The sequence below is a fragment of the Cephus cinctus genome, unplaced genomic scaffold (genome assembly GCF_000341935.2).
Source record: "Cephus cinctus unplaced genomic scaffold, Ccin1 Ccin1_scaffold0929, whole genome shotgun sequence".
Taxonomy (NCBI): domain Eukaryota; kingdom Metazoa; phylum Arthropoda; class Insecta; order Hymenoptera; family Cephidae; genus Cephus; species Cephus cinctus.
Genome location: NW_014333498.1, coordinates 164,955 through 298,772, shown reverse-complemented (window position 1 = coordinate 298,772; position 133,818 = coordinate 164,955). Strand labels below are relative to the sequence as shown.

At 37.1% G+C, this 133,818-nt stretch overlaps 25 protein-coding genes across 72 annotated transcripts; 14 read left to right on the top strand and 11 right to left on the bottom strand.

The window, feature by feature from the left end:
- The first annotated feature begins 309 nt into the window (after positions 1-309).
- On the top strand, positions 310-2,258 carry LOC107271266 (mitochondrial carrier homolog 2). Its single transcript, XM_015747043.2, has 7 exons — positions 310-510; positions 590-674; positions 784-955; positions 1,018-1,149; positions 1,220-1,406; positions 1,475-1,542; positions 1,618-2,258. Exons 1-7 carry the CDS (start codon positions 409-411, stop codon positions 1,811-1,813), a joined length of 942 nt encoding a protein of 313 aa, XP_015602529.1. The 5' UTR covers positions 310-408; the 3' UTR covers positions 1,814-2,258.
- Positions 2,259-2,363: 105 nt separating this feature from the next.
- LOC107271263 (USP6 N-terminal-like protein) lies at positions 2,364-9,133 on the bottom strand. Of its 4 annotated transcripts, none has more exons than XM_015747036.2 (8): positions 8,965-9,133; positions 8,122-8,380; positions 7,716-8,039; positions 7,452-7,639; positions 7,220-7,380; positions 6,823-7,143; positions 6,596-6,737; positions 4,789-5,216 (listed from the first exon to the last, which is right to left on the bottom strand). In XM_015747036.2, exons 2-8 carry the CDS (start codon positions 8,274-8,276, stop codon positions 4,789-4,791), a joined length of 1,719 nt encoding a protein of 572 aa, XP_015602522.1. In that variant the 5' UTR covers positions 8,277-8,380; positions 8,965-9,133. The 4 variants fall into 4 exon arrangements, with proteins under 4 accessions (XP_024944274.1, XP_015602522.1, XP_015602520.1 ...); XM_015747034.2 differs by having other exon boundaries at positions 8,122-8,362; XM_015747035.2 differs by having other exon boundaries at positions 8,122-8,332.
- Positions 9,134-9,276: 143 nt separating this feature from the next.
- Positions 9,277-10,091, top strand: LOC107271268 (transmembrane protein 258). Its single transcript, XM_015747046.2, has 3 exons — positions 9,277-9,443; positions 9,648-9,887; positions 9,955-10,091. The coding sequence occupies exons 1-2, from the start codon at positions 9,441-9,443 to the stop codon at positions 9,885-9,887; spliced, it is 243 nt and encodes an 80-aa protein (XP_015602532.1). The 5' UTR covers positions 9,277-9,440; the 3' UTR covers positions 9,955-10,091.
- Positions 10,092-10,164: 73 nt separating this feature from the next.
- On the bottom strand, positions 10,165-13,026 carry LOC107271264 (tumor susceptibility gene 101 protein). Of its 4 annotated transcripts, none has more exons than XM_015747037.2 (9): positions 12,862-13,026; positions 12,670-12,741; positions 12,312-12,396; positions 12,188-12,253; positions 11,965-12,128; positions 11,774-11,894; positions 11,488-11,714; positions 11,064-11,422; positions 10,165-10,462 (listed from the first exon to the last, which is right to left on the bottom strand). In XM_015747037.2, the coding sequence occupies exons 2-9, from the start codon at positions 12,727-12,729 to the stop codon at positions 10,276-10,278; spliced, it is 1,269 nt and encodes a 422-aa protein (XP_015602523.1). In that variant the 5' UTR covers positions 12,730-12,741; positions 12,862-13,026; the 3' UTR covers positions 10,165-10,275. The 4 variants fall into 4 exon arrangements, with proteins under 4 accessions (XP_015602523.1, XP_015602525.1, XP_024944275.1 ...); XM_015747039.2 differs by lacking the exon at positions 12,862-13,026 and adding an exon at positions 12,466-12,536 and having other exon boundaries at positions 12,670-12,846; XM_025088507.1 differs by having other exon boundaries at positions 12,670-13,003.
- LOC107271267 (small ubiquitin-related modifier 3) lies at positions 12,802-14,639 on the top strand. Of its 2 annotated transcripts, XM_015747044.2 has the most exons (4): positions 12,802-12,915; positions 13,012-13,410; positions 13,488-13,616; positions 13,691-14,639. In XM_015747044.2, exons 2-4 carry the CDS (start codon positions 13,393-13,395, stop codon positions 13,826-13,828), a joined length of 285 nt encoding a protein of 94 aa, XP_015602530.1. In that variant the 5' UTR covers positions 12,802-12,915; positions 13,012-13,392; the 3' UTR covers positions 13,829-14,639. The 2 variants fall into 2 exon arrangements, with proteins under 2 accessions (XP_015602530.1, XP_015602531.1); XM_015747045.2 differs by lacking the exon at positions 12,802-12,915 and having other exon boundaries at positions 13,131-13,410; positions 13,491-13,616.
- Positions 14,640-14,860: 221 nt separating this feature from the next.
- Positions 14,861-19,256, top strand: LOC107271265. 4 transcript variants are annotated; one of them, XR_003060819.1, is made up of 9 exons: positions 14,861-14,993; positions 15,199-15,316; positions 15,731-15,898; positions 15,962-16,095; positions 16,169-16,369; positions 16,443-16,714; positions 16,795-16,946; positions 17,039-17,335; positions 19,145-19,256. XR_003060819.1 is itself a non-coding variant. In XM_025088508.1 (9 exons), exons 1-8 carry the CDS (start codon positions 14,934-14,936, stop codon positions 17,065-17,067), a joined length of 1,134 nt encoding a protein of 377 aa, XP_024944276.1. In that variant the 5' UTR covers positions 14,861-14,933; the 3' UTR covers positions 17,068-17,069; positions 19,145-19,256. The 4 variants fall into 4 exon arrangements, 3 of the variants coding, with proteins under 3 accessions (XP_024944276.1, XP_024944277.1, XP_015602528.1); XM_025088508.1 differs by having other exon boundaries at positions 17,039-17,069; XM_025088509.1 differs by lacking the exon at positions 19,145-19,256 and having other exon boundaries at positions 15,734-15,898; positions 17,039-18,602.
- Positions 19,257-24,892: 5,636 nt separating this feature from the next.
- On the top strand, positions 24,893-31,889 carry LOC107271269 (transcription initiation factor TFIID subunit 1). 2 transcript variants are annotated; one of them, XM_015747050.2, is made up of 12 exons: positions 24,893-25,058; positions 25,225-25,589; positions 25,673-26,445; positions 26,532-26,704; positions 26,781-28,404; positions 28,479-29,690; positions 29,781-30,023; positions 30,101-30,682; positions 30,750-30,887; positions 30,979-31,114; positions 31,229-31,441; positions 31,519-31,889. In XM_015747050.2, exons 2-12 carry the CDS (start codon positions 25,235-25,237, stop codon positions 31,728-31,730), a joined length of 5,661 nt encoding a protein of 1,886 aa, XP_015602536.1. In that variant the 5' UTR covers positions 24,893-25,058; positions 25,225-25,234; the 3' UTR covers positions 31,731-31,889. The 2 variants fall into 2 exon arrangements, with proteins under 2 accessions (XP_015602536.1, XP_015602533.1); XM_015747047.2 differs by having other exon boundaries at positions 26,523-26,704.
- A 189-nt stretch (positions 31,890-32,078) lies between these two features.
- On the top strand, positions 32,079-33,625 carry LOC107271270 (brachyurin). Its single transcript, XM_015747051.1, has 6 exons — positions 32,079-32,288; positions 32,360-32,435; positions 32,520-32,846; positions 32,961-33,059; positions 33,145-33,284; positions 33,367-33,625. The coding sequence occupies exons 1-6, from the start codon at positions 32,244-32,246 to the stop codon at positions 33,538-33,540; spliced, it is 861 nt and encodes a 286-aa protein (XP_015602537.1). The 5' UTR covers positions 32,079-32,243; the 3' UTR covers positions 33,541-33,625.
- A 2,293-nt stretch (positions 33,626-35,918) lies between these two features.
- On the bottom strand, positions 35,919-37,830 carry LOC107271217. The gene is made up of 2 exons (XM_025088461.1): positions 37,714-37,830; positions 35,919-37,564 (listed from the first exon to the last, which is right to left on the bottom strand). The coding sequence occupies exons 1-2, from the start codon at positions 37,828-37,830 to the stop codon at positions 35,954-35,956; spliced, it is 1,728 nt and encodes a 575-aa protein (XP_024944229.1). The 3' UTR covers positions 35,919-35,953.
- LOC107271285 (protein abrupt) lies at positions 37,804-42,616 on the bottom strand. Of its 13 annotated transcripts, none has more exons than XM_025088517.1 (6): positions 42,598-42,616; positions 39,932-40,142; positions 39,644-39,823; positions 39,140-39,590; positions 38,968-39,060; positions 37,804-38,621 (listed from the first exon to the last, which is right to left on the bottom strand). In XM_025088517.1, the coding sequence occupies exons 2-6, from the start codon at positions 40,124-40,126 to the stop codon at positions 38,353-38,355; spliced, it is 1,188 nt and encodes a 395-aa protein (XP_024944285.1). In that variant the 5' UTR covers positions 40,127-40,142; positions 42,598-42,616; the 3' UTR covers positions 37,804-38,352. The 13 variants fall into 13 exon arrangements, 12 of the variants coding, with proteins under 12 accessions (XP_024944285.1, XP_024944284.1, XP_024944282.1 ...); XM_025088516.1 differs by lacking the exon at positions 42,598-42,616 and adding an exon at positions 41,411-41,534; XM_025088514.1 differs by lacking the exon at positions 42,598-42,616 and adding an exon at positions 40,846-40,972.
- LOC107271283 (zinc finger and BTB domain-containing protein 7C) lies at positions 40,625-43,340 on the top strand. 3 transcript variants are annotated; one of them, XM_015747074.1, is made up of 6 exons: positions 40,625-40,662; positions 41,462-41,660; positions 41,828-42,004; positions 42,072-42,564; positions 42,657-42,716; positions 42,809-43,340. In XM_015747074.1, exons 1-6 carry the CDS (start codon positions 40,640-40,642, stop codon positions 43,201-43,203), a joined length of 1,347 nt encoding a protein of 448 aa, XP_015602560.1. In that variant the 5' UTR covers positions 40,625-40,639; the 3' UTR covers positions 43,204-43,340. The 3 variants fall into 3 exon arrangements, with proteins under 3 accessions (XP_015602560.1, XP_015602561.1, XP_015602562.1); XM_015747075.2 differs by lacking the exon at positions 40,625-40,662 and adding an exon at positions 41,178-41,319 and having other exon boundaries at positions 41,429-41,660; XM_015747076.2 differs by lacking the exon at positions 40,625-40,662 and adding an exon at positions 41,180-41,319.
- A 112-nt stretch (positions 43,341-43,452) lies between these two features.
- Positions 43,453-45,754, top strand: LOC107271280 (dual oxidase maturation factor 1). The gene is made up of 10 exons (XM_015747070.2): positions 43,453-43,847; positions 43,935-43,992; positions 44,070-44,204; positions 44,271-44,372; positions 44,456-44,609; positions 44,694-44,905; positions 44,969-45,085; positions 45,149-45,261; positions 45,353-45,480; positions 45,564-45,754. The coding sequence occupies exons 1-10, from the start codon at positions 43,677-43,679 to the stop codon at positions 45,658-45,660; spliced, it is 1,287 nt and encodes a 428-aa protein (XP_015602556.1). The 5' UTR covers positions 43,453-43,676; the 3' UTR covers positions 45,661-45,754.
- Positions 45,755-45,812: 58 nt separating this feature from the next.
- LOC107271279 (probable splicing factor, arginine/serine-rich 7) lies at positions 45,813-47,801 on the bottom strand. The gene is made up of 2 exons (XM_015747069.2): positions 47,239-47,801; positions 45,813-47,160 (listed from the first exon to the last, which is right to left on the bottom strand). The coding sequence occupies exons 1-2, from the start codon at positions 47,558-47,560 to the stop codon at positions 45,956-45,958; spliced, it is 1,527 nt and encodes a 508-aa protein (XP_015602555.1). The 5' UTR covers positions 47,561-47,801; the 3' UTR covers positions 45,813-45,955.
- A 716-nt stretch (positions 47,802-48,517) lies between these two features.
- Positions 48,518-52,353, top strand: LOC107271261 (transmembrane protein 208). Of its 3 annotated transcripts, XR_003060815.1 has the most exons (7): positions 48,518-48,575; positions 48,837-48,919; positions 51,326-51,484; positions 51,579-51,715; positions 51,796-51,880; positions 51,950-52,157; positions 52,222-52,353. XR_003060815.1 is itself a non-coding variant. In XM_025088488.1 (6 exons), the coding sequence occupies exons 1-6, from the start codon at positions 48,533-48,535 to the stop codon at positions 52,082-52,084; spliced, it is 642 nt and encodes a 213-aa protein (XP_024944256.1). In that variant the 5' UTR covers positions 48,518-48,532; the 3' UTR covers positions 52,085-52,201. The 3 variants fall into 3 exon arrangements, 2 of the variants coding, with proteins under 2 accessions (XP_024944256.1, XP_015602516.1); XM_025088488.1 differs by lacking the exon at positions 52,222-52,353 and having other exon boundaries at positions 51,950-52,201; XM_015747030.2 differs by lacking the exons at positions 48,518-48,575; positions 48,837-48,919; positions 52,222-52,353 and adding an exon at positions 49,512-49,660 and having other exon boundaries at positions 51,950-52,189.
- Positions 52,354-52,556: 203 nt separating this feature from the next.
- Positions 52,557-57,590, top strand: LOC107271259 (nose resistant to fluoxetine protein 6). 4 transcript variants are annotated; one of them, XM_025088483.1, is made up of 11 exons: positions 52,557-52,786; positions 54,226-54,476; positions 54,550-54,767; positions 55,017-55,296; positions 55,383-55,543; positions 55,756-55,924; positions 56,006-56,202; positions 56,292-56,626; positions 56,706-56,848; positions 56,929-57,062; positions 57,183-57,590. In XM_025088483.1, coding segments are annotated over exons 1-11 (1,926 nt in total). In that variant the 5' UTR covers positions 52,557-52,785; the 3' UTR covers positions 57,220-57,590. The 4 variants fall into 4 exon arrangements, with proteins under 4 accessions (XP_024944251.1, XP_015602513.1, XP_024944250.1 ...); XM_015747027.2 differs by lacking the exon at positions 52,557-52,786 and adding an exon at positions 52,808-53,275; XM_025088482.1 differs by lacking the exon at positions 52,557-52,786 and adding an exon at positions 53,853-53,880.
- A 3,155-nt stretch (positions 57,591-60,745) lies between these two features.
- On the top strand, positions 60,746-65,679 carry LOC107271260 (alpha-1,3-mannosyl-glycoprotein 4-beta-N-acetylglucosaminyltransferase B). The gene is made up of 8 exons (XM_015747029.2): positions 60,746-62,002; positions 62,573-62,883; positions 63,036-63,166; positions 63,246-63,353; positions 63,429-63,622; positions 63,696-63,832; positions 64,399-64,514; positions 64,607-65,679. Exons 1-8 carry the CDS (start codon positions 61,431-61,433, stop codon positions 64,634-64,636), a joined length of 1,599 nt encoding a protein of 532 aa, XP_015602515.1. The 5' UTR covers positions 60,746-61,430; the 3' UTR covers positions 64,637-65,679.
- Positions 65,680-65,832: 153 nt separating this feature from the next.
- On the bottom strand, positions 65,833-70,100 carry LOC107271262 (probable cytochrome P450 303a1). Its single transcript, XM_015747033.2, has 9 exons — positions 68,575-70,100; positions 68,249-68,500; positions 67,706-68,168; positions 67,443-67,623; positions 67,258-67,366; positions 67,011-67,191; positions 66,781-66,898; positions 66,511-66,649; positions 65,833-66,391 (listed from the first exon to the last, which is right to left on the bottom strand). Exons 1-9 carry the CDS (start codon positions 68,720-68,722, stop codon positions 66,210-66,212), a joined length of 1,773 nt encoding a protein of 590 aa, XP_015602519.1. The 5' UTR covers positions 68,723-70,100; the 3' UTR covers positions 65,833-66,209.
- Positions 70,101-70,238: 138 nt separating this feature from the next.
- On the bottom strand, positions 70,239-73,142 carry LOC107271251 (methyltransferase-like protein 17, mitochondrial). 2 transcript variants are annotated; one of them, XM_015747009.2, is made up of 10 exons: positions 72,974-73,142; positions 72,307-72,466; positions 72,023-72,173; positions 71,558-71,954; positions 71,331-71,484; positions 71,116-71,259; positions 70,950-71,036; positions 70,730-70,868; positions 70,527-70,665; positions 70,239-70,439 (listed from the first exon to the last, which is right to left on the bottom strand). In XM_015747009.2, the coding sequence occupies exons 2-10, from the start codon at positions 72,370-72,372 to the stop codon at positions 70,283-70,285; spliced, it is 1,434 nt and encodes a 477-aa protein (XP_015602495.1). In that variant the 5' UTR covers positions 72,373-72,466; positions 72,974-73,142; the 3' UTR covers positions 70,239-70,282. The 2 variants fall into 2 exon arrangements, with proteins under 2 accessions (XP_015602495.1, XP_024944255.1); XM_025088487.1 differs by lacking the exon at positions 72,974-73,142 and having other exon boundaries at positions 72,311-72,447.
- Positions 72,473-76,730, top strand: LOC107271247 (xenotropic and polytropic retrovirus receptor 1). Of its 5 annotated transcripts, none has more exons than XM_015746998.2 (12): positions 72,473-72,857; positions 73,273-73,426; positions 73,491-73,753; positions 73,830-74,091; positions 74,156-74,331; positions 74,402-74,503; positions 74,583-74,820; positions 74,888-75,082; positions 75,147-75,316; positions 75,391-75,524; positions 75,903-76,235; positions 76,333-76,730. In XM_015746998.2, exons 1-11 carry the CDS (start codon positions 72,789-72,791, stop codon positions 76,135-76,137), a joined length of 1,998 nt encoding a protein of 665 aa, XP_015602484.1. In that variant the 5' UTR covers positions 72,473-72,788; the 3' UTR covers positions 76,138-76,235; positions 76,333-76,730. The 5 variants fall into 5 exon arrangements, with proteins under 5 accessions (XP_015602484.1, XP_015602483.1, XP_024944252.1 ...); XM_015746997.2 differs by having other exon boundaries at positions 75,900-76,235; XM_025088484.1 differs by having other exon boundaries at positions 75,900-76,239; positions 76,333-76,465.
- A 119-nt stretch (positions 76,731-76,849) lies between these two features.
- Positions 76,850-81,945, top strand: LOC107271249. 6 transcript variants are annotated; one of them, XM_025088486.1, is made up of 8 exons: positions 76,855-77,312; positions 77,671-78,375; positions 78,449-78,673; positions 78,746-78,812; positions 78,963-79,139; positions 79,210-79,315; positions 79,492-79,552; positions 79,623-81,945. In XM_025088486.1, the coding sequence occupies exons 1-7, from the start codon at positions 77,234-77,236 to the stop codon at positions 79,513-79,515; spliced, it is 1,383 nt and encodes a 460-aa protein (XP_024944254.1). In that variant the 5' UTR covers positions 76,855-77,233; the 3' UTR covers positions 79,516-79,552; positions 79,623-81,945. The 6 variants fall into 6 exon arrangements, 5 of the variants coding, with proteins under 5 accessions (XP_015602492.1, XP_024944253.1, XP_024944254.1 ...); XR_003060814.1 differs by lacking the exon at positions 79,492-79,552 and having other exon boundaries at positions 76,860-77,312; positions 79,623-79,834; positions 79,982-81,945; XM_015747006.2 differs by lacking the exon at positions 79,492-79,552 and having other exon boundaries at positions 76,850-77,312; positions 78,452-78,673.
- A 1,369-nt stretch (positions 81,946-83,314) lies between these two features.
- Positions 83,315-100,943, bottom strand: LOC107271246 (KN motif and ankyrin repeat domain-containing protein 1). 5 transcript variants are annotated; one of them, XM_015746991.2, is made up of 11 exons: positions 100,797-100,940; positions 99,756-99,888; positions 95,942-96,015; positions 95,259-95,458; positions 94,830-95,025; positions 90,018-90,133; positions 89,841-89,921; positions 89,244-89,477; positions 87,866-89,157; positions 86,302-86,905; positions 83,315-86,206 (listed from the first exon to the last, which is right to left on the bottom strand). In XM_015746991.2, exons 3-11 carry the CDS (start codon positions 95,985-95,987, stop codon positions 85,757-85,759), a joined length of 3,219 nt encoding a protein of 1,072 aa, XP_015602477.1. In that variant the 5' UTR covers positions 95,988-96,015; positions 99,756-99,888; positions 100,797-100,940; the 3' UTR covers positions 83,315-85,756. The 5 variants fall into 5 exon arrangements, with proteins under 5 accessions (XP_015602477.1, XP_015602475.1, XP_015602478.2 ...); XM_015746989.2 differs by lacking the exon at positions 99,756-99,888 and having other exon boundaries at positions 100,797-100,943; XM_015746992.2 differs by lacking the exons at positions 94,830-95,025; positions 95,259-95,458; positions 95,942-96,015; positions 99,756-99,888; positions 100,797-100,940 and adding an exon at positions 94,174-94,321.
- A 422-nt stretch (positions 100,944-101,365) lies between these two features.
- On the bottom strand, positions 101,366-110,184 carry LOC107271248 (ataxin-7-like protein 1). Of its 4 annotated transcripts, XR_003060813.1 has the most exons (9): positions 109,535-110,184; positions 108,989-109,045; positions 108,802-108,906; positions 108,070-108,737; positions 107,457-107,507; positions 106,674-107,364; positions 101,787-101,927; positions 101,524-101,585; positions 101,436-101,452 (listed from the first exon to the last, which is right to left on the bottom strand). XR_003060813.1 is itself a non-coding variant. In XM_015747002.1 (6 exons), exons 1-6 carry the CDS (start codon positions 109,617-109,619, stop codon positions 106,645-106,647), a joined length of 1,686 nt encoding a protein of 561 aa, XP_015602488.1. In that variant the 5' UTR covers positions 109,620-110,184; the 3' UTR covers positions 103,534-106,644. The 4 variants fall into 4 exon arrangements, 2 of the variants coding, with proteins under 2 accessions (XP_015602488.1, XP_015602489.1); XR_003060812.1 differs by having other exon boundaries at positions 101,366-101,452; positions 101,524-101,927; XM_015747002.1 differs by lacking the exons at positions 101,436-101,452; positions 101,524-101,585; positions 101,787-101,927 and having other exon boundaries at positions 103,534-107,364.
- Positions 110,185-110,496: 312 nt separating this feature from the next.
- Positions 110,497-112,399, bottom strand: LOC107271252. The gene is made up of 2 exons (XM_015747011.2): positions 111,742-112,399; positions 110,497-111,519 (listed from the first exon to the last, which is right to left on the bottom strand). Exons 1-2 carry the CDS (start codon positions 111,742-111,744, stop codon positions 111,118-111,120), a joined length of 405 nt encoding a protein of 134 aa, XP_015602497.1. The 5' UTR covers positions 111,745-112,399; the 3' UTR covers positions 110,497-111,117.
- Positions 112,400-115,084: 2,685 nt separating this feature from the next.
- On the top strand, positions 115,085-121,262 carry LOC107271274 (vitellogenin). Its single transcript, XM_015747056.2, has 5 exons — positions 115,085-115,233; positions 115,335-116,050; positions 116,129-117,678; positions 117,781-119,993; positions 120,081-121,262. Exons 1-5 carry the CDS (start codon positions 115,188-115,190, stop codon positions 121,103-121,105), a joined length of 5,550 nt encoding a protein of 1,849 aa, XP_015602542.1. The 5' UTR covers positions 115,085-115,187; the 3' UTR covers positions 121,106-121,262.
- LOC112494882 (odorant receptor Or2-like) lies at positions 121,132-122,563 on the bottom strand. The gene is made up of 3 exons (XM_025088451.1): positions 121,776-122,563; positions 121,557-121,712; positions 121,132-121,494 (listed from the first exon to the last, which is right to left on the bottom strand). The coding sequence occupies exons 1-3, from the start codon at positions 121,785-121,787 to the stop codon at positions 121,438-121,440; spliced, it is 225 nt and encodes a 74-aa protein (XP_024944219.1). The 5' UTR covers positions 121,788-122,563; the 3' UTR covers positions 121,132-121,437.
- Between the last annotated feature and the right edge of the window lie 11,255 nt (positions 122,564-133,818).

The following is a 133,818-nucleotide window of genomic DNA, read 5'->3' as shown; positions in this document are numbered from 1 at the left end:
ATATACACATTTGTTTGCGCATTACGTCCATACAAACGTTTAGGGTTCGGTTGGACGGAAGACCTTGCTGCCCCGCCTGTTTGTCAAGAACGGTTTGTGAGGGGCGGCAACATTTTCCCCACCACCGAGCAATCCATTCATTTTCTCTGACTGCAATATCGGCTAGAATGATGATCATGACCCGCGCGGCTACGCGAAATCTGTAACATCGACAGAGGCGATGATCACGAAATCCTACTCCCGGACTCGCCGCTACGATTTAGCGCCATGCTTTTGGTATCGCCTAAAACCGGAGCGTTGTGCATCTCCCTACTCATCTCTGAGGTGTGGAATATAGATAACATACTATATGTCTATGGTACAGGGATAAAGAATTTAGAAGGCGCCGGGTTAAATTGAAATTAAAAGATGAATCAAACGAAAGAAGAGCCTCTTTGGTCGCGGATTGCCGTTCGTATATTGGTCAACACTATATCACATCCCATCGACTACGCGAAAGTTTTAATACAGGTAGAAGGAACCATCGAATTATGCCCCAGAAAGCCAAAAAGGTTATCATCCTGACGCGTTTATTTACTGGATTTTGCAGATCGGTCACGAGCCCATACCACCAAGACCGACTACGACCCTATTCGGTACTCCTGCACTGGCTCTGCCTACTGTTTTTGAATATGGTATACCAATTTATTACTTGTTTGCTACTACCAAACAATTCATTGACCTTTGCTACCCATTCTAATCATAGAAACTAGACCTCATTAAGTACCCCCTTTAATGTTTCAGTTAGATACATCAAGAATGTTGATGGTTTTACTGGCTGCTACAGGGGTCTTGTCCCTAAACTCTGTGCCTTTACGTTAAATGAGTATGTTTACGAGAAAACAGCATCTTGCATTGTATTTGAAAATGAAAAGAATACTGATGTTGACATAGAGGATCTACCAGAACCTGAGAAGTATGTTTCATCAAGAAAGTGCAATCAAAATATTGCTTTTTCATTTTCTTTCTATTTAACAGGCGTAAACGATGCATACAGGATATAATAAGGGAACTCATTAGCAAAATTGTAGTCATAGTTGTAAGGCATCCTTTAGATGTCATTGCTACAAGGACAATGGCACAATTTGTGGGAGGAGAAACCAAGTACAAGTGTGTATTTGAATCTTTCGATTACTTATGTCATGAATTCTGTAAATTTAGAAATCTATGTTCTTTTTAGTGGTTTTTTCCATTCCTTCATTGAGGTTTATAGAGCAAATGGTATTATGGGATTTTATGCGGGATTAGTACCGCGTCTGCTTGCAAATACAGCAGCAATTATAATGGTAGGAGTTTCTACATATGTCATCAATAAATATGTTATTCAGGATCGGGAAGCAAAAACCTATACATCCCCCACAATGACAGTAAGCTTTCTCATTTTTAAACAACTTTGTCATCTTTGCTGAGTAACTATATTCTGATTATTTTATAGTTCCTGGCAACTACAATTACATACCCATTGTTGGTAGTGTCTCACTGTATGGCTGTAAATAATTGTGGGTGAGTAATTAAAAGTATTAACAAGTAAATGACTCAATAATGATAAATGACTAATACGATTATCTGGTACATTAGTCTCGTTGCTGGCCTTCCACCTCAAATGCCAATTTATGACAGTTGGCTTCATTGTTGGGCTCACTTAGCTGCCACCAACCAACTAAAACGAGGAAGCAGCATCTTGTGGCGTTATTACACCGGTCCAAAAGTGATTGTAAATGGCAAACCGGTACCAATCAACGAGGAGAAACCTTTTCTTAAAAGGATACTGTAGAAAAAAACTGTTTTATCACGGTGTACTTATCTTAAGTGAGCATTGAGTGAAGACTAGGATAAAGTCACTGTGTCATAAACCTAGTTACGTGTTGTACCACCCCCTTGTAATATTATCATCGCAATATTTATTAGAAAAGTGTCGTTACGAAAAATTATGAAAAGTGAGAGTCTGAGAAGGCTTTAAAAGTCTTTCTCATTTTTTTTAGCTCGCCAGCAAGCCTGTACATATTCTTCTTTACTAGGGTACATGATTAAAGAATTACAGAATATTAGGGAATTAGGCGAGATTTGTTCCTGATTAATATTGTTTACTTCTTAACTGAAGTATGTATATGAAAGGAATGTGAAAATCACGAAAGTGGAAAAAGTTATTTAACAATAAGGAGAAAGTTTGTGTCCCAGTTGCATTACCAAAATAGAAGAGATTAAAATTGAAAACTGTACATTCGTTTTAGGTAGATTTATGTACGCGGTCATCGCCGTACATTTCATCGAGACCTTGATGCCCAGTACTGCCTGTACAATAAATAATAATTTAGTCAAAAAAGCTTATTTGGCTACTTTATTATTCCCACCGCACTAAACACATCCGACGGACAATTGATGTTACTTCTTCTATATCTCTATTACATTGTCCTTTCATTTTAATATACAGTTTTCGTGCTTTGCCTTTATAGCAATCGATTCTTATCGTTAATATCATCTCTACGATTAAATTTTTCTTTTTTTATCTTCATTCTGCTCGCCTTTGTCCTTTCCTACACTGCCAAACATCCACATAGCGTCTTACTATACTAATAACATCGGTTTTCGCTTAATCTATACTCAATGATTCCCTTATATCTGGTTGAGAATATGCTGGATGGTCAAAGCACGCGCTATATTATATTATGTCTCATCGCTCAACTATACTAGGACATTTATAAAAAAGGATTAGGTGCTGATACTTGCTTAAAGTATTACGTCAGATGTTTTCAGAAGCTTCTCAATAATATTGTTTCTTTACCAGAGTAGAGGGAATTTTTCGTTTACAATTTATGTTTTAATACAATTTATATATAATTATTCATCGGCGACTAAATGCAAATAAATTTCTTCCTTTGATTCTCATTATTCTTCATTGTAATCGCAGGAGTCTCTTTGTCATCTTACCCGGAAGATAACTATTTTTTAAAATTTGTTCAATCTTACATTTTTCATTTTAATATTGACGCTTTCATTAATAGTAGATTTAATCAACAATGGAATTTTAATCTAATTATTTTTACACGCATACTATGTGATTTACATTCAAGCGTGTCCCTTCATTCCGTCAGACCAGACAGTCGTATTGCTAATAATATTGGAATACACGTTCGCGATTGCTTCCTGCATTTCCTGATCGTCCCCACGGTCGGTAGGACCTCTTCGAGGACAGGATAGTCGCAGCTAAAAATATGGCTAAATTATCCAGGTCTAATATAGGAGAGCCGTTGAAACATAGAAAAGATTTGTTTTCGTAGAAACGTACAGAACTAAATTAGTTATCTGAGTGCGCCATTCGTGGACTTTGCGAATTACATATCATAAAAGAGAAATAATTTTGTCAACATATATTCTATAATAAATAGATTTAGGCCACAGACTGAACCGTATTTTTCGTTATCACGTTCAAAGTAATGAAAGCTAATTATCGTTTGATTCTTTTTTTTTTACTTCATTTCACTTTATTTCCTCTTTCGATCGACAAATAAAGATTATTGTACCATCTCTCGTACGTGACTATGAAATTTCAATATATAGAAACAGTGTCGTTATTGTCTAAGGAGCTATATCCTTTTTATATCCTTTATTTCCTTCTTCTGAACAATTTGAAATTGATGCGTTCATATTTTTCAATAGGAACCGTATGTATTTCTTGGTTGTTTTTATCCTTCTCCGTTTCGTCGTTGATATAAGTCTCGCTTTAAGTAATTCCTCGTCGTGTGTAATCCTTACGCGTATTTATAATTAACTAGGAATGTCTGAACTTGGATACAACTTATCAAAGTAATTAATATCGTAATATGACTGTTTTTGTTTTCAATCATTACATTCCTTGTTGCCTATAGATTCGTCTTTTGGTGAATTCGTGAATGCGGAATTTGTATCCTCTCGTTGCTAAATTCCCGACTTATGAGAAAAAGTATAAAAATCATATTGTGTAATGTAAAAACTATAATAACTATATATATAAATATATGTAATAAGAGGAGACGAGTGAGTAATTTTTCACGTCCATTACCGCCCATTGAAGATGAATTATTAAATATTTCCTCGAATAGGTCCCATCAAAGAAAACTTGAATTTAAATAGGTGACAAAAAATCTTCTGTCTTCTTCTGATGTGATTGGGGACGATTAATTTTCCATGCCCAATTATTGATTAGAATATTCATATTAATAGATATAAAAAAAACCATTAGGTACAGTACAGTTGCAAGACCAGTCAATAAGAGTCGAGGAACTCTATTTCCTGTCAATTGTCGGAGTCAGTACGCTGACCGAGAAATGTGAAAATAAGTTAGCTATTGCTTGTGCACGAATAATGAAACCATGGATAAAAATAATAATTGACAAATGTGAAAGATGGATCTCGTTTGAAGAGTCAATAATCAATGATAAATATACCTGAAGGCGGAGAGAAACATAATAATGAGTGGCTAATTGAAGATTAGAGTATGATTAGAATAATCAGGCATAAAGACCCTGAGTCCATTGACTGAATGACCCATCTAAATAACCCTATGTATAATATGTATATTCAACAATTCTGATAGTCATCTATATTACAATATATCCATATTTTCTTTTGCTTTTCATTTCTAATTAGTCCTCCCATTATTAATATTGCCTTCCTCTGTCTGAATCTCTCAATTTTCATGTAAACTGGGATACTCTTTTCTAGCACAGTTTTTAACGTGACAAGAAGAAAGAGAGAGATCTGAAGATCATATTACTTGAGGTCAAGCTCGAGTTCTGGACTCTCGAGCGAAAAAGGCTTGAGATTCTCAACGATGGGAGTTTGATCGGGATCAACCCGAATGCGAATTTTGTTCGTTTCCAAGGAGCGAGGCAGAGTGCGAGGAAGGTCGTCCTTATAGGATGCCGGCGACGGTGGCGTGTACGGAACGTAGATTCTCACCACGTCAGGACTTGGTTGATGCGGCGTGGCTCTCGGAGTAGGAAGTCCGCCGCTTCCTGAGCTACCGTCCGAAATGTTACTCTGGGTGTCGAGGCTGTTGTCCAGCGCCTGCGACCTGGTCGCCGAGCTGAACACCGAGAGATCCGCCGTGGAAGTCACCGAAGTGTCTGCCAGGGAACGTCTGGAACCATTCGGTGAGGTCCCGTCTTCCAGACTCGGATCGAAGGAGAATTTACTTCCTGGAAGAGGATCGTGCACACGACATTAGGAGCTTCCTTGTTATCCCAGACAAATAAGGATTCATCTGCATAACTTCAATTAGCAGCCACTTCTCAGAAACACTACTAGGACGTGGTGGGATTCTATTGAAATACTCTTGAAACTCGGGAACAATATTAAACGATCCAGATATTCTTCTCGCTTGTATAATCGTGTCGATTTTCAGGATTTAATTCTCGATTTGAAGGAGATGCGGACCGTCAACTTTGATACTTCCTGGTGCGTCTTTGACTATCTGATAATTAATCGTACATAAAGTGATTCACAGTGAGATAGTCCATTTATAATGACAAAACAATAATGTAACGTGACGAGCAGAAAGGCATTAAAAGATGTGCGTGCAGTTGAAAAGAAAAAACGTGGGAAATACATGCGAAGGAAATCAAAAGTTTTTCCAAGACAAGATTAGTGTTTTTGTTTTATTATGAAACGAGCCTTTTTTTCTCTTTCATTTACATAAGCTAGTAAAAGTATAAAATATAAGCTTCCGATTCTCTTCAATACACCGCAGACATTATCAATCGAAATACAAAGTAAGTGAATAATCTCCAAGGGTAAATGTTGCAGTGAGTGGAAGTTAAACAAGAGATATTAATTGAGAAAAAAACGATAAGAGATTGAGGAAACTATTACGCAATTATGCCAATGGTACTTTCGGACACGTGCCACTAGTACTACAGGAAACACTAGGACTTCTGTTTCGCTTAATCTGTCACGGGGAACAAATTTGACGAATAAAAAGCTATGATTTTTCAGTTCTACAAATTGCACGAGTCGTCCAGTACGCCAGGCCGTATATGGTCGCCTTATTATCCCTGTTGACCTTACTCAACTAATCCTTACTAAACTTAATTGGTACGTAGTTAACGCAGGTGAAAATATTTGTGATTAAATAATCTCTTACTCTACAGATCTTGACAGTGTCTCTAATAATCGCTGTACGTATACAGAACACATAATAATTACAGCAATGGCACTCTAATATAAAATTAAGTACAAGGACATACTGCTAGCCGAATGTAACGCAGAAGTTAATTGACGCTACGTCAAATGGAAAAGTTGCGTACATACAAAAAAAAAGAAAGGTAAAAAAGAGTAGAAGAAAGGAAATGGGAAGAGTACTATAATCCTAAGGTATCCTGGAAATCCGGTACTGAAGTAACACAAAGAGATGGCACGAAGCTCTCTCAGAGTCTAGTATTGTATATGATCATGAACTCATTATCTGAATTTAATTCGTTATCAGTCTCCTCATCTACGCTGGTGCTGTCACGACCAGAATAAATCGAGCTAGGATTTGCACTACTGTAAATCACACTCTCACTGTCAGTTAACTCACCCCCGAGTCCGCCGCAGCTTACGGGATCCACAGGTGTCGAACTATCCCTTGTTTCTTCCATTACGGCCATATCTCTACGCTGTGTAACAGAATCTCTCATGACATGTTGGGCCTCACTGAATTCTTCACTACGTCTTCCTACCTGTTTGGAGACAATTTTTTATGTATACAGTATTCCGTTTAGACATCATATATACACTCGTTGAGTCGTTTGGAGAAAAATTTACCTTGCTTGTAAAAGAGGGTTCCTTAAAGGTACCAAAGGGATATCGTGGCAATTCTTGCGGCAATGGTGGTCCAGGATAATCTAATTTGGCACGTTTAAGTTCCTCTATATTGCGTTCCATTGAACTAATGACGGTGTCATCATCAAAGCCGAAATCCTTTTCGAGTTTCATCTGCAGATAATTGCAGAATTCATCGAGACTCTCCATCGGTAAGAGATAGCGTTTATGCATCTTCATTATGGTGTACGCCATCGCCGGTAGGATCCTATCACCGTCTAGGAGGAATACATCCCAAATACGAAGACCCAGGGTTACTGGAGTCTAGATATAAATGAACTTGGTTAACATGGTTAAGGAAACATTGAATTATATCGTAATAGTATATAACACGCCTTACCCTTTCTTGAAATACTACGAAGAACCATTTAAGGGCATAGAGTATAGAATCGCAACCACATTTATCCAGCTTCCTTTTAAGTTTTGGTAGGAATTTATTCATGATTTTATCATGATGCTCGATGAACCGATTTAGTTTTGGAAAACCGTCCACGTAGAATCCTAATTTATTAAAATAAAAATCAAGATACTATCCTGCTGTAGAAAAAGTTTATTGAACTTTAATGTTCTACCGTGCATGCTGTATTTCTTATCGGCAAGTAATACAGAGAGTCCCCAGAATGCGTCCTCCTCATTCATGTAAAGTAATAGCAATCCAGCTAGGACGGACATACCTTGGCAGTACCCAACTTCCATATTATACATACTGTACGCAGCCAGAACGTAAAACATGGAACGTTGTTTAATACTGTATCTTTCCCTGTAGCAAAATAAATAAAACATTTAAAACTGTTTTACGAATGATGCTGCAAGAACTTTATATGAAAAAGTGTTACCTGTAGTCAATGTGATCCCTGTATTGCCTAGCAACATCTGCATCAATTTGCCTAATTTCAGTTGACCATTGCCTAGCGAGTTTTAACATTTCATCGTACTTTCCAGCTTGCTCTTTCTTTAATGTTTTAACACCCAAAAGAAGACACCAGACTTGCCCACGAAATCTATCGGGAATGCCTTTGTATATCCTGCGCCGTAATTTTTCCTTAGTGCTGGCGCTTTCCCAGTCCTTTGTCATTTTTTCCCATTTCTTTACCCTTTCCATTTCCACATGATGAAGTTTAATTTCATTTGGATCCATTTTCATTGGCAATCTCTTATCACTAAAAAGAAAATTGAAGACGTATAGACTAATTTCAGGAAATAATTTGAAGCAAATAGTTTAAACAATGATGTATAACATACTGGATAAATCCATATCTATCGGTTGTATGGTAAACCTCGTAAGCAGGATCCTCCCAAGGGTCAATTTCAACCCCATTTTCTCTACCCCGGTCATAGCAGCTGAATATTCTATCCCTCTCTGCAGCTGACCGTTTCAATAATTCTTCCTCATTCATCCCACGTTCGAGTGTGGAGCCAGAGTCTCACAAACATGCCGGCCTTGGTGGTAACTCTATCCAAAATTTAATTTACTGAATATTACCTGGTGACATAAAATTGACTATATGTCAATTATAAAAACATTAAATATTTGAGATGTTTTCAAAGATATATCTCCTGAAGGAATAACTGGCGTAAAGATATACAAGCTAAGAACCAAATTAGAAGAATCTGCACAAATTAAATCTAAGCTTGACCCAACCACATAAGATCAGATAACAAAATTGTATATTTTACTGTAAATTAAAACTGATGAAGATCAAATAAAATAATTCTTATCTATTGTTTGTTTTATCACTGAAAAGTGATATTTTACAACATGACCATAAAAAGCTGTTATTTTAAAAACGAATTCAGTATGCTTCCAATAAGGTAATTCACGATAATCCCTTTATATTAATTACACTTCAAAGTTTAAGCATCATCTAAAGGTAATCCATTATGCTATATCCAAAATCAGCTTAAAACTTTTAAGAGGTAACAATCACAAATTCTGTAATACTAGATTCAAAGAATATAGTTCCTTTCTTTGATATGAATTGTTGTGAATCGTAAGATATTAACGTATTTTTTTGACATATTGACAGAACGCAAGGTTATAGTAAACCCAAAGAAAGGTGCATTGTGATCAAAATTAAATCTCACCCCCAAAAAAGTCGGAAGCTTATGAAGGGCTCAATAAATATTTTGGTTCAATAGCATCTTCTTTGTTTCATTATAAATCAGAAAATTCCTTATTCCTCGATCATTCCGCCAGGAAAACTACCATCGACACAGTTTCACGCACTCAAGCAACGTTCTGAAAAGCGCAAGAAAAAAGACGGATATGCCACGTAAAGGCTTACTTTCCTGCAGGCGAAATTATATTGGATATTGGCTTCAATGCATTTCAATTCCCAGTCGTTTCCGGTGGAAACACAGCCATTGATGCGTTCGACAAATTTTGGACAAATTTTGCTTTTATTGCATTGAGAACAAACGAATTTCGTGAGCCTTTCTCGATATTTCGATAATTTTAATACCTTCATACACCTTCATAATTTATACTTTCTGCTCTCGTTGCAAGTGTGTGCAAGTGCCACCGGTATTGTTTCAGTCACAAGCCACGTCAAAATATTAAAATGGTATATAACAAATTGAATAATATTTTCCTATTTAAAAATGTGTTGCTACTAGAATGACAAATATTGCAATTCAACGTGACAAAATTTGTGATCATCCTATTATGTGATTCTCAATTATAATTGATCCAGAATTTTTCTTTGCTGCTAGAGTAACAGGCTACAGAGTTCTTTTATTAATTCGACATGTTTTGATTATTGGCACAGATTGAAATCGAATCTATGACAAGGTATGTGTCACCAGTCAACCCAGCCATCTTTCCATTACTGGCTATGGTGCTCTTAGGCATTGGGATATTCTTCACAGCATGGTTCTTCGTCTACGAAGTAACCAGCACCAAGTTTACTCGTGACATATTCAAGGAATTACTTGTATCATTGGTTGCTGCTATATTTTCTGGATTTGGAGTACTCTTTTTGCTTCTCTGGGTTGGAATTTATGTCTAGGTAAACTTACATGTTTAATGAACACAGCTCACTTGGAGTTTTTTGTAACACATTTTTTTTATTGCAGCTAAATCACTACCAGAATTAACAGGATTTATTCTGTAACAATTTTTCACTGTTGTGCGGAGATACATTTAAACCGATCATTCCAATACACCTCAGTCATTTTCTTGTTTTTACAATAAATGCAATCATGTATATAAATATTGTATTTATCTAGTTTTCTATCTAACAATAAGCTAATACAGCATCATATACTTAAATAATAATTTACAGGTAGGTATATCATTTTTATTTTGTTTAGATACATGGACAGTTTGAATAGTAAAATAGCACATAATTATATTTTCAAAGTGTATTAATAATATCTTAATGATGCTCCAGTCCATCAGCCAGCCAGTCCTGCTTTTTGTCGACAGCGCAACATTAAGGCCCTTAGCATGAATTGTCTTCTTGACAGTTGTCTTACTTGTTTTAAAAAGGCATCCAAATCAATGATACTGCTACGCAAGCCCTCAGCAAGATAATATATGGCATCTTCAGTGGCAGCTTCCTCAGCAAATGCATTAAGCATTCTACAAAAGATAATTATATTTGAATCGAATTACCAAATACATTAGAACCCCGATTGACCGGGCTTGGGTTATTCGAGGAGCAGTCTAACACGTTAAAGGCGCCATCGGTCCTTGGGCACTGAGATTAAACTTTCTCTTCAAACGGCGTAGGTTCCTAGGGACCGGCAGTATCAAATGTAATGCATTTACTATATTTAGGCACAGCCTAAACAGAAAATCAAAAGCAAACTCGGCTTCGCGTTTAACGTGTTAACCCTGTGCTTCCTAGCGCCTCATACGCGTTAAGCTTCACGTAACCGTTCCAAGCGCATGGCATGTCTGAACTTTAAATACACTGTTCGCTACCTCAATATATATATATATAAGAAGCAAGAGAGCTTTATATATTACTATACAATAGAAGTAAGAGTTTGTATGCATTGGAATTGTACTGATCGAAACACTAAATTACGTTCAATTCAAATCAACCGGGGTTTCAATTATCCGTGGAATCTTCGGTCGCGAGTGCCCCGGTTAATCGAGGTTCTACTGTAATCAATATAACATTTCACATGAAATTAGGTCAGATGTTTGATATAAATTTATATAAAATTTTACTAACTGTTTATATAGTGGTGCAATAGTAGTCACAGCTTCGTCCACGTCAATGGACTGATTCTCCGAGAGCTTTGAAATCTCACGTTCAAGTTCGGTCTCCTTGTCTTGCAAAATATTTATATTCTTTTCAAGCTCCGATTTCTCTTTCTGAAGTTTACTAAAGAGATCCTTGAGCCGACTAGAACCATTAACGAGTTCCTGCTGCGTTCTACGCAAAGTTTCTAATTCCGCTTGTAGCTGAGAAAACTGTTCTCTCAAGCGTCGACGAAGTTTGTCTTCCACAGCAGAAAGAAGCGAAGCTCTGATGTGTTCCTCAGTGATTGTACCCGAGCCGCCGCCAGAACTTTCAGGTAAAGTTGGGGACTAGAAGTTCAATGAAAACGTTTAGCACAAAGTCAAAAAGTGCTTAAAGTGATTAATACACTCACTGGTTGTGTAGCAGAAGGATACGGTGTTGGATATGAGCCACCATATTGTCCAGGATAACTTGGCGTAGTTCCTGGATAAGGAGAATAACCAGCCTGAGGAAAAGTAGGTCCTCCACCTGTTGGATATGGAGGATAGGCAGTGTTTCCTGAGCCGTATTGAGATGTAGGAACATACGGTGGGAATCCACTTGAATTAGATCCTGTGCTAGGAACAGGCATGAACGCTGCTAAAAAAATATATAGTTTTACTCATTTGAAGTTTATTTGTTCATACCAAGTTACTTACGTTGAACAGGGTATGGTGTAGATGTTGACTGAGTATCAGATCTGGGTCTTGCATAAACTGGAGGCTGTTCACCAAATGTGACAATCATTACTTGGATCAAACCCAATAGATCAGATGAATGCTGTAAATTATAATGCACTTATTCGAGTGTCATATTGCTAGAAAATCACAGTATATCTGTGTATAATTACAGGAACCCATTCATGTAGATAAGGCAAATAAATCTTGCCATTGTGGTCCACATACATGCTGACTTTTATTGTCATATCTGCTGTTGGTTTTACATAACACATTGGTGCATTATTTGGATGAGTATCCATTAGCCAAATGCATATTGGAATATTATAGGTACTGCCTGAAAATCAAAATATATGTAAGTGCTGAAACATATATGTTTAATCCAACTATTCTTACCTTTGTAGCTAACAGGAATTGTTCCTTGCAAATTAATTAATTCCTTACAAGAGCCATTATTGAATACTAAAAAAATTAAATATTATTAATTAATAACTAACAAAGATATATTCAACTGACATACCAAACCGTTCCTCCTTATGCATTAAACCTCCATAAACACGTAACACACTTGAAATATCTTTACGTGTTATTTCTGGATTTTGATACTGAAAAATAAGTCTCTATCAATACTTGTTAGGATATGTTTCAAAATTCACTGTGAGTATTCCAAGTACCTCTGTTTATCTGTATGCAATAAGGACATGACAATGCTTGTAGTACTGACAGTGAATTTTAGAATACATCCCTAGAAATTAGTAGTATGTGAATATATGATGATCTGTCAAACATGCAATAACGAGATGATACGTTGATGAACTAAATTGTAAATAATTCCTATTATGGCATACTTTAGAAACTTCAAAAAATCATAAATTTACCCTCATATCCGTTAAGGACTGCCTAAGCTTCGCCTCCTCGATATGATTCATCCTGACCATCTAACCTTCAACCTAAAAGACTAACTGATAAAACTGATGCGTATAGTATACAATAATATACTAACGGCTTCTAGTTATGTACGGATTATAATAGCTGTTTCAATATAGTTCTTTTTTTTGGATATGACAAACCCCCAAGTGTAGTCGGATATTTGAAAACAAGCTGCTATGCGAGAAAGGCTTGAGGTACGAATTTGGTAACCCGACGTTTTTTTATGATAATTACTATTCCACTAATCAAACTTAATACTGATTGCTAATCTTCTTATTTGTTCGTTATAGTCTTATTCATTCTTGAGGTCAAGTGTCAGTCGATGATATAGCTGACAGCGCCGAAAGAATCTTAGGAGCATCATGGCCGCATCCACAAGTAAGCGATTTCGACGAAAGGATTGACATTGAAGAGGCACTGGAACTGCCAGTCATTGACGTAGGATCCGAAGCAGCTAACATTCTAAGTACTGACTATTCCTGAAATTCCAAACGAACAAACGCGTCTGCGTTTTGGCTGTGTAAATCGAAGGCGGGATTTCCATTGAGAGAAAACATTTCTCTAGAAATAATTTATCCGACGGGAAAAGTTCAGTGTATAATCTGAATCTTGTGAAAGGGACGATATATTTATATCAAAGTTATAGTAATTTCTGGAAAAAGGAGTGCATCATGTCGGATGAGAAAAAGGTAACTTTCTAACCTTGTTTACAAGAGAACTGTTTTATCATGAACAAAACCTGTACGTATACTTTTATTTTTTTTAGCAGGAGGCCAAAACTGAGCCTGAACATATAAACCTGAAAGTACTTGGTCAGGATAATGCTGTAGTACAATTCAAAATAAAGAAACACACCCCTTTGCGCAAACTTATGAATGCGTACTGTGACCGAGTAGTGGGTATTAACATTTTATATTTATTGTAGTGGTTTTTCCTCAAACTTTCTCATGTTTTTGAATTTTTTCATAGGGATTAGCAATAGCTGCTGTAAGATTCAGATTCGATGGTCAGCCTATCAATGAAAAGGATACACCAACGACTTTAGAAATGGAGGAGGGTGATACCATAGAGGTCTACCAACAGCAAACGGGAGGTCATGTTTGTTGAAAAGTTTGTTAATTCTCGTTTGTGAAAGGACTAAGTGAACTCCATATTTCCAGTGGTTATCCATTAAAATCTTACCAGGTATTAAATTCTTTTTTTTCCTTATGTTTGAAATAATTGAGGGGAAGTAGTCACAGAATTTTCGCTCAAGTCAAATCAATCTGTTATTTATATAGGTAATAAACTTTTGCATGGCGATTAACAGCAACTTTCTTTATGGAGTCAAAAGTTCTACTGCTAGCCGCTATGCAAATTTTTAGATTTTAAGTTTATTAGCTGTTCAAAATCCGATTGATTTGCTAAGCCACAACTTGCGATATTTGGCAATTCCAATTTCGTAAACAATAAACAAAATAATAGAAGTGTCTCCTGAAAATGTTCACACTTTCCGCGAATAACACTCATCTCTAATAATTATTTATTGAGTTCGCGAAAGGGTTTCTTTCGTTCGAATTTCAAACTCAACATTCTAGAGTTCTTATAAGTTCCTTGTTCTGCATCTTATGATGCAGTCCATCACCACAGACAGTTGACTAAAAATTTGCTGATTAAGTTGCCGAAGGAGAGACGGGTGTGCGTGATGATAAATATCAATTATAAGTCATACTAATTCGTCTAAGCAATATTCTTTGTCAGTCATGTCTACAAGAGGTACACACAGTGCCACTTAATAATTCGTAAAAAACACGGTAATTTCTTAAAGCGTAAGGAGATGAAGGAAAAAAGGAAGGAGGAAAAAATATGGAAATTTGTGTATAACAATATGTAAAGTCTACGATTTCTCTTAATAAATTCCAATTTTTTTATATAACAATTTTGAACATGCTACTCCTTTTTAATTCACTGCACCTTTAATCCAATTGATTTATACATGTATCTATTGAGTATATAGGCCTGTTGGACTCTCTTTTACGTCAAAGCTTCATAGATCAAGATTGACAGTCGTCATTGTATTCAATAATCACTCAGCTGAGCCGCCAATGTTTTATCTTATCAGAATGATCATGAGTATATATCTCACTGGTTTAGAATCAATAGGAATTGTATTAATCAGACGCATAGTCCCAGTTACTTCTAACCGAAAATCTTCTGAAAAGTTAGAACTAAAATGGCAACGTGTCACATATCCAGTAAAAGTAGGGCAATATTCGCCGGTATATTTTCTTTGGTAAGTCGCAAGTATAATTATTTATTTCAAACATTTAGTCATTAGTTAAAATTATAATTGTATGTTATAATAATAATATGTAACATCTATTCTATTTTAACAATTTCATTTAATAAAAATACAATATATTCGATATAGATTTGACTACTATATATATTCTATTACATGTTATCAGTTTAAGATATTATATAATTATTTATTACAGATACAAGCTCTGATATGGTGTGCCATAGCAATTCTTGGTATTCTACTTTATACTTGCAAAATATCGGTAACAGAGAGCAGCGGATTAACTTATTTATTCTACTTGGTTTACTTTTATAGTAAGTACTTATAGGAAGTTTCAATTTGTAGGATTCTAATACCAGATAAATAATAATATTGATTCATAATTGTTGTTAATGATGATTAAGTCGTAGTGCTATTCTGTGCGCACAAGAATATTGATTTCTAATTACCCATCGTAAGAATATTGGTCAACAAAAGCGTTGCGGCAAATCGTTATTGGTCGATTATCACAAGAGGAATAATTTTTAGCCGATTATATTTCAATTTATGTCAAAGAAAATATGTTTCTTCTAATACAATAATCCGTCATTATCTTATCATATATCAGCTATTATTTCGATAGGCGATGGTTTTCTCATACTTTTCTTTGCACTGCAATCCTAGGAAGTAGAAGGTTTCCACTGCCAAAAAAAATTATTATCAAGAATTTTATATATTCATTTACTTTGTTGGTGGTGAGTGCGGAGCAGTCGAAATCGAGTTACAAGAAGATGCCACAACTACGAGAATATTATGGCCAACGAATGGGACGGCAGCAGCCCTCAAAACTTATATGTGGATCATCGTATACTTGATGTTATCCCTTGTCTGGGCAATTTCATCACTGTTGTTTCTAAGTGCGTTTTTGTTAAATATATATATTGATTAATCAATTCATATAAATAATTATTTTTTTACAGTCGTTACGGTGGCGGAAACCCGTGGAGCAGAGGGAGTCAAACTGCGAGTACCTTGGCTAGTGACCACTGCTGTCTTTCTAATATTGGATGTTGCTGGCACTATTGTTTACTCTGTTGACATTTCTTTTACAGAGGTATCTAGAAATTCTTTAATCTGTAGAATTTATATTATGTAAAATGCAAACTTTTTAACTGAATATGTTGTAGGATCTACAGCAGCTTCTGGAATTTGTAGGACTTCATCACATAGATGATACATTGGGCGCTTATAATTCTTCTTCTATTTTTGGATCAATTACAATGGGTCCCTCGATAATCGCAACATTAATTTTCTCACGTTTAATCATAATCTGGGTTTTGAATCTCACATTACTTATTCACATCGCTCACGATGTTAGACAAACAGAGGTAGTCACCCTGTTTTCTTCAATTACTTTATGCTTGTTTATGGATCTTGTATAATTTAATTTTTACACTATAGAAAAAGAAAGCTCTTGAGCCACGACAACCTAGGGAACCCTATAAGGAGTACCTCAAAAAGTTGTCAACAGTGGGTCCAATTCCTGATGTCAAATGGGAACCTTATCAAAGAAAACGGTCTGAAGTGCCTATTGTAAAACCCCTTTCAAAGCCCTCACCACCCAATGAGAGGAAGAGAAAACAATCGGATTATGGACAATATTTATATTATGCAAGACATTTGCCCCAAGCTAGACTATATGATATACAGTCAGAAACACCACCAACTGCCAAGTATATAATGCAATTTTTTATGCTGAAGAATAAATTCTTTCTTAATTTTATAGATTCCAATACATTATATGAAATTATAGATCTGAGATAACGGATCCATTCGCTGCGTCAATGGTCGACCCACACATTCCAACTGTTGATTATGTTGTGTCTGAATCTTTGAAAAAAGAAATACCACCCGGTTCAGATGTGATTAAAGAAAACCTTCAAATGTCTAAGAATCCATCTAGAGGTACATAATTTTTACCATTTAAATATATTACATCTTTTGATTAAAGCATATATCTCATGTTTAATATTAATCTGAACTGTACTTCTTTACAGGAGGAGACGATTTGAATTTGCTGTATTAAAAGTAAGCAAATTTCCAATAATTTTATATCATTTGAACTACTGTCTACTAATCACTTGTAGAGACTTGTATAGTCCAAACAAATGATTTCTTTGTCTCTAAGTTGTTAAGTGCTCTAAAGCACTCTTACTAAATATGGCTGTACTCCAAAATCCACTGTACATACTGGAATGTTTTTTTATGAATAAAACAAGCTGAAAGAAAGCTAAGGATAAATAAATAATCAATTAGGCTTCAATATAGAAACTGGGACTGATGACAATATTGAGGTAAGACAGTTGCAATGTCTCCACTCATGTAGTTCAACAGTTGTCTTTAGTGAATGATTCACCCCTATTTTTATTATAGCTAATTTGAGTCATAAAAATCATTGAATATGTCTTCACAATATAGCATTTAATGAAGTTAACCAAAAGCGTGGCTAGCTCTCTTTAACTTGTATACTTCACTGATAACTGTTACCTGCTTGTTTTATTATTAAAAGCTTTAAAGATCACTGACATTACTAATTAACTTTATTGTCATAAAAATAAAGAATTCAAATGGTATACAAACGCTTTGTCCACACTTAGGGGACACTAATATTTTTAAGCTGTATAATCATTGTTGTATTGCAAAGTTAACAAACAGTATAGATTTCACCATCCAAATACTTTATCTTTACAGCTGAATAATTTATAATAGCAATGTCATACTATACTAATTGTAAGTCTTACGTTATGCCAGTACAAATCTCAATATACATATATATTCAATGCATGTTCAATTGTATTGTATTTTCAATACAACATTTCAGGAGAATAAACATTTGAGAAGGTTCATTTGAATGGTGTGGTACATTTGAGTTTCTTACCATTAGTAGAAATCGCGGGTACCTGAAGTAATTAGTGATTTTTTTAATTACTCTCGAGTATATGCACTAAATTTTATAACACTGTTATAACGAGGTATGGAGTAGTGTTGAGAAAAGCTTATCTAACTTTTTTCATATCTTCAGCAGAATCTTTATGCCGTCAATTGGCCAATCCATAATAAACGCTGAACTCAGTAATTAGCTTGACAGTTAGTTTGCCTTTTCTACAAAGTCCCTTCACACTCTTCTTCAATTTCCATAGCCGCGCACCCATTCGTTTTTAGATGTGTCTAGATGTGTCCAACACATTATTTTTTTCGGGATGGTTACATCCATAGAGACTAGAGTAGAGGAGTCCCATCTCTAATAGGAGAATTATAGTAACTATAATAATTTCCCTTCATTGACTATAATAATTAGAGTAACTATAATAATTATAGTCAATGAAGGGATTATAGAGCTGCATATGCCTGCGAAATTCGGGGGCTGTAGCTAAAACCGTTTTCGAGTTATACACGTTTGAATTTTGGGAGGCCATTACACACACACACAACATCCGGACATTTTCTCCAAACGTGTCTTCTTGACGTTTTGGCACAATCTGAACATGGTGACATGAAAATCTCGACAGGACAATTTTCCACCTTCACATAGCTTCCTCTATGAGAAAGCAAAATGTCCCAAAAAATTGCACTTATTAATATCGGGTAAAAAAAATAAAAAGCGTAAAAAACCCACGCAATTATTTTATACATATGTATGGTGAGATGAGACAAATAGTGTATCTGCTTAGAAATTTTGTTTCATATATTTTTGAGTAACCTGATTCAATTTAGTAAATTTTTTTTATTCAAGCCTACGGAAAGATAATTGTATTTTTTATGTCTCGAATTATCAGTATATTCTGATGTAAAAACTAATTCAGAATTAAAATTATACTTCGACATAATTTTCTGATAATTCGATGTATTAAAAATGTTACCTTTACATAGCCTTGAATGGTACAAATTAAATGAAAAAAAAATCCCTAACCAGATACATTATTCTTTTCATCTCACTATAGAAAATAATTGGTTCATTTTTATATACTCATCATTATTTTTATGCCCGAGATTCATAAGTGCATTTTTGTTTTTGGTAATTTTCCGTAATGCCTTCTTTATCCGTTTGAATATTATTTATGCTATTAAAACATGAAACAGCGTAACATAGGTGTTTGTTACAGGTAGGCTCTCGGGAAGAAGAAACGCTTGCTGATTCATGTACCCATTTATTGCATGTGTACGATGTAATATAATACAATATTTGTAGACTAATATAATCATATATTTAATGAATCTTCAGTTAACTAGGTAAACCAATAAGCATAGTTGATAATTAAGAAAAAAGAAAAAAAAGAGGGATCAGACGTGAGTTCCGAATTCGAGACTCTCGTAAGTTAATCCAGCACCAAGCACGTGTGCTACCAAGCCATTGTGCTATCAGAGATGAGTAGGGAGATTGCCAATGGGCCGATATTCTTGAAACCAATTTTATTTTAGAGTAAACGCGCCACCTGAGCGGAGGGCCGTTGAAACATACCCACGTTTTTGATTGGTCGAGTATATATAGATATACTACGCGTGATATTCGTGAGCTCCGTGAGACGTATGGAATATACCGGGTGGCACTGTAAAGCGTGTGTTTTCTATTGTCGACGTGTCACCTGGACGGAGATGCCTCGAACCATACCCACGTTTTTGATTGGTCGAGTATATATAGATATACTACGCGTGATATTCGTGAGCTCCGTGAGACGTATGGAATATACCGGGTGGCACTGTAAAGCGTGTGTTTTCTATTGTCGACGTGTCACCTGGACGGAGATGCCTCGAACCATACCCACGTTTTTGATTGGTCAAGCGTATGTATCAGACTACTCTAAGCAAACTCCAAACGTGTATACGTTTGTGTATACGTTTTACAACAAGCACGCTTGTGGTATTAAGCTAGCTGCGAAGGGGTCCAGGACCCTAGCGGCGGGACAGGTATGACCGGAAGGTTGGGGACTGCCCTCGGAAGCCTGCCGGGCATACAATTCTGTGTATAACAACTGAAATACAGCTTTCCTAATCTATACGTCACGGCAACTAAATATCATACGTGCATGGTAACGAGTCAACGTGAGAGAGTCTCGGGTTCGAGACCCGATTATTATTAATTTTTTTTTATTCATGAACAATGCTTAATGAACCTATTAATTAATTTGGAATGTAGCAAATGCATGATTATATTATACTATATACATTTTATTATATTATACAGTCGTGTCTATTTTTATGCTGTTGATACGTTCCACAGAAAACAGCATATAAAAAATATAAGTAGAAGGAGGAACTCGGAATTTTCATGAATCTTAAAAACCGCATTAAAAAGCCACCTGCAAATGAATTTTACCCAATACACAATATTTTATATATTATACTCCATATAAATATTTTACAGCGGTAGTTATTGCGAACAAGTTTTCAAAATTTTATTACTTTCGTTATAATTTAATAGCAACAATAATAAAATTGATCCGCTTTGTTTTTTGCAAAAAGTCCTGTGACTGTGACTCCCGTGCGTTTTCATCATTTGTTTCTTGCGTCTCGAAAGTGGCAGTTCGCTCTACATTTCGAAGTAAACAGCAAATAAATATAAACGTATCAGGTATGATACGTATGACATGTATGACACACAGATATGTATGACAATACATATTTGCGTGATTATTATTATACTATTAAACAAATTTAGAAATAAAATGCAAAAAATTCATGAAAAAAAAAAGTTTACAAGCAGAGACTCGAACACGAAAACTTAAAAAGTCACAAGCCTGCACGTTCAATTTTTTTTACATCCAATTTGAAGAGCATATTAAAAAAAACAATTATTTTATATCGTGATATAAAACGCAAAATATATCTGCTTAGAAATATTTTGTTTCATATATTTTTGGGTAGCATAATTAGGGTGCTTCTATGGACAATGGCATGAAATACCATAAATTCCAAATTTTTCAGTATATTTGTTAACACACTGTGCAAGCTCTTACGAAGTTTTAAAGTAATCGCTTACCTCGTTACTTAAATATTTGAAGTCAAAAGTGACCGTTCTATTCAGTTTTATGCATAGGCCTTATAACGTTATAGACCCACACATCGATATATCGTCCCATATCTTTTTCCAAACAAATTCGAGTCATATATAAAATTGATAATAAGTAGTGAACAATATAAGGAAGGTTTACAGAAAGTTTTACTGAGATTGCCTACGTTCTAAAAAAGTAATATCGGTCCGCGTAAATGAATTTTGATTGAAAATGTGTCTAACGCCAAAAAATTGTGGTGAATTGACAACACTGTATTTGAGATAGGGGGGTCTAATGGTATACGTAACGCACACACTCGTATTTTTGTTACATATATACACCTATAGTTCACATGCATTTTTATAAATATAACAATTACTCTATCCAGCTTTTTCAATCTGTCAATCATATTATCAAAGCTACTGCGCGAAGCGCGCTGATCGGAGTCGGAACTTATGTATGTAAAGGTGTAACTTACAAGGAAACCCCCCCAACCCGACCCCACCGATTTCAATAATTTTTTGATATGTTGTAGTACTCGACAAAATAAGAGACACGTATTTTTTTTGTGTGCTGACATCCACTTTAAAGGGGTGAAAACGACCCCTGAAATTCACCCCCGAAAATCGTTTTTTTATCATATCTCGACTTCTAGTTAATATTTTTTAATAAAACCAAGTGGAAAATATTTGTCATAAGAATTCGAAGATATGAGGTGTGTTTATGACCCAATTCTTTATTTTTTTGAGCCCATACCCCGGTTTTTATGCAGAAAAAAGCATAAAAAATATAGTTTTTTCAAAATATAAAATAAGGGTTGCAACCCCTTGGGTCATAAACACACCTCATATCTTCGAATTCTTATGACAAATATTTTCCACTTGGTTTTATTAAAAAATATCAATTAGAATCTGACATATGATAAAAAACAATTTTCGGGGGTAAAATTTAGGGGTGGTTTTTATCCCTTTGAAAAATCCTGAAACACCCCAACTGAAATATTTGATGGAGTTAACGGAAACGCTTTTCTTTATTTTTTTGAGCCCATACCCCGGTTTTTATGCAGAAAAAAAGCATAAAAAATATAGTTGTTTCAAAATATAAAATAAGGGTTGCAACCCCTTGGGTCATAAACACACCTCATATCTTCGAATTCTTATGACAAATATTTTCCACTTGGTTTTATTAAAAAATATCAATTAGAATCTGACATATGATAAAAAACAATTTTCGGGGGTAAAATTTAGGGGTGGTTTTTATCCCTTTGAAAAATCCTGAAACACCCCAACTGAAATATTTGATGGAGTTAACGGAAACGCTTTTCTTTATTTTTTTGAGCCCATACCCCGGTTTTTATGCAGAAAAAAAGCATAAAAAATATAGTTGTTTCAAAATATAAAATAAGGGTTGCAACCCCTTGGCTCATAAACACACCTCATATCTTCGACTTCTTATGACAAATATTTTCACTTGGTTTTATTAAAAAATATTAATTAGAAGTCGAGATATGATAAAAAAACGATTTTCGGGGGTGAATTTCAGGGGTCGTTTTCACCCCTTTAAAGTGGATGTCAGCACAAAAAAAAAATACGTGTCTCTTATTTTGTCGAGTACTACAACATATCAAAAAATTATTGAAATCGGTGGGGTCGGGTTGGGGGGGTTTCCTTGTAAGCCATTACACGTAAACATTTAATTCTCCTCCTTGCCTCGCGCTCTGTGTCGGTAAGTGATTCTCGATTTCGTTTCATTAAATATGGCACGTTTTGTAATTGCCCGCGAATGACAAAAACAACGTCCTTTCATTTCGCAAAATATATAGTACGTACCTCATGCCCAACCCCAGTCTCGAGCCGTACGAGTTTTCAACACTCGTCCTTGCTCGAGAAGGACGAAGGATGCAAGTGCGCCTTGGTGATGTGGGAGAGCAGATTCGAGGTGCCGTTACAATTGTCATACTCCCACGTGTCAAGAAAGTCCTGATAGTCAACGATTACCTCTCCGTTGCAATATAACATCCTATGTGTGCGGAGCGTGCTCAAGAGCCGCTTGATGAGGTGCGGGAAATCGAAAGAAGCTGAGAGCTGTTTATTTCCAATCGAGAAGAAAGGCTTTTCCTCGGATACGTTAAGGTACGAGTTAAAAAGACTTTGATTCGATGGACCCTGGTCGCATGTGATGAGCATCACTTCCGCTCCCGCATCGGATAATCTGCGCAAACATTCTTTTAGTAGGGCGTGAATTTCGAGTGCCTTCATTCCTGATCCCGGGAGAAAATACGCTAAAGGCTGACGCCAAGGATTTTTTGCATTTAAACTGTCAACGCAAATTAGAAAGACGTATCGGGCACGTTCGTCTTTGCGCCCGAGAGAACCGAGGTCGACAACACCCTCGATGCAATCAAACTTCTGAGAATATTCCTCGAAGGTTTTGATTGTCATTTCATCAAATTTCACCGCGCACACGCGCTCTTCGGACGGAAGATTCGAGATTTTGACCACCAATTTAAGGAAAGATTCGTGACAGGTTCTTTTTACAATACAATGAACGACACGCTTGTAGTCGTCCAATATAAAATCTATTTTCATAATATTGCCAATACTGCTGATTAATAATATTTACCTGAAGATCTTACAAACAGAGTTTAATTAGATAACTTTGACGATAATGTAAATTCAAAGTACTATTTGAAAGTTAACTGAAATTCAGCAGCTGTAACACATTTTTCGGACTAATCGGATATTTGAAGTTCTCATGTCCGTTTTCTTCGACGCGGTTCAATGCATAAACTTGGCTTAACTGTGCTATTAGCCAATCAGACACTTGTATTTTGAAAATAAACGTAGTTTATACATTGAAGCGCGCAGAAGATAACAGGCCTTAAACTACGTTTACACGGCGGTCTTGAACCGGTTTAGTTAATACTGATCTAAAGGAATCGATCAATCCTGAATTGACCAAGTGTGTTCGAAAATTAACCGAGGCAATGATGTTCGCGCACTCTCGGCTGATCTTAGAACGCACCTGTCATAGGTGTGTTCGCAAACCAATCATAATGTTCACGTTTGCAATCGAGCTAAGTGAAAATCAAATTTTACTTATTATTTAAAGATGCTTTAATTAAATAAAAATCTAATTGTGGAGCAATTGGGAGCATATCGGGAGCAATTAATTCATCAAGAAACTCGTATGTAAATCTGTTTGGTTAATTGGAATTTCAATAAAAATAAAAATTTTCTGTTTTAATGAATATTTATTAATCACTGCATAGTAGCAGTGGAGCAGTTACGGAAACATATGGAGCATTTAAGGAGCAATTTTTTAAGCATTATAAACATACAAATTTTTATTTTCCCGCGCTAACTTCCCGCGTGTCTTCAGGTTGTTTTCATTTACGGCGTGTTCCGATATACCCTGTGAGCACTGCAATATGTGACTTCATTGAAGTATACTGTTGAAGCTTTCCATTTTCATTAGCGCCAGTGTTTATAACTGGTTGGGAATAATATCGGAACGTTTTTCAGTAATTGGTGAATTGCAGAAATGAAACAAAGGGAGGCAATACCAAAAATATGATTATTTGCACCAAAACAAACGAGAAAAAAATAAGATGATCAAAAACTATCACTTACCATTTTGTGCACATACTGATTCATCAGGTGTTACACATATTTCATATAAAATGTTTGTTTCGCCGTCAATTAAATTGATCTTCACAATTTTTGCCGCCTATTATTGTAGGGAGTGGGGGACCACTGGAAGTACCTGACCATGGGAGCTCAGGCGCTTACAGTGAAAAAATGGGAGAAACTTATGACGTCATTAAAGTTATTAGGCATTGCCGCAGTGCACTGTACTCCAATATCGGAATGAAATCTGCAGTACTGGCAGCACTGCCAGTTTATATCGGAACACGCCGTTAGTGTAATTTAGTGATAGACAGTGATGGAGTCATAAATAGCGAAGAGCACCAGATTGATATAGTATTTCAGTTTTGAAATTTCTTTACTAATACAAAAGAATATCGGTAAATACAGTATATGTAGAATTTTTAAAAGAAAGTATGAATTCTTGTATAACATAAATAATTTGTTTTGTGGTTGGAATCAGTAAAGTGACTATTATGCAAACATAACCTATATCGCAATTTTTTGAAGTGTACTAATTCGTATGCTTTATTTAATTTAATCAAGATTAAGCAAAATGGCTGATTCCGAAGATGATAACGATAAGGATATGGACGCTGGGATCAATATGACTGGTTTTCTGTTTGGCAATATCGATGATAATGGTCAGCTGGAGGATGATATCTTGGATCCTGAAGCTAAACAACATTTGGCTTCGCTGAGTCGTCTAGGATTAAGTTCCTTACTCCAGGAAATGATTTCTAGTGAAACCAAAAATTATGAGAAAGAAGGTGAAACTGTAAAAGATGAGAATGATCAAATTAAGAGCGAGCCTCAGGATAAGGATGATGTGGATTATTTAGCAAAATCACCTACTGCTCTTGATTTTTCTGACATAAATGAGTTGGCAGAGGACACCGCTGAGGAGATTAGTATGTAAACACTATAGAAATACTTATATTTTTCTTGATTCCTTTAAACTCAAGGCAATAATAATGATTCCTTACTTTAATAGATGACACATTATCAAAGAAAGCTGATAAGGAAAGTACAGGGTATGATGCCGACGACGAGGAGGTTATAAATAAATCAGATACACAGCTAATGCCTCCACCACCTATTCCTGATGAAAAAGAAATTCTTACTCCAGAAGAAGCTGAAGCTGCCAGGCAACGAAAATTAGAAACACCTTTGGCTTCTATGCTACCATCAAAATACGCGAACATTGACGTGACAGAACTGTTTCCTGATTTTCGTGCGAACAAGGTCCTCAGATTTTCCAGATTATTCGGTCCTGGGAAACCTAGCAGTTTACCACAGATCTGGAGAGGAGTTCGCAAACGACGAAAGAAAAAACGGCATCATGATGTAAAGGATTCTGATTCTGGTTCGGATCATGATGAAAGAAAGTCGAAATTCAAAGGATGGGTTATGCAGTACGCTCCGGATCCGACGCCAGATCAGTGTCGTACCGATGACGAGGAGAAGCTGTTGCTCCCTGTGGAAGATAAAGAGCAGACTGGAAAGACTGGAGAATCCGGTGAGAATGGTGATATGGGTCCAAAAGTTGCCGATTGGCGTTTTGGACCTGCACAGATTTGGTATGACATGTTAGAAGTGCCAGAAACTGGTGATGGTTTCAATTATGGCTTTAAATTAATCGAGAAAACTGAGGAAGATGAAAAGCAGAAAGCTGATGAAGAGTTCTCCGATGATGCTTTCCTCATGGTGTCACAATTGCACTGGGAGGATGATGTTGTCTGGAATGGAGACGACATAAAACACAAGGTACTGATCGTTAAGATTTTAATTACGTAGGTTCCCTGGGTACTGGTATAACGAAATTCCCTCTGAATAATTTGTAGGTTATGCAGAAACTGAACAGTAAGAATAACGCTGCAGGCTGGGTTCCCTCGAGTGGTAATCGTACTGCACAGGCTTTCAGTCAACCTGGAAAAGGAAATCCTCTTCCTGTAGCTCCGAATGTTCGTTTAGCTACTTCACAAATTGCTACTCCATTGCACATGCAATCTCAGAAGAATAAACTGTATGATATCGTTTCAGTATACAGAACATTTCATCTTACCAATCTTTCATTTAAAAAATGTCATGTTTTGAAGCAGGGCTGTACCAAAAGGAAGTCAGCAACAGCAACGTGAGGAAAATTATGACGATACTTGGTACTCGATATTTCCAGTGGAGAACGAGGAACTTGTTTATGGTCTCTGGGAAGAGGAAGTTATTTGGGATGCGGAGAATATGAAGAAAATACCCAAACCAAAGATACTCACCTTGGACCCAAATGATGAAAATATCGTTCTGGGAATTCCTGATGATATTGACCCAGCACTCTTGCACAAGGAAAATGGGCGTCAACCGAAAGTGAAGATACCACATCCTCACGTGAAGAAAAGTAAGCTTCTCTTGGGAAAGGCAGGCGTGATAAACGTTCTGGAGGAGGATACACCGCCACCGCCACCAAAATCACCTGATCGAGATCCTTTTAATATTTCTAATGACTCGTACTACATGCCAAGATCGTCGGAAACCACCTTGAGGCTCAAAGTAGGCGGTGGAAATTTGATTCAACACAGTACTCCGGTTGTGGAGCTGCGAGCGCCATTTGTACAAACCCATATGGGTCCTATGCGACTACGGAACTTCCATAGGCCACCCTTAAGAAGATTTAGTCATGGCCCACTAGCAAATCCTGGACTGCACAGTTTTCTACCACTGTTGAAACACATAAAGAAAAAATCCAAGCAGCGAGAACAAGAGAGAATCGCATCAGGAGGTGGAGACGTCTTTTTTATGAGAACTGCTGAGGATCTAACGGGACGCGATGGCGAGATTGTCCTCGTCGAGTTCTCTGAGGAACATCCACCGTTGATGAATCAAGTGGGTATGTGTTCGAAGGTGAAAAATTATTATAAAAGAAAAGCGGGCAAGGATCAGGGGCCTCAGAAGTATAAGTATGGAGAGACAGCGTATGCTCACACAAGTCCCTTCTTGGGAATACTGACACCTGGACAGAGTATACAGGCCGTCGAGAATAATATGTACCGTGCACCTATATATGAGCATAAGATTCCTGAAACAGATTTTTTGGTGATAAGGACACGACAGCAGTATTACATCAGAGAGGTCGACGCCCTGTTCGTCGCTGGTCAGGAATGTCCACTTTACGAAGTACCTGGACCGAATTCCAAGAGGGCCAATAATTTCGTGAGAGACTTCCTTCAGGTTTTTATATATCGTTTGTTCTGGAAGTCTCGTGACACCCCACGAAGAATAAAGATGGATGATATCAAGAAGGCCTTTCCCTCTCATAGTGAAAGCAGTATAAGAAAACGTTTGAAACTATGTGCGGATTTCAAAAGAACAGGAATGGATTCTAATTGGTGGGTAATAAAACCGGATTTTCGGCTCCCCACTGAAGAAGAGATAAGAGCTATGGTGTCTCCGGAACAGTGTTGTGCCTACTTCAGTATGATAGCAGCTGAACAGAGATTGAAAGATGCTGGCTATGGTGAGAAATTCCTCTTTACACCGCAAGATGACGATGATGAGGAGATGCAATTGAAAATGGACGATGAGGTCAAAGTCGCTCCATGGAATACAACGAGAGCTTACATACAAGCTATGAGAGGAAAGTGTCTATTACAATTGGCTGGTCCCGCTGATCCAACGGGTTGCGGTGAAGGATTTTCTTATGTGAGAGTTCCAAATAAACCAACCATCAGCAAGGTATATGAAATTCGTGTAACATTGTAATTATTTGATCTGAAGGTTATGTAACCTAATATTTTGTTCCTTTTCAGGAAGAACAAGAAGCCCAACCAAAGAGAACAGTAACTGGAACGGATGCTGACTTGAGGCGACTTTCATTGAACAACGCTAAAGCATTGCTCAGAAAGTTTGGTGTTCCTGAGGAGGAAATCAAGAAGCTATCACGTTGGGAAGTAATTGACGTAGTGAGAACCCTATCCACGGAGAAAGCCAAGGCTGGCGAAGAAGGAATGACAAAATTCTCGAGAGGAAATCGATTTTCTATCGCAGAACATCAAGAAAGGTACAAGGAGGAATGCCAAAGAATTTTTGACTTGCAGAACCGTGTTTTGTCCTCTAACGAAGTTCTAAGTACGGACGAGGGTGAGAGTTCTGAGGAAGACAGTTCCGATATTGAGGAAATGGGTAAGAACATAGAAAATATGTTATCGAACAAGAAAACCAGTACTCAGCTATCGATGGAGCGCGAGGAGCAGCAGAGACAGGAGCTGAGAAAGATGTTAATGGGCGAAGTACAGGAACAGGATAAGAAAAGTAAAGAGAAGAAGAAGGATGAGGAGGACGAGAGTCCTGTGAATAGTTTCAATGCACAACAAGGACGTGTCTTGAAGATTTACAGGACCTTTAGGAATCCTGAGGGCAAGGAATACACTAGAGTGGAATTGGTCCGAAAGCCAGCTGTAATAGACACTTATATAAAAATCCGTAATTCCAAGGATGAGACGTTTATAAAGCAATTCGCAACCCTGGATGAAGCCCAGAAGGAGGAGATGAAGAGAGAGAAACGTAGAATTCAGGAACAGCTTCGTAGGATCAAGAGGAATCAGGAACGTGAGAGGATGCTAGGTGGACCATCTAGTAACTTCTCTTCCAACAATATGTTTGATCGCAGCACCAATAATACACCTACAACGCAATCCTCTGCCAGTATCCTTCCTTTCTGTAACTTTCCTTCTTCTTCTTTATCCTCAAAGCATTCGAAACCAGATATCTCTCCTTCTAAACGTAAAAAACCTAAACTCAAACCAGATCTCAAGCTGAAGTGTGGCGCATGTGGTAACGTGGGTCATATGAGAACAAACAAAGCGTGTCCATTGTATCAGAGCAGTATGATAACTGCCCCTGTCAATGTAGCCATGACTGAGGAACAAGAAGAAGAAATTGAAAGGCAATTAAACACTGACGACCAGGACCTAGTGAACGTTGACGGAACGAAAGTCAAGCTGTCCTCGAAGCTTATAAAGGCAATCATCACATATTATCGATTCCTTATATATTCTTCTATTGATATTATATAATTTCATTGTTATTCCCAATTATTTTCAATTTTTCAGCATGCCGAGGAGATGAAGAGAAGAACTTTGTTACTGAAAGTACCAAAAGAGGCTGTTAATTCAAAGAAACGTAGAAGAGCCACTGGCGATGATCATTGTGATTATTTAAAAAGACAACAGAGACCAGCGAATAGAAGAAGGACAGATCCTGTCGTTGTTATGTCTACTATACTGGAAAGTATTCTTAACGAAATGAGAGATCTTCCAGATGTACAACCATTCTTATTTCCAGTCAATGCTAAGGTAAATCTATCTAGATCCATAGAACTTTCAAGCTACTGTAACACTGATAATTAACCACTGTTTATTGTGCAAGCTAGGCTGTACCTGACTATTACAAAATCGTGTCAAGACCTATGGACTTACAAACCATTCGTGAGAATTTGCGGCAGAAGAAATATCAGAGTAGAGAAGAATTCCTGGCTGATGTTAATCAGATCGTCGAGAATTCAAATCTTTACAACGGTCCAAAGAGTTCATTAACAGTCGCTGCGAAAAGGATGCTGGATACCTGTGTAAATAGACTTGGCGAAAAAGAGGATCGTTTAATGAGATTGGAAAAGGCGATCAATCCTCTTCTGGATGACAATGATCAAGTCGCCCTTACCTTCATCCTCGAAAATGTTGTTAACAATAAATTGAAGGCTATGCCAGAAGCCTGGCCATTCTCGAAGCCGGTGAGCAAAAAACTCGTCAAAGATTATTACAACGTGATCAAAAGACCTATGGATCTGGATACAATATCTAAAAAGGTTGCCGCACATAAATATCACAGTCGACATGATTTCATGAGGGACATAGAGCAAATTTTAGAAAATTGTACAGTGTACAATGGAAAGGAATCGCCGTTTACCAAGAAAGCAGAGACTGTTATAAAAGTCTGCAAAGAATTGCTCGATGAGGTACTTTCATATTTACCAGGTTCTAGTTTTAAATTCTTTATGCACAAGATATATCATTTTCTTTCAGTATGACGATCATCTAACGCAACTGGAGAGTAATATTTCTCTTGTTCAACAACGAGCAATGGAACAAGCGGATATTGATTCATCTTGGCTTGGACCTGATGAAGAGAATTATACCATAGCGGAGCCAGAATTTCGTGGGGTGAGAATAAAGTTGATAAAAAATATCAAGAAAACCTGTATATAAAAAAAGAATACCCCCTAACCTCTGTTACTATTGTACCTTTGTCTAGAGCCAAACCAGCTCACCGGACAATCCCTTTGGCAAGTCGAATATGGATGATTTCGATTTTGTCGATGTTGAGGGCGATCCTGATGGAGAAATAGGCAGGAATACACATGGAAAGAAGAAGGATGTCCTTGAAGAAGGTAAGTTTCAAATTCTTCATTGATATAAAAAGAGAAATCTATACCGATAGTGCGTGCGCGCGTGCGTGCATATACATATATAATAAATTCTATTGACTCTTTAATTTTCTGTAGATCTGCAATTCTCCAGCGAGGATGAGTTCGACGAAGTTCCCTTTGGTGGTGATGAACAAGTAGAACAAACAGATATGGAGGCACTGGAGGTGGGTGAGATGCGCGAATCTGGTGAAGTTCCCGCCGATGATGACAGTCAACAAGCTGCTGAGGCGATGGTTCAATTGGGAAATGTAGGTTTCTATACTGGGGAACAGCAGCTACTTCAGCAAGGTAAATAATAGCAATAAATATACCACTAATTATTGACACAGGCGATGAACAACGTATAAATGTATTTTCTATCTCAGATGAAAGTATGGATGTTGATCCAAATTATGATCCTTCGGATTTCCTTTTGGCTGGACTTCCGGCAAGGAATGATAAGGGCGTTGATAAAATTCAAGACGACTTGGCTGTGTCAGAAAGTGAGGATGAAGCCGAGAATAATTCTCAACAAAAGCAAGATATTCAGCAGACACTACCGCAAGAAGAAGACGTCGGTGGTGATTTGTGGTTTTAATTGGACTCTGTGTAACATAAGTCAAACTGTACATACAATATTAAAAATAATATTAGGGCATCAAACAAGAATATTACGTGTATGCGTCAAAGGTAGATTGCATCATCGGGAAGATTACTACATTGTTTCTTCTCTTTTATAATAAATGTATAGAAAATTGTTGAGATACTGTACAATCTGGAGGAATATCTATCACATTCGAGGATGTATATCACTACATCTAATTGCGATTGAAAAAAAGAGCTGATTTTCGTCTAGATTTCTATGCACATGGAAATATTTATCAGTCAATCAAATCTTATTAATATCATTCAAGTGAGCATTACTTTTTCAAAGATGTCTGAAAAATCTCCGCTTTTTAGTTCTTGATATGTCAGGTAATCAATTAATGATTATCTTATCATATATCTTTTCATTTATAGTTGTTCATTATAAATTAATGAAATTATCTCTTTGATCGTTGTCGTATATAAGGAGGCTCTTTGGATTCATTCGCAGCTTCAAGTCTCCAGAATGAAATTCATTGTAGCACTTTGCTTCGTCGTTGTGGCTGTTCAGGTTTGCATATTATTTCGAGATACTAAGCACTCTCTCGTACAATAATTTAATGGTATTAATGATATTTATAGGCCACTGAGGTTGAATGGAACACGCTCATACCTAGGCATATCATTCCACCTGAATTTGGAGACTATCTTCCACGGGGTAAGTTGTTATCCTCATTATTCATACAATTCTGACAGATTCTTTTTTAAAGATCCTACTTTAAACTTAATGAAACTTTAATAGATAAGATTGAATCACGTATCGTCGGTGGGCTGCCAGCCGAACCAGGACAGTTTCCGTACCAAATTGGTCTCCAGCTACAAACTACAGCCGGAAATTACTTTTGCGGCGGTTCTATCTTGAACGAAGAATGGATCCTCACTGCGGCTCATTGTGTTGATCTTCCTGGAACCGTTGTCATCATCCTCGGTGCTCATAACGTTTCCACGGTTGAGAATACCCAGAAGCGCATCGTTGCTGAAGAGATCATCATCCATAAGAACTGGGACTCTAGTCTCATCCGTAACGATATTGCTGTTGTACGTCTTTCTGAAAAAATTGAATTTAACGGTGAGTTTCTCATAACTTGAATATTAAGTCTATGGTTATTCTTTTACTTGTTTATAGCATTTTTAAAAATTCTTTATACTTTTAAGCATTTTTTTCACTTGCATGTTATTATAGACAGGATCCAGCCTGTTCGTTTGCCCAAGAAGAGTAAGGTCTCGTCTACCTTCGCTAGTGCGACCGGTACCGTTTCTGGATGGGGACTTGATAGTGACTGTGAGAACTGATATTATAAATTTAATCTATAGCGATGAAAGATGGGAAAGTTACGAATGTCATTGATATATTAATTGTATTACAGCCTCCAACTCTATAAGCCCTGTTCTTCGTTGGGTACAGAATAATATTATGACCAACTTCCTTTGTAACATCTACTACATTGGAGTCGTCCAAAGCAGCAACATCTGCCTTTCTGGATCTGGTGGACGGTCTACTTGCAGTGTAAGTTTAATTTTATCGATATTTATTAATAATGGGACAGAAAATAATAGATTATAAAAATGTATGGTTTCTCTCGTATTAGGGTGACTCTGGTGGTCCTCTCGTAATCACCGATACTGATGGTGAGGTCACTCAGGTTGGTATTGTCTCCTTCGGTATTGCTCTTGGTTGCGAAATAGGATGGCCTGGTGTTTTCACGCGTGTCACTAGTTACCTGGATTGGATCGAAAACAATACTGGTATCCATCTCCAATAATTCTTCTGTATTGGTTCAAATTGTTGATTGAATTATACATATCACGAGTTTGATTATAAAAATAAAATATTTCTTCTAACTCTTATTTAATTGTTTGAATGATATAATTAATTACCTTTTCTATTATCACGATTATCATTTATTTAATATAGCCCAACATTTTTGTGAATCTCTGCCATTTATCATGATTAATACACATTACATACCAAAATTAAAAGTTATGATACGGACAAGTAAGATTTCTCAATGAAAGTCATAAATGACATTGGCTCTCATAATAAAGCATAATTTATTGAAATCCTGATGCACATACAAATTACATTATTTGTAGACAAAATATTTATTCTCAAATAGTATCCAAGCATTAAGTTCTAACTAGTTGAATGATTTGTACGAAAATTCGGTGATCCCAAACTACTGCGAACGATTCTCGGTGTTGTTTGTGAAGGCAAAAGATTCTTAGTTATGCAGTTTGCCAATCTTATTGGAGTTGCACCTGGACTAGGTACAGGAGGTCTCTGGAGAATAACTGTAAATAAATCTGACAGTTTCTTACTATACTCTGCCGCCTGGGTTATCTCAGCAGCAGTCATGTAAAAAACCGAAGTTCTACTATCGTTAGATGAAATAGATTGAAAAACTTCATTGTGATTTATCTTTTTTCTAGTGCCATTGTAGCCACTTATTGCATCATGCAACTGTGTATTATCAGAAGGACGTATTCTGACTCTATCCTTGGGCCGTTCATTATTCTCAGGGAATATCATATTAATTCCATAATCACTATTGTTATCACTAGCACAGGAGTTATCCGGTTTATTGATCTCCAGTGTGGAGTTGTTTTCTGGTTTTTCAGAGTAATTCACTGAAAATGATCTAGAACATTCCATGACTTCCGTATCGATGGCTTCATCAGTTATAAAAATGTAGGGATGGGATATTTTCATGGACGATCTATCGTGGCAGAATTCTTCATTCTTTATGACAGTTAAATATTGTTCCTTCTCCTCCTTGAAGGCATCTTCGTTCTCTCCCATGACATTTTTGAATGTATTACTTGATAATTTATCAACATCAACCTCGGTATCCGGCGAAGCGAAGTAAGCACTGTTAAGACTATGCTGATGCCAGGTTCCATCGTTTGAGGATGTACCACTGAGTATCGTCCGGGAAGTCTCAGGCGAAGTCCTGGAGGAATTCTCAACAGAATCATTACCAACCTGTGACTGGACAGCTTGAACGAAATTTTTACTGAGTAAGCTACCATTACATAAACGATTGCTTATTGTTCCTTCTTCTTGCTGTTCTGTATCTAACATAAATTTCTCCACCATTGGATTTACAGTGTTCTTGTAGTTGATGGCGCAGTCGAATGACGTGTTCTTAGAGCCGTCTGTCAGACTGTCATTCAATTTCTGTGTTCTAACAAGTTGGCTCCCGAGTACGACTTTACGGTGGTTACTTCCTGAGCTTCCACTTTCGGAATCCGAAGATGCTGATATACGATTTCTCTGCGATTTCTTTCTATCGTCTCCTGCGACTGCATTGTTACTTGAGCATCCTGAGTGCGAGGACTGTCGTTCTGCGTTCTGCTTCTGTCCTTGTATTATTAGATTCTGTTTATGCCCTAGCTTAGTGGGATCATTGTTTAATTCGTGAGAATTAGTTCTGTTGAATTCCAAATACCGTATATGATCGTATTCTGGTATTCTATACTCGCCATTCTGTCCAAAGGCAATGTTATGAGAATTATAGTAATTATCAGACTCATCAGAGCGGTCCGAGAACTCCAAGTTGAGGGTCAGCTTTTCATCCTTAGAAGACTGTACATATTTCGTTGGATTATCAGCAAAGCTGTACAGCTTCTCGAGCGAGGATTCATGCTTGTCGAGATCACGAATTCTTGTAGATGCTACTGTGGGCTTTATTTTGTTCCTAATCAACGTATTTGTCGATATAAAAGTGCGTATTTGTGATCTCGGAGCAGGCGAGCCGACCAGGGTAAAATTTAGAGACTCAGCTGCATTATCCTTGTCGGGTTTCCTGACGGTATTATGATTTCCCAAAACGCTTGAATCTGCACAGCTTCCTTTAACTCTTAAAGGCGATGATATCATTGACCTCATATTCAATTTATCTGACATATTTTTGTAGAAATGAATTCAACACTATTTACCGATTGATTCTAAGTCACATCCACCCCATCAAATTTGGCGTAACATACTGAACTGTGTATCAGAAATGAACACAAGCCCGAAACTGTTCTAATTAAAGGTGTGGTACCTAGCAACCTAACAACTTGGTATCTAACGCATCCTAACAATTTACATCGTCTGACACAATGAGTTTTTTAATAATGAATATTGATTTATCATGAATCATCATCATCATCGTCGTTATCTCCTGGACAGTCTTAGTGGGAACTGATGACGCTACGCCGTTCTTCTTTTAGTCTAAAACACTTCCAAAGGCCGTAACGCGTTTCCCAATCAACGAAGAAAAATTCAGGCTTGTCCCAAAGAATGTGATGGATAGCAAAATCGTATCGCGACTGTAACGGTGGATTTAAGTGCGGTGCCCACTGAGCTCGTTCCATCATAATCTTATTAATATAATTAAAAAATACTTTAGCATGATGAACCCAGCATAGAAGAGACATAATAGCCATAACAGTGGCATGAACGTGGAAGGACACTTCCCGTGATAGATCCTTTCTTTCTAAGGTCAACTCCTGCAGGTTCATAGCCAAACACACTGTAGATGCTGCTGTAAATCCACAAGGTACTTCCACTGCCAGGAGACATATTGTGCAGTAAGTGGCTTCAAGATTCAATCTAGTTGAGCAATGATTGATCACACTCTTGACAAGACAGTCATGAAGTTCTTCGCGGTACGTTTTCAGGAAGATTTTATCCTTCCTATTATACTTACCAATGCATAGATCAAACTGCGTATTCTCGAAGAAGATCTTTGGTGTATCAAATTGATGTTTATTGTTGTTTCTATCCAGAAGATATTGCAGTACTCTGTTACCTAATAGATTTGCTAATCTGTTTGTTGATCCTATCATGTGCATTAGCATCGGAAACACTTCAGAAGTCAAAGTTTTCTCGTATGAACTGCTGTTATGCAAAAAGGCAGCGTATTCAAGAGTGCTTCCAAAATCTAATATAGTTTCATCATTAGTCTCATTCTTCATTGTCCAAAGACACATATGTCTGATGGCCACTAGGAGATGATCATTCGGAAGACGTTGTAGAATATGTCTAACGCACACTTCCAATCCTTTCCTGAGGGATCCATAAGGAGGATCATTTCCATCTGCTGCTACCATGCTCTTATGGAAAAGCTTCAAAAGCCTCTCGACTACCGCTATAGTTTTCATATCTTCAGGCCAATGATACACGTTCAGCAGTTCGTATAACACTCTCACGATAGCTCTTGCGTCTGGGATATCATTATCAAGCATCTCTAGTTTATTTAAGATCCTTTGAACCACCGTGAAACCAGAAACGTTTAATTCTAGGAGAGTCCACAATAGGTCATAGGCAAAATCTTCCACTAACCACAACTTTCCTTTGTGAATTGTTTTTATAACGACTTTCACAAGTTCCTTGGATTTCTCCGGTACAAAAGATCTTAACAGATTGTAATATGATTCTTTGGCCAATTTTAAGTGTCTTCTTTGTTTCCAATCGCAGAGACCTTCTTTATAAGGAAGACCATACTCATAATGGAAGAGGACTTTTATAGAACAAGGTACTAGAAGCGTTGGTCCTTCTTTCAATAGTTGTTCTCTTGAAGTTCTTTTTAAAATGAGAACAATTCTGTGCAAAACATCATCTGCAGCATTATTGGGGTCATTTAAGACATCAATATCTTCGAAATAAGTTTTACGTAATTCTTGAATGTGTTGCGAGAGCCTCGCGTCATTGATCCGATTGAAACGTTGTGGCAAGCAAAAAAATTTTGCAAAATAATTCCTATACGATAGAGCCAGATATTTTTCTGTCTTTGCCAAGGACTTTAGGACTTTGCAGTCTCATATGATTTTCGTGGGAACCATTGGGAACTAGTCTACGTTGACTGATACACGTGAATTATGAAGACATCATCACTGACAGAGGGTCAATCGCCAGATCGTCAATTTTTGTTATCACAAAATGAAAATACCTTTGTTTCTGCTAGCTGTTTTATTTCTAGCCGTGGGAAAGAGCAACTATTCTTAAAAATCTGTCGAGTTAACAAAAGAAATGCATTTAGTAAAATAGTCGATGATACAAGCTTCATTTTTTCCCCGTAACTTCATACAATGAAAAGAATATCTTTATGTGCCTATACAAACAATCAGCAACATGTTAATAAATGATTTAACAATTAAAATAAATATATTTATTCTTGATTTCTTGAACAAGTATCACGTTAAAGCAACTGGGCGATTGTATTTGAGCCTAGCATCAATAAAATTATTTAACAAATCATAAAAAATCTCTGAATAATTGATTGCTCTGGAATGTATCAGTAGTACATATAATCAATGCTGTATAATATCTCGCCTTGACAACACATAATGTCCAAGAGTCGTCTTTAAGGCGTCTAATGGCACAGAAGCTGTCTTTAAGATATCTTGAAGATGACTATTAGACATATGTTGTCTGGATCTATATCACTATGACTTAAATGATATATCATTTAGAAAGAAAAATAAGCTACATTAAGAATGATTAAATAAACTGATAACATGAACGACAGACGTTATTTTGCAGGAAAAAAGAGTATCGATACGATAATATAGAACATTTAGTTATCCATTTACATAGTATCGGTATCCAGTCCCTTCTTTTTCCTATAATCATGTTCTGATTGATAGCCAGGCGGATGATTATGTTCGTTGACTCCAGTCGGCATAAACCTTTCAGCTATTACAGCACATTTGCCACGACATCCACGATGTTGTTCTGCACAACGATAATGGGAACGATTAAGGTGTTCCGAACGGGACGTTAGATTGTAAACGTAACCCTCGTGCACGAGCTGGGGCCGACCTCTGGCAGACAGTCTGTATATGACCGGCTCCACAACTGCAAATTTATGAGGCCAAGAATGTTTCTGACAGTTTTTTTTTGGATATATGATTCTTTGACACAACCTCGGATGAAGAAGATGAGTTATTTATGTGTTCCTTTATTGATCTGAGAATGTTCCCTACTTAGAGGTTTTTACCTTTGCGATTGACTAGCGATGATGTTATCATGCGTGTGAGAGATGTTCAGCTGATGAAGAACGACGTCATTCCAATTAGGAAATAAATTGAGTGCACGAATAATATCGAGTCTCAGATTTCAGTGGAAAGTGAGAATGATCTTTCAGCGATGGTTGTGATTAAGGGCGATTTCGTCTGGTCCAATGGTAATGAACTTTTTGTACCTTGTCGTGTTAGCTGTTCTGATTGCAGTGGTATGAATTTGCTACATGATGGAAGGCCGGAGTTGTTCGTCTGGACTGTCCTCTTTGAATCAGCTGTATAACAAGAAAAATAGTAAAAATTCTATAAAGTAATGGAGTTGTTTACAGATTTCTTTTTCGTTGCTATCTTCACCTTCTTCGTTATAAGTTACATTCTCATTTTTTATAGAGTCTTCTATTGATATTGGGGTAAAATTGCCCTGCTGGTCCTGCAATACTTCTAATACTGAGTTCAAAGATGGTGTCTGTGGATCATCTATGCCTATTAATGGTGGTGGAGATCTTCTCCCTCTTTTCATAGACATTTCAACTTCCAAATTGATTAAACGCTTATAACTAGTATTCGAACTTTTAGAATCATTTGGTTTAATCACATTTTCATCTGAAGGCATGGACGTTTTATCACGATCAAGGCACATTCCTATATCTTCTAACGATGCAGTTATTTGTTGGCCATTTCTTAACTTAGTTTTTGATTCTGTTGCACCAATCTTGGAATGAGCATCGTTAATGACAAGGCACGTTGCATTAGATTCATCTAAGTCCTGATTGGATGAATTTTCATCTGTATTCTGTGAAATTAACTATACAGTACAGCGATTATTTAGAAGTTTAAAATTATAAGACAGATACTAACATTAAAATCACCATGTTCACAGAGTCCTGTGATCTGTAAATTTTGTGCAGCTCTCAATATATCTGGAAGATCATCCACTTTTATATCAACTTCTCCTTGATACATAAAATTTACTAAGACATTCACATGTGCAAATGACATGTCTTTTAGAATAATCACTGGATGTTGACAAGGATTTGTCTGAAAAGTGAAAATAAAATAAGAGGTTCATTTGGAATAATTTACATGTAACAGATCTAGTTGATTGTACAGCTATCTGTTGAAAGTTTCAAATATAACAGAAAATACCTTAAAAACAGTTTTGAAGTATGGACTGCATATAGAGAGTACAAGTTTGTGTGCCTGAAGAATTTTACCATCAACTAGAAGTGTGACATCCACCAAATCATTTCCAGCTAGATGAGAAACAAATCCATCTGTTAGGCTGTTCAAGAAATTATTCCATTTAAGCGTATGTAATTCTCCCACAGTATTTGCTGCCATAGTGCACTATCTAAACCTGTAAAAGTACATTTCTTTAGGATATACTCCTATGTTAAGAAATGTTATGAAAAAGTCTTTAAATAAATTAACCAGGAGTTCAGGACTATTACAGATAGACAAAATACAAGGGCGTTTTCTTGAACATTTTGTCTTTTAGAAAGTGTTTCATTAGATTTTATAATAAAATTCCATTACTGTTCTTCAAAGTATTTTCAAATGTGATCTGACAGCTTGTGCAGATATAGGGAGTAGTGCTGAGATCCTTTTGTATGTACAAAATTACTGTATGTACACTTAGCTACAACTCTGCTGCAATATTTTAAGCAGCATTCATAAGGATTTATGCACTTTTAGTTGCATTTTACAGGCGCTCTATGAAAGAATACTGAGAAGTGCAGGGTTGACTACTGATTACTCTTGCGATATTGTAGAATCAATTTTTTACCTCCAAATACAATTAAAATTCATTTATTGCAAAGGAGACGTCAAAGAATATGAGAAGTATCCACAATTATGAAAATATCTCTAATAATTTGGTTCGTACTTAATAATAGACTCATTTTTATACATAGCTGGATTTGCATTTCTTTTTTACAAACTTTACATTACATAGATGGGTCACTGATTAAGTTTTTTTTAGTACACTAAAGTGTTATTCATAAGGTATTATGCAATTGTGCAGTTGCATCGTACAGGAGTTTCAAACTCACAAAACTTACCAAATGATTTGTTTCATCTGTACAGTATTTGAATTAATCATGCTATATAATCAATAATTTCAAAAAAATTCAACACTTTGGTTTTTATAAATGATCCTGTGATATAGATGATTAGATGCAATATGTGTTAAAAGGAAAAACACTTTGAGGGCCTTCTCGTGACAAATATAGATTTCTTGCACACAGAACGCGCCTTAAGAGAAAACTCTATTATAAACTGAAGAAGTCGTTTCGTCACAAGCGCGCTTATGATTCATGGTTTTGTTATTCAGTAGAAAACACAAATAAAAAAGACGCGAAGTACTGAAAAAAGGGCCAAATCCTGAAATTGAGCTTATGATGGATTGTCAGGAAGTTGGAATTATGTTCTCATTAATATAACGAGATAAACAAACCTTCTTGTTAACTTATTATCATTTTTGACAGTTCTTACTAGTTAAATCTATCTGCCCCCCAGGGTTCTTCCATATCCAGGTATACTGTAACTTTTTTTCTATGAGCTTGGTGATTCAGTTTTTAAGTGTAGAGTATAATTTATTTATTATTAATTTCTTCTAATGCATACTTTTATTCTGTCATGTAGACATCAAGTGACTTGATTGAGTTTTGTGTTAAGGACATCAAGTGCAAGCATGGCTGGAGAACAGTTTTCTCTGGTTTGGAACAGCTTTCCCAGGAATTTATCATCTGGACTTTACACGCTTTTAACAGATGAGCATCTCGTCGATGTGACTCTTGCAGCTGAGGGCCAAATATTAAGGGCACATAAATTAATATTATCAGTTTGCAGTACGTACTTCAGAGAACTTTTTAAGGTATTGCCAAGTATTATTCTCACATAATGGAATGGAATGGAGGCAGTATTAATATAAAGTGGAACTGTATCCTACCATGAGCTTGTCGCTAATTTTATTTTTTTCTTATCTTTAATTTATATCATAGCAGACTTCTATTATGGATCTATATTTTTTGTTTGTTACAGGGTAATTCTTGTAAACATCCCATTGTCATTCTAAAGGATGTAAACTATCGTGATTTATCAGCAATGCTACATTTTATGTATCAAGGTGAAGTTAGTATAAAGCAGGAAGATATAGCAAGCTTTTTAAAAGTTGCCGAAACCCTTCAAATCAAAGGCCTTACAAAGGACATTGATAAAGTATGCAAGCAGAGATTGATAATACCTTCACAGAACTTCCCACTATTTCTAATTGATGATTTTTTAGGATAAACTGGCACATGATACTGATGATTTGGAGAATCTTTTACGCGATGAACCTGTAGGAGATATGTCCACAAGGCGCAGTATATCTCATATGTCCATCGAGAAGCAATTCAGACCACCTGACAAGTCACAACGATCACCAGAGCCAAATAGTTCGCACAACGCAAAGGCAGCTTTTTCAGAAGATGACAGGATCACTTCAAATCAACCAAACCATCCAGGCAGTGATATGGAACCCGAAAATGTTATGAATGAACTTCATATATTTAATGAACGATGTGAAAATGTTGAGGATTTATCTAACATCAGAGAAGAACCTTTAGATTATACGTCAGACATAGGAAGGACATCCAGAACGAAACACGAGCCCCTAGACTATACGTCAGACGTCGACGGGGATCCCAGTTACAGAAATTATCCTATCCATGAACCATTGATCCAACGCCGAGAAGACACTTTACAGAGACCAACTGATGATTCCTATTATCCCCAAGGTACATCAAAACAATTAAACCAAATATAAATACCATTGATCCAAATTTGTATTATACTGGATAAAAGTTTCATGCAGACTATTTCATTGCAGACTTTGTGCCAAACTCTAAGCTAACACCATACAATTCCAACTGCCAAGAAGAATCCCTAGGTAAATATAATTATAGACAGAGTATGAATAAAAGTAGAAAAATATATTATTCCTAGAAAGAATAACGAAACTCCAGTAAATCTTCGGCTCAGGTTACACTAATATCGAGGCAGCCCTTCGAGGAGACTTTCCTTATGACCCGAGCTTATCCAAAGGTCGGCGAACTGTCAAAGGAATTCCTGGAAGTAGTCTGCCTCTGGAGACGACGCTTAGGGTGGTCTCAGAATTGAGTCCTACGCTACGTATGGAACGCGGCAAGGTAATACGAATGTACTCTTGTCCATGGTGTCTACGACATTTTACCAGGAAAGAAAACCTTAAACTACACGTCCGCTATATTCATGGACCACTTGAAAGTCTCACGTGTAAATTGTGCGGGAATAAATATAAAAACAGCAACAGTCTTCGGGTCCATTCGTACCTTTATCATAACGCTAAACGAAATAAAGATAATAAACCGCCGCCATCGCTCAATGGAAATGTCTGATAGACATCAACAAATGCCAGCTGTACTATCAATCACTAGAGTAGTATCAACGAAGAATGACATTGTTATATATATTATATATATACATATATTAGATATGTAGTAAACTGAATAAAATTATTATATTTATACGAGGATATATAGGATGTACTTCATTATTTTTTCAAAAACATTCATCATCCGTATAGATAATTCATATATGTATAAATCATTCATATATGTATAGATAATAACCATTATTTTATTATTGACTTTGTGATATTAACACTTTTACTACATGCTCCACTATAGATTATATTTTGCGGAATATATCACACAAATTATAATAAAGCCTATTGTTAGAGCGGAAAAGGATGTGTGATAAGAGAATATGTGAGCTGCGAGGAGACCGTATCATGATTCACATTTTACAATTCAGATAGTCTTCTTAGTCTATGTATACTTCAGTGTTTAATCTTTAGTACATTAAAATTATGTTGAAAAAGGGATACTTCGATTTTGGTAGATCGGAAGGATTTCCGACTCAATATCCAGAAAACAAAACTGCGGTGACTGTTGATGTGTTAGAAACTGGATTTATGTTGGCGTTTGTTATAATTGCTACAGCGTATTATATCATTACTCCTGGCTACAGTCAGAAACGGGTATGCGACTATTTATTTTATATCATTTTACTGTTCTTCTGCTTCATTCTATTATTATATTTATCTGTTATTCACTTTTACTTTTAGAGCATTTATGTTGTTCTAAAAGCGACTTTTAGTATTCTCATAGGTTGCCTGATAATGTGTAAGTACATCAAGTCATTTGTATCTCTATTGGCATGCTGTAACATGTGTAATAAGAATTTCTCAATTGCCCAACAGTAGGAAATTTTGGTCAAGAATGGGAAGTTGGGTACCTAAATAGTACGACACCTTATCGCGCCGGTGAAAAGAGTGAAATTCGGGCAATAATGGGAATAAAAATCGGACTGCGTTCAGTAAATATAACTCTAAAAGGTTTGTGTGGCCTAGCACGCAAATTTTTATAAATATCATAAAGCTAAAGTTATTTCAATTTGTTAGGAATGGGTGAGCGCAATACTCCTCTTGAGAAAGAACAAATCAATTACAACGAAAGATTCGCTTGGACTTGGGATCAGGGGAGAATAGGTTTTGGGCCTTATGGTAATCATTAATCATATATATCATAATTGGTTAATTGAATAATTATTGATCAGAACTTAACTGAAAAATTCTTAATTTTCAAGCGGGCCTCGTACAGCGGACTTTTAGAGAGTCTCAAAGGAAAGGACTACCTTTACCAATTCTTTGGATAGCAGAATATTTTACACTGGATGGAGAAGGAATTCGATTTGGTAGATTTTATAGAACTGCAGGATGGTACACACATATTCTTTTATGGTGATTAGAGAATTTTTACTGTCTTACCTTTTAAGTAATTGTGAAAGTCAGATGAATCCTTAATGGAGTTTGTATTTACTTCAGGCTTGCCTTACCTACTTGGATAATGGCTAATATATTTTTACAATTAGTCGGACGTTATGCAGCGTATTTTATTGGAATAACTGGTTCCTTACAGCTGTTATCTTGCAGCGTGTGGTTCTTGGTCAGAAACCCATTGCCATTGAGAATTCCTTTTGCAGATGGAGTAATACAATTGCATTATGGTCCCGATTTTTGGTTGACCTGTTCTAGCGGTAAAAACTTATATATGCCTAAGCAATTTACTGATTTCTTTATTATACTTATTTTTGTCATAGGAACACTCTGTCTGATTCTGGCGTTAGTAATGATCTTTATGGACCTTAGATATCCTGACGCGCTTTCAGCATTTCTTGGGATAGATCCGCTTAATCAATATGATGAATGTATAATAAGTAAGTTAAATATTCATTAAGATAATTAATACGAGTAAATCCATTCCTATGTATCGATACCAGAACAATCAGATCTTAACAATGCAACGCAAAAAACACATAAAATGGATAACGTACTGGAAATGGAGGAGGCATCAAAAACGGAAACAATAAAGCAAATAAAGGATGCTAATGTGGTAGGAATCTATTGCATTATATTGAAAAATACATTAGGAATAATGACATCTTGTTATTGTATCCTTTCCGAATTTTCATCTTTTAATTTAGGTTGTAATGAAGAGACGTTCAACGTTGACAAAGGCGCAGAAGAAAACACTTTTGCGTGCTCCGTTGCCAGTACGAATAGAACAATATCCAAATGAAGATCCGATTTACGCGAATCAAGTCCTCCCGGGGTAAGTAGCTTTAGATATACTATATAAAAAATGACCGCTCAATAAATTTTACTTTTCGAATTCGTTCTTTTATATTTGATTAGGCCATCACAAGCGTACAACGAACGCTATCGTAGTACTGAAAAATTGGTTTCGCCACCGCTTCCACAAAAGCCGTTAAAAAAGAAGAATCGAAAGTAAATAAACGATGCAGTAATCCTATAAGCTATACTAAGGATATTTGGAACTAATTGAAACTAATGAGTACTCAATAAATATAATAATATAAAAGCAAGGAAATGACCAAGGCTCCAATCACTTTCGGGAGGCGGTTGAAATACATTCCAGATAACTAAATTCTGAAGGAGACTGTATATTTTTGTTATGCCAATAAGTATGTAATTACATGCTATGGATTTGTATATTGACAGCAGATTGGCAGAGCGAGAATATAGGTGAAGTCAGAGAGTATTGAACGTAATATACGAGGAACCGTTCAGTTCTCTGAATCCTGTTTTTCTTTACTCTCGTGCTCCGAAGCACTTCTGTTGCTCTTCTCCTCGGATTTCGATTCTTTCTCAATCGCTCTTTTCTCCTTGCTTGATTTCTTTTCGCTCTTCTCGGATTTATCACTCTTCTCACTTCTCTCGGACTTCTCACTCTTTTCTTTATCACCTCTTTCGCTCTTATCGTCGCTTTTCCTGCCGTTACTGTCAGACTTGTCCTTGCTACGTCTATCCTTTTCCTTATCTTTGTCCTTGGTTTTCTCAGAATATTTTGATTTAGATGACCTGGACTTTGATTTAGATCGTGATCTCCTGGACTTTGATTTGGAGCGTTTGCTTCGAGAGCGGGAGCGACTTCTTCTTCTAGGCGACCTCTTTTTTCTATCCTTCGATCTGGACCTTGATCTACGTGATCTAGATCGTCTAGAACGTGATCTAGAACGATGTCGACCTCGAGAGCTACTTCGCCTACGTGACGGAGATTTTCTTTTACGTTCCTTAGACCTGGAGCGTTTCGACCTTGAGCGTGATCTACGTCTGTGACGAGATCGTGAGCGTCTGTGTCGCGAGCGTGATCTTTTTCTAGACCTCGAACGCCTGCTTCGTCCTCTCGAACGGGATCTCGATCTTCTACCTCTCGAACCACTTCTGCTGCGCTTATCCTTGGATAAAATACCAATCATAGGGTCTATTGTAGCTGATATTAAATTTTGAGCTTCTTTTACTCTAGACATTGCTTCTTCAATTTCTTTTTGGGCTGCCTCGTTACTCTTTGCTTCAGGTTTTGCAATTGCTTGGGTTGAATGGTATATTTTTATAGGCTTTTCAGCAAGAACTTTTCCATTGACTTGCAAAGCAGGAACCACTGATCCTTGTTCAGATAATTCAACCAGAGCATAATGATCGGTATCCGAATCTCTGGTACAGAGCCTAATATACTTTATCTCCACTCCATTACTGGAGAAGAAGTCTAATAATTGCTCTGCCGAGACAGAAGCTTCCAAATTGGCAATAACTAATGTTCTGCGAATCTCTTCTATCCTTCTGCTATCAAGATGGCCTGGTAAATGTGGGTATGCTGGTAGTCCATTTGCTTCTAGCTTGGGATCCATTGTAGTGATAACATGATTAGGAGGAATTCCCTCAATCGCATTCACCACATTTGGAGGAAGCTTTGGTTCTGATGGATAAAGGCCTGTGTAAACAGAAGAGCAATATAATCAATTGATCGTACAAAAAAATATTTCAATTTCATTCTTTATGAAATACTTACCAGGCACCACAGTGCCATTGTTTGTTAATTCAAGTGCCCTTTGCTCATCAGGAATGTCTCCATTCTGATATGGAATAACAATAAGAGCACGGTCAATGAAAACTGTATTAGTCATATGCTGTGCAACAGAAACACAACCCTGATCATGGAACTTGATGTAACAAATACGCGATTGAACGGGTACAGCCACATCGCGTATAGTGGGATAGAGTCGAATATCTTCAATTTTTCCCAGATAACCAAAAAGCGTTTGCATTTGATCCTTCGTTGCCTGAGGTGCGATATTCGTCACCTGGACAACCTTAGTCGTTCCGACCGCCATATCCACAGCACTTTCCAAGCACAGGTTAGCTCTCTTTTATAACACACTCTGTTCTATCTTTGAAGAGAAACTTGTGCAAATTTGTTGATCTAGTATATCCTTTTTTGAAACGGTAGTCAAATTTGCACATAATGCATGGCCGAAACCATTATTTAGTACAATAAGTACTAACGTGTTGTTTCGATTTTCACTCGTCGATAGACGCACAGCAATACTAACACACCACTGAACTCTAATCATACTAGAATCCATACGCCTGTATTTGGAAGTAACCCGGCGAGCGCGCAGCTGTCTCACTCATCTCGTGGATGAGGTTGTCCTTTTCGAATTGAACTGCGCATGTGGTGTACAAGCTCTGCAAAAATGTTGTCCCACCCATGGTCCCACCGACATATCAGTGCCAGCCAGTGCTAGCCGTGGTGTTATGGAAAGAGCACTGAAATACAAGACATATAAATCCTATCCAGGCTCCATGATATAAATGTAGAGCCTAATAAAAACGACAAAAAATATTAAGCAGTCTTCAAAATAAAATACGTGACTCTGTTCGGAATTCCCTAGTCCGGAAAGGAAGAAGATACCCGACGTTAATATCCCTAGTCGACCATACATCCTAGGGATTTTCTAATATCACTAGTCTGGGGTTAGGGCACGTTTTGAAACAATCGTATCGTAACCGTTTTGGAATAATAGAAGTCGTACAAATTTCGTCATAAACATTTTGGAAATAAAACATCGCAATTCATTGATAAACTAAAGATTTTCGTAATATCATTCCCACGAGACCCAACAGACACTATTTCAGGTTATGTTATGTTGGCTTAAGGTAATATTTCATGATGCGACCGCGACACTGTCGCGCGACGAAATCACGCTGATTGGTTAAAAATTTATGGGATGTGGGTGTACTTTCGTTGCACGAAAGTAGAGCCGAAATGAACTTTGTGTGACAGAATTCTATGTTGCGACCATATGCGACGAAGCCTGCAAACCGCGGAAGACGTATGTGGAGGAAGTTAGTAAATTTGTATTAGATTTCTCATATAAATTTTCAATCCTAGCAAGCTAATGGCAATTACATGTAATTATGATTATCATGCGACTGATGCGACAACTCGCAGAGCGTCGCCATATTTCATAGACGCGACGGAATTCTTCATGTCAGCGTAATTTTGTCGCGCAACAATTGTGGCGGTCGCATGCATGAAATATTACCTTTAGTCCTCCCCGTGCCTAGCTTAGTCTCTTTTCTTTAGCCTAGCTTAAACTTTTTCAGAGACTGTACAGTCTGTGATACAGACAGGTTGCTACATTCGCCTGTGTCCTTGCTACCTTTCTCTGCTAGCTCCCATCACTGCCGTACGTATTCCAGTATGATTAGAATTCAGTGGACGAAGCACAGTCTTAAGACCTTAAATAGGGGGCGGCCGTAGCACATTGGTTAAGGTAGCGAATTCACGACCGAAAGGTTGAGAGTTCGCGCCCAGTTCCTAGCGGCATTTACCAAATGGGTTTTTATATGAAAACTTAAGTGAGTATTTATACGGATTTCGCCCAATATTGTTGGGAGTCGGTGTATAAACTCTTAGGTCCTCACGCTCAGTTGAATAAGGCCGTCTCGCAAGGTACATCGCCATCTAGTGCCGAACTTCTCTAATTCTTGATTATTAGAGCCAGTTACTGGCACATGTCCTCCATTGGGGATATAGCCATAAGGAAAGGAAAAAGGGAAGGCCGTAGATATAGTAATAATAACACGATGTGAGAAGATGTCTTAAGATCGTGCTTAAAACGAAGAACTGACTCTGAATACAAGCCTATTATGACTATGTTTCAGGAAATAAGAAAGGAATAGACAAATCGTAGATATTTCTACTTGTAAGGAATATTTGAGATTGGTCAATTCCCTTAGGCCAGTATTAACTAAACCGGTTTAAGACCGTCGTGTAGTAGTCTATACTTCGTTTTGTATCATGGGTATATTGATACAACTTTATAAGTATGCAAAAATAGCAATATGTTTGAATAAATCGAGTGTTTTTGTCGCTAGTTGACTAAGCAATTTAATTTTTATACGTAAGACTGAAGGATAACATGGCGGTAATTATAACATTGTTTGTCAATATTTTTTCTGCGTATCTGCCCATTTTCCAAAACTAATAGTATATATGCTCGTTTCCTCCGACATTAATTGAAGTTTAAACTCTGGTTACCCTATCTTAAAACTATATTAAAAAAATTGAGCCAGATTTAAACCACGTCCAGGAAACGGGCACTAGTGTTCCATAATCATTTTCGTATGCTTTTACTGAAATCTGTAGCAAAATCCCTATGAATTGATAGAATACTCTTTTGAGGTATACATTGAAAAGTTTGTGGTTAACTTTTCAGATTACTGGGATAATTATACCTGAGATTATACCTGAAACATTATTGCCTGATATCATTTGCAAAATGTGACTCATGTAATTTTCTATTACAACTTTTCATGCTTTCTATCACAACTTTCAGAAAAGTGTTTCAACAAGAGGGCTTTTCAATATTTGGAGAACATTATACTTTCTTATAAATCATAAAATGGTGATACTTGCAGTTTTAGCAAAACATTTTTAAACTTGATGACTATTCATTCTGGACCTCTAGTAGACGTTACTACCTTGCAAAATGTTACTGCTATTTTAAAAGCAATTAAGTAAGATAGAAAAATTATATAGAAGTTATTGAACGATTTAACATCCCTGCAGTAACATTGCATTGAATTATCAATAATTGTTTTTGTACATTGAGGGTGGCTTTAATTATTATGGATGACGAAAGGTGACTATGACTATAATATACCTACAAAATTATAAAGCAAAGTCTGGGTTTTTGAAACTAAGGAGCAACTCACTTAGCTAGAAAATCAAGATAGATCAGCAAGTTAATATTTATTGTATTCTTTGGCAAATGCAAAATCATAAGACAATAATCATTACATGGTGTACATAGATACCTGCTTGTCTTAGGTTTTCAAGGCACTCCAAAATCTATAGTTGCACTTGCATGTGGAATCATTCTTCCTTGTTGAAAATGTACCAGCAAAACAGGCTCTTGAGAATTAAAGATATAAATTTCTTGCCAGATATAAAGTTGATTGCAACATTTAAAGAAGAATGCAGTTCCGTTAAAAATGAAAATAGGATAAGTGTTGATTTTTCATTTTTTACATATGAAAAAGTGCAGGTTAAACTGTAGGATGCGACTCCTTCTTGAAGGACTTTACAAGAAAAAAATAACAATCATCAGGGGATTTAAATAAAGCATTGTATTCTGCAGTTTAGCCAAAGTGTATTATCTGTTATAGAGAGTATTTTGAAAATTAAGCTTGTATGACAATAATTACAAAACACACTATATACTGTAGTGCCCCGCACAGCTTACTTAATGCAGAGACATGTAAGCTAAGCGAAATATCAATTAGTACTTAGAATGCTTGCTGTGGTTCCCCTTCTCGTACACCTGTGACCAGTGACAATGTTCAAGTATTTCCCTTCTGGTCTTTCGTGAGCTAAGAGAATGTAAGCTGTGAGGGACTCCACTTTCTCTGGTATGTTTACACTAGGATCAGCAGGATCCATGTGGATGTGTGTGTGTGTGTGCGTGTGCGTGTGCGTGTGTGTGTGTGTGTGTGTGAGAGATTGCACTGTATGTATGTATACATATATATATTTTATTTTTCAGTGTTAAACATTTTATTAATGCATTTGGGTATGTTTACTGTTCTAGCCTCCTACAAAGAGTAGTAAAGTTGCTACAAAGGGGGCCAAACAAATCGTAGAAGAAAATGTGTCCACCTTGAGTTTTTATAGAAATATGGTTTTTGGGGCCGCAGGAATTTATCTAACAGCCATGATGGTGTTTTTTGAATTCACCACATTAACTATTGTGAGTTTCTGCTATCACATAAATATAAACATAAAATGTTAATTGCAGTGATTGCTGCAAATATTCATAATTCTTGTATCTATTTTAATTCTAGACATTAACGATATTATCAGGTATTGTATATGTAGCAAGCTATCAATTTATGGGATACATGGCAAAAGCAAAATATACTGAATCTGGACAGTTACTAGATTCTGGAGTAGATCTTAATCTAGAAGGAGGTGTTGCGGAGTAAGTATTTATTATAATAATTTCGGATTGAAAGGTTATGATAAATCCTCCAATTGATAATAAATGATTTATAATAACAGGCACGTAAAAGATTTAATTATTCTAACATCAGGAGTTCAAATACTCTCTCTTATTTCAAATTACTTCTGGCTGTTATGGTTATTGGTGAGTATCAATTGCTAAAATTTTTCATTGCTTAATCTCTTATTAATTCTGGTCCTCTTTATATTTTAGGTACCATTAAGGGGTGCCTGGATGCTGTGGAGTAAACTCCTTTCCCCCTGGTTTTTCTCGGCACCACCAGTTCAACCAGAAATCGACGAGAAAAAGCAGCGCAAATTAGAGCGAAAAATGGCATGGCGACATTGATAATCATACAGCCACTACTATTATGTCATCTGGTTATCCTTGATAAGAGACAAGACTTTCTTAGAGCGAGAAAGTGAGAATAATTTATAAAATAAAAATTTGTTATATAACGTCTAATCATATTCATTTCGATTTAGGGAATTATAAGATAAGAGGGAAAGTGGGAATCCCAATCAAGGAACTAGAATATTAGAACGATGACTAGACTAGTAAGTTCCTTTAGTGAATCGTACAGTAAAGCATATTGTGCCATATTTTCCTCTCATCTGCTTAACTGTCTTTCTTACTATCTCTGTCCAGTATTTTGTATCTATTCTGTAATCTTGCCCCGTAATTATTTTTTGTTTCTTTAGTAAAGAAGACTGCAAAGTCTAAATATTTCAGAAAACCAAGGAAGTAATATTATTTGATTGATATGAAAACTGTCAAAGAACTTCAAGTCAGTTATCAGACGCTATTAATTATGCGTGGATTTCGGGTATGCATTATAAAAAGATATGAGATATGAAACATCAGGAGATTCAATAGAGTATTGCTTGTATGTATTACTCTGGTGAAGACTCAGCGCGCACTGAGAGACGACACGCTTGGAAGTAAAGGGCAGCTTCGGACGACAAATAGACGATGCGCTGAGATCAGAGGTTGAGGTCGGAACGTGGTGAAGACCAATAAGGGGAAATCAGTCGGACACCTTTCGAGGAAGTGAGCTCCTACATAAAACAAGTTTTACTAGCGCGAGAACTCAGTATTGCTTCAAGACGGGTGTTAGGAATAGTAAAAAATAATATCAAGCAGTTCCGCAAGAATTTCATGTGATAACAGTGTCTAAAATGTTACATGAAGTCGGGTCATTCCTCGTACTTCTTTCGATTACTGTAAATTGCGTTCTATCCCAGGACACCAATATTTATTTTCCAAACCGTGGAAACTCAACTAATACTGAAAATTCGTCAACTCCTATTGAGAAACGCAATAATTCTTCCTCGGAAACAGAAAGTATCCTGAAGGACCTGCAAACGACTTATAACGCCACTAATCACTCGTCTCGATTCGAATCGTCTTGGTTCGTTGAATTTCCTTCATTACCGGATGTGTTCATCACTTCTACTTCACTTCCGGATGGCGAATGCATGCGTCAGACTTTGCGCTACTTGCAAGAACTTCGTAATGGAACTCTCTGGGCTTTTCAAAGTAAGCCGTACCGTACTTGAATATATAAAATGGCTAAACTTTGTCTATCATAAACTGCTTAATTTAAAACTTAATTATTTCACTATTTGTGTGTTGGAATAGTTGAGACTTTGTCTTGACAATAATACTTATAAATCGTTACTTTGGGAATGTATATTGAAATTTACTATTTAGTGGCGTAAGACAGGTGTCATAGGATCAGATGTCACAAGATCAGATACACACGATACGCGAATGATCTGACATACGTCAGAGAATTATTTCCGCACAAAGTGTCGCATAGTTTATGTGCATTTCAAACATTTTAATCTTCACTGATGTAACTGATTGATTCTCAATCTCAGACGATAATCAATTTTTTACTAAGAACATAGTTATTATATGAAATTTTTTTTCTTTATCAAGTCTTACCACCACATGTACTATAAAGCCGCGATGCTGTAGCCAATCATTGTCCCAGTTAAAATAGATTCCTATAATTTATTCGTCGGTCTGATTCATATTCCATTTAGTTTGAATAATGAGTTTTTTATTTCTTCAACCGTTGCAACTATGTCCATGAGATACGTTGACGTCAGTAAAACTTTTAATAATGTTTTTGTCATGTAAGAAATGTGAGAATGAATAGCTTTTATGATACTCGCGAATATATTAATATTGAACGACAGTGCTACATCATTCATTCTATAATAATAAAAGATTCTGAATGTTTTTATCTTGGAACAGTCGGTTCAGAAAATTTTCTTAAACATTCCTTCCTTTGCTAACAAAGTGGTGTTGGAAAATTTCGAGTTAATATTTTTTAACTGACATCCTAGTAAGTAATAGTGCGGTTTAATTATAATGCGATATTCGTATGACCGCTTGACTATAACTTTGAAAATAAAAGAGTGAGAAAAGAAAAAAATAAACATACATGACTAACATGGCAAATATTTATCTTGTTCCAGTGTACGATTCTTCTAGTAAACGTTTCGAAGGAATAATAAGTGGTAACACAAGACACTATGGAAACTTTGATCAGTGTTTTAACTTAGAAGCGATCCTACCTGTGAATGAGAATCATCCTGATTCGGATAGGATTGCTGGCCGCTATTGCTTGATCGATTTTAAATTCCAGAAAACACACGTTATGCCACATGTGTCTAAACCATATGTTATGGAATTCGATCCGAATGGTCCTGCCTGGGATGCTATTCAAGTAATATATCTCTTATTTACGTTGTGCTCTTATGGATCCTAAGGATGCTCAATCCTTCGTAATAATGTTACAGGAGCGTGGAGATTTCCGTAGAGTCAAACGATACCTGATGCAATTAGCTCTTTGCGTTCCAGCTTCTTGCACGGCTAAGGATGTGGAAGTAGCCCTCACGGAGACCTTCAAAAAATTTGGTATTGCTCGGAACATGCGCATTGAAACCACAGTGAAGCAAGAACATTGCCAAACCAAAGATGAACTTCTGGAGTTTTCCACGGCTTCCTGGATCTATTGGTATCTATTATATCTAAAATTATATAAATAATATAATCTAATATTTGCCTATATAAATTAGTATTAGGTTATACGCATTTCGTTGATGATGGGTTGGTAGGGAAATAACAAAAATATCAAGTCGAAGGATGAGTTAGCGCATTCTCCTTTATAGCTTATTTTGACTCAATTCCCACGAAGTGCTGATCTTTTTATTAAGAAGAGAGGTAAGAAATGAAAGAGACTGTTAAACATAATTTTACGTTGCAGCTACGTTCTTCTGACATTACTTGCATTGGTGGTTGTCGGCAACTGGTATGATTCCAGTATGGAAAATAACGAACTCACTGATAAATCCGCCATCAAGGATCTCATTCTTTGTTTCTCACCACGTCGCAACCTGAAGACCATTTTTACGGCTACTTATAATCATCCTGGCCTTGACTGTATCCATATGATCCGAATCTTTTTCATGAGTTTGGTGATCTTTGGACATAGAACCATGCAATACTATACGAATCCAGTTATCAATGCAAACTATTTGGAATGGGTACACATTTTTTGACATTGACCGTTCGGATGGATAAAGAAAGATGAACTCTAGAGAAAACATAACTCAATGTAATGTTATTTTAGACGTATACGTTCCCCAGTGCGATGATGGTCCACAATGGTACTGTAATAGTAGATGCATACTTTGGAATTGGCGGACTTCTCGTGGCGTATGGTATACTCCAAGAACTCGACAAAAAGAAGAAAATCAGTGTCATAGGTCTAATTCTAGTGCGTTTTTTAAGGTAAACCATCAAAATTCTTTGATGTTCATATACAATAATTACGGAACAGCATGGAATTTCTCAATGAATACTAGAATTTTAAGAATTAGTTTAAAAGGGAAACAGGAGATAGTAAAAAAAGAATACAATAAACAAGATTCAATGATAAACGAAGAATGCAGTTTTATGGTGAACAATTGAACAATTGAAATTATTTTATAATTTTATTTTAGATTGACCCCCTCGTACATGCTTGTGGTTTTCTTCAATGCCTTGATACTCCCCCACTTGGGCACTGGACCTTATTGGGAAGTTAAAATAGGCAAAGAGAGTCAGTCATGCCGATCGAACTGGTGGACGAATTTACTCTATGTGAATAATTATGTCAACCCACAGAATTTCGTAAGAGAATATACATATTTTTATAAAGATCTTGTCTCTTAAATTACTGTCAAATTCAAGGTTTATTCTTCACACTTGCAGTGCATGTTCCAAGCATGGTATCTGGCGGTTGACTTTCATATGTACATCTTAGGGATATTTGTGGTATACGTATTTTGGAAATGGCCACGAAAACTGGGTTACACACTCCTTGTAGTATTGACAATTGTAAGCTGTGTCATACCGTTTGTTCATACTTACTTTTATAATATGCAACCAATCTTCATGGGTCTACCATAGTAAGTCTTCATAATTATTGTCGGTAAAAATTACACAATTTTTCTTGTTCTTTTTTCATCACGTCATTCACGTTCCTTCTCTGAAATAGTATGAGGGAAGTCAGGGACGATTTTTACTTCATAAACTATTACATAAAGAGTCATATGAGAGCCTCGTCCTATTTGATTGGAATAATAGCAGGTGCCATTATTCATGACCATAAAAAGTCCACATGGAAATTAACAAAAGCTTGGTCGAGGATTTTCTTCGCACTCTTTGCAGTGGTACTCAGCATCAACATACAAGCCTTCAGTTTTAAGTTTATTGATATCAATGCAGAGAAAGGTCCACTGATCACCGCTCTCTTTGCGAGTTTACATAGAGCAGCATTTTCCATGAGCATGTGTTCAGTTGTTGTTTTGATAACAGTTGGACAGGGTCTAGGTAAGTAATTCTTGTAATAAGAACAAAAATATTTATTTTTTGCAGAACACTCTTAACTTGAATTCCTTTTTTCCGATAGATTTCCATTACAATTTCTTGACTCCCGCGTGGGCTCAACCGTTGAGTAGACTGACTTATGGAGCTTTCCTGGTGCACAATGTTAATCAAATATACGAAATCAGTGTTGCCAGAGTAGGCAGAGTTTTTACATTTCACAATCTTGTAAGTAAAAGATTGGATTAAATGAATGTTCAATTTCACATGAATAAGTCTTATGCAACGCTCTTTTTTACTCCGTCTAGATTTGGGATTTTGTCCCTGATATTTTATTTACGATGATCATTTCGTTAATCCTTTCTATAACCGTGGAAGGTCCATTTAAAAATATTGAGAAGAGGTTTATAATACATAAGGCTAATCAAAGAGATCGTGAAACGTAAGTTTCTACATAATTGTGGAATAAGCAAATAGTTTAATTAATCATTGTGCCTATTATATATTTAATTTTTATCATTATACGTTAACGATTATGATATGACTTTAACATTTGTTTCAGGTCTAACGTGGCACAAAAGCCTAAGAAAATTGACTAATTAATCTAGGTATTCTATTTATGAATGTTAATTATATTTATAAAATACAGTCTAATATATTGTATATATATTGTAATAATATCTAATATATTGTAATATATAGCTAGCTAATGAACCTAATGGGAAATTAAACGCGCGTAATGCTGCAGTAAATACGAACACTTATCTATCGGTAATAATAGAATTTCTCACTTAAAAGCATAATAATTTTAAAATATCTGATAAATTAACTATTATGCCCTTGCGTAAAAAATTGTAAAATTGCTGATACGCAACTGATATTTTGTGTTTGCTGAGGTATTAATTTTCACGAATGACTGTGTATTTAAATGTACTTGAAATAAAATTGGCAACAGTCTGGTTGATATTAATTCGAGGAGGATGTTTTCTCTTTGTATTTTAACTTCCGATTATCTGAATGTCTGAAAGGTCTAAGGCCAAAAAATTGGAGTAAATATTTATCCAATCATGAAACTTGTGACCTATCTTCCATAAAATTCTTACATAATTGATCACTCCACTTTGATTCTGAACTTTTGTAAACATTAATCGGTTATTAACTGAAAGCGTTTTTACGATTGTGATAATATACACTGATGTCTATTTCTTCGTTAATATTTGACATATTAATAAGGATCCCTTACGGGAAAAAACGATTTAAAACTATTAGGTAAATATTCACCAACGCTAATTTGGCAGACTATACTATTGGGAAAATACCGTAACTGTTATAACTTTTTTTTTACATAAATATTTATAAAAAAAAGTAATTTAACATGCTTTGATACCTCAAAAATACGCCGTAAAATGCTGTAATTAAAAAAAAATCGAATAAAAATGCATTTCTTGTGATTCGTATATTCATTCCTGTAAATTTAAAGCGGTTACACGTACAAGTATTGCATATCATACACCCGTTGCTGCTGAACTTCAATGATTGTCGATTGTCCTTAAGATAAGTCTCTACCAAATACTAAGTCATGAGAAAATCATATAATTTTGTTTATTGTATACTATGGGCAAATTGGTGAACTTTCCTAACAAGGCGAGCGATCTCGTTAAGCCACCGCTAAACCATCCGGAAAACCACTACGTGGTTTTGTGCTACAACTGTACTAAAACAACCTTCCAAATCACTTGATATATCGAGCGTTCATATTTTGAGCTTTAAACTGGTCGTTTTCAATCAAACATCTAAGCAGCCACGAGCTCAAAACTCGAAATATGAATGCTCGATATACCAAGTAGTTTGGAAAGCTGTTTGCGCGAGGGAATTTTGGGACAAAACTGCCGTCGCTGAACTCGCCAGGGTTCTATTCTTCCTTCCATTTTTTTTGGCTGTCTCCTCCAATGAGGAGATGTGCTAGCCAACGTTCTATTCTTCAGAAGTAAGCATCTCCACCAAGGAGATACTAATAACGAACGCCAGCCTTATGGGACTTTATGTTTGATGATTATTGGATACAGTGGGTACGAAAAAGATGTTGGACCAGCATAGAAGTTCTGGAAAAGAAAATAAATTTCGTTTCACACACAAAATATAAGCGGACTGGCCCTCTTTAGCAATACCTTCTCGGTGGCATTTCTACGCTGATGCTGTATACCAATATCGTAACTTGTAAGAGTGGATATAAATAAATTAGCGTATGAGATTTAATGATAACACGTGTCAACAGCGTGATTTCTTCTTATGCAACGAGAATTTATCTTCAGAAAGAATGTCATGCAAAACTCACGATTTTAATAAAATAAGATTAAATATAAGAATGTAAGAGAGTGCATAAATATTACCAATCATTTTTTAATGAGAATATATTACAGAAATCGTGATTTATTTCATCTTATTAAAGACTACGCCGAATTCGTGCAATATATTCGTCTTCCGGCTTTGACATTGGTACATTTCAAAATTCACAGCTAGCACCGTGAATATATGGCGGTGTCCACAGACTTCTATACATATGTATGTATACTACTAACCCGCTAGCTCGCTTGCTGGCTGTGAGGCAAAGTGGAGGGGAGATCGGACGCCATTTTTTGTATGGCATTCCGAAACTCAGTGAAGTGGCAATTTTAACTTTTTAACTTTTTATGATACCGTTGAATTAGACTATATTCCAAACTTTTTTTACTTTCAATCGTTTGATAGTCGTTCGATAGTGTTTGATAGCTTGTAAAACGATTGAAAGTAGAAAAAGTTTGTTATATTGTCTAAGTCAATGGACACACCGATCGAGGAATCAATTGTATTGTATGGATTGGGATCCTTGATTCGCATATGGTTTCTCTCATTTTTCTTGCAAACGATGGACTATCAAACGTTTTTATTAATTAATTCGCAACTATCAAACGATTTTGCATCGATTGAGCTCCAGAAAAACAAAATCCGGTTAGAAACAAAAAAGTGCCGGCCAACTTCACACCAGATTTTGACTTTGATTTTCTGAAAAGACTAATGACTATCAAACGTTTTTACAAGACTATCAAACACTATCGAACGACTATCAAACGATTGAAAGTAGAAAAAGTTTGTTATATTGTCTAAGTCAATGGATACACCGATCGAGGAATCGATTGTATCGTATCGATTGGGATCCTTGATACGCATATAGTTTTTCTCATTTTTCTTGCAAACGATGGACTATCAAACGTTTTTATTAATTAATTCGCAACTATCAAACGATTTTGCATCGATTGAGCCCTGAAAAGGTTATAAGTCCATTCGTAGAAGCTTTTTCATGTGCGCCAGAGCATTATAGGTGTGTTCGAAAATGAGCCGAGAGCGGAGAGCGCATCGTTGTTTCTCTGTTCATTGGATGCATTTGATCGCCACACTGATATCTGAAAGAAACTATTGACTATCAAACGTTTTTACAAGACTATCAAACACTATCGAACGACTATCAAACGATTGAAAGTAGAAAAAGTTTGTTATATTGTCTAAGTCAATGGACACACCGATCGAGGAATCAATTGTATTGTATGGATTGGGATCCTTGATTCGCATATGGTTTCTCTCATTTTTCTTGCAAACGATGGACTATCAAACGTTTTTATTAATTAATTCGCAACTATCAAACGATTTTGCATCGATTGAGCTCCAGAAAAACAAAATCCGGTTAGAAACAAAAAAGTGCCGGCCAACTTCACACCAGATTTTGACTTTGATTTTCTGAAAAGACTAATGACTATCAAACGTTTTTACAAGACTATCAAACACTATCGAACGACTATCAAACGATTGAAAGTAGAAAAAGTTTGTTATATTGTCTAAGTCAATGGACACACCGATCGAGGAATCAATTGTATTGTATGGATTGGGATCCTTGATTCGCATATGGTTTCTCTCATTTTTCTTGCAAACGATGGACTATCAAACGTTTTTATTAATTAATTCGCAACTATCAAACGATTTTGCATCGATTGAACTCCAGAAAAACAAAATCCGGCTAGAAACAAAAAAGTGCCGGCCAACTTCACACCAGATTTTGATTTTGATTTTCTGAAAAAAACTATTGACTATCAAATGTTTTTACAAGACTATCAAACACTATCAAACGACTATCAAACGATTGGAATAAAAAAAGTTTAAAAAATAAAATTTGGCCGGCCAACTTCACGCAGGTAGTAAATTTCGGAACGTATCCTAAGCATAGAGTTAACTCTATGATCCTAAGTGGTGTAATGCTGTGATATGCTGAACCTAATGAAAAACTTTATGCGCATACTGACGAGTTGGAAACCCTTGAGGTTGTAAACTGTTGTAAACGTTAAACAGTATTTCTTGCAGTGTAAAAATATGAGATAATCAACGGCGTCACTCTTAATAGTCCTTTAAACGAAAGAAAGTGCTTTGAGAAAATACTCGGACGCTCAGAAAATAATGTTGATGATTTTTTATTGCAAACTAACGGACTTCGTTCCTTTAATCTGAAAGATACTGTGCAGTACTAAAATTATATCTTTTTGAGAATGTATATAGATATGGAGGAAGTACAAAGATTCTTTGAAGGAAAGTTGTAAGATTGTCATGTTGCAATAGCTATTCTTCATCTTCAACAATTATTTAGGTATTTGCTTGAGCATTGAGTAATTAGAGTTTGACACTTAAGTCTGAAAGTTTGTCTGGAGTTCTGAAAAACTGGGTTTAAGACGTTATAAATTCAATGGGACCCATTTAATACATCCTCATGTAGGATGCACCAGTCATAATGATGCCACATATTATAACATTAACATCAACAAGAAAACGCTGCTTTGTAATACTGCTGGCAATTCTGATACCATGCACCATTTTCAATTTTGTATCATTTCCTGACATGAGAGAAGAAACCAATCTGCAAAATGGCATTGCTGAATTACAAGCTAAATTAGAACATCTACATGCCAAGTACATAAGTAGTCAAGAAGAAATAAACTTGCTATCGCATCAGCTTGCTGAAAACAGTCATATTCTACCAGATTTGCAATTTTTGATTGGCAATGGTACTTCAAATATATCCAGTATAAAGCTGCCTTCGATATATAACTTTCTCCCTCATTTTCTGGATGATCCAAACAGTTTACGACCTGCATTTGTCCAAAGTAAAGGTCGTTCAGGTGTTAGTATGGTCTTGGGAGTACCTACAGTTAAAAGAGAAGTGCAAAGTTATTTGTTGGCAACACTAAAAAATCTTCTGGACCGCATGACTCCTGCAGAGACTACTGATACTCTTATTATAGTTATGGTAGCAGAAACAGATTTGGAATATGTAACATACGTCGCAAAACAGATTGAAGTTCAGTAAGTTTATAAATCCTTTTTTGAGTTTCTATAACATTCATATTGATTAACTTTAACTTTCCTTCAAACTGACACTAATAGACATCATCAAACGATTTCATGTCAAAAGTATAAGAGCCTTTAAGTACTCCTTTGCATTTCATTTAAACTCATTTCACATTCGCGTTAGATAGATTTTACTTCATATATTTAGATATAACCATAGTAGCAATTGGGTAAATTAAGAACCACTTCAGCATATGTATGCTGTATATCTTGCAAAACATTGTGAATCTTCTGCAAGGTTTGGAGTATACTTACATTAAGGTGATATTTGATTGCCATCAGGAAATTTCTAAATTTATATAATTTGATCTAAAGTTTTTTTCATAAGTATTGCAATAACCGGAAGTTTACACTCAATTCAGATAAACATTTATCACCCAAGTAGCTTATCAGTTATTTTATCAGCTTAAAAGACCCTCTCTCTCTAAACATTTTTGAATGGCTATTTCAGTATGGGTATCATCTTTCGATATAATCAAATGTCTGTGTGCTTTAGATCATGACCTTGTGAGTTCTCTTCTCTAGATTTCCTAAGGAGTCCGAAAGTGGAATCATTGAGGTGATATCACCCTCATCCTCTTACTATCCAGACCTCACAAAAATCCGAGATACTCTGGGCGATGATCATCAACGTGTCGTTTGGAGGTCTAAACAAAACCTCGATTTTGCTTTTCTCATGTCTTATGCACAGACTAAAGGAACTTTTTATATACAATTAGAGGATGATATATTGGCCAAAAAGAATTTTATAACTACAATGAAATCCTTTGCATTGCAAAAAATTAGTATGAAGGAGCACTGGTTTGTTTTAGATTTTTGCCAATTAGGATTCATTGGTAAGATATTAGCAATATCTTGTTTAGTATCCTTGCATTTGGGTTGTTGTCTAAATATCGTCTTTAGCTGATTTTTTTATGTTACCTTTGTATAAAACATCTTTAACATGTGTATATCAATTTTGATGAACTTAATAGTTTACAATTTTTAGGAAAAATGTTCAAGTGTTCTGAACTTCCATGGCTTGTACAATTTTTTTTAATGTTTTACAACGATAAACCAGTTGACTGGCTACTTGATCATTTGATTTCTACAAAGATGTGCAACCTAGATAAGGACAGCGTAAGCATAAATACAATATCCGTCATCTTATATACTATTTAATACTTTTGTTAAATTAATTATTTAATATTTATTGCAGAAACATTGCAAGATGGCTAAAGCTAGGTTATGGCTCCATTACAAACCTTCGCTTTTCCAGCATATCGGTACACATTCCTCGCTAAAAGGAAAGGTACAAAAACTCAAGGTATTGGTAAAAACATACTGTTTTACAATACAATGAGGATTATGATTACGATGTGACGTTTTTATTATTTTGTAGGATAAACAATTTGGCAAAATAACGCTTTACTATGGGCATGACAATCCTGATGCTACAGTAGAAACGCATATAAAACCATATAAACAGTACACGCTCCAAAAGGCTTATAAAGGGGAGTCATTCTTTTGGGGTCTTTTACCGCAGCCAGGCGATCATCTACGTTTCAAGTTTACGCAACCGATATTTATTAAGAGGTACATTTTATATTCTCCTGATACTACTTATTAAATAATACAATTAATTCTACACGGTATTTCGTTCTTGTAGGTACTTATTCAGGAGTGGAAACGCTGAACATCCTTCAGATAGATTTTATAATACAACTGTCGAGGTTATGCCAGAAAATCAGCGTTATGTCAACAAAAATAGTGTAAATGTAACGGAGGACGGTTACGTTATCATAGGTAAATAGGAACTTCTTCAAGTAATTATAAATTTGTTTAATATCCTGAGGTTATTTTCTAATTTATGGTAACTATGGTAATCTCGCATTACCATGTGCATGAGATATAAACGATAATCGTAAATATGATTTTGACAGAGATTTTTGCCTAATTGGAGTTAATACACTCTGCAAGTTAACAATAATTTTGACATCATTTTTCCAAGGGTTAATCCAAAAGTGAAGAAAACATTCAATTAGAGACTTCGAACATTGAACTTGATGCAGGTAAATATTTTCGAGTCGGATGTCTCCTTCAGCATGGGAGTAACTCTTGTAAAAGTGGTAATAAAATTAGTGAATCTTACTTAATCTGCCATCAAGTCAACATAAGAAAAGAATTTCTATCTAAACATTCAATTTACGATTTTCGTTTACATTTACGGCGATGCAAGGTCCGCAGTTCTTTTGAGATTAAATGATAATATGAAATAACGATTTCTATCCGGAAACCATGAGTATTAATGATAATATTTGCCGCGAAAGCCTAAAATCTCAAAATAACAATTTTTTTCTATATTTTTACAGGAAGATTCGATGCCATGGGAATAGCTCAGGGAACTGTGGACAGAAAATATGGCAAAATTTCTGTACTACGTTTAACTGTGCATAGCGAAAGTGACAATTGGGCTATTTTGTCCGAAGTAAGTAAATTTACAGTCTCAAGGAATCACGTAGTATGTGTAATGTGGGAGAGGAGAGATTTCTGATACCAATTAGTTTTGTTCTTTGGCAGATATACATAGTGGAAGATGAACCAAGCTGACAGGAAGAAGGAGGCAGAAAACTGTTTCGTTATAGAAATCATCGATAATACACTTGGCCAGAGTTCTGCACTCAAAACTTAAAGGATCATGGTATCGTTAACCTTAATTTTCTTTGTATTATTTCGCCATTTTCTCCGGACTTTGTGAGCTACTGAAGGATTTTACAAAAGAAAATGTACATAAAAATTAAGGAACCAAGATAAAAACTTGAATCTCAGCAATAGACTCGATGAATCTTTAAACAAGGGAATCATCAAAATATCAGTGCAAATGGATTTGCCTTTTAACACGATCGCTTGAACCATGTAATAACGTCTCATTCACGTGTTGTAGTTAAAACGAAGTCCTAATTCATTCATAAAGCCTGCCTCTTTATATTCTCAGCATTTAATAAATTTCTTGTCACATTGGTTGGTTTTACGAAATGTGACCATAATCATATTTTTATGAGTTAATAAATATTCAGCAAAAATGTTATGTACGATACTTGTTGTTTTGCTGTTAATCAAATAAGTAATCATTTGTACTGAGGTATATTTCACTGATTATTAACGACTGATGTGACAAAGAGTTTATTAATATATCTGCTGGTGAGTAGTTTTAATAAATAACCCAAACAAGAAAAATTACGTAGGTATCAATAAGATATCAAAAAGCGGTAGGTAAGACCTTCTGAAAACGTCTTATTGACATCTTTGTAATTTGTGCTATCTGGGAGGCAATCTTTACGAATGCTAACATTGTCTGAAAAAAGGAAAACCAGTTTAAAAGGGGCTGAACAGAACGGCAAAAAGTGGGAAGTAAAGCGCGGCATTTTAGCTGTAAGCTCGCCCAGCTGAGGGTTGATAATCTCAAACTATGAAGCTGATAATCTCCAAATTTAGATCTAATAAATAAAAAATCTTCAACCCTTAACGGTCACCTGGTGTCTCAGTGACACCTCAACGTAACGTGTGATCCTTATGGAAACTTTATTGAAGTGTGATCGTTAAGAGTTAAACACGTGTATTTTTATTTTTGATAAAACGGATGTCCATACGTATATAAGTATCTACTTTTCTGTATTTCCTTATGTTCCATGCGGTCGTACCCAACAATCTCCAATAGAATTTTATCGAGTTTCGACTTAAAGAAGTAAATAAATTTTGAACGTGATATTTTTATCAGCCCATAATTACCTGTTAGCTTGAATAATACACGATCGATATGTATTCGTCAAGAGTATTTATTTTATTCGTCGCGTCTTTAGCTGATTTTTTTTACAGCTAGTTCCTCGCGCGAACGCTGTCGTTGTAGGTATGCAATTAAACAATATATAATATATGTGCATATATATGTATTTTATAATATAATATTGTTAATGAGTAATCGATTATTGAAGGGTTGTAAGAGAAAAAAGAAAATGGCGATAACGAAGAGTCGAAATAAAATCCCACTGTTCAATCAGTGGGATAGGATAGAAATATTCATCAACCCCGTTCTACAAAATGTAAGTTTAATTTTTTAAGCGATACTTTTTGCTTTTGCTAAAATGGAAATGCGTACAAGAATTATATTATATAATTAACACAATTATATACGTGGTGTAACAAGGACACGAAACGGTTTTGGTCCTGCTGTGACGCCGTCCACTATTTCTGTGCTCGGTTTCTTGTCACCTGGCACAACAGAAAACCTAAAGGTTTGCAAGAGGGTCGTTGTTATTACAAATATATTGCTCTTGGCCAGACCTTCTCCCATGCAACGGTGTTTACCTGTGATATAGAAGAAGACAAAAAAGTAGAATCTTTCGATACACTACTCGTTACCTTTGCTCAACCAAATATAATACTTTTTCTTTTTTGGATTTTGTAACAAGTGTATGAATGCTTACCAAAGCTAAATGGCAGATATTGATCGGGTATTGAGATCTTTCCATCAGAGTTGATAAATCTCTCTGGACGAAATACTTCTGGATCTTTCCAGAAGTTATTCATAAGAACCCCATTGAAATTAGGCACTATCATGGTATTCTGAAATACGAAGAAGAGAAATTGATATAGCAGATAATCATAATATCTAGCCAGTTCCTTATATTTTTTGTTTATTGTATATTTTTATTTTATCTTTTTTATTAGAAATTTTTGATAAATACTTCATTTACCTTTGGTATCCGATACCCTGTGATATATGTATCCCTTAAGGCTCTGTGTGGTATACCCATGGTACGTCCCATGAACATCCGTACCGATTCCAGAACAATCGCGTCGTTATAGGGCATTCTGAGAAAGTACATAAGTTAATAGAAAGCATCTGGTAGGATATCTTCACAGCTCGTTTTAATGAAAAGTAACCAAAGCAAATAGTAATATTTAAAAAAATTGCAACTTTTACCTTACTCTATCACTCAGGCGTGGAAACTGTTTATGACCAATTATCAAATCAATTTCCTCCTGAGCTTTTCTCTGGACGTCTGGATTGAGTACGATGTAGAGAAAACCAAAACTGAGAGCTTTGGAAGTTGTTTCTGATCCAGCCATGAAGAGATCCAAGCAGATAGCTAGTAATTGTTGTTCTGAAATAAATATTATACTAGTAATGGCATCTTTTATTGGAATATTAATTTTTGAAATAAGCATACCTGAGAACGTCTTACTGTAAGATTCTGTCTGTAAAATATTTATATAGGCGTCCATCAGATCTTTAGGCTTCTCAGGATTGATGTTAGTCTTGTGATTTTCTAATTCTTTCTGTGTATGGGAGGTAGTAATATCAGAGCAATGCGTATTTTTATGTGAATTATATATTTTACAATGACTACTGTACCTTAAGAAATCTCCAGATTCGCTCGTGCGTTGCAACAAATGATTTGTAACCAGACATTTCAGGCGCCAAGTATCTCAGTATCGGAAAGTAACTGAATGTACTGCCCACCATATCCACATCCTTTAAAAGTTGAGTTGCAATTTTTTGAAGATATTTCAGCTCAGCATCATCCGGATTATATCTAGATTAATTAGGATCATTGTGTGAAAGCAGTTAGTTACATGTAACTTTTTCGTACTTTTATTTAAAATCAAAACATCCACCTTTTCCCAGTCATCATTCGCCATAATGTATTGAGTACAGGAATGCCAAAGGCATCATGCATGCTGATTATCATTCCGGAGGACTGTGAGATTTTTCTCACTTCATCATAATCGTCAGCTTTCACATAAGCATCCTCAATAGTCATTCCTTCATTTTTTCTCTTCTTAGTGTCCGATTCTATGTTGTCTTTTTCGTGTGTCATCATTGTATTATTAATATTCGTATCAGAGATCAGTTGATAAATCTGCCCATTGTTATTTGAACAAGATTTGATTTGTTGTCTGCTTTCCGACACCGGATTATTGGCACTTAACAAAAGTCTTTTAAAGTGATTGACCAAGTGCTGAGCTTCTTCTTCTATTAATGAGGCCATAGTGGTGCGGCCAAAGCCAAATTCTCTTAAATGCCGAAGAACAAATCTACGTTGTTCAACCCATAAGCGACCATCAGTGACCAAAACACCTGTCAGAGTATTCATAGAATTATAAATGAATGTGTGCACAGTTATTTAAGAGTAAATATAAACTATGAACAAATTTTACCCTGTGACTTTCCTTGTGTTCTCATTTTGTAAAAGTGTCCAGTAGGCCTCCCGTCACAATCCTCATTGGTCAGCATTGATCTTATGCTATTATAATCGTTCAAGAATACAATAGTATCAATGCCAATTTTTACAGCGAAAACTGGACCATATTTTTTGGAGAGAACCGAGAGAGTCTTGTATAAATAGCCGGTCTGTTTTCGAAGCCGAATTACTTCTAGGGTTGAGCCAAGAATAGGCCACCAACGTGGTCCTGAATGAAGAAAGAAACTTGAGGAATGATACCAATAATGAGTTTAGAAATTTTGAGAAAAGGTAAAGTGATACCTGGCGGAAGACCTTTTGGTTTTCTTGATCCCAAGTAGAAGAATAACATCAGTATAATAAGGAATAATATAGCTGGCAGAAACATCCTAAATGAGTAATTAATGATGAAGTATGGATTAAATAGGTGGATATATATGAGCGATTCCATCAGATTTCAGCCACCCGTATTTTATTTGGTGTGTTACGTGGATTCGGTCGTTTTTATTTTGAACACAGATATCCCGGACACGGTGCACCGTATCAAAAAATTATAAGATATGAAAGTTTTGTTTTTCTTAGTATCCACAATAAAAAAATAAAACATTTTTTTTGAGTAATAAAACAGAGTAGATATCGGTGTTATGGAGTTTTTTTTAAATATTCTGTAGACAGAATATGAATTTTATGTAAAATTACAAATTTGGACATCCGGCAGTTTTTTAGTAACAATTTTTTTTTTTAATTTATAAGAACACTAATTTTTGTTTTTTCTAATTAAATTATCTCTTTGTATTTTTCAGAGTTGAGACTGCGTTTAGGGTTATAAACTTACAGCCCGCACTACTTTTTTTTTAATTTATTAAAATTTATTTATTTTTGTTTAAGATTTTTAACAAAAATTAGTGTTCTTATAAATTAAAAAAAATTTGTGACTAAAAAACGGCGGGATGTCCCAATTTATAATTTTGCACAAAATTCATATTCTGTCTATAGAATATTAAAAAAATTCCGTAACATCGATAATTCAACAAATTTTTTTAACAATACTTTTATTGTAGATACTAAAAAAACAAAACTTCCATATCTTATAATTTTTGTATGCGATGCACCGTCTCCGGCATATCTATATTCAAAATAAAAACGACCGAATCCACGTAGCACAGCAAATAAAATACGGATGGCTGAAGTCTGATGGAATCGCTCATATTTATAATTTTTATACTGAACAATATTATGTGGAGTAACTCTTAATGTATATAGTTTAACGAGATTATAGAACAAGGAGAATATCGTTCATAACATCTTGCTGGAAGAAAGTGAAACTGGAGAAAGTTGCATACGGAATGTGCATTCTCCGTAAGCATACTGTCATTTCCCTATATCTCATAACGACTAATGTAATGGAATTTCACGGCTTGGTTTTTATTCTCTATTCGTAATTTAATTAGAATCGATGTAAAACGTGTAAATAAATAAATAGGTATAACACGTTTACTTATTATCCTTCATTATCTTATAAACTTTCTGAATATAATCAAGGTTCAACTCATTTTATTTATAAATAAATAAAAGTTAAGAAACATAGTAAGCGGTGCGTTTTCTTTTTGTTTGAGATTTTTTAAAATTTAGTTTACGGAAACTGGTAAAAAAGTGTTAAACGTACTAGTTTTCTTAACTGTATAAGAATCTTACGACTTACCTGGTGTACTCTAATGAAATGACTCGATGCATCGTGTAGACAGAACTGTTCAGGTTCCGGCTGTTCGCGAAGTCTTTAAATGCCCCCTCTTTTCATTCTCAGTTCTTTTCCCTATATTATATTGAATTATTTTTTCTTGTAGTCTTTAAGACCTGTACGAAATTTGCGCGGAAAAATAATTGCGCAATTTTTATAACGGGTTTATGGGACATAACGAGAGTAGAGGAGATGAGTTTAAAAACAGGAAGTGAGAGTATATCATGACTTGTTAACAGAACGTTTTATGTTTATTTAATGTATAATTTTGGTTCATGAATTATCTGTATTTGATTGATCTTCACTTTCCTTGAATTTGACATCCTCCACAGTAGCATCGTTATCACTATTGTTGTCTTTCTTCTCATTCACAATTTCTAAGGGTAGCATATCGCCCCAATTACTACCCTTTGCGCAACGGTATGCGACTCTGTAAAGGAATAAAAATTGATATTTCCCTCGCAGTAGGAATTTAACAGTAGAAGTAGCCTATTTCTGAACATTTGTATGCCCTTACTTTCCATGCTTGCTTTTTGTCAAAATGATTTCCTGAAGGTTTCCCTCTTTTGTGCATAGACGACAAATCGTGTGCCTTGAACGCATTAAAATTGGCCGGACAATTCTGGGCCATTGTTCATCGTCCTTAGGTCTTTCACCTGATCAAAGAATTGGTCGATTTAAATACCAATTAACGTTATCTTCTTCAATACCATGTCTCACCTTTCCGCATAATAACGTAAGAATAGCGCTCTTTATTTGTATGCCTAGGACTGATGAAAGGTGTAGAAATATATGAAACTTCAAAATTACACGGTGTTTGGAGTTCCTTGTATCTGGGACATTTTAAATCCTGTGGACACTGAAAATTTAATATTAAGGTTTTATGAATTCTGTTGTTTTATTCAGTTTTATTGTTTTTATTTTATGGTAATCAACTCACTGGAGAAAACGTATATCCAGATTGAGAAATTTTTTGAGAGTTCTTCTTTGATACGTGTAAAACGAAATCTCGTGCCTCGTTTACCAGCTAAAATGAAAAAAAAACAATTGTTAATACAAAAAATTATTTAATAATAAAATATTATAGTGAAACGATTATCACATACCTTAAAGCCAGCATTTGTTCCCTGTTCTACAATAACTAAATACTTGTTTGTTTTTCTCCACAATTTCAGAATTGTTTGTAATCGTGATTCTGTATTTGGCAATTCCATTAAAGAGTAGGCGCTTACTACAATATCGTAAGGAGGCTATAAGTAGTTCCAATGATAGTTAAACAAGTAAATGGAGAACATTATGCAATTGACAATAAAGTTCTCACGTTTGGTGAAGCTGGTAAAAACTGTCTGTAGAAGATATTATTAATTTTTGGTTTCGATTTCAGTATAATCTGTTCAGACAATTCATTCATATGAAGGGAAATATCAACACAGAAATATTCTTTGATGGATTTTAACCAAAATCTTGATGCAGCCCTGAAATAAAAAATAAATATTTTTGACATGATAAGATTTAAAAGACAAACTTCATAAATTCTCTTAGAGTTACCACATGACACTGCCAATTCCAGATCCAAAATCGAACAGAGACTGTGGTTGAAATTCCTTATCTCGTATGCTGATTTCATTGAAGATCTTACACATTACTGCATAGTTTTGTATACTTCTGCCTGCCATATATGACAAACTCTTGTATGCATCGTATGAAATAAATTCCCATTTAGTCAATTTCTGTTTACAAAGTTTTATCACAAGTGGTCTATACCGCTGTTTCAATGTCTCTGTGTCCACCGATATGCCATTCTTTTGCAAATGCTTATCTAATATTTCCTTTTCTATTTCCTCATATTTTGCCGTAATATCTGCCTGCTCCAAGGGCGCGTGCCTTTCCCATAGGTACCTTGCCAATTTTTGCCCATCCTCGAGCAATACATTCTTTGGATGATCTGCAAAGCTCAAATTTGTTAAGTTATTCCATATGACAAAGAGAGTAAGATGTGCAGAAATCACATACCTTCCATGGCAATTTCAATAGCCTTCACAATCGAGTTTGGCAAATCGACTGTGTTTATAGACATTCTACCAGGATGTTTTCTGGGTTTCAAGTCTTCATTCTCAATCTGAGATATAACTGTCTCGTTTAACCGCACGTTAACTTTTGATAACTATTGAGAAAAAAAAACGTTTCTGTGAATACACGCTTACATCATAAATTCTATCAAAATTAAAATTTACCAATTTTCGTATTATCTTTGAATTTCCCGGTTTGTTCCGTAATTTGGAAAAAAAATAACTTACCCACCGTTGGGATGTTACCAGTGGCACTCTGAGTCGTCCCAACACAATTCTACGTAGTTCATTCATTTTCCGTTAGAGGTAAAATGTTCTTTTATTTTTTTCGTGCCTTATTTATGGAGAGATTTCCATCTACTAGAGATGTAGTAATTCTCAGTGTAACCTAAAAACAATATAAATGTTAAAGAACTTCTATGAATCCGTGTTAATGTTTAACGTATAACGTTTATCATTACCGTAAATAAAAAATCTCATGAAGAAAAGTTAATTAGATCCAATATACCTTTTAATGAAAGTCTAAACAAGCTTGCCTTATCAATGTAAAATGATCTACTAAATTATTTGCATAGTAGCGATTTTTAATTATCATTAAATTTAAACATTTTGAAATAAACATCGTTATGAAGAATTGAGAAAATAAATTAAGAGCAGACTGGTTCTGCATCATTTGTTGTTGTTATTGTTATTCTTGGTTCTAAGACAAAATGAAATTTGCTGAGCATCTAAGCGCTCACATTACCCCGGAATGGAGAAAGCAATATATCAATTATGAGGTAACGGCTCATGCAGTTAATTTAAATAAGATGTTAAAGCTAAAAAAAAATACAACTTATGTGAGAGTACATAACGTATTATTCATTAGAAATAAGTATTAATTAGCATTACTTACTTTACGTGGTAAAATACTGCAATAAGTATCCTGCGCTTTGTTTCCTATATTATTTACAATATTAAAATATACATAACTCTGCGGCACATCTAACCTCTCTTTATTAAGCACGAACCGTCTACTACGCATAGAAAAGAACAATAATAAAGCAGTATAGAGCATAGAGGCATATCATACGCGAGACGTAAACGCCACCATTATAGATGTCTCTAGGTTCAGCAATTAAAATTCGGCGCGAGAAGACGCGCAGTTTTAAGACCCTTTTAACCATTTCGATTTCATTTTTGTTGCAACAACAGGAAATGAAAGCTCTATTATATGCAGCTGTGGAGCAAGCACCGTCTGTAGACGCGACTGAGCCTCACGTTTTAGAGAGATACTTTAGTAAATTCGATGAGAAATTCTTTCATTATTGTGATAAGGAACTAGCAAAAATAAACACCTTTTATTCTGGTAAGTGAAAGTAAGACTTTTATGTATTTAGTTATAGTTGACACAATTCTATGTTGCTCGATAGAGAAACTGGCTGAGGCCACAAGAAGATTTGCTTCCTTGAACAATGAGTTGAGTGATGCTCATACAGTTTCTGAAGATAGTTCCTTTGGTGGAAGAAAAGTCAGATACCATGGACGTATCTTAAATAAGAAACCAGTTTCAGCTCGCAAGCTCCAGGAACTTAAACTTGCTTTCTCCGAATTCTATCTGTCTCTTATTCTACTGCAAAATTATCAGAATCTCAATTTTACTGGATTTCGCAAGATTCTCAAGAAGCATGATAAAGTTTGTTAATATTGGAATTGATTTTTTAATATGGTTCCCTTGCAATTAAACATAACAAATGGTATTTTTTCTGTAGCTTTTAAATGTGGATATAGGAGTGAAATGGAGAGCTGAACATGTGGAGACAGCTTTGTTTCATACTCACAAAGATATCGATAGACTGATAGTTGAGACGGAAGCTGTTGTCACCAGAGATCTGGAGCATGGAGATCGTCAACGTGCTATGAAGAGATTGCGTGTTCCACCTTTAGGGGAACAACTCTCTCCATGGATCACATTTAAAGTGGGATTATTCTCAGGAGCCTTTGTGGTGCTTCTGATAGCTGTCGTGCTTTCTGGTAAGTCTTGACAAACAAAATCTTCATAAATTTCAATATGATAATGATTTTTGCCTTCAATTAGGTGCTTACTATAGAAATAGAAATGATTGGCGTGTATTATGTCGCCTGTATCGCGGCCCATTACTGATGATCCAATTCTTATTTCTCATGGGAATAAATGTTTACGGATGGAGATCATCAGGGGTCAATCATGTACTTATATTCGAATTAGATCCAAGGAATCATCTTTCTGAACAGGTTATAAATCATTTAGTAATGTCATCTATGTCATCTATGCAATTCATTCATAAATATATTTTGATTACAGCATATTATAGAGATGGCCAGCATATTTGGACTGGTTTGGTCACTCTCTGTTTTGGGATTTCTATACAGTGAAACATTAGGAATACCACCGTTTGTTCATCCGGTATTTTAACCACATTTTAATTATCTTTTATTTATAGAGTAGAAATAGAAATATGGTATTCTATTACCTATTTTTTCAGATATTCCTCTATTTCTTGTTGGCCTTGTTTTTATTCAATCCAACAAAAACCCTCAAGCATGAGGCTAGGTTCTGGGCGCTCGGTGTTCTAGGTCGCATTTTTTGCGCGCCATTCTTTTACGTTGGTTTCGCAGATTTTTGGTTGGCTGATCAATTGAATTCCCTTCACACGGTTTTTCTGGATTTTCAATATTTTATCTGCTTCTACATAAAGAACTCATCCTGGAAGGAAGTGACCGGTACATTAATTTACTACTTCCTTTACTACAACGTTTAGATTAACAATTACAACATATTTTTATGTAGACGCAGAGACATGTATAATTCATGAACACTCAATGCGACCATTCGTTGCATGTCTACCAGCCTGGTTTCGCTTTGCTCAATGTTTGAGGCGCTACAGAGACACTAAGGAAGCTTTTCCACATTTGGTCAATGCTGGAAAATATGCTACAAGCTTCTTCGTAGTTGTATTTTCTTATTTACACCTTACTTACACCAGTAAGTATACTAAAGTTCGACCACTCGTAAGAATTCGTCTTGAACATTCTTTTTTAACATGTAGAGAATTACGTGATGGATACTGAAAATCCCTACTTTTATCTCTGGCTTACTGCAAGTATTGTAAGTTCATGTTTTGCTTATACGTGGGACGTGAAATTGGATTGGGGTTTGTTTGATACTAAGGCTGGTGAAAATAGATTTCTGCGTGAAGAGATCGTTTACTCGTCACCGGTAATTAGACACTTACTGGATACAACGATAGAAAGGAATTTTAAAAATAATTATCTTTATTTCTTATATCACAGCATTATTATTATTTTGCAATTGTGGAAGATTTTATTTTGAGATTCGGATGGGCGTTTTCACTGTCTTTAACTGAAATGGGATATGTACATGCGGATCTTATGGTTTCTATAATAGCACCGTTGGAGGTTTTTAGGTAAGTCACGAAATACCATATGAAATACAACGTAATAGTCTGAAACTTTATAATTCAGATAAAACAAAAATGCAAAAGAAATGCACATTTTTCACGTTTTACTTCTTCATAGAAGAAGCTATGTTTTACTTTTTATACAATCGATGTTAACAATTTAATATACAAGGAATGATTTTGTATTTTGCACAGTGTTGTATTCCTGTCAAAGTGGGAAGGTGCATGATAGTATATGAATGTGCTTTCCGATTAATCTTGTATCTGTAATTTTTTTTATGAATCACATAGCGCTTTCAATATTATTTTTTTTTCTATAAGCACATTGTATGGTTGGCATTTTGTATGCTAATTCATATAATCCTTTTAAAAAAAACTTAGTAGAAGGTACATGTGGAATTATTTGCGCCTGGAAAACGAACATTTGAACAATGTTGGGAAATTCCGTGCCGTGCGGGACATCTCCATAGGACCCATAAGAAGAGAAGATCCTAAAGTCGTGATTGGTCTTATGGATTATCAAGAGGATGAAGACAAAGACGAGGACGACGACGACGACGACGACGATGACGACGTCAAGGATCACGGTGTTTGGAAGAACCAGTATCATGTATTCTGATGTCATAGTGAATATCAACCATGTAACATAAGACCTGCTTGCGAGCTTTGGATTTCCAACCATACAGGAATTTTCGCAGCATGTCGCAACTTGCAGTTGTCAGTAGGAGCATGCGTTCTTGTTTATTTACCATAACAGTAATTAATTCTTTCTAAAATAACATTAAGTATAATTGTCGAATTTCATGATAATCAGGAGATTCATCTGGAATTTCTTTCGGTTGGAAAACGAGCACTTAAACAACTGCGGCAAATTTCGTGCAGTGCGTGACATCTCAGTCGCTCCGGTGGATTGTTCGGATCAGACGCAGATCCTGAGGATGATGGATGCACCGGATGGCGTGGTGAATCGCAGAAGAAAACAGAAAGAGAAGACCAAGAGTAAACCTAGTAGACTCCTTTTGGAAGGCGAGTCTATCACCGACGACTTCGACAACTAAAATCGACCTAAACAGAGTTATCCATTGTTTATTTTCCATACACTTAGTATGGCACGATAATTATCATAGGAACTATGAATATATAATTCTAAGTGTGTTACAGATACAATCACTAGAGGATATAATAAATGTTAAGAGAAGAAGAAGGACTAAACGTTGGTTTATTAGAGTATCAGGATCTTCTTACACACTGTAATCCAACTATTTAGTTAGTTGCTTCTATAATAAGCGTTTGATAGCAGATGTCGCTCGGGCAGCTAATATGCTCTTTCGAAGCAGTTGATCACGCAAAGTATAACGATACAAAAGTGCGGATCTTTGCGGGGAACAACTGTAATTCGACTCGCTGAATCAGTGTCGGGATTCCTGTTACATTCGTAATATCGCGCGCCGGACGACGAACTCTGGTATACATATACGAGTAGATAGATTTTAGTGGTATAACGTATAGAGGTAGGTCGTATGCCGGCTAGATTATTGATTGAAATAAAAGTCCGTATAGAGCGCAAGTCCCGACCGTCCTCATGAATGACGGTAGTACATATGGAAACGACGGTCCAGCTACGATAAACACGAGAACAGAAAGAAGATCTGAACGGAGTGACTGTGTACTGTCGTGACTACCTGGTGCGCCATCACCAGCCATCACTAAGCAGTATGAGGTGTCGACTGTTGCCTGGTACGATATTCCTTTTACTGGTGACTCTCACCATAGGAGAAATAGAATATTATCCAGGTAAGTCTATCTGAAAGCTGTTAAAATATTTTCTGTCATTTATCTGGTTAACGTTTTGACAGTTTCACTGATCATATTTTTTATATGACCTTCTTTTCTTTTTTCTCGCTGACATTACGGCAAGTGGTCAGCTACATGTTAACTTATCGCTATTCTACAGGAAACGTGTGTGTGAAACCACCAACGGAACACCAGCTGATAAGAATACATACTTGGCTGTGTCTTGTTTCCCTTGCATTTTTATTTTTAATTTTATTCTACTGAGCCTCGTTACACCTGATCGTTACTCATGAGAATAGTATCGATAGTATCATAGAGTAATAAAACTACTGTATAATTGTCTATTGTTTCTGTACAGACGTGCTACCAGAGTCACCAAAGGATATTACATTGAAACAGGTGGCCAGGTATCTCGAGGCTCAGAGTCATCAGCAGCATTATTACCCACGTCTACCGACGCATTTTAAGTCGCGAAATCATAAGGAACATCTGCTCGAATTACTGCGGGAGAAGGAAAAGAATATATTGGATGATCTGACCGAGAAGTCGCATATAATTGACGTTCTTCAAAATCAATTGAAGGAACTTGATTATCAACAGCAGATTCAGAAGAATAATTTTTTCAATGACTTAGCACCCAGGAACGAACGTCAACGTGCTTTCTACGAATTGGAATCCATTCCCAGGCAATTTCCTAACAACTATGGCAACTTTAGGATTCCAATTTTGGAGAAACCATCTGAAAATGGACTTAATTTTGAAAATACTGAACGGAATTATCCTGTTGTCAACGTTCCTATCGCTCCCGTCTCTCATAAACAGGAACGTTATCTTAATCGTGGAATGAAAGAGGAACCTTTTTCCATATTTCCTGGAAGGCATGTACAGTTTCATAAGGACTTATCTGGGGATAATGTTGACGACTCTATTGTTAATAGAGAAACAACAGAACCTATAGTTCAATTTACTTTTAAGTTTGATGATTCTAATTTGGCTGATAAGGATCCGATTGCTGTGAAACCAAATGATCCTCGTTATTATCAGGATAATCCTTTTTCAACTGGTAAGAATTGACAGTCTAATAATTATTGCAAATACTGTTAAACAATTAATTTAACATTTATTTTATTATTTAGTAGTAGATCGAAGTACAAATGATCCCGTCAAAGTGATAGAAAGTCATGAGGAAGCCAATGAGAATTCGCCGAAAACTAAAGAATTGGTACCAGAACAAAATGCTTACGGTAATAAATTCCAAGATATAAACTCAGGAATGATGCCAGAACCACAGAGAAGAGCTGAACATGACCCTTTAGTATTACCAGTTGATCATCAGATTAATAGTGACATCTTTATCATTGGTATGTTGTCAAATAGAAAGAATAATCTATTTACCTTCCTTAATTATTATACCTTACCTTCTTCTGTTTCAGCTACCGTAGCGGGATGCTCAGCTGCTGCGATGTTTGCTCTCGTTTTAATCAGCTTAACATGGTGCAGGTGCGACGTTATTTAATGTCGAATTGCCTTCCTAGGAATCATGCTGGCTGGAATAAATATTAAATGGATTAAAGACGGTTAATGATTTCTGGAAGGGAATGAAAAATTTCACAAAGTATTATTCTTACCACAGATAATTGATCTTTAAAGGCTCATTCTTCCCAGACTTCAACGAGGTGCTAAAGCGGCAGCTGATATTGAATATCCAGCATACGGTGTCACAGGACCAAACAAAGACATATCTCCATCAGGCGACCAGAGGCTGGCCCAATCTGCGCAGATGTATCACTTCCAACATCAGAAGCAACAAATAATAGCCATGGAAAAGTACGTGGATGAAAAACTTAGATCGACGCAAGCTCAAGTGAATCTATAATTAAGTCACTTATTTCTTTAGCCGTACGGCTGCATCTCGAGATCCTGGATCGGTATCTGAAGCCGAGAGCGAGGAGGAAAATGAGGAAGGCGATTACACAGTTTACGAGTGTCCAGGACTTGCACCGGTAAGTTTATTATCTTGCATCATATAAAATACGAGAATCTCACAGATTGACTTTTCATGTTTTTCTTTTTTTTTTATTTAACCTTTTGTCGTCCCTTTCGAGTTTCTCCTTTTTGCGATGTAGGATGCTGTACTTTTGCTGTATTTTTATTTGCCTTTAATTTTCTGTTCTTGTAGCCTGAAGCTGTGTTTACTATCTAAACTGTTCTTGCTAGAGTCTTCCGTTTATATGGGAAAAGTATTAGCAGACTATTGCCTCAGCTAGGGTCTTCGTTTTAACCCAAGGACATTGTTGTACCTTTTTAAAGACTGGTGAGATGGAGGTGAAGAATCCACTGTTTCATGACGACCCGACGCCAGCTACTCCGGCGCAAAATAATCAACAGGGGGACCATTAGATCTAACTTTGCTGTAACGATGATGATGTGGATGACGAAGAGGGGAAGTACGACGGTAATTACGACGATGGCGACGAATGCTGATCCTTAATTTGGTGATGCGATAAAGATATGAATCCATGGTATTTAGTTCACTTTCAATATGTCATATCTTGAGAAGTGTTTATCGAATATACGAAGCAGAACATACGGATAGACAAGGAGACACGTACACCTAAATTATATACTATATACATATATTTAATTATACAATTTTGCAATTTATACAGGACGTTTCACTATGATCAAGACAAAAAAGTATGTCGACGAATTTCAACGCCAATCGAATGGCTTTCTTCCTAAGGATTTGTCTAATACATAATTCCATTTTTTTATCCTCGTATACATTCACACTGTACTAATATCTGACGTATAGTACGTGCTACATTTTATATTCTTAATTTTTTCTTCTCTTTGAAGAATCACGTCGTCTTTCATCGTGTAAACCTTGTGAAAATGGCTTCTTTCTAAATTACTCTATGAGACCTGGTTTAGAATGACATTTGTTAGCCAGGGTATATATAAGAATATATTATATTACATTTTATGATATATGTATATTATACATAAATCTATGTTTTTTTAGACTGGTCTAACGAAATGAAAACAAGAAGTTTGCAGAAAAACTCAGGAGCGATCCTGAAGGATCGCTCTTGATAGAATTGTGTCAATTGCAATCGCTGAATAACAATATTTTCTTAGTGTGGTTTAGAGTTTCAATTATTTGTCTATTCAAGCATATTAGATATCTGGGCCTCTTCTGCACGTAGTTTGCTTCTTTCGATTTTTAGTCCTTTGCGCTCCAACAGTTCTACTCGAGAGTCTACCAACAATACTAACTTATTTTCGCCTTATGTTGTGCATATTAAATACAGAATTTTAACACGCGAATATAATACAGAAATAATTATCGTACAATCGTTCTAAAACTATTTTTATTTTGCCGAATGTTTACTGTAAAATCTTATAATCTTAATATTGGACTTGCTTTTACGAATTCGAAAAACTGTAAACTGTTATCCAGTATAACAATATTGGTAGGTAGCATCGACAAAAAAATCAGTGTCTGGGAGTCATCATTGAAGCGCAAAGGGTTAATCTTTATTTTGTCATCCTTTCTTGCAGCAAGATGCTCGATTACTCGAGTAGATCTCCAACTTCCAGCGAAGTTGCCCAGAATGAATGTCGTTCCTACAAATAGGCACTAAAGTGCGAGATATCGTATGCGATAATTCATCTTATAAATTATCATGTAATATTATAATAGAAAAACTTTATCCAATAACAGAATATGCGTATCTGTTGTCGATGAGCTAGAGAAATTTTATCAATGTTGTGTCATGGTGCTTGGAGTATTGTACTATAAATTTGTTCGGATCAATGTCTTGTCTGATAGTGCAAGCCCAGAAGCAGATCCTCATAAATGTTTTATATTAATATCATGAGCACGGAGATTCATTTATTGAATGTGAATTGAAAAAGGTGAGTGCAGCGAATACGAAAATTGTCAAGATAGGCTGGATCATTTATGAATGATGTTGATTGATTCTCGTAACGCTACGCTTTCCTTCGAGAATATAATAATATATAAAAGAATGGCCATTAAATGTAAAACTCTAAGCTTTTCTTCTCAATTTATATAATATAACGTGAGTCATTTGGTTAATTCTGTTTTGATATATTTTTCTTTTATTGTTATGGAATTTGTAATCTAATTTGTAATTACATTATGTCTAATGTGTGTGTCTTTTGGATAAGACATACGGAACAGCCTGGCGATAGGGAAAAATTAATTAAGTTAAAGTTTGCTCTTCCATTAATCAAAATGCGCTAGTACATATACGGAATGATAGGAACATAATGTACTATTATTTTAGTAAATAAATCATTTATTTTATAAATTGGCATAATACACTGTCGCCCCACTGAAAGCACAACTACATTCTTCAATGCTCTTAAGTAATGCAACGCGTATTTAGTCTCATAAGTTAACAACTTTCAGTAGGGTAATTTCATAAAAATAATACATTTATTATCCTTGTCCTGAAGCAATTACTGTGCTACTGTTTCATAAAGATGTCTAGAATCACATGCACTAGATTTTCATAACTGATACACGTGCAATGCTTAACTGTAAGCTATTGGAGGTATACAGATGCTTCATAGATGCCTGTTGCATATCCTATGATTGTCTTCAGTAGAAACAAGCTTAAGAAATAAATATATTTGATTCGTGAAGTTATACTAATGTTGCAAGATTTACTATCAAATGACCAGTCACACACTCTTGCTCTGTTGAACTGTTGAACACAAGCATTAGATTTATATGAGTTAATCAACCTCGGTTTGCCAATTAAAGTCTAGAAAATGTATGAAAGAGGTTTTACTATTGGAAGTAACAGAGAATTTTAAGATTTTCCATATTTAGCTTGTTAATATCTACCTTACTTGGTGTTTGTTACATAGCAATGTAACTCCTGTTACGTCCATTCTTTGCACACTATAATAAAGCTGGTGATGGAAACCCCAAAAAAGGGTTCAATGCCAATCGAGATTTGATTAGAAGACTAATGAGCTTTGCAAGTTTAATTAGGAGAACATTAAATCAAGTTCCTTCTATAGTTATACATATTTGTATCCATAACAATTCCTTGATTTATTGATGTTTCTAAGCAGATGCATCTTAGATAGCAAATGAGTTCAAGTTGAACCCAACTGTATTAAAGTTGTGATTTCTCAACACTCCTTTGTATTTAAATAGAACCATTATTCTAACATGTACTGAAACTGAGCTCATTACATGGCAATACTCGTTTGACTATTTGAATACCGTTTGACGATAGGGAATTTTATGTGTTTCATTTCTTAATATACTTCAATATACTTCACTGTTCTTACATAGAGTGACATCCCCAACCACTTACATAGATATAACTTTAGTCTGAGCATACCCTAGAGAGTGACTAATTTATATGAAGAGAAAGAAAAGTGAATAATTAGGGGAGGCTGATAGGAACATATGTATTTCCACCAAGATTAGTCTCTCCACCTTTTCATAGTGATTATGTTTACACGGTATTTCCATTCCGGTTTAATTAGTACTGTTCTAAGGCAATCAATCAATCATAAATATTCCTTAGAAGTATAAGTGACTGTGATTTGTTAATTCCTTTAGATCAGTACAATTCACGCCGGAATAGGCCCCTCGCGTAAATGTATTCAATACTGCAGCCACTTTCGAAGTTATATTACTCCATTATCACATGTCAATGGTTTCAGACCAACGAATGAGTTATGAGTTTTTGTGCATATAATTTTCACTCTGCCTATTAAATACTTGCACCTTTTGGATGTCTTACAGAAGATTATTGCAAACACACTCCTTTTCTTCTCTCTTTGTTGAGTTTTATTCTCTTTATAGAAACATGGATCTCCTGTAGTCTAGGCTTGTATTAGCGAATATAGCTTCCAAAGATAATTGTGATAAATTATAGATGATAAAAAAAGCGTTATTGGTATTAATATAACTGAAGAACAGGACAACACAATAAGCAATACACGTATTAATATTAAGGAGAAGTTTGGAATTATTTAAATATTTATTACTAGTCGTAATATGTTACATAGAAAGGCACAAACAATGAAAAACATGTCTCTATGATCTATCATCTAGATCTCTAAACATCATCATCACTTAATAATCACTATCGTCAATGATAATCGCCATTCGTCGTTTAACGTCGCTTTGAAAATAGCGTCGTCGATCGTGTCGGGACGTGCTGAACTTAAATTGCGCTTTCTTCAACACGTTAAAATAACTTAACGCACTATTCACAACCCTAGAAAAAAAATTTCTCCCACGCCGAGTATCCCTCGTGCAACGACAGGACCTCCCATATCTAGTTTCAGGTTAAAAGGGAGGATGTAAAAAAAAGAGAAAAGATCAAAGAGAAAGGAAAATGAATTCACGTGAAGGAAGGTAGAAATTCTCGCGCGGAGTCGACGGCAGCGTCGCGACATATTCAACCAGAAGAATAAATAAATGTTATATTTGTTAAAGGATCTCAGCGCGCTACTAGCACGTGAAAATACTTCATAGGACACAGAGTAATACGTTGAAATATTATTGGATCTCATGCGTATTAACCGTTATTTTGTTTTCCTGCCTCAAAAGTCGATCACACGACTGAAGGACTACGTTAGTCAGTATCAAATTGTTGAAGCTAATAATAGTTTATTTTTTTATTTCAGTTTACATTAATCTAATTGTATTGACGGCTATCTAAATCAGTGTATCTCATTCATATTTCATTTTACTATTGTATACCTTTGTTCGCTTTTTGCGTTACTTGTTCCCGACATAAAGTTCGACAGGATATTTTAGGCCAAGTACTTTTAATCAGTCTGTCAGCCCTCCGGTAGGAGGACTGAATTTACAAAGGATAGGATTTGCAATTAATGTGGAATGTTTTGCCTCCACAGACTTTGTTCATCGTTCTATATTTTTCTTCTGTTCTTTAGTTTCCTGGAAGACATTATTCCCACGCATTTCATTATATTTGCATTTAAAACACGGCTGTCTGCTGCCTGAGACTCTTAAAAAAATTTTAAAGAATAACCCAACGTGTATAATATATATAAATATTTTTATGTATACCTTTCAAAACAACTTCGAAAATTCTCACACATCTCCGCGTCGCTCTTAATTGTATATTTGTGTTATTAGTTTCTCTTTTTATAGTTTTCGTACTATTTACTTTTACTTTTCATTGTGAATCGACAGTCATTCGTTCATTCGTTCATTCAGTCAGTGATTCATTAATATGTTCATTCAGAAGGTTGCGCCACGACGATTTCAATGAGAAAATCATTTACGTTATATACGCGATATATAAAATCTAGAGCCGAGGAAAAAGCGCACGGCCATCTCTCTAAGATATAATTTGAAGTACATAACAGCTTAGAAAATGACGTTCTCTTCCTTCACCCTATGGTCAAGAAAGAGTCCATACGTTTCTCTACACATTTGACATACATTTTTCAATATTCCATAGTTTCTTCATTAATTGTCTATTCTTGCATGCTCCTCCCCGACATACGAACAGTTGATAATCATTTCTTTAATCTTTTCTTCTTTATATATTTCTTTTTTATAACCTTCTTCATCGATAATAATTATGACCACGAGCACCGTTAATGTACGTTCATTACATGCAGCACCTGTAAACGGGGCTTCAATTCGCTTGCGAATTGCGCGAGAAAATGAGAGACACAAGGAGAAAGATAGAAATATAGTCCGCAAAGAGCGATACTTGGAATGAAAAAACTTATTTACAAAAGACAGCCTTTAGCTTGTAATAGTAGTTTCGATAACAGTAAATTAAAAATCAAAGATAATTATATTTGATTTAGTGCTATTAAAAATATAGAACAATAGTAATGAGAGACAAATTAGTGTTGCGTATAAGAGAAGCGCAAGAATATTTTAATAGTAATTTGATAAAAACCTTTTTAAAAAGTACAATCCGTACTTGACTTCGCGCGATCAGGTACCTCAAGAAAGATAGGAGAAGATAAACCGGAATTAATAAAAATTGCATACTCATTAGCAGTTCAAAGATAATTATGACCAGTACATTTTCTTTTGGATCAAAATCAACTTTTATCAACGATAGAAAAATTCTAAGCAAAATCAGATCTATACCATTCTGTGACGTGGAAAACAGAATTTTAACAAATTTGCACATTTTTTTTTTCTTTTAAATGAATCAGAGACAAAGAGAGGTAGAGGTCGGAGAGTGGTGGTATAAAGATACAGAAAGAGACAGATAAATAAATGCCAGAAATGGCCTCCATTTACAGTGGATCCTTTTCAAGATAAAACAGAAAATGATCCTATCGCTCGTCATCTCTTAAGAATTACAGGATCTTGTCCTCGCCTAACAACTAGCAAATGTCAAAGCACTGAACCAGGACTTCTGGTGAACCTTAACACGATTATGAAACTACTTCGACGAGGAGTACTTCGAGGAATTTAAAGAAATATTCGAGGAATGAAAGCGTCTCGACGGTGCAGGACTCACGGGAGCAGACGGCGAAGCTCCTGTAGGTGTTGTGGGCTTAGATCCTCGGCGAGATCTTCTCATTGACGAGTAAGGGCTGGTTCCTCGGTTAACGTGCTCATGTGCGTATAAGAGTACACCGATATCCCTGTTGCCAGCCTCCAAGGCGATCTTCAGGGCAGAACTGCCATCCACGTCGACGATAGAGGGATCACAATCAGGATGTGCCAATAGAAGACGCACTATATCGGTATGTCCATGCTCGGCTGCGCACATTAGAGCAGTACTGCCATCTTCGTCCTGGATATTCACAGCTGCACCAGCGTCCAGGAGAAGCTGGGTCATGTCTTTTCTCCCATGAGATACAGCAAGCATCAGCGCAGTCTGTCCGTGCTAGGTGCAGATTAAAATAAACGCGTTAGCAAGAATCCTACTGGTGATTAACGTCAATCCCTGTAGACGATTCACTACTGTTTTCTTATACTTACGAGCTTAGCGCGTACGTTAACGTCAGCCAGCTGGAACAATCTGTTGGCTACCGAAGCGTGTGTGGAGTTCCTCACGTCGGCAAGGGCTGCCAACATAACAGCTGTGTAACCGGCGACATTCGCCTTGTTGATGTCGCAGACCTTTGAGTCCAGGAGGATGGAAACCACGTCAAAATTACCATGAGACACTGCATAGTGCATTGCCGTGTTTCCGCTGGAATCAGTCATATTGACTATGTACTCCAATAGAGATCCGGAACTCTCCTCGAAGCAATCCAGATAGTCCTCGACGTCCAGAGGATTAGCCTCCGCCGTGCTCGAGATCTTGAACCATTCTTGTTGTATTACATTTGTCGCGTTCTTAATCTGATGTGAAATATTTCTACTGGGCGACTTTCGCAGATTGTCATTCAAGACCTTCATGGCGGCTCGCATTTCTTTACTTGGTTCAACCTTTTTTCTTGGCTTCTCTTGAATTGGCTGGAACAGTGCGGATTCTTGCAATTCATGCTTCTCATCTGGGACCGACTCTTTCTCTGAACGTGGTGACTCTTCTGGGACGATCTTTTCGCCACCGATCTTTTCCGTATCCAATTGTTGAAGCCTAAAACAGAATATACATTCCCATAGTAACGTAATTGTTTTTGCGTGTCTTTAAACGTAGATATATCACATATACATTGAAAATGAATAAAACCAAATGAAAGAATTAAAATGTTCGCTTGAAACGTAACATCATAAGTTTGAAGGAACTTAAGAAAAACTCAATTGCTAATAAATATACTTAAAAAATGTCATCCCTCAATACTCTCCTGCCACAAACGTTCTAATATCAGATTGTCAAATCATTGAGAGAATAATTAGCTAATTCTGAGATTGATTTACCCAGTGTTCTCGTCAGAAGACAATTCGTGCAGGTTACACTCGCGAAACAAATGACGAACTTGCTGCCGCTGCAGCATCGATCAGCCGAGATCGAAATTAAGCAGACAAATCCATCACATCCAAATCCAAACTAAGGCGTTGCTGCTTTTCGGATAAATATGATTTTGGTACGTAGAGATTGACAAGGACTAAATAAAAAAAACCGCGTCCCAGGCGGCGTTACTATTCGTTTGATTCTCAACCCCTGGGAAGCGGGTCACCTTCGGCTTTTCGAGGGTGGCTTGCAAAATAATAATAGCCGGAAAATTACTACCCCACGAAAAAGCATCGTGCACGACATGCTACCTTCTACTGAGCTACAACTTTACCAGGACGGCTAGTAGACTCCTAGTCAGGGACATATGGCAATATGCGTCATGATCTCGCCAATCCTAAAGCCCAGAGCGTTCCCCCCTCACCCGTCAATTGTACTGTAATGCGCAAACTCGTCTTTTGAATTGCATACATAATAGCAGAGGCAATAGGCTATTTCTTTTGACAGGAATAACCTCTACTCAGTGTACTCAATTAGCAGGAAGTCTCTAGTCAGTACAGTAAAAGTATGACAGTTGTACATATTTCTCAAGAAGGTGTGAATTAATAAGACCAATTAATAGTAATTGATTTTAGCACTACTTACCGGTTGTGAGTCTCGTATTGCTCCTTATTATCTGAATCATATCTGATAACTCCAGCAGGAGGGATTTTCGTGTAGGTATCCTGCCTTTTGAACTGTCGTCGGTAATCTGGAGTGTTCAAGGAAATGTGGGAAGGTCTGGGTATCCTGGATATGGTATTTGAGATCTGATGATTCATGCTGTTTTCGCTATTGTTGGTTATCTGTTTAGCCAGCGTCTTGATGGTTTCTTTACAGTTGTCACAGTAATTGGCAGCGCAGGAAATTGTGATGTGTGGCTTGACAGACTCGCCGACCGATACGTCAATGAATTTCTTCTTCAGAGTAGAAGTTCCAAACTCCCTCTTTTTCGGTGTCAAGCCGGATGTGTCTGTTGACCTTACGGAAGTCTTGATCAGTCCCTCTACAAGTACTCCAACGGATTTGGTAGTTTTTCGTTTGGGCTGCGTGTCGCCATAATTAAACGAATGACTTCTGGAGTTCAGAGAGTTCAAGGAATTCAAGGATACTGGTATCGTCGATACTTGATCTGGACCAACACCTATGGAACGACTTCCTGGGCCAATTTTGACGTCCACGCTAGCATCCAGAGTCCTTGGTTTCACAGTGACGCCAACATTAGATTTCATTTTTATCGGTTCTGCTACCTGAATGTTTTTATCGCTCGTGACTTTAGACCGTGCTTGACATTGTGTCTCTCGCGAGACTGTCTCCTTCTTAGGTGGAATATTCTCCAATTTATAAACCCTGAGAGCGTTTTCGACAATGACATCCATTTCGCTAGCAGTGACTATCTCCTTGAAACTGATATCTGTACCCGTTCCACAGGATTTCTTTTGAACTTCAGGAACCTTCCTAATTTCTGGTGCAATTTCTTCAACTCTTAATTCGCTACATACTAAATTTTTACGCAATATTCTCTCGGTATTTGTGCCGAATTCTCTGAGCTTCCTGTCCTTCGCGTGACTGGGTGCAACTTTACTTGACAAGTCCGGAAGAATATTTTCAATTCTCAGGGGACTTCTGTTTAAAGATTTTTTCAATTTCTCCTCCGGTTTGATATTCTCGAGAAATAGGTCACTCCTGGTCAACCTTAATAAAGCGGAATCATTACTCTCTGGGAGTATATTCTCGATCTGTAGTTTGCTACGTTCTAGTTTCTTAAGACTCTCCCTAGATGAAGAATATCTGTCGAGCTTGTCGGAAGGTAGGATCTCCTCGACCTGGAGAAGACTACGTTCCAGAATCCTCTGAATGGGAGTACTGGTCACCATTCCTACGTCTCGAGTTCTTACCTATTGTAAAAACGAAACAAAACCAAAAGTAAAAAAAATATACAAATCATACCTACTAGTTGAAACTTCTATTCCTTCTTATTTACCTGCTGATAAGAAACACCGACGTCCCTCGTCATGACTCCGCACATAGTTCCCATGTCCCTGGTAGGCATCCTCATGGTTCTAAATGGTTCAAGAAGACTATGTTCTTCGGAAAAGGATTGACTACGATACCGTTGCAGATTGGTATCATTGTTGCTCCTAGTCCTAGACTTGGCGAGCTCGTCTACCTGGTGCAAAAGATTTCGCTTCTCTTCTTTGAGCACTGACACCTGTACCTGAAGGAAGATTGGGACGTGGATAAGAGGAGGCATTGTTCGTCCTGTGCCTCGGGTGGAGTTGCTAGAAAGTGCCATAGCAATTAACGTAGAAAGGCAACCGGTCGGCACTGTAAAGAACACGACTGATTCAACTAGGGGAATTCAGTCATCGTTCGATCATGAAATCCATATTTCTTCATAAGCTGAACCCTCGACTTTTCATTAACTGGATTTGACATCGCGTCATTGCATTCAAATAGAAATCAATAGGTCGCCAAATAAATCTTAAACGATTCTCTCAACCAGTTACCAAAAGCTTGATGCTTATATTCGTTATTGGGAATTCTATTAACACCACTTGCTCTGTAATTAACTACCTACCTGTAGCATGGGAATAACTTTAATTTGCTCTTCCAGTTCTTTCATCCTTTCCAGCGATGCGGCCATCTGTTCTCTGATGTTCTGTCAATTAACCAGAAATGAAAGGCATAAAGCAAATTAAGTACGCCCATTGGAAATGCAGCGCGTGCATCCTGCATGCAAGTTGGGTGTACATACCTGAAGAGCACCGGTGCTGAGATTGGAGTTTCCACTGCCGATGCTCGCATTGTCGAAATCCACGATGGATTCGACGTTGCTCGAATTTTGCATATGAGAGGCAGTGATGGTTCCATCTAAACAGAATGACAAGAAATCAATATTAGTCATACAAGTATTATGCTAATTTTAAGTGAATCTCTTCGTTACTAGAACATAATGGTTTCAAGTGAATGAGTAAAGAAACATATGACAACATTGTATTTTTCTCTTTCGAGCGAATCCAAGGACTGGAAGTACTCGCATTGATGCCTTGCGACTGATGTTACGTAAAGGTGCGTGTCAGGAACCGATGCACCGAGTCAAAGGAAAAAGAAGAAAATATTGAAAGAATTGTACAATGCATTTGCGTTTGACCTTAAAGTGCAGTGAAGTGTCTAGCTGGGTATATGAATAATTTATAAACATTATCAAGAAAGTAATATTCCTTTCTAACGAGTGCTGCACCTTTGCGAGCTTCTTGACATTTTTAAAATCACTTTACGACAGTTCGGATCAACGGTTCTTAATCAACTATACTGAAAAATCACCTATTACAGTATGCACGAATTTACTTAATGATAACAGCAATCCTCGAATGGTTTAGGGTCAAGAATCAGTCCTGATGTATGTTTAACTAGCATGAGCTGAAATCGTGATAAGGCGTCTGGCTTGTTTGGACCAAGATAAGAAGACACTTTTAATTAACTTTATCCTCTTGTAAACGCAATAACAGTTGCCAAAGCACGTTATACGTTTAATAGCTGACGTAGTTAATGTCTGTCAGTCTCGCATTACTGTTCTGCCCCCAATAAAATACGATTTGTAACTACTTAGTAGTCTGTTTGATGTGAAAACACTAAATGCTAGGAAACGCATGCTTTATCCAGCCAAAAATTCTCACTAGAACATTTTCTCGTGGATAATAGGAAGAAGATGCATCTCGAGGATCCTGTTTGCTGAGAAAACAACTATCGCCTGATGATGCAGAGGGACAAACAAGAAATATAGCTTGACGCTTGACAGTGTGCAACTCCGCAATGGATAAATACGCATCGAATGTTGAAGCATTTCCAATGTACAATGATTGCAATTAATCTTGAGGATACGGAAGATCCCACAGTTTCACTTGGTCCAGAAAATAAAACAAAGATCCATCAACTTACGACTCTTGCGTTTAATCTTGAGTTTGCAGAAAGGCAATCGCTTTCTGATGAAGTTTTTCACACCCATCTTCCCCCCCTGAACAACCTTGTACACTCTTATCCGTAGGTATCAAATAATTTAAATAATAGTATAGCGTCAAGATAACATGTAGTTATCTTGACCTTTTCATTAGCATTACTGTACGCAAGTATATTGGAGTCGCGAGTGGCTCTTGGGATTGAAGCCGAGAGAGATGCAAAGAAAAGTGATGCTAAATTTAAAAATAATGATTGCCATTGCAAGCGATTATTGAATCTTAAGCTGAACGACAATCGGTTAGCGCATATAGCTTCTCACTCATGAATTCAGGCTAATTTTACAAGACTAATATTGGAACTATTATTAGACTTTAATTTCAGAGCGAATCGCACGGTAATCGCGCACGATTTAGTTCCCGTATAGTCGTCACATCTTGCAGTTACTCTCACTTTTTCTTTCACTCGTTATTCCTCATTGGGTACTATTATTACTATTATTATTATTATTATTTATTTTTATCTATCACACGGCTATTGTTAGGAGAGCATTCGAAGCCGAGAGCCTTTCGCCCTGGCTTGTAGCTCGCGTTCGACTGCCGGAACATTGCTACTTCGGATTCCACTTCGCCAGGAAAGAAGTTCAGGAGTAGGGAGAATCAACGGATCTGATACACTTCACTATTAATCAGGAAAGTTGTACTTGTCAAATGTACATTCAATTACAATGCTTGAGATAGGAGAGAACAACCACGTTTCGTGCGATGATCAGATTGTCCTTGTCAACAAATTAAGAGACTTGTAAACAAGAAATGTATCTTTTAAACTTTGAAGAATTCATTATTGCTATATATGATTTAATAAATTTTTTCACTAAATAAGTTATACAGTTTCTTGTAGAACGACACCACGTGATTAAGGGTAACTGAACTTCTTTTCGTTAATATTGTCCTTATTTTAAATAGAAAATTTGATTCAAATATGGCTCATCCAAACTGTCGGTTGGTTAGTCATTTCTTTTAGTCCTTGCTCGGCAGGTGCAATGCCATATGCGCTCTATGCAAGGCTGCATCGATGCAATCCAAGCCACAGCTGCTCTAATTTCATCTTTTTTCAACACCTGAGATTGCCCCAACGAATGCAACATCACTAATTTTCGTTCTGTTAGGATCACCCGTCAGTGGCCACTTGTTGCTCAGCTAGGAGGTCTGGGACTCGGATAGAATTATGGACGTGGGACTGAAACAAGAACAACGGTTGTTCAGACAGAACAAGTGAGAAGGAAGACAAGCGTAAATAACGTACCATAGGTATTCGTCGAAGTAAAAATAAAGTCAAGAGTTCACAGTTCCACTACGGATTTTCTTATTCCTCAAGATCTAATAAGAAACGGTTATTGCGTGGTTGCTGCTCGGCAGGCATTACGGTTACCGGAAGCAGGTGGTTTCGGCTACGCACTGCCGAGTTTCAGGGTTCACGAGTTCGTAGGTTCGCAGCTTTCCTTATACGTGTATTGCGGATAACACGTTTCTAAGGTGATACGTGACAATTTGCTTTTTTCCTTTTACATAACAATGTATGTGCCGGGGATAAGGAATTTTCAGTGAAAGAGAAGAGTGAGAAGATCTTTCTTTGAAGATTGCGTATAATGGTGTCGTGAAAGAATGGGAAGAAAAAAAAATTAATTGAACGTCTCTCGGCTGGGAATTTTTTCGAGTGAATACGAGAGAGATCCGTGAGAATATAAAATTTCGAGCAAATTTGTCAGATAATGAAATTGAGATATATATATTATATATATATATATAGAGAGAGAGAGAGAGAGAGAGAGAGAGAGTGAGAATGAGCGAATATCTGAGACATCGCTAAAGATAGAAAAATCATCCTATATTCAGCGTCACTCAGGTCGTTCGACCTTCGTGTCCTGGAAGAGAGTAGCCGGTTTTGGTATAAATTAGCATCCGAACGCGGACTAGCGTGCATACAGATAGAACTCCAGGCGCGCAAATAGTTGGAGGCTGATTATTAAAATTTGGCAATTTCAAAATCAAGATAAATGTTACAGCATTTTTAAAATACTCACCCAACCTCTTTAGATTGCTACACAGCTGTACAAATGCCAAGTGAAATTGATTTACGGGAACTCTCTCGTACGGTTTTATCTCTATTGATAAATTCATCGATGGATTATCTTTAAAGAATTTCGATAAGATCATCTCCTGATATCTGGCCGCATAAAACAAAATAAAAGATTCAGAACGTCCTGTAACTAATTTCATGTCCTATTATTTTACTACAAGACAAAACTTTCTCAAGGAGTCCTATTCCTATGAAAATTCTCATAAGTCTCACTGAGACGGTTTCAGGGAAGCTTCTATCTTGTTATCGAGCAACTTGCAACAAGATGCCAAGATGAAATTGAAGAAATAAAGATGGGCGCTGAGAGTGTATCCGATAAGGTGGACGCTAAAGAAAAGAGATTAATGAAATAAGAAGCAACAATAAGAGAATGCTGACAAATCTTCAAGAGATGGAGGCAATGGGTGTTGGTCAGTATAAGCTGTAAGGGGAGAATTGTAATGACACAATGTGGGTCGACCATGAGAAATGAACGGATTAGTAAACAGACTAATTGTACAGACAGTATTGACTGGTTAACGAAATGCCATTTCTCTACGGTGAAAAGATTGCTCTAGCATGAAGAGGATCGTGTCGTTCTATCTCGAGACGCCAGAGAATTTAGCACGAGGAAATCGAACAGCCGTGAAGACGATTCGTGGCAAATTTTTAGAATTAATAATCCATTAGAAACGGTAGCCAATAAACGAGATTGTCCGTTAGCTACTTGTGCCCCTATAGATCCGGATGGCACGTCCTCAATTTTTTATACTCCAATAACGATAAAAGGAAAAAAGTTTCACCGTATGATTTATACGGAATTACAGTTCTGCACTCACCAGATGACGCTGCTGTATCGACTTTCAGACCCTTGTAAATGTTAATATTGATAAATGAGAACACAGGACACATCTTCAGATATTCATACACATTCCACGCGGCACTGACTAGACACAATTTTGAGTTCAGTAGCACATTGCAAATCGTATGCAATAGAATCATTGAGAATTCTACTGACTTCTACAACAATTATTTCATAGAAAATACTATTGAAATTGCGTCACATTGTATACCGATCATTTACATAACAGTAAGGTTTAAAAAGAAAAAAAAAACTAGTAATTTATCATATTATTATATGACATACATATATAGAATCCAATTGAATTTATCATGAAATATCGAATTATTCATGGATAATGTGTATGTAAAATGTCTCCGAAGAAAAGACCATGTTACATACTGAACTTTGTTTTGGAAACTAAGGACTACTACTGACTAGTGTGGTACTAGCAGCATTGACGTCGACAGTAAACAGAGAGCAGAGAGGGAATGGGAAAGTACATACCTGGCAAAGGGGAATATGAAATTAACTGTACATTTCCTTGAAACTCCGTTCAGGTAGCTATCCGTTTTCAAAAAAAGGTTTCGTTTTTATCTTTGCGGTATTAACATTAAATAAACTTCTTTGACTCGTTCGCAAATTCAAACTTACCGGGTTTCGAGGAGCGTTTCAGAGTAGCTTCGAAGTCCCCCACTACATCGCTCAGGTCCAGATTTGTTGTTACCTGATGAATATTTGAAGGCCTCGCGTGTCCACATCTGGGCAAGGTCGTCACACAATTTACTGTTAAATTTTCTTGAGGAATTTTCGGCAGTTGGGCTTCTATACTGGCCAGGGCTGGGCTTACCTGTAAAATGCTTGGTATTAATATCGAAATGATTTTTATATGGTAATTTAATCAATTGCCAGATAATATAAATACGATGGAATAGGCTTTGCAGCTCTTAAGGAACTTAAATAACAACTTTTTATGATCTAAGACTGCTACGCTTCTCTATGATAGTTCTTACAACTGTTGAAAATTTTTAAGAATCTATCACAATTACTTCAACGTAATTCTAACGGAATGATTTTTCTTACCAGGCCCAGAAGAACTTCCATTGACTGACATTGTCGTCTGCGTTCTCGTTTCTTGCGTCTTTCGCTTATGGATCGATCGCTACTTCCTGCCGCGACAGCTTCGCAATATCGAACAAAATCCAAATCGATGTGGTATCCATAGGGACAGCATAGACATTTGGAGCCGGATGAGCTGTTGTCCAGGAAACCCTGGTTAGACACTGAAAAGAAATATCTAATGAGTCACGTAGCTAATAAGAATAATACAGCAGTATAAACAATGAGATGCAATACTTTTTGGAAAATTTACTAATTCTACTTATACTGCATCAGACTCTTAACGGGATTCGATAACAATAATTTTCTATCAGTTTGAGGAATCGTCAATCATACTTATGTGCCTATTGATATTGATTCTGTTATGACTGTATTTTGTTAGATATCAATAAAGCAGTTCATTGCTTGATTCAATGACTGTTGCATGACTCAAGAAGATGACTCGATAAGTTTCCTTGGATGTTTCTCTGGTTTAACGAACTTGCGCTTCGGTGCTTGAGGCAACATGCCGTAACCCTTGGCATCTGTCCAATCGGCCCGGTAATAATAATCTGCAAGTTCATTAGCCGGAATTCGCGGATCTTCAGCATTTGGAAGCAAGCGGATCTCTTATTATATCTTGGAAGATATCGCATGAAGATAGTTACCGTTTCCGTTGAAAACGCGTCCTGAGGATTCCACGATGAGCGCCATTTCTTCATTGGTCAATGGTCATTCCATCCTGAAACATTGAAGTAAAGTGGTAAAAAGTTGAATCACAAATGTACACTGTGCGAAAGTAGGGAAAATAATTTAAGAATTTTTTTTTCAAAATGTTCACTGAACGGTGCTCTAATTAGCGTGTAAGCAAAAGAAAAAGAATGTACTAGAAGTCAAACGAAATTAGCCCTTAATTGCCAGACGAAGAGTACCCAGTAACCCTAACTTTAAGGTTTTATTCTTATTCTCCTTCTCCTCTTCTTCTTCTTTCCTTTCTATTTCGTCCCCGAGTCACAAGAAGTATTTTCTACGACCGTTTCGAGCTGATCTAAATTCGTAGGCCGGATTTCAGGTCTGACGACTGACTGACTCCTCGGTCCTCTTCGGCTTGCTCGATTTCATTCAAAAAGAAATTCTCTCTTCCATCCTTACTTTCAGTGCAATTCAGAACTTTTGTTTTTGTCTCGAACCCATCTACAGTGCACCTCGTCAGAGAGTATGATGACAAAACAGATGTCAAGATTTTCTCAGGAGTCTATAGCGTAATACTCTTGCGACTCTTCCTTCTGGTTCTTCAAGTTCCTTCCATGAGTGGTCTCGATGGCTAGCTGACTCGTTGCTTGGTTGGCTGGCCGGTTTTGCAGGGAGTCTTCGTCGTATATGGAAGCGGTTCAATGGAAAGTAAACGTCAGCCTACCACCGGCATTCGGAAACCATGGCCTGATTCCATAAACTATACGGCTTCATTTTTATCCTATACTCACTAACAACTGCCACTATTCTGTAGCTATTACGTACTCCTTGACATTAGCCTACGCTGGAAATAAACCTGTCTATCAGGCTGTGTCTTCTGTTTTTTTTCATACCAAAAGTAAATAATTATCCGTATCAAAAGACACTTCCCTTTGTACTGATAACTGATATCAGTGGAACTAGAATTAATTTTGCACTATTTTATTGAATTATAGAAACTTTTATTTTTACACAGTTGAATCCAATAAAATCGATCAGGTAATTGTACGCTTTCGTTCAGTTTTATCGTTGAGTTACCACTGAGCGCTGATAAACTTGCGTAGCATAGTTACGAGCATCGGATAAAATGCGTATAGAGATAACGAGTGATAAGAGAAGTTCCTGAAAAAGACGAGAGAGTCATCGATATCAAAGGTTTCTCTAGTTGAAGGTGTATTGTTTTGAAAATCCAAGAAAATCAAAGTGCCCAAGGGACGATAAATTTTAAATACTGCATTTCCTCTTTACCGTTCAAAGAATAAGGTGGCACAATTTGCAAAAGCTCACGACGAAAGTCGAATAAAGATAATTTAAAAGATAAAGTAAACAAAAATATTATTCTCAATATTTCGCCTACACTCTTCAGAATGTACATCTCCACGTAGAATTTGAGGGAAGAAGTCAAGAGCGGTTAATGGGTCCTGAGACTTTAACGAGGAGCTCGTGGCAATGAGTCAAAAGAAGAATAAGAAAAGCTGCCAGTCAAAGTGGCGGATGTCCCGAAAAAGGATGGAGGAAAGAGGTGAAAAAACAGAGAGGAAGAACGAGGATGGAAGAAATAAGAAAAATATTCATGAAACAACAAAGTTCACGTTTGCCACACGTCGTAGAAAGCCAACAAGTATTTTTCCCTTACTTCTTTATCCTAAACCTTCGTTTTACCCTTTCCTTTTTATTTGTCGGCCCCGTATCAACATTAACCCAACGAGTATTTGTTACTGGTAAAAGTTAACCGTACTATTAACCAACAGCATTGACATTGGTAATTTTTTAGTGCATAGTACCTAGTGCCGTAATACAGTGTACTCGGCCACACCGGCTGTGTACGGATGCACACTTGTCCATTAAGTTTTTCTGAATGAAGCCAAAAATAGTAGGGCTTCCACCGGATGGCGATAAAAAATCTCACGTATTTTTGTCATTTCACTAGGAGACTTAGAGCAGCATCTCATCCACGAATCTTTACTTCCCTTCCCACTCCGAAATTGCTCCTTTGACTTGTGCCGACCAGGTTTTGGAATTCAAGAATTCCTGTCTTCTGTGTGAGAGGACCTTTAGTCTTCTGGGGACTGATGCAACTGGGCCCCGGAGGCGTTACTCGCGTGGGCGTTAAGGACTACGGTGCGTTAGCGTGTGGGCATGTATTCTCATACAGAGCCTTTCTCGGCACACGTACGTAGTCAGTTCGAACCACTGGACTCTAGAGACTCAGGTTAAATTCAATGAATAATATTTCTCAATCAATAACATCAATTTTCTTTCGTTCCACTTCATTCACAACTCAGTTAATAATCGTTGTCGGTCAGTACCTAGTATTTACTGTATATACAATTTTAATAGTCCTACAAACGTTGAAGCTATTTCCATAAACGCATGGCCCTAACCAAAATAGAACACATTGACAATGCTTATGTTAGTTGACGAATGACCCATTATATAATTATTGAACTTGTAAGAGTACAACTAAACTGTCTTCAGCTGTAAGAAATTCTTTTTTTTTATTAACTAATGCAAAGAGAAGTCATCTCTCTCAGTCAAACTTCTATCCGAACGACACATAACTTTTCAGACGATTTACTGGCTGCCAGTTGTATACTCATGACGGGTGTGTGCTACACACGTGCTCCTCCCGTACAGTGTCTACGATTTTTTAGCATGCTTCCTCAACTTAAGATCTAAAGGCACTCGTGTCGAAGACGGAAAAGTGAAGAAGCAAGTGCGGGAGAGAGAAACTAAGTTTCCGGGTTGTTACAGTAAATCACTTATGGCGGCCAGAAAGGTCTGAGAAAGTGCCGCCTTATTACTAGCAGAGCTAAGGTACGATACTACCAGTAGTGTCGTTAGGTCTATTATTATTACATTCTTCTCGTGATTCACGAGCCTATGACATTCCGTTAGATCCGAAAGACCTTACGAAAATACACAACAGAGCACTGCCATAGTTCTTTAATACAATTCGTGGAGCCAATTACGCATTCTCTTATCTAAGGAATTCTATAGGTCCTTCCTGAATAATATTTGACTTCTTCATGACAGCGAGTAAACATCATTAAACGATATGTAAGTTTAGCATAATATGCCATCATCGGTTCACGAGTAACACTACTATATAAAGAATACCGTACAAGAAAAATAAACTAATAGGAGGGAGAGAGAGAGAGAGGCCCATTTGCTTCAATGGACTCGCAATCATATCTTAAGATTATTTTCAAGGCTTATGACCACTCCTATTGGCGCAGATAAAGAGAAAAATAGTAATGAAGAGAAACGTCAGAATCTTCATCAGCAGGAGTCGTCACCGTATGTCGTCATCCAAATCATAAGCGCCTAGGCTACACGCAGTACACATGCTGTTGGAATTCCGTGCACAAAATTTTCTGTGCCATTAGATCAGCTGAATACAAAAAGAGATAAAGAGAACATAGCCAAAGGCACGTATCTATAAAGCATAGCGTCACCGAACATAGTCTGCAATCTTTGATAGGGTTCATATGAAATTGAAACTTTGAAGCAATATTCTAGAAACGTACAGTATCCATGACCCGGAAAGACATTCTTCTGTCGTCGCGATGTTCGCAAATGTTTCAATCGTAGAGTTATATCTGTTTTCCGCTTCCTTCGATTTAACATACTGGACAGTCTTAATGACGACTAAAAGATACGATAGGAGCAATTGAACAATTTTTCATGTTGTCTCGTTCAACATTAAAAATTATATATGTATATCGGAGCGCCGTTCTCTTTTGTTACCTTTGAGTTAAGAGCAAAAGTAGATGACGTTGCAAGACATTGCGCAATCGCGCACGTGCGTACACATGTGTACCGTAAAGGAAAGAACTGTCTCGTTACGTTGCTACGTGGTTCAAGCATATCTTCAGGACGTCTGGAATAGTACAGAACCATTGTGAATTTAATTTCATGAGAATCACGTGCGACAGGTAGCCATTAAACTCGGAAAGACATGGTTATATATGTATTGACAAAAGAATTTTTACAAAACAAAGTTATTAACGTCAAACTACATACATAGTTCTGAACGATCGAGTTTTTACGATCAAGTGTTCTCCGAATAACCCTGCACACATAGTTTTACTGCCACACAAAGAGTGTCGTATTATAATGTGTTTGAGTCCTGCGTCACTTGAGAGAATTCGCGAATCACCCACGCAAATGATTCAAGCACAGTGTTACTCTTTTTATTTTAACTAACGACCGTGAAGAACGTGACTGCTAATTTAATAAAGTCGTCTGATCAATATTTACTATTATTACACTGATTGATTTCGTTCCTATGCAGAAAATGAATGAAGATATCGTGAGAGGCGTCTACGTGAAAAAGCACAGTGTACCGAGAATCGTAATGAGTTTACCGATAGCGAATGGCTTATCGCGAAATGGATATTATGCAGACGGCCCAGTTGGCCCGCTACGTGCGTGGAAATTAAACGAGTAGTACGTAACTGGTAAACAGAATCACATTGCCTCACTACGAATTCGATGCTTAGTTTACAGCGTTGTTACCAAACAGCTTAGTATCAACGCTCAAGTTTTCCAGTAAACACACTTTTTCGCGAAATCAACTAAATTCATTATTGATATTCCAATAATTGAGTAAGACCACAATGCAGGTTTAATACTTAGTGATCTAGTATTTTACACGCTTCTAAATGATTAAGCGTAATACCGCCTTTGAACGTACAAAAACAATCTATTTATTGTGGCAAAACAATGCAACGAACTTTTTTGCTGGTTGATTGTTACACAATAATGATTCTCAAAATTTGTACTCACCTATGGTTTAATCCATTGCCTGGTATCAGGACTTTCGCCATCTCTCCTTAGGTAATCCAACACAGTTCAATTTTACAGATGACGTCTCGTCTCCACGTCTCGAGGTAAAATCACAAGCACCTTGTAAGATGAAAAAAAGCACAAGAGACTCAGCCGTTCTCACGAAGGAGACGGCGGATTCTGAAGTAGCCGGGAGTATGTGTAGTACCGCGACGACTCTCCTTCTCTCGACTCAGCCAGTAGTGGCCCCACTCTGCTACAGGGCTGCTCACTTCTCTGACTCTCTCCGTTTCGCCTGACACTCGCTCTCTCCCTCGGAGATGAAAAGAGAGAGAGAGAGAGAGAGAGAGGATTCGGATGCTGCATCGAATCCGAGGAGTCCTGGTGAGAGGAGACGCGGTTACTATATGGCAGGACAAGAAGAACATGGAAGGGACAGGAGACAGCAGGAGCCTGTACGGAAGGCTGCGATGCTCAGGTAGAAAGAACCATGCTCTCATCTACCTGCCACAATATACTTACCCTGTTACCTGATCCTGGCAGAGCAGTTCGCCAGTGCAATCATCAGGGAAGCGGGCAGCGGCGAATGGGACCCAAGTAAAATTCCAGGAGAGTCCCAGTGTCCTGCTGTTCACCATAAACTTTGAGGAAGGAGTCTGGAAGAAATTTATTACTGAGAAAATATCAGTATAAAGGAGTATTAATAAATGAATCGATCTTTATTTACCGTTTTGTTCCTAGCATACTTGGTCTTGGTCCTAGCATTATATATTAATCTCGGTAAGTTTTCTGGAAAATTAAAAAATATTATTAGATAGCGTTCCTTTTTCTTTCCCTTTAGGATAATAGCCTTAGTAAAAGTAGGGTGATTGGTAAAGGTTCCGCATCGTCTAATGCATTAGGATTCTAAAGAACAGATTTTTCCTTTTCCTTCAAAGATCTTCAGACGTTCTAGGCATCCTAGGCAAATTCAAATGCTGTCCTCTGTACCAGTTAACGGCTCGGGTCAGTATAAAGGAATTCCTGGTGGGTGGACCCGTTCTCTTCTGGGAAGATACGGACCTGGATGGTTCGACTGGTCCTCATCGCCATAGCAGGGCCGTATTAAAGGTTCGCGCCAAGAATAACCACCTGGAAGCAAAAAAAGGGAGGCACCCGAAGGTACTATGAATTATCGCGAAACAAACCACTTGACGCCTCGAGGCTCTCTGTATTTTCTTATCTTTTCTCTTTAGCTTCTCGCTTCTTGAATAATTCCATATTTTTGTGTATTAATTGTTACTCGTATATCTTACGTTTTATTATCTTTTTGTCATCGACCTTTGTTTTTATTCGTCTCAAAGCTTTCACTTATATGTATATATTATATACATATAATCGCAAACCGTGATTTTCATGAAGAGTGTCCTTTCATTTTACACGTTGGACTCGGTTGCAATTAAAGTTATTATTTTGGTTTACCATTTTAAACAAGTAACATCGTAATATACATACACAATATACAATAAAGGCTCGCCTCGATGGAACATTAACGAATAATGGATTCTTCGTTAATTGGATCCGCGTCTCTTATTCCACCGGCAAGAACAGAAGCAGAATAGCGTAGTGCATCGTATAGCAGTGATTAGTCAAGAACAGGATTCTCCCTCGAGGCGGCCCAAGAAAGAAGTCAAATGCACAAAAGCGTGCACTTAGGGGCCTCCCAAACAAAGTTTCACAAGCTTTACTTAAGATCTAAGTCAATGAACGCACATTTTACAAGTCCATACCAAGCGATAGACGAGCGTGCATTGATCCAGACCTTACGCATCATGCTTACTAAAGTTTTTGTGTGCGAGACCTCTTACGATCATGTTACATTAAAGAACCTGGCAGAAAAGTTTTGACTAAATACACGACGCTAGATTACCTGAGAAAAACGTGTTTTTACGCCGTCATATTGATACATAATTCGCCATCTGTCCTTTTGCCTATATGTGTACATATGATGGTGCACGTGTCTCTGATTCTCTCTCTGATTTTCTATTGCACCTCATTATGTGCGAATAACAATGATCTTTGTTTATAACAACGTTACGCAACAGACATTCGCATAGGATAAGTTCAAGCTTCCTTGAGAAACTCAAAAATGTATATCCTGGGGAATATAGCGTTTTTATTTTCTCAAATTCGCATCCGACTATACTCAAGGTAGCGCAACAAATCTTCGGGAGGAAGTTCGATGGTGCAACGCGGCCGTTTATTCATAGTTCATTATACTAATACTATCAGTATACCTTTGCCCACCTAATGGGGTTAACCCTCTCTCAAGTATTAATGTAATGTTTAATTAAACAAAGCAGCGGCCAATCAATGTATCGCCCTACTCAACATTAATACTTAGGATTATAGGTAACAGCTAGTACTCAGATCAGAAAGTAAGTCTCATAGAAGGACAATAATTCCTTTCTTGGCATACAAGGATTAATCATGACATAGTATGTTGAATTTTAAAGTCAAAAGAAGATTCAGCTCAGCGTCAGCACGAATCTTTGTGAGAGAATCGCTTTGCAGAATAATTTTCATTTTTCGTATAGCGCCGACTCCAAAAAAAATGCACTCGTACTAATTAGATTGATGGTAACTAAAATTCAAGACACGCTATTCACTCATTATCCTTGTCGGATGTATTAGATTATTGTTATTTAGTGCCTTTTAAGTCAACAGTGGTTGTTTAACTTTTTTTTTTTTTTTTTTTAATATAATTCACCACAAATCATCCAGCGAGTAATACTTCAATTTCTTTTATTTAATCTCACGTACGTATTCTTTTTATTATTTGTCTTGTCATTCTCTCGTTTAATCTCTCTTTCATACATTCTGGTAACCCACACAAATTATTCGTAAACGCGAGCTTCAACAATGACACAACAACAACAACAACACAAGTAGTGTTGAGTCTGTTCGCGCTCTCTGAGCAAATTACTCTTAAGTAGTATACATACTATTTGGTGTACAGATAATTTACAGTTAGAAAGTACAACGAAGCAATGTTCCGGTAGCAAAGTGGCGGCCAAGTGAGACGAGAAATGAGGAACACGCGCCATCGACGTTATAAATAATAAAAGGTAAGTATAAAAATAAAAGAGGATGCAATAAATAAGCGTATAAAATAATAAAATCTAATCGTGCTAGAGGCGCGGGACCATTTCTGTATTCTTTCTTCGTTATCCATTATTTTTTGTTTGTTTAAAGAACACAATTAAAAAGAGAAAAGAAAAGATTAAAACAAGAACACGGAGCGTTCCACGTTACTGTAAAGACATTGACAAATAATTTTTCTTAAATGATCAAGATGAAATAAAAATTCAAAATTCGATCGTTAAGGTACCTGATGAAACACCTATGTACACACATACCAAGTACACAACGTTTCGTACATCATACACGTAGAAACACATAACGAGTCAAAAGAAGAAAGCTGCCAAATGGAACGATCATTCATTCAGCTACACCGGAGTATATTTTCTGCCGGTCTCTTGAAGAATGAATAGTTAAGAAGCGAATGGAAAAAAACTGTATGAATCAACGAATGAAAGTAATATTTAAGTAATGAAGCGGCCAGAGGTAAGCTGCCGTATTATTTTTCTTTCTTTCTTTCTTTTTTCTTTCACCAGACTTCCATTCACTCTTTCTTTTTACCCTTTCCTCTCTCTTTTGTTTTCGCTTTACGCTCTTTCTCGCCGAGCCTAAACCACACACGGGGCCCGACGAGTACCTAGGTACTTTATTACCAGTTAAATATCACAATATCTATGATATAAGTGTCTATAAGCCAGCCATCATAAATGTGACTGGCGTACACGAGTTCAGACATTTTTACACATCTTTCTTTTATTTTCTTTCGCTTTACTTCGAAAGCACGATAATCGCTTCGAATATATCTACCGTACGAATTTACGTACACGCGTTTTCTAATCACACGCAATGTCTTAATTTTCTTGCTCTCTCTTTATCACTCGTTCTCAGAATTATCATTCGCTCGACACTAATAACTCATTATATACGTAGCAGTCTTCGATAAAGTTTGATTATAATAAAACATTCTACGTTGCATGCCGATTGTGAACTCGAAATAGAAATAATTCTCTTTTTTTGTTTTCATTTCATTTTCACAATCCATTGTGCATATCCGCCTTGACGAATAAACACATCCATGCAAGGAACGGAACATCACTTGTAACAAGAAATATTCAACCAAGACTCAATTATAGCTTCCGATATTGTACAATTTCTTTTTTACCCTTAATCATTTCTTCTACCCCAGATCATTTTATACGAGTAATTAAGCTTTAATTACGCTTGAGTGTTGATTAAGTAGCCGACGAGTCGGACTCTCGATTTGGGTAGATCGTTCTCTTATCGCTATTAATGCTCGAAAGTTAATGATGCCAACGAGCTCTTAACTGTCTGCACTGCTGGCTAGTGAAGTAGTAGCACGTGGTGGGGTATCAGCACGTGATACACGTGGTCAGTAATAGTTAGTGACATTGGGGTACGACCTTAAAATTCAACGAGGCAGTCAGTACAAAGCTAGTGAACACAATTAAAAGCTTTCAAGTCGTACTTATCAGATAATGCAATAAAAAATATTTTGCGAATCAATTCATTACTCTCCTATGAGTAATTATATGAAATGATTAAGAATGAGTACCCATGTAAGTCCTATTGATGGAGATAGGTCGAAAATATCTTGTAGGATATTAAGAGAATCGAGAAAAACAAAAAAGATTAAATTCCCATGAAAATTTTCAATGATGAAGGTAATTAAACAATGTATCAGAATTTATATCTGGGATCATCATTACATTGAGAGCGATTTTTCTCCTTTTCCCTGAACTCTCCTAATTCATTTGTGTGATTGCCACATAGAGGGATATTAATTGTTCAATTAAAATATATGTACACAAAAATCCACCAATCCGGATCGGTGTTTCTTGATAAGTGTTCTAAAAAGCAAAGATCTAGTAATTAATAGCCAACTGTTTGATTATCTAAATTAATTATGTACATTTAAAAGAGAAAGGTGGCGACATGTTCTATCGCGTTAAAGCTACAAGTAAATTATCTACAATGTGACGAATGAACAATCAATCAATCAATCAATCAATCAGGCGTTTGATCAATCAATTGCATAGTATGCGAATCGAACATTATAAGTTGTAATTGATACTAGATTTATATACATCTTTTTTGTTGTCTTTCTCTCTTTTTCTCATTCTCTGGTATTCTAATTAATAGTCTAGTCCACGAGAAAGACTCGCTCCTTGAATTTTTGTACCGGACTCGTCGGCGTAGCATGTGAACCATGTACAATTATATCTAAAGGAAATTACATTAGGTATTACAATGTATACGACTATGTATCTAGTATTACGTAATATATAAAAACGAAGCGTATAACAGGTTCAACGCAGGATCCACAACTCCTAAGCAAAATTTCGTATTGCTTACGAGGATATCGCCGGTATTTTAAAAAATAAAATTAAAATAAAATAACATTCTGATGCGTATCGAGTGATAAATTAAATATAAGCTGGACCGACGGAATGTATTTGAATAATTACGAGAAACGGGAAGAGGAAAAAAAGAATTCGAATGATACGTTTATCAGTAAAGGAGACAATGACCCGTACGAAATCGTATGTTTAAAAAATAAAGAAATTTTTAAATAAAAATAAAAATAAAATAAAGAATAAAAGAACAAGACAAACCAGTTAACAATCAGTGGAAGAAGAGTTAGATTAATCAGAGGTAGATATCAGTGATGGCGACTAAGCCCTTAGCCCGGAGTGGGTAGGATCTTGTGTCAGTGAATATTAAAATTATATTGCTTACGGCTGGATGTGATGCGCAGCCAGCGAGTGACAGCGAGCGGTTCAGGATGGCAGTTCGACCAGGAGATGTCGCTGAAGTGAGGATATGGAGTAGAAGTAGTGGTGGCTTCGACTTGAATCGCTGTCGTTGAGTATTCCTGTTGGTAATCATGCTTGTTCCTCTTGCTCTGACGATGAGGACTCGAGTGATTCTGGATCCTCTTGCCATTTGATAGCTGTCCGGCTGTTTGTTCCAACTGATCCGAATCAAAGATGGCTAGACTTGGCATGGAGGATGCCTGAAAGCTTCTGGTCGCGCTTGGTGACTGCAGGGAATTTGCACCACGTGGAAGCTGCACGACGATCTGTGACTTGGCATCCTTATAGACCGAGACAGGAGAGTATATGTTCATGGTTTCCGGGTCAATTTCTATAGGTGTCTCTCCTTCGAGGACAGTCGTGATCACTGGCTGCTTAGTCGGTAAGGGTGCAGCTACTACTGGAATTACCGGTGAAACAGCGGCCGGTATCAAGGTAGCCACTGGTGAACCTTCAGCACTGCCTGGTATTGGCGACAATGATGGCAGTACCACTGATATTGGAGTCGTTATAGAACTTGCGGATGATGCTGCTACAGCTGCTGCTGCTGCTGCATTTGCCAGACTTGTCTCTAGAGAGAGTTCCTCATCAGCGAAATCGTCCTCCAGTTTCGTCTAAAAAAAAAAGAGAAGACGCACACCTTCGCAGTGAGTGTCTGCCTGCTCAGGAAGGGTAGCTTCAGAACCCAAATGAAAGCATGCCTTACAGGTTTAGCGGAGCCATGCGGGGCCAGACACCGATAAAGTAAATCAACTGCCTGGAATAATAAAACAAAAAAACAGGTATCAACCCCCAGGACAATATTTATGACGCGCGATTACCCCACTCTGGCTCCACGTAAATTCTCTGGTCTCAGTGATAAAGACAAAAGAATAAAATAAAGCAATTAACTTGAAAGATTAATTAAAAATTGTGTACACTTAAACCTTTAGACTATTGGCATTTTTTCATTAAGATAGTGGTCCTCTTTGGCCAAAAATTTATACATATATAAAATATACATATTGCATAGGATTTTCAAGTTTGTTCTCAGCCCTAAGAAGGGCTTTGCCGGCAGTCTAAGGATAACAATTCATTACAACAGACGATAATTTCTTTTAAAACTGAGATGTCTCGTTAATATTCCCTAACAAGAAATATAATATAATATTTAAATGTGCAATGAATTGACAATGGTCCGTAAGCTTCTTTGTTACAAAGACTAATGTACAAATTCCATTATACTGAATATGCACTGTAGAAAGCCCGTACTAGGATTTGCATTACAGCTTGCAGTGCTTTGAATATATTGAAACAATCAAAACGATAAGGATCCTCACCTTTGGCAGTGGGTAAGTGTCAGGTAATGATAGAACTGGAGGCGAACTGGGCGCATCCGATTCGTTGTTCGACAGAGGAGTATTCGGACCAAGAGGATTAATGTTTCCTGATGAGAGGGTTACTGTTCCAGTAACCGTGACTTTCGCCGGCCTACTCGGGAGCTCCTTCGCGGCCCGGTGTTCCGCGAGGAGCTTGTCGAAGGTTTTACTCCTACCGGAGACCGTCCTCCGCAACGAGACCGTGTGTGCCTTGCAGGTGAGGGACCTTGTACAGGGCTTCCCTGTTTCGTCGTTCCAGACTCCGCAGTGTCTGTCTGGATCGTATTCCCGATCTTTGAGAAGAGAGCGATCCGTTTTGAGCCTCTTCCTCCGCGGCTGTCCACTTGTTCCTGGACTTTTGACAGGACTCGAGGACATCACTGCAGCCTGAACGGGAATTGCCTCCATGGGTGAACATGGTGAAGAGATCGAAAGTGTCGTCTGTAAATTTGCTTGGTCTGCTGTGCGTTTTACGGACGAATGATTTGTTTTGCTGCTTGATGGTAGCTGAGGTGTCGTTTGTGCTTTCTTTAACTTAGAAACTTTACAGTATGGCGTTTTTACTGGTGGCTTCACAACTGGATTTGCTGGTGGAGGTAGATTCACTGTGCCTGACGGATGTCTACTTTCTAGAAACGATAGAGACATTTAATTATAATGTTATTACATAAAATATTTATTTTGGACACCTACCCATATGCTGTATGAGAGCTTGTGGTTTTACTATGGCATTGCAAATCTCACACACAACTCCATAAAATGCATCACGTTCTGGGCAGAAGCCATAAAGGTCGATATCTAGGAAATATCAAACCTATTATTCCAAAGTCTTAATCTAAAAGTCTTATACTTTAGATTATTTAATAAATGGAATCTGTACCATCAGAGGACAGACGTGTGACAGAGCTGGAAGGTTCACCTTCGGGTTCATCATCACCTATAAAAGTTGTAACGAACCAAATTAAAGATCCCTTAAAAATATGCAAAACAATTTATGTATGTGGAAGATTGTTATCCAGGCAAAAAGTAATCGCAGTAGTTATATACCTCTTCGTATACATGGTAAAATAAATAAAGCACAACGCACTAAACCAAAATGAATTTGTACAGTTTTATTATTAAGACAAAAATCTTACAAATATAAAAAATATTTTTAAATATTTCTATAAGCACGTAGAAGAAAGCACAAGAAGAAACAAGAGTTTCATGTGCATAATTAAAAAAAAATATCATTCATGGATCCTATAAGAGTTGGACGTATTCCTTAGCTGTCTGTCTCTTTTTTTACATATAACAAAGAATAATTTGGCATTAGGTAGGTTATGTGCATCGAGGTTGTCGCTCATCCACATCTAAGCTAAAGGCATAAGAAACGAAGGGCAAGTCTCCCGGATATTTCGAACATTGATAAGTGTTCGCGACTTACTCAAGGGCTTATCCCGTCCAATGCGTTCGATCCAGCTGGACCAGGGCTGTCCGTGGAAGAACGTTGGGCTGTCACTTCCCGACATTGCCAGGGCGCTCGCTCGTGAACGAATGGTGCGTGGTGATGCGTCCTAGAACGCGGCTGGCGTCTTTTTTTCCCTTGGGCCACGAGGATATTAAACCGACGCTCACGTACGGACGCCCTGGCTCATGCTTAGCACGTTTTTTACAATGTTTAGCAGCGACGACGGTACCGCCCTAGTGCACGAATCCTCTTATTCAGCATCCTGGCATTCGAACATCTTTCTAATGCTCCACCCCTCCCTTCCTTTTCAACTTGACTTCCTTTCTTTCTCTCTCTCTCTCTCTCTCTCTCTCTCTCTCTCTCTCTCTCTCTCTCTTTATGTATCTCTCTTCTTCCTTCCTTTCTATCCTTACGAATCCCAGTCTTTCTCTCCCTGTCGCCAATGGATTCAATGAAATCTTACCCGCTTGCGTACAGGGCTTGTCTCTATGTGCATCTACATATATGTATGTACACATATAGACACTGAATATATAGGCTAATCTCGAATGGAAAAGGTGCACACAAGACTTCACTTCCATTCCCTTCGATTTCTATTGGATGACAAACAATATAATATGGCGACTGAAGCTTTATTATGAGCTTTTTATTTGCTTAAAAAATATGTCGAAGAAACAGGACTGTTGGAAACAATATAAATTGGGAAAGTCAGGATGAGATTGTGTAGACACTAAAAGTTCTCTGAATCATCTCTCTTTCTTAAAAGCGTAGAAATTTGCGTATCTGACATCAAGGATATGAACACTATTGATGAACGTTGCTATACTAGTGACATTGTTCAGAATACTTGGAAATTATGTAGCAAACATTTTTTTCAAAGGGTAACATCAATTTCGTTGTGATAAAATGAGACGATAAATTAGAAATACACAGAAAAGTGATACCGACTGAGATTTATTTATTGACTGTCGACAGGTAGAATTCTCTTTGGATAAATTACAATTCATTATCCAAGTAATAATACTATAATGTTCGATTGAATAAAGACTAGACATTCCAGTGTATTCCGTGCCTTGAGATTCAAATATGTAACATATCTATATATAGCTTTTCAATGGGTAAAGTACATTTCTAGGTGTCCGTGACCCCCCAGGATCTCGTGACATCATATACCATAAGATGTCCAGTTTGTTTACGTTTTCAATCATTGATAATACTGAATTAATTAGTCTCAATAATATATGATCAAATGATTAAGAAGAGTCGTTATACTAATTAAACATAATCTTTCGAAAATTAATGCATAACGGTATCGGCACGCATGCTGTCACATAAGAAAGGTCAACGGCGTGTCACCAAATATTGCTTGTTTCAGGTGAAAAAGAAAAACTAGAAACGCCGCTACGATAACTGTATTAAAATGCCACGTCTGCAGAATAGTATTATTCTCAATACACAGTGGCATTCGCCTTGAAGCGATTTTCAATCCGAGCAGCGACGGTTTAACGAGTCTCATTCTTTTTCTCGCAAAAATACTTCATGCCAGACGATATTTGATTTTAGAGACTTCTATTAGCAGCAAAGAACGATCGTGAATTCACTTGAGTCTGCACTTTATCCGCAGGATTTCCACCTCGATGCTCTTGTATCTGTTGCCAGTTCAAATACCAAAAAGGTTGCTTTTCCCTGGGCCACGTTTTGATCCTGTTTACTAGATCCACATCCCCACGAGCATCCACTGGTAGATTTGGTGGAACAGTCGTCGTCGTCGACGTCGTGCTCGTAGATGCATTGTTGCCAAGACGACTGCCCAAAGATATACCAGAAGCGACGGCAGCATCTTGACGCTCTTTAATATATTGTGGCAGTACAACGGGATAGCGATCAGGAGTACCAGCGTATGGAGATCTCTGGGCCTCTCCCAGAAAAACAATCATTGCCAGAACAAAGAGATACCTCATCTGCGAGAAAAAAGGGCATTATATCAACAAACAAAATAAATATTCTAAAAGAAAACTGTTAACGGCTACGTTTTCGTCCAAGTCTAACGAGAGTTGAAATACATGGTTTGTATACCTATAGTTTATGAATCTATAGATATACAACGTACGTATTTCACTTATCGACTCGACTCCAATGTAAAACTTCACCAATAATTTTTATATTGAAAACAGCTTAATTACCATGATTGATTGTGTAATTAGTTTTTTCTTTTTTTTCTTTCTTTTTACACTTGATGATATTCAAGGACAGGAAAATGTACTATGGATTATATCGGATCCACTCGTATCACCGGTTCAACTTGTTGTGCTTGTACCATGAGAGATTCCTGTCTATTTAAATCGGCGTTCTCCCCACTCACAAAGACTGAGGCGTGTTTTACGTCGGAATAGGGACTTTACAATTTGCGATAATACTCTCCAATTCATTCTTCTACTCACGGTTAGATTCACGATGACGACTTCCATGAATTCTTTTTAATTTCTCATGAGTATTTCGAGCACGCGCTTATTCTGTAATTTCCAGTTACATCATTACTTTCATATGCGGGTACAGAGGCAGCTCCACATATTGGAACGAGGCTATAGCACAATATAAACGTTGCTCTGAAATTGATGACTGTTTAAAAAACCCCTGAAAAAATGTAATGGATTATGAAAATAATAATGCCATTAAATTAGAGGTTATACATGTGTATAATTACACTTATGCAAATTGAATATAATTATAATTAGATATTCCTGCTTCCTCTTTAGCCCCAAACAACGTACCACTAACTTAAAGATTTGGTATTTTCATTATCTTAAAAATTTTATTAGTTTTTCAAATTTTTACTACCGTAGTTAAATTAGTAGATAATCGCATATTTTAATATTATTTATGTATAACGTAATAATCGTAAATAAATATAAGTATATTGTTTTAACCTTTTCAGTAAAATTGTCATTATAAAAATTCTTGATAAAAATAAAAAGAAAAAAATGAAGTAAACACTAAGAGAAACCAGGCCTATTAACCACAATGTTTATACGTATGGTTGTGGTATTGCGGAAAAAAATGATTCACATGTTGTGTAGCGTATCCTTTATTTGATTATTTAAGGAGGTTCGACGATGCCACTCAATCAAGGATAAAATTCCGAACTTTTTTTTATATATTAGAAAATAACTAAATATTCGTGTATGTAAACTTCGAACGTAATTTTTCGTATAGTTTCTGATATATAAAAAATCTAACAATAAGTGTCAATTTTAATACTTTAGCATAATACTAGACCTACAAAAAAGAATAAACTTGAAATTAAATATCTCGATTTTCGTACGGTAGAATGTAATAATTTTGTACTTAAATGCTGAGGTTATCTTAAATTTTCACTAATTTATTTTTTGAACCAAATCACAGTGCCACCTTAACTATGATTATTATCTTATTGATTCCCTATCATTTTGTGCAATCATACTCTATTCTCTTTAGGCAGCATTGACCCGAACTATTCTACGATCGCGAATGATCTGAATGGCATCAGAGTTAAACGGAAATCCATGCGATAGACGCATTCTCTTATCTTCACACTTGTTGACACTTTGCACTTTGGATATAGATAGAGACATTTTTAAATCTTGAAATTCACTCCAATGTAATTCAACTTTGCTCCGATACCAATGCTTGGTACTTTCTTCATTTCAGCACGTGTCCTGGCATTGCTTTTGGTCAAGAATGTCGTAAACATCCTGTCGCCTTATCGTATTCCGCAGTAGGAAATGACGTTCTGAAACTGAATGCACTTTTTATCCCGATAGTATATTGCACAATAATCATTGATACACGAGCAGAGTAGAATTTTTTTTCTATTTAAGCCAATACTTATCTTTAATATCCAGGTCAATATGAGAGCATAACGTTAGATGAAGGATTCTTGTATAACTTTAGTAGGTCTTCAATCTTCATTTTTTTTCTCTCAAGGATTGTTTTGCAAGTTTCGGCGACAGTTGCTGTATTGTATCAGGAAAAAGAAGAGCTTGTGCAAGAGTCGACACAAGCGATAAATGTACGTGGTTTGCGCTACCCTTTATTTATTTTTTTCCCGCTTCGAATAAATGAATTATTTTAATGTTTGAGTCACAGTGTCAAATTTAAATAAATACGTACTTTAGAATTCAGTGTAACGAAAAAAAAAGGAATAATTTTCCTGCATTGTCAATGATACAAATAATATAAATATGGGATGGTCAAGGTATTATGAAGAAAAAGAAAAATCGATGACTAAGAATCATCGTTCAAAGAAAAATCATCAAGGTACCATCTCATGGAATTATTGAAGCGTGTAACAATAGGTTGATAAGATAAATTAAACGCAAAGGTAAATTGAACAATGGGGTATGTTTTTATCTCTTAGAACACCCAGCCATTTGGTTGGAAGATACTTTGATCAGTATTAGGTCACGGTACCCTAATGAGCAATTATTTTGAATTAATCTGCAGCTTGGGAATGGCCCCGTCGTCATCTTCATCATAATCTTTATTTAGTAAACCGTTAAAATTCCATGGAATCTTCATAAGTTACATCCCGCAAATTCCAATGATCAGCGTTCTAGAAGCTTCCAAGGTTCATCTTCAAAACCCGTTGAGCAATTTTCCTAAAACCGGTATCAAGAGAATAGTCTGCGAAAATCTTACGACATTATTTTGCATGACTAATGTCAGGTAGGAATAAATGAAAGGCCTGGAGTCAGAACAATAAGCATGCATATATATATACTAGAAGAATAAATAGAATAACCAAGGTGGAAGACCTTGGAATAGTTTGCTGAATTAAACTATTATGGATTTTCGTATGGCGATCGATGACGTGTTTACCAGCCTGCTAGGTGCTCAGTCATCTTCGGGAAAATTGCCGTGAATGACGTCGTCTCGTTACGTCAAACTTTGCATAGGATTTAAACGGTTTAGACGCGGTTCGCGTACAGCGTCATGAGGTCCGTTGTGACGCCAGGCGTCGGTTCTGGCCTTTGTGAAAGTACTCACCGTAACATGGATGATTAACGACTTTTGGATAAATCGGCGAATCTCTAGTTGGCTATTGATCTGCGCGTTAATATTGGAAAAAGTGACTTCACTTTTGGCCACTGATTGATGATCATTGATACGTTACGTTTTTGCAAAGAAAAGGCAAAATAAAAAAAAAGAGTCAAGTGGTGCGAAAAGATTTTTTTTACCTAGATGACTGAACGTCATTAACCCGTGAGTACCTGAGGTATCTGAGGTACCCCGAGTCAATGCTTTTCAAATGGGAAACAAAATCGCGCGACCATTCCCGGGTTAAGCTTTTGAAATAACCTTGAACCCACGATGTGATAAATGAGGATATCGGGGTGCCTGAAAAATTGGACAGGAAGTGTGCCGCGATCGTCAGATGAATCCGCAGAGATGACCTGGAACGTTATCATGGCAAGTGATTTACTCTGTAAAAATCTCCACGTGTTTATTGATATCGTTATACATTGGTACATTGTAGCAAATATAAGATGCAATGTATCGGGGAGCATAGGTCAAAGCTGAATAGACAGATGCTACGGAAGCTTGAAATATATAAAGGCTCTGAAGGAGCTATGATCTACACTCTGCCAAGATGTCAGGAACAATGTGGACCTCATTTCTACTGCTCTTCTGTCTCGGTAAGAACTACTTAAAATCTTACATATAAGGTATTATTATAAATAAAGCGTCGTTCCATGAAAATGGGTATAAAGAAAAATACTTGGCAATATTATTGCAGCGGGAGTTTCTATCGCCAATCAGAATGCATTCAAGAGTGGTACCGAGTACACGTACCGCACGAGTACAAGAGTACTCGCTGGCTTGCACCAGGTTGCGGATCAGTACTCGGGATTGGACGCCAAGTCTCAATTGAAATGTCAATTGAAGAATCAGGACACGTTAACCTGTCGCGTTCAGAACGCCCAGGTTGCAAAGATTCACGCAAAGCTTCCTGGTGGATGGGATTCGCCGATTCCTCAAAAGGAATTGAACTACGAGAGAAGTTCAATGAGCGACAAACCATTTGAGATTAAATTCAAGAATGGAGTCATTGATGATCTCATTGTCGAAAAGTCTCTACCCACCTGGGAAATTAATGCTGTGAAAGCCATAGTCAGTTTGCTTCAGATTGACATTCAGGGAGAGAACGCCGTGAAATCCAAGTTCAACCAGGAACCTGAAGAAGGCCAACAAACCGCAGTCTTCAAGACAATGGAAGACACTGTTACTGGAAAATGTGAGATGTTATATGATATCAGTCCACTACCCGAATACGTACTTCAGGACGCACCAGAACTGGCTCCACTGCCAAAATTGAAGGGCGACGGAACCTTTTATGACGTCGTTAAGGCCACCAATTTCAGTCACTGTCATCAAAAGATGGGATACCATTTTGGTATAACTGGAGAATCCGACATGGAACCTGGCTCCAATGACATGGGCCGTTTCCTATCTGTAGGTTGATTGATACTTAATTATGGATATTACCACAATGCTCGGATCGTATATTTATTATGTTGCTTCGTATTTCAGAGATCATCCATGACTCGTGCTGTTATTTCTGGTAGTCTAAAGCAATTCACGATCCAGTCATCTGTAACCACCAACAAGATTATCGTCAGCCCTTCTCTCCAGGAGAGTCAGAAAGGAATGGTTGTGAGCTTGACAAACATTACCTTGGAATCCGTTTCACCAGCTTCCGGAAGTCCACCATCCTTGTCGAATCCTGAACGCACTGGTAACTTGGTTTATGGATACAACAACCCTTTTGAAAGTAACCGCGAAAGACGTCCGCACGAAGATAGTTCCAGTTCAAGTTCCTCAAGCTCATCTTCTTCGTCCTCTTCCTCTTCTTCCTCCTCCGAGGAGCAGACTCATTCTCATGGTAGAAAACCCAGATCTGCCAATGACCGCAGTAAACACAACGCCGACTCCAGTTCTAGCAGTAGCTCAAGCAGCTCGAGTAGCGAAGAAGACTATCACCAACCAAGCCCAACTTTAGAAGATGCTCCTGAGAACCCCTTGCTTCCCATGTTCATCGGCAACCGTGGCAGTTCCATATGGCAGTCAAATGAAAAAAATCCAGTCCAAGCCTCGCAGAAAATAGCTGCACAAATTGGCCAGGAACTTCAGAAACCAAGTGCCATCCCTAAGGAGCTAACTCTGGACAAGTTCTCTATGTTGGCTTCGCTGATCAGGACAATGAACGCTAAAGAAATCGAACAGGCTGCACAGGCACTTTACGCACCCGTGTCTCAGAGCTCCAGCAGCAGCTCAAGTCAATCTGCAAAGGCTTCATCCTGGATTGCATTCAGAGATGCAGTAGCTCAAGCTGGAACAGGTCCAGCTCTGGTGAACATAAAATCCTGGATAGCAAGCAAGAAGGTCCAGGGTGAGGAAGCTGCCGAACTCCTAGCAGTTCTTCCCAGCACAGCTAGACACCCCACTGCAGAATACTTGAAGGCTTTCTTTTCAATCGCAACAAAGCCAGAAGTCACCAAACAGGCATACTTGAATACCACAGCAATTTTGGCATTTACTAACCTTGTACGCAAGGCTCAAATCAATAACAATACCGCTGAGAGTCACTATCCCGTTGACAGCTTTGGCAGATTGTCACCAAAAAATAATCAAGCCGTGACTAAGGAATGGATACCGTATATCGCCAAGCAACTGAAGAACGCCATTGAGCAAGCCGACAGTCCTAAGATCCAGACTTATATTCGTGCTCTTGGCAATATGGGACACCCTCAGATGCTCGCGGTTCTGGAACCTTACCTCGAAGGAGAGCACCCAGTTTCCGATTTCCAGAGAATGATGATGGTCGTTTCCATGGATAAACTTGCCAAGCTCTACCCGAAGGTGGCCCGTTCCGTACTCTACAAGATTTATCAGAATACCGGAGAGACTCATCAAGTACGTTCTGCAGCTGTCTTCCAGCTTATGAGGACTAACCCCCCAGCAAGTATGCTGCAAAGGATGGCGGAATTCACCAATGATGACACGTGTGACCAAGTCAATGCTGCTGTCAAATCTGCCATTGAATCCGCTGCCGAATTGGAAACTTACAGCCAAACTGAACTGTAAGTAATCAGAATTATAAATAATTTTACATGGCTACTTGATTTTGATCTATTTTAGGTGTATCTTGGATCTACCATTGTCTTACTGTAAATTTATTTCAGGGCTCACAATGCAAGAGCAGCTAAAGATCTTCTTAACCCAAAGACCTTCGGAATGCAATACTCGAAGAAATACCTTCGTGATTACGCCATCCAGGAAATGAATTTGGCATACAAGATGGCTGTTAGTTACATTGGCAGCGAAGACAGTATTGTACCCCAGGCTTTGTTTGCTAGTCTGAATCGCAACAAGGGTGGCTTTGAAATGCCAGCTCTAGAGTTTGGTGCTATGGTATCCAGTGTAGATGATCTCTTGGACGTTCTCTCTGATCAGTTCGACGATGACGATGACGACAATAACTCGAGACGCGAACAAGGCAAAGGAAAATCGACGAAATTCAGTCCAGCATGGATTGCCGAGACTTTGAAGATCCAGACCGACAATAATGGCGAGCTGGAAGGCAACGTTCTCATCAGCATGCTGCAATCGAACAGATTCGTGGCCTTTGACAATCAGACTATCGAACAGTTACCAAAAATGGCAAAGAAAGCAGCAGCAGCTTGGAAGCAAGGACAGAACTTCAACTACACTAAATTGTACAGCGGAGTAGAAGTTACTGTTAGCTTCCCCACTGCAGCGGGATTACCTTTTGTCTACGTCCTGAGGACACCATCGCTGCTTCAGGTCGGTGGCGAAGCAAAGGCAAAAACTTATCCAGAATTAAGTTCTGGTAATCAAATCAATATTCCTCGTACCATAAACGCTAGCGCCGAGGTTCGTTTTGTCTACTCAACAAAGATGCAGGCACAGATTGGATTCGTTAATCCACAAGATCGTGTCTATCACGTCGCTGGTGTCGATAAGAACCTGCAAGTGAATCTGCCAATCAAGGCTAAGGTCGACTTGGACTTGGAAAATGCTCACGTGCGAGTAAAACTTCAGCCAATGCAAAACAATAAGGATTACAATCTATTCCACTACAGTACCTGGCCCTACACTGCAGTTGACAACATCCTAGATCTGAAACCAATTGCCCAAGGCACGAATGCACGCAGGATCATATCTGAAAACCTACATGAGAATGAGTTCACAATGGGAAAGTTGTCTACAGGAATGGCATTCAGGATTCAGTCGAAATTCGACAATGATGTGAATCAGTTACCTTTCGCATGGTTGGCACAGATGATGCAGCCTCATGATGCTATTTCACCAGCAGTGTTCCCAATGTCCCAGGAAACGATTCAACATAACATCTACAATATGATCTATGACTCCAGACAATCTAAAAATAATGTTTTGGTACTTACTGCATCCTATTCGAACGCCACCAAAGGCATGGGTGGAGACCGGTCATCTTCGTACAGACATCCTTCAGGTAGACGCGGTGATCGTAGCCAGGAGGAAGGCCTTAACGCTAATGCGCCAGAACCAACCTCAAACGAACCTGACAGCAACTCTCGTCAGGCTGAGTTCCTAAATTTAGCTATTGAAGGCATTAAGGACGCTTCCGCTTCAGTCATGGACATCGGTGCAGAATTCCAAGGAGAGGACAGCGCACAGTACGCAGCCACCGTTGCCTGGGCTAGCAGTCCAGTCGATGATATAAGCAGAGCACTGTTCTACTATCACCAGAATCCTGCACAACAGAAGAACTTTGAGGTCTGCGTGGAAGCCGAGGCTCAGAATCCAGACGTTCCCAGTATGAACTTCGCTAAGGCTCTTAAAGCTGATCCTACCAGTAAATACCAAGTGGAATTGAAGTTTGGCGAGAGCTGCAAATCTGGCGCCCACATTAACATCCAGGGTAAACTGAAGCAGAGCAATGAACGCAGACAGTACCTGCAGAACAGACCATTGGCCAAAGAGTGCGAGAAGCAGATGGAGGAAGGCAACAACATACTTCCGGCCTGTCGTAACATGACCCATCGTGCCCACAGCCTTGACAAGGGCTGGTTATCCGTCGAATTCAATAACATTCCCAACGCAGTCAAGAACATGACCTGGCAAGCTTACGGTATTGCCAGATATCTTGGTTACAACTATGCCTATGAGAACATGATCGATCCTCAAGATCAAAAGGATGGAAAGATCGACGTAGAATTTGAGTTTTCACCGGATTTGAAGCGTCTGAATGTCAGCGTAAATGCACCAAACATGGATGCTAATGTTACTAATGTCCCTGTAAACTCTTGGACCAGGTCAATCATCGTTACGGAACCCGATAGGACCGTTGCTGATCGTTTTGGAAGAAAAGCTCTTGCTGGCCAGTGGAATCGTGAGTATTTCTAGTAAATCGAAGAATTAATAAGCATTAGATTAATGGGAAGATTTAATTAACGTCCTAATTTCTTCTCTTTGACAGCTACTTGTTCTCTGGATGAGAATATGGTTACGACCTTCGACAACAAGACGTATCCCATTGAGTTGGGAAATTGCTGGCACGTTGTAGCAGTGACCGTCGACAACGACGACGACGACAATGACAATGACAATGACAATGACAATGACAATGACAGGTCCGAAGATGTGAGCGTAGTCTGCCGTGACGTTAGCGACAATAAGAAGCAGAAGGAATGTCAAATGGTGGTGGACGATACTGTCGTTCTTATGACACCCGGTAGCAGTTCTCCTAATGTGAAAATCAATGGACGTGAAATAAACCTTTCCCAGAACGAGATCTACAGGCACGAGAATGAGGATGAAATACAGTTTGAAGTGTACCTGCGTTCTGACAAGAGTCTAACGATTGAATCAGCTGGCAGGAGCTCCTACAAACTCCAGTACGACGGTTCCAGAGCCAAACTGTCCTTGGGCCATGAATACAAAGACGACGTACGTGGTCTCTGCGGTACTTTCACCGGGGAACCTCAGACCGACTTCACGACTCCCAAGAACTGCATCCTGAAGAATCCATCCCAGTTTGCAGCTACATATGCCATCACCCAAAACGAGTGCCAGGGACCCGCAAAGGAGAACGCACGCAAAGCAAACCAGGCTGAATGTTACAAACAGGACGTTCAGTACGGAAATGTGGTCAGCAACCGCGAGGCAGGTCGTCCTTCCAAACAGAACAACCTCTGGAAGAAGAATCACGTCCGATCCGAGAAGAAGAACAAGAGCCAGAGCAGCTGCACCATCTTCCAGACTAAGATCACCCAAGAAAACGGAGAAATCTGCTTCTCCCTGAAACCGATGCCAACGTGCTCATCCTCTTGTAAGCCTAACACGCAACACGAGAAGACCGTTCAGATGCATTGCGTCAGTGACAACGAGCACGCCAGGAGCATTGTCAAACGTATTAAGATGGGAGCCAATCCTGACTTCAGCCAGAAATCACACAACAAGAGTGTTAGGATGTCCCTGCCCACGAGCTGTTCCGCGGCATAGACTCCACGCTTGTATTCCAGATCTTGATACTCCAGATACGCAATCTGTTTACGATGACCGCTTGCTTTTAACGGACACCGCATTAATATTGTTATTATTTGTAGCAGCAGTGAAGTGCAAAAGAAAAAAAATTGTTTAATAAAGTTTGCACTCGTAATAATCCTTTATTTATTGCAACACTCTTTATTTCTAAGCAGCGTCCCATACCTACTTACTTATAGTATATCGTATGCGAAGTAATGGTAACTCACGTTACTGCGGTGCACAGTTACTACAAAGTTTAGTAATACGATACAGTATAGCGTAGCACATACTATATCATGCAGTAATCTCTACCTGTAGTATACTTTGCGTAAAAGCGTAAAGTACGAAAGAGAAGTACTGAATATCTGGAAGTAGAGGAAACACGTAGAAATTTACTTGTATTTTCTCCTCGTACTTGTTTACTCACTGTAGTACACAATTCAAGGGAAACAACGGCAAATCCAGAAGCTGTAACAGACAAAGGCCTCTGCGCTCGTCGCATTGTCAATCGCAATGATTGTTTCTCCCGTTGACTGGCATCGTACCATTGGCTATGGTAAACGGCATCCGAGATGAATCTGGCCTTGAAAGAAATTTCTTAGACGCCTCGTGAAAATTGAATCGAATAATAATTCGGTATTCTCACTTGGTCGGTCATTTGCTGTCCAAATCAGCAGAACATAAAGATTTCACTGCACTCAAATATGAGATACGAAGTATGGAGGACGGGATTGCTCTTGATATTCATCTGAAATAAAATCATGGATTACACTTAGCTTGATTCCCTTCGAAGCATTTTTTGATACTGTAGATTCACGATACTCACGATTTTTGTTTGTTCTGTTATTTTAATCTTATTTGAATTTCAAGGAATACGTTTATTCGTCGATCTCCAATATTCTTATTGTCAAGAGCAGCTTTGAGCAGTGACAGTACTATGGATTTTTGAGGAAGAATGTCTTACAGCATTTTAGCAGGAGGCTTAATTAGCTAGGTCTTGTAGATGATAGGATTTACGTACTGTATTCTGCTTGCTGCAGATCGTTTGATAAAGAGAAGGAGAAAATGGATGAAACAAAAATAGATAGAAGGCTTAATTAACAGTTCAGAGAGATAACTACAGAGGAGTGGTGTGTCCTAGGACAAGAAACTTCTCAAGCCGGCGGATGATTGTCGAACGAAAGTCGTATCGACTGTGTTCGGTTGCCTTTGTAAATTTAAAACCAGATAATCCAGCATAGATAAACATTGTTACTTGAAGCACCATTGATTTGTAATATTTTAATTAATTGAACTCACTATCACTATCTGAGATATCACCGTGCACAGGGAGAATGTCGTGAATGCGCAGAATATTAGGATTATCAGAGAGTAAAGTTTTTTCATCGACTCACACATTCTAGAAACAAATAGAGACAAACTTTTAAAGACAATTATACCTATTATGTAATTCAAGTGTTATACCGTACTAGTCGTTGTCATTTGTTATTCATTGAAATTGGAATTACTACCGTATGAGTTTGAGGTGCTTTTCAATGCAGTCGCAAAGTCTCGACCTCCGATTGACGTTTTCATCAAAGGAACCGAAGAAAACGAGCTCCTTGAGCTTGCGATCCAACAGCTTGAACTGTTCGCAAATCTGGCTTATGTAGAGCATGTAAAAGCTGTCAACACTCATTTCGTACAGTACAACTGCAACACTGACCCCGCTCGAAGCGAAATAACACAAAGAGTAATTTAACGAGTCGTTCATGTTTATCCAGGGGAACTGAAGAAGAAAAGTGAGAATTATTAAATGAAATATGAATAAAACTTTTGTCAATGGTGCGCAACATACGAAACGAAATATTACCTGAGCCCCGTACGGGAACGTATAATTTATATTTTTCTCGGATACATTCATAGCTCGTTGCTCGATGAGATACTGCATCGGTGATAATGAAAAACAAATGACAGTGATGGTCGGCGCTATTGCATAGAGCATAAATATATATTTGTAGAAGCGGGCTGTTTTCCGTAATATTTTTTGGGATCTGAGGAGGCAGATTCGAGAGAGGTAGAGATCCACATTTCACGCACGGAAAAATAGATTTCTGTAAGGATTTTCCGATTCCACATAAAATGAAGACCCTGTAGGAATTGTATGCAGCCATATATTATTATATTGTACCGTATCCTTAAATCGCGAAAGATGGTTGACGAATAAATTTATTCGGGATAAAGCGTCAATGTAGGATTAAGAGGATTCTGCATGCCTTGTGAATGATTATTAAGCTTGATGTGGTCGCACTGAAAATCTTCGTCACCTCATATACACCTCCCCGTGCGTCACGGATAGAAAAATATTCCAGAGTCGTAATGACGATTAACCCAGCCATCTGGACGTCTGCGTATGTCCCATAAAGAATGGATTTCGTTCGACCCCAAGATCTGTCCTTTGGCCAAATTTCACTCATTTGTAAAAGTATTGTATTCCAATATAATTTCATGTCGTATATGAGGCATTCTTTTATAAATCGTACGGATTTGTAAAAAAAAAAGTTTTCGAATTTTTAAATGCTCTGAATTTTTTTTAATAACATCTCCTCATCAAATTAGCCGACACCTATATCGGGATTTTGGTGAAAAAATTTTTTTCAATTAACTATATTAAACAGAAATTTCAATAAAATTCGAGAAAATGCTACACTTTCCTAAATACAAAATTCAATATCTCTGGTTTAACCTACTCAATCGATTCCGTCTTTTTTTTCATTGTTCACATTGTTATGGTAGATTTTTATTGAATATTTACATGACCTTTATTTTTTTAATTAAAATATTTATTAGCACTTACATTGTTTAAACAATTTTTTCACCTTTGCCCCCTCAATGAATAATATTTCAAAAAATACTGTTGTGTGTGCTATATCTCAATCTAATAAACGCACATTTAAAAACAATGGAGACTTTAGTAGATTGGAAAATATTAAATATTATTTCGTTTCTTTCTTTACTCAGAGACGTTTTAGCACGTCAAGCTATGATCCACGCGCGACGCGCACGCCGCGCACTAGAAAATATTTAATATTTTCGGATCTAATAAAGTCTCCACATTTCTTAAGTGTGGGTTTTTTAGATTAAAACATACTGCACACGATAGTATTTTTTTAAATGTTATTCATTGAGGGGGCAAATGTAAAATAATTGTTTAAACAATAAAATTGTTAATAACTTTTTTAAATAACAGAATGAAGATCATTTACATATTCATTAAAGAGCTAACATAACACGGTAAGGAATTAAAAAAAAAACGAAATCGATTGAATGAGTAAAACCAGAAATAATGAATTTTATATACATGAGTAATTATCATTTCTTCGATTATCATTAAAATTAAAAATAAATATACCTATCAAAAAAAAATTTTCTCTCAAAAATCGTGATACAGGTGTCACATTATTTCTTGAATAGAAGCTGTAAAAAAATTTTCATGAGAATCTAAATTCTACAGTCGAAAAAAGTGTTCGATTTGTAAAAGAATACCTCATATACGTCCGATTTCTTCATGAATAATTCCGGCGGAATTCTGGAAGCATGAGATGTCAATCGTTAGAATCTTAATTAAATGAAAGTAAGCTAAGGGGGAAAAAAGAAAGAAAAGTAAGTAAATCATTGAAATACAATGGTATCGAGAGTACATCAGTTTAAGTACAGAAGCGGATTTGTCTGGTTAAACCGATCAGTTTTCAACGAGCAGAATGAAAAATATTTTGCAAATTTTATAATCCGGAAAGAAAGATATTTTCTCTTTATACGAGGTAGGGAGAAATTTCTTGTGCAAGGTGTGCTGGTTGGAGAGTTATACTGTCTGAATACTTAGGCAATAATAGCATAACGCATTTTCCCTAGGATAGAGGTTGAATGCCTGTAAAATACATAGGAAGAGGAAGAAGCAAAAGAGAAACTCCAAGTTAAAGTATACGTGGTAGCAAATGCCGTATATGAGAATGGTAAGAATAAGAAACTTATAAGTTTACAAAATTAGTTGGAATAAATGACATGGTTCATTCTAGTTTGAGACTTAGTTTCCTGAATAATTGAGGAGCATCAGTACCTCTAGCTGTGATGGCACAGTATCATTACACCACCCTTTGGATGAACTACTTTCAGACAGTACACAGATTCCATGTATTTCTGTAATATTGAATTCACAAAGTAATATGCGTTACAGGGATAATACAGTATTAAGAATTCGTTTTTATTATAATTTCTTTAAATTTACTCAGCTCCGAAGTACCTTGTAATATTTTCAAACTCCCAACAGTATCGTTATCTTAGGTATCTGCTGGCAACGCAAAGAAATTTCAAGAGGATTTCCCCGTCTCGCAGACGTAATCAGGATTGCGAGCTGTTGCTGTTTCGATAAGATCCCCTAACATGCCTAAGGACAGAGAAGAATAAGAGACAATAAGAATAAGAGAATAAAAGAATAGAAGAGGACTCGAGAACAGCGTTATCTTGCTACACACTTCCTACCCTTACATTATAAAGGGGTCCATCCAGTCCTTTCAGCATAGCATCGCGCCTTTAAAGTATCGCGATATTATTCTAACGTCGTGCTAATTAATATGTTAGATAAGATAAAAATAAAGTGCGAGGTGACACTGGAGTGGAGTTTGAAGTGTTTTTTTTTCTTTTCTTTTTTTTGGCAGGGAACAAATAAAAAAGAAACAACTTGAAGAAAGTCAGAACTAATGGACGAAGAAAAAGTGGGTCTCCTAACCCCGTTCTTTCACAATGCGTTGAGAGATTGTATAACATTTATGCCACTTGAGAGTTCCATCTTACCGCGGAAAGAAGATATTTGCGTAGAGTTTTAATATCGGCCATGCCATTATCCTCTTACCGAAAAAAATTGTCCTTGCTTCTTGGGCATTCCGCATTCAGTAGCTCCACTTTATATTCTCATTTCTCTAAAGGAGGAACGATCAAAAATACCTACTTCCGAATTCCGCGATCCAGCGACGCACTACGGCATCACTTATCCAATGAAAATAATAAAGCGACGATACGAGAAACCTTTATTATTTTTTCGTTCTCCGTGTTCCCTACCTTTTTCTTGGCAGAGACAGGTGTCTCAGTCAGGGCCACTGGATCGAGAATGATTTACCATCGAAAAATGACGGTCTGCGCAAATAAAGCTCCTAATAAATGGCCCCGTTCTAACTGCTAACGGGGATGGTGGGGGCAGTAGGAATAGAAGCGTCGATGGCGATAGTGGTGGTGATCGCGGTGGTGGTGGCAGCAGCAATGCCAGCAGAGGTGGTGGTACCTGGGAACCAAAAGAAATTGTGAGAACATCGGTAACGCTTCCTTCTACCCCTCTTCGTTTCTATCATTCCCGATAGTAATATGTACCAGCCCTCTCAGCTCTCTCGTCCACCTTCCGACCTGCTCACGAGCCTCAAATGCGAAGCCCTAGACTCACCTCAGGCAACCCACAAGAAACGTTCGCTAGAGGCCCGTCTAGCAAAATTGAATCCTTGCTCGGTAATCGGTTTCATTATTATTGCTTCTCGTGAAGGCATCGACCAACCAGACTGGCAAACGGATACGCAGACAGACATACGGATGAACGAATAGAGGCACACGATTCTGACAGTCCCGTTCCACTAATCGTTCTCGCCATTGAATCTTTCATGGGATCGATTCGCCTAGGACGCCTAAACGTTTTACATTTATTATCGTTTTTCAGCCGTGGAAAGGAAATATATGACGTCAATAACATAGTATTATGAAATTAGGAACCGGTAAAAAAGTAGGTAGACGCATGAATTAAATAGATATTAAGAACGTCCTTTTGGAGTTTGTTGCCATCTTAAAATACGTGAAATTTTAAGAAAGTATTTTATCGAGTCTTCCGACGAAATTATCTACCCTTGCATCGATATATTTCATCGGTTAATCTATCTTGTCTTTTCTCATAATTCAACCATCTTTCTGCGCCCTATTCATAGAAGGCATTAATATTCATATCAGCATCGGAAGGACATGCATATTACATTGGATGGTCTGTTACAGTCAGACCTTCGTACAATCACAGCAGCATCCATGCGATGATCATCATCTTTATAGTATCAGGTTCAGGTATCCTGTTTCGTGTAATAAGCACGTAAAACTTTAATTAAATTTTGGAAAACTCCTGAAACTCAAAAATTAATCACAGTATACATTATGATGTAGTTGTTTTTCGCGTGTATATACATATATCATATTTTATACCTATATATTGTATATGTAAATATAAATAGGGCCAAGTACGATTGTCTAATTATCGTAGAGGTGAAAGGGGTATATTAAGTTGCGAGGAGGAGCCAAGAGGATCCTCTAGGAACACGAAGGCATTCTTTTGGGAATCTCAAGGATTTGACTGGGTGCCAGAAGACCGTGTCGTTTACTTACTTAGTTGAAAGCCTTCGATCCCATTCGAGCTGTGATTCGCATAGAAAAGCCTCAGTCGTTTACAGCCACATCGCGCATACGGTTGAGCTTATGAGATTTGGCACCGTTTCAGAAAGCACCGGGATGCAGGAACTCATTCGTGCATACCTACACTACGTGGACTCGAGTGCGCCTCGTTCACGCAATGGACAATTCCTCTAATCCCGCATAAGTCGGAGCAACGCCAGGATCGTTTATCGAATCGGTATTGAGATTCCATGAGGGTGCAACATCCATTTAGAACGGATTTCAGATCTTGCAAGTCTAGAATCTTATCTCACGTCTCTTTCTTTAGACCTCAGACCTTGACTTGAGGAAAAACTTGACTCCCTGGTAGAAATGGATTGGCAATCCTGGATGCATTCTAGTCATTTTTATTCCCATTCCGTTCGAGTTATCCAGACGTGCTTATAACGCTGAATAAAAATCTCGCGATTTGCTTTTATCTGTAGGATCTGGAAGAGAGTGGGAATTTCCTCGAACGTGTTCGAGCATAGTATTAAGGACGTTAGAGTCTTCTTCCTCTGCCATTGCCAGTCCTGAGCGCAAGAAAAGTGGTTTGGAACGCGGGGGGAAAATTCTCTCCCAAGACAGGCGATAGTAAGGCGTCCTTTCTTTTTTGGTGAAATGAACGTGTACCATTATGGCTGATGGTCGTGTTCCTGGGATTGTTTCTGAGGGTGACTGTGGGGATGCTGTTCGAGGGGAATGTGATTGCTTCAAGAATTGAAAGAGCTGATAGAGGATCCTTATAAATATACCGAGTATATGGGATATTGCTCGAGAATCGGCAGCTCTTTGGATGTGGAACGAGGGATGGCAGTTGTGTGGAAGCGTTAAGGGTTGAGTCACACACGAGGCACCTTACACATCCACACCCCGGATATGCCATTTAATATTTCATCCCCCTAGTACCTACTTCCACGATGCATGGAAGCCTCCCTGGCACCCTGATGAGAGAGGATCGCTCAATCCTGGCCTCTGGCTAAAAGATTATGCTCATTTCAATCCATCCTATGAATGGAAAATAAAAACCAGTATATCGTCGTGGCCTTTTGGGGAAAAAAAAGTACTAATAAAAATCAATAAAAAGTGCACGCGGAATGTGCGTCGCATTAAATTAGCAAAATGTATTTGAAAAGCGGATTTCCCACTAGACTAAGGATGGTTGGCAGTGGATTACTCGGGCAATTTCTGCAGACTAAGACCAATCATTTTCAAAGGAGCTGGGCCCTTCAAGGACGCACTGACGTTCTTTCTGGTTTATTTAGGCCCGAGGTAAAAGGAGTTTTTGGCATTTTTGGATTATTCGAAAGGGGGCGAAAGGGTATCCTCATCCTGCTATAGCTTTGTCATTCTCTCTCTCTCTCTCTCTCTCTCTCTCTCTCTCTCTCTCTCTCTCTCTCTACCGCTTTCTGCTCTTGACTTTCTATCCTCCTTCTTTTTTTCTCCTTTTTTATCCTTTCTTCTCGCTTTTCGCTTTCCTCAATCCCCTCGTTTCTTCCTTTGACGAAAGAAGAACGGCGCAGGGATGATTTTTCATCCGCCTAAGGAGATTGTCTCAGTGCACTGACGTATTACACCAATACACCTGGGAAGGATACATGCTCTCGTTTCAGGATGTCTTCTCCGCAAGAGGTAAACCTTATCTTCTGGTTCTGTCGATTGCACTTCTTTTACGGGCCGATGCACTTATCCTATCTTACATAGAGACAATACACACGTTACTCATCCTCTTTCAGCACCTGGCTCCTTGCCTCCCTTAACCTTATTCTCTGCCATCCTCACATTCTAGACTCTATGAATCTTCTTTTATCCATCTTCTTGTCCCCTTTACTACTTTTCTTCTCGTTCTAGCAAATTCTGTTACGCGTACGCAACATCTAATGGCGCCTGAATGCACTCCACCTTCTCGATAATCCTTTCAGGACGAAGATCGCACTACAAGTACTTTTCTCTGTTACGACCTGGAAAGAAAAGAAAATATGGATAAATTTAACTCGACAATGACGGGTCTTAGAACGATTGTAAATATTTAAGGGCACAAGGATTTTTATAGGATTTTTGGTAGTGACTTGAAATATCTTAAAATGCTAACAGCTCTCCTTACATATTTCCCTCTGGCTATTCTACGAATATTAATATTAATGAGGCATAAAATTATACGTGGACACTCTCGATCCTTGACATAGCCCGTGATACATATGAATGTGTTTAATAACTATTCATCGACCGAGTCCATTTTCAATGGAAATTTATATTAGTTTGTCCCTTTTGGAAGTCATGTAGACGTTGCTAACTTTACAGTTGTCCCTGTGGCAAATAATTTCACAGATAGTGCTGTGTATTCAGGACTTATTATATATTATAAGTTCAACGCTTTTAGGTAGTCAACTTTTGGGGCTTCCCTTAATTTAGGTCCCGCTGATACAGGCATCTTCATAAGAATTTTGCATTTTAATGGGAAACGTTATACATGAAAGATATTTGTTCTCTGTACAAACTCAACATTCAATAGCTTTTTCAATTTTGTACAAGTAATTTTTAACTGTATCAAAAAAACTTTAGAAAGTAAATTATTAATTAATTATTAAGTATATTTAATAAATTTACCCTGAATTCATGTGCGTATAGTATCACGGAGTACACTATTTTGACAGCCATGTCTATCCTCAGTAAAGGACGTGGGAGTAGCTGATTCTCCCAGCTGTACTGTTATTCAGTCATCTGTGAAATCAAGGTTTCTCCCAGAATCTTGCTGAATCGCTTTAATTAAACCGCCAAGGAGTGGTAGGACTCTCAAAAGGTGATAGGACTGGATCAAAAGACGTGCTGACGGAGTTTCTGGACACTAAAATAAAATTTCGCACTAGGTGTGAAAAGCGAATGAAACAGCCGTACGAGAGGAAACTCCATTTTTTATTATTCCAAAGTATTAAAGCAAAAAGGAAAAGAAGAAACTTTCTCGTTTCCTATGTGGAAATTCGTGAATTTTCTATTCCGTTTTCGTGCAGGTTTCCGCGAATCGTCCAGGAATATTTTGTTCTGCCGATTATTGGCTAGAAGAATTTACATTCTGAATACGCAATGTGTATAATATAGGGCTCTCAAACTTAAACTCACCGATCAAATTTGCCAGTTGTTACAGTATAATTTCTTTTGATGTAGTATCATTTAGCAATATTTTAGTCTATGCTACATTATGTTACAGGTGTAGGTTTTAATGTACCTTTGTAAAGCGACTGATTTAAGTTTTTTTAATGAATTAGAAAATATTTACTATATTCTCAGCGAATACGAAAAATTTCTTTAAATTTTTTTACAAACTTCAAAAAAAGATTGCATTTTGCTATATCTCCCCAATATTGCCATCGATGAATGTAAGAAGATGGGCAAAAAATCATTTGCTTTAATCCCCATTTTTAATGATTAATATTTATAAAGTTTGTTCTCGTAACATTTCTATTGTATTCTAAAAGTACATTAAATATTCAAAAGTCTTGAGAAATAAGAAATGAAACGATTTATTGGAGAATCGTGATATTTAAAACCGTTCCGAGATTACTGATATTAAAATTAATAGCAAGGTAAATTGCTTAATTCTTGCTAATTGCGCTAAATTACAAAAATAAATTGCTAAACCGTTATCACATAGCTTATACGGAGATAAATAGTGTTTAACCTAAATGATCGGATAATATTTAACAGATGAGTCTCATATATGTTAAAGTCGATTAGTTGTCTATAATATGCATACCAGGTTATTCAGCCCAAACGCACCACCTGTATACAGGTTTTACTATAGGACTCAAATGAGCGCGCTTCAGGTGGTGCGTTTGTACTGAATAACCCTGCATATATCTATACAGTGTCCCATCTAAATTTCTTTACATGACTTTACACTTTAAATATAAAAAATAAAATAAAACTAAAAAAGATTTATTTCTTTAGCTTCCTTCTAACTCAATAAGAGGTATCAAAATCAAAAATATAGTGAAACCAATTCATTTTTTTACATAAATACTACACAACCAGCAAAGCGTTTAAAAATAGATAACCTTGACAATGTTTAAAAAAAATATGAAAATTTGATCATATTCTTCACTTTATACCATTCAACACTGTTATTGAGTACCGTTCACGTATTTTCGAATATAAACTTAAATATTGTCTGACAAAATTTAGTTGGGTCACCCTGTATACATAGCTACGTATACATATATTCACACATAAATGCTGTAAATCCATTCTGAACTCCCTAGTTGAAAGACCCAAATGATTGAACTCCTAATGGCGATGTCTGTTCTTCAGCCATATAGCTGGTCATCCTGGAGGAAAACTTGACAAGTGCACGATTGCCCTTTCTTATCGTACGCGAATCCCTTCGGGCGCTTTTCTGATATCACTCAACGATACTTCCTTTTTCTCAAACCAACTTTTATTTTCTCCTTTTTCCTTTCAAGTGGCTAGGGTTCAAAAAGAGAACTCATTTCTGGTTTCGTGTCTTCCTGGTTGTTCTTAGATATTTCAGACGGGCAGAGAAACTTGTTAAAAAATGGGGGATTATAAATGAAAAAATACACAATAGAATATACCGTAACAATCTTAGTAATCTTAGCGAGACCCGGTATGAGGACAGCACAGTATCCTATTTAAAAGTTTCATCCCTGATTAATAGCACGCACCGAAAGCAAGCAAGTCAGGGCCGTCGAGCATTGTGTGCACGGTGGGCCTCTCTCTGTCGAGCGCATTAAGCACGTATTTTCCAGGGCCGGTATGTAAATGTGCCATTGGGTGGAGCCCATGCAAATCTCTGTAGCATCAATCACTAGCGAGACAGCCGCTTTGGACCACTCTGTATAAATACTCTTTAATTTACCCGTCCCCGTGATACTCTCCCATTATTTTATTGTCTATGAATTTTTTGCTGGTTTTACTAGCTCGTTCTCAAAATTTCTTTTTGATTCCACCAAAATTTCACCCTGCTTGAAATAATATATTAAAACCGATTGAAAAAATAGTTAGTCGGAAGGAATTAGATTTATGCATCAGAAATTTCTTACCAAATCTTATAGATATTTGCTACTGATAACGAACGAGATTCCCATTGACCCAAATAAAAAATTTATTACTTATATGGCGTAATCACTGATAAAGTCATATTGGACGCGATAACCTATTCCGAATAATTTTCAATCGGAATACAAATACATCCGATTGCCCTGATTGAATACGATTGTAATTGAATTGGATATCAATCGGTTTCTATTCAGTTTAACAGGATTTTTTAAGCACGGTACGTTTATGTTATTACTATATCTATCAAAGGCACCGACGTGTTTAAGAAAAAAATTCCACTTTCTAATATTTTTAGGAACTCATTGGTAGCTGGTCACCGGTTTGCGCTTCTTGGAAGATCCTGTAGAGTTCCAGTGTTGGTGTCGCGGTAGAATTATATAATTTGCTGCAGAGAAATTCGAGACGGCCTAAATTATGCGGAATGAACGTAACGAGAGTGTCGTGAGACTCACGAATCCATGAATTGAAATAAAACCCGGTATTTTGTTGAATTATATAAAATCGTTACAGGACGAATGACTTGAAGCGTGAATGAGATTAGCCGCTCGATATCGGTTTTACAGTAATAAAGCTTTATAGTTTCTATGGGAAGCTTCGACACGAAGTAATATAATATTAGATACATATATTTTATATTTCACACTTAAAAAGCGATATGCGTAAAAGGAAAGAATTTTAATAGACTGCACGATAAAGTAGATGGCGCAAATGTAATTGGAGCACGTGCCTGAATTAAAAATACCAGTAATGAGTCTGGGACGTTTCTCTTTTTTAACCTTTCATTTTTATATAATTAAATAAATGCCGTCCTACCCATTCAATACTATGTTCAACAATTTACAAAACCTTCCATGACCATTAAGAAAGTCAACTTTAAATAGAGACAAAACACTCTAACGACATTGTTCTTTAATCAAAGTAGCAAGTAAGCAAAGTTTATCTTACAGAGAGAATCGAAACTCCGGCTTTTAATCAACTGGCTTTATCAATCTTCAATGCTCTAAGAATAAAAACACTGTCGTTCCAAGCATCCACGAGTATTCAGGAACATCCAAGTGATACATATATATATATATATATATATATATATATATATATATATATATATATATATATATATATAAATA

Excerpts from the sequence above, each read along its gene's own strand:
- LOC107271283 (XM_015747074.1), top strand. The coding sequence starts at position 40,640 with ATGAAAATATCTCTAATAATTTG. Across the intron at positions 42,565-42,656 it reads TGATTCCTATTATCCCCAAG|ACTTTGTGCCAAACTCTAAG; the intron begins GTACATCAAAAC and ends ATTTCATTGCAG. Across the intron at positions 42,717-42,808 it reads CTGCCAAGAAGAATCCCTAG|GTTACACTAATATCGAGGCA; the intron begins GTAAATATAATT and ends TCTTCGGCTCAG.
- LOC107271264 (XM_015747037.2), bottom strand. The coding sequence starts at position 12,729 with ATGGTCAGGATGAATCATATCGAGGAGGCGAAGCTTAGGCAGTCCTTA. Across the intron at positions 11,423-11,487 it reads ATCCTTCTGCTACACAACCA|TCCCCAACTTTACCTGAAAG; the intron begins GTGAGTGTATTA and ends TTGAACTTCTAG. Across the intron at positions 10,463-11,063 it reads ATTGCACCACTATATAAACA|AATGCTTAATGCATTTGCTG; the intron begins GTTAGTAAAATT and ends TATCTTTTGTAG.
- LOC107271262 (XM_015747033.2), bottom strand. The coding sequence starts at position 68,722 with ATGGAATCGCTCATATATATCCACCTATTTAATCCATACTTCATCATT. Across the intron at positions 68,501-68,574 it reads ACCAAAAGGTCTTCCGCCAG|GACCACGTTGGTGGCCTATT; the intron begins GTATCACTTTAC and ends TTCTTCATTCAG. Across the intron at positions 66,650-66,780 it reads CAGGGTATCGGATACCAAAG|AATACCATGATAGTGCCTAA; the intron begins GTAAATGAAGTA and ends TTCGTATTTCAG.
- LOC107271261 (XM_025088488.1), top strand. The coding sequence starts at position 48,533 with ATGCGACGAAGCCTGCAAACCGCGGAAGACGTATGTGGAGGAA. Across the intron at positions 48,576-48,836 it reads GGAAGACGTATGTGGAGGAA|AGACTGTACAGTCTGTGATA; the intron begins GTTAGTAAATTT and ends AAACTTTTTCAG. Across the intron at positions 51,485-51,578 it reads AATTCACCACATTAACTATT|ACATTAACGATATTATCAGG; the intron begins GTGAGTTTCTGC and ends TTTTAATTCTAG.
- LOC107271249 (XM_015747005.2), top strand. The coding sequence starts at position 77,234 with ATGAGGTGTCGACTGTTGCCTGGTACGATATTCCTTTTACTGGTGACT. Across the intron at positions 77,313-77,670 it reads AGAAATAGAATATTATCCAG|ACGTGCTACCAGAGTCACCA; the intron begins GTAAGTCTATCT and ends GTTTCTGTACAG. Across the intron at positions 78,376-78,448 it reads GGATAATCCTTTTTCAACTG|TAGTAGATCGAAGTACAAAT; the intron begins GTAAGAATTGAC and ends TTTATTATTTAG.
- LOC107271279 (XM_015747069.2), bottom strand. The coding sequence starts at position 47,560 with ATGGCGGTCGGAACGACTAAGGTTGTCCAGGTGACGAATATCGCACCT. Across the intron at positions 47,161-47,238 it reads CAATGGCACTGTGGTGCCTG|GCCTTTATCCATCAGAACCA; the intron begins GTAAGTATTTCA and ends CTGTTTACACAG.
- LOC107271269 (XM_015747047.2), top strand. The coding sequence starts at position 25,235 with ATGGCTGATTCCGAAGATGATAACGATAAGGATATGGACGCTGGGATC. Across the intron at positions 28,405-28,478 it reads ATAAACCAACCATCAGCAAG|GAAGAACAAGAAGCCCAACC; the intron begins GTATATGAAATT and ends GTTCCTTTTCAG. Across the intron at positions 30,024-30,100 it reads TATTTCCAGTCAATGCTAAG|GCTGTACCTGACTATTACAA; the intron begins GTAAATCTATCT and ends TGTGCAAGCTAG.
- LOC107271266 (XM_015747043.2), top strand. The coding sequence starts at position 409 with ATGAATCAAACGAAAGAAGAGCCTCTTTGGTCGCGGATTGCCGTTCGT. Across the intron at positions 675-783 it reads GCCTACTGTTTTTGAATATG|TTAGATACATCAAGAATGTT; the intron begins GTATACCAATTT and ends TTAATGTTTCAG. Across the intron at positions 1,543-1,617 it reads ATGGCTGTAAATAATTGTGG|TCTCGTTGCTGGCCTTCCAC; the intron begins GTGAGTAATTAA and ends CTGGTACATTAG.
- LOC107271247 (XM_015746996.2), top strand. The coding sequence starts at position 72,789 with ATGAAATTTGCTGAGCATCTAAGCGCTCACATTACCCCGGAATGGAGA. Across the intron at positions 72,858-73,272 it reads AGCAATATATCAATTATGAG|GAAATGAAAGCTCTATTATA; the intron begins GTAACGGCTCAT and ends TTGCAACAACAG. Across the intron at positions 73,427-73,490 it reads AATAAACACCTTTTATTCTG|AGAAACTGGCTGAGGCCACA; the intron begins GTAAGTGAAAGT and ends GTTGCTCGATAG.
- LOC107271260 (XM_015747029.2), top strand. The coding sequence starts at position 61,431 with ATGATGCCACATATTATAACATTAACATCAACAAGAAAACGCTGCTTT. Across the intron at positions 62,884-63,035 it reads TTGCCAATTAGGATTCATTG|GAAAAATGTTCAAGTGTTCT; the intron begins GTAAGATATTAG and ends TACAATTTTTAG. Across the intron at positions 63,167-63,245 it reads GCAACCTAGATAAGGACAGC|AAACATTGCAAGATGGCTAA; the intron begins GTAAGCATAAAT and ends TATTTATTGCAG.
- LOC107271267 (XM_015747044.2), top strand. Across the intron at positions 13,617-13,690 it reads ATGCGTACTGTGACCGAGTA|GGATTAGCAATAGCTGCTGT; the intron begins GTGGGTATTAAC and ends ATTTTTTCATAG.
- LOC107271274 (XM_015747056.2), top strand. The coding sequence starts at position 115,188 with ATGTCAGGAACAATGTGGACCTCATTTCTACTGCTCTTCTGTCTCG. Across the intron at positions 115,234-115,334 it reads TCTACTGCTCTTCTGTCTCG|CGGGAGTTTCTATCGCCAAT; the intron begins GTAAGAACTACT and ends ATATTATTGCAG. Across the intron at positions 117,679-117,780 it reads ACTTACAGCCAAACTGAACT|GGCTCACAATGCAAGAGCAG; the intron begins GTAAGTAATCAG and ends AATTTATTTCAG.
- LOC112494882 (XM_025088451.1), bottom strand. Across the intron at positions 121,495-121,556 it reads CCCTTGAATTGTGTACTACA|ATATTCAGTACTTCTCTTTC; the intron begins GTGAGTAAACAA and ends CTCTACTTCCAG.
- LOC107271285 (XM_025088517.1), bottom strand. The coding sequence starts at position 40,126 with ATGGCAGCAAATACTGTGGGAGAATTACATACGCTTAAATGGAATAAT. Across the intron at positions 39,824-39,931 it reads ACTTCAAAACTGTTTTTAAG|ACAAATCCTTGTCAACATCC; the intron begins GTATTTTCTGTT and ends TTCACTTTTCAG. Across the intron at positions 39,061-39,139 it reads TGTAACTTATAACGAAGAAG|CTGATTCAAAGAGGACAGTC; the intron begins GTGAAGATAGCA and ends CTTGTTATACAG.
- LOC107271217 (XM_025088461.1), bottom strand. The coding sequence starts at position 37,830 with ATGAAGCTTGTATCATCGACTATTTTACTAAATGCATTTCTTTTGTTA. Across the intron at positions 37,565-37,713 it reads AACAGCTAGCAGAAACAAAG|TCCTTGGCAAAGACAGAAAA; the intron begins GTATTTTCATTT and ends AAAGTCCTAAAG.
- LOC107271263 (XM_015747036.2), bottom strand. The coding sequence starts at position 8,276 with ATGAATGAGGAAGAATTATTGAAACGGTCAGCTGCAGAGAGGGATAGA. Across the intron at positions 7,640-7,715 it reads AGGGATCACATTGACTACAG|GGAAAGATACAGTATTAAAC; the intron begins GTAACACTTTTT and ends ATTTTGCTACAG. Across the intron at positions 7,144-7,219 it reads TCGTAGTATTTCAAGAAAGG|ACTCCAGTAACCCTGGGTCT; the intron begins GTAAGGCGTGTT and ends ATTTATATCTAG.
- LOC107271280 (XM_015747070.2), top strand. The coding sequence starts at position 43,677 with ATGTTGAAAAAGGGATACTTCGATTTTGGTAGATCGGAAGGATTTCCG. Across the intron at positions 43,848-43,934 it reads CTGGCTACAGTCAGAAACGG|AGCATTTATGTTGTTCTAAA; the intron begins GTATGCGACTAT and ends TTTTACTTTTAG. Across the intron at positions 44,373-44,455 it reads AATAGGTTTTGGGCCTTATG|CGGGCCTCGTACAGCGGACT; the intron begins GTAATCATTAAT and ends TTAATTTTCAAG.
- LOC107271251 (XM_015747009.2), bottom strand. The coding sequence starts at position 72,372 with ATGAATGAACTACGTAGAATTGTGTTGGGACGACTCAGAGTGCCACTG. Across the intron at positions 72,174-72,306 it reads TGGTAACATCCCAACGGTGG|TTATCAAAAGTTAACGTGCG; the intron begins GTAAGTTATTTT and ends TTTTCTCAATAG. Across the intron at positions 70,440-70,526 it reads ACAAAAAGCAAGCATGGAAA|AGTCGCATACCGTTGCGCAA; the intron begins GTAAGGGCATAC and ends ATTCCTTTACAG.
- LOC107271270 (XM_015747051.1), top strand. The coding sequence starts at position 32,244 with ATGAAATTCATTGTAGCACTTTGCTTCGTCGTTGTGGCTGTTCAG. Across the intron at positions 32,436-32,519 it reads TGGAGACTATCTTCCACGGG|ATAAGATTGAATCACGTATC; the intron begins GTAAGTTGTTAT and ends AAACTTTAATAG. Across the intron at positions 32,847-32,960 it reads TGAAAAAATTGAATTTAACG|ACAGGATCCAGCCTGTTCGT; the intron begins GTGAGTTTCTCA and ends ATGTTATTATAG.
- LOC107271246 (XM_015746989.2), bottom strand. The coding sequence starts at position 95,987 with ATGGCGCTCATCGTGGAATCCTCAGGACGCGTTTTCAACGGAAACG. Across the intron at positions 89,158-89,243 it reads TCGGTGTTTCTTATCAGCAG|GTAAGAACTCGAGACGTAGG; the intron begins GTAAATAAGAAG and ends TTTTTACAATAG. Across the intron at positions 86,906-87,865 it reads CAATACGAGACTCACAACCG|GCTTCAACAATTGGATACGG; the intron begins GTAAGTAGTGCT and ends ATTCTGTTTTAG.
- LOC107271259 (XM_015747027.2), top strand. The coding sequence starts at position 52,915 with ATGTTACATGAAGTCGGGTCATTCCTCGTACTTCTTTCGATTACTGTA. Across the intron at positions 55,297-55,382 it reads ATGCAAACTATTTGGAATGG|ACGTATACGTTCCCCAGTGC; the intron begins GTACACATTTTT and ends ATGTTATTTTAG. Across the intron at positions 56,203-56,291 it reads ATCTTCATGGGTCTACCATA|TATGAGGGAAGTCAGGGACG; the intron begins GTAAGTCTTCAT and ends TCTCTGAAATAG.
- LOC107271248 (XM_015747002.1), bottom strand. The coding sequence starts at position 109,619 with ATGTCGGGAAGTGACAGCCCAACGTTCTTCCACGGACAGCCCTGGTCC. Across the intron at positions 109,046-109,534 it reads TGGACGGGATAAGCCCTTGA|GTGATGATGAACCCGAAGGT; the intron begins GTAAGTCGCGAA and ends CAACTTTTATAG. Across the intron at positions 108,907-108,988 it reads CACACGTCTGTCCTCTGATG|ATATCGACCTTTATGGCTTC; the intron begins GTACAGATTCCA and ends GATATTTCCTAG.
- LOC107271265 (XM_025088508.1), top strand. The coding sequence starts at position 14,934 with ATGGCAACGTGTCACATATCCAGTAAAAGTAGGGCAATATTCGCCGGT. Across the intron at positions 15,317-15,730 it reads CTACTTGGTTTACTTTTATA|TTGGTGGTGAGTGCGGAGCA; the intron begins GTAAGTACTTAT and ends TCATTTACTTTG. Across the intron at positions 16,370-16,442 it reads ACGATGTTAGACAAACAGAG|AAAAAGAAAGCTCTTGAGCC; the intron begins GTAGTCACCCTG and ends TTTACACTATAG.